The sequence below is a fragment of the Anas acuta genome, chromosome 8 (assembly GCF_963932015.1).
Source record: "Anas acuta chromosome 8, bAnaAcu1.1, whole genome shotgun sequence".
Classification (NCBI taxonomy): domain Eukaryota; kingdom Metazoa; phylum Chordata; class Aves; order Anseriformes; family Anatidae; genus Anas; species Anas acuta.
In genome coordinates this window covers 30,667,404-30,789,299 of record NC_088986.1, presented here as the reverse complement: position 1 = coordinate 30,789,299, position 121,896 = coordinate 30,667,404, and the positions used below count along the sequence as shown (strand labels likewise).

The 121,896-nt window shown below is 38.9% G+C and overlaps 2 protein-coding genes and 1 long non-coding RNA gene across 14 annotated transcripts; 1 reads left to right on the top strand and 2 right to left on the bottom strand.

Annotated features, from left to right (window-relative positions):
* Positions 1 to 6,189: 6,189 nt before the first annotated feature.
* Positions 6,190 to 12,803, bottom strand: F3 (coagulation factor III, tissue factor). The gene is made up of 6 exons (XM_068691284.1): positions 12,646 to 12,803; positions 11,836 to 11,950; positions 9,481 to 9,665; positions 8,790 to 8,971; positions 8,502 to 8,661; positions 6,190 to 7,337 (listed from the first exon to the last, which is right to left on the bottom strand). The coding sequence occupies exons 1-6, from the start codon at positions 12,713 to 12,715 to the stop codon at positions 7,198 to 7,200; spliced, it is 852 nt and encodes a 283-aa protein (XP_068547385.1). The 5' UTR covers positions 12,716 to 12,803; the 3' UTR covers positions 6,190 to 7,197.
* Positions 12,804 to 18,060: 5,257 nt separating this feature from the next.
* On the top strand, positions 18,061 to 118,392 carry SLC44A3 (solute carrier family 44 member 3). Of its 12 annotated transcripts, XM_068691273.1 has the most exons (16): positions 77,561 to 77,612; positions 77,740 to 77,847; positions 80,287 to 80,429; positions 81,029 to 81,165; positions 82,541 to 82,634; positions 84,541 to 84,710; positions 85,283 to 85,372; positions 86,009 to 86,133; positions 87,659 to 87,845; positions 96,133 to 96,298; positions 102,232 to 102,388; positions 104,937 to 105,020; positions 114,296 to 114,433; positions 114,925 to 115,161; positions 116,982 to 117,074; positions 118,136 to 118,392. In XM_068691273.1, the coding sequence occupies exons 1-16, from the start codon at positions 77,586 to 77,588 to the stop codon at positions 118,139 to 118,141; spliced, it is 1,962 nt and encodes a 653-aa protein (XP_068547374.1). In that variant the 5' UTR covers positions 77,561 to 77,585; the 3' UTR covers positions 118,142 to 118,392. The 12 variants fall into 12 exon arrangements, 11 of the variants coding, with proteins under 11 accessions (XP_068547381.1, XP_068547377.1, XP_068547375.1 ...); XM_068691276.1 differs by lacking the exon at positions 77,561 to 77,612 and adding an exon at positions 18,136 to 18,159 and having other exon boundaries at positions 116,982 to 118,392; XM_068691274.1 differs by lacking the exon at positions 77,561 to 77,612 and adding an exon at positions 28,918 to 28,942 and having other exon boundaries at positions 116,982 to 118,392.
* On the bottom strand, positions 79,641 to 85,995 carry LOC137860713 (uncharacterized). The gene is made up of 3 exons (XR_011099144.1): positions 85,387 to 85,995; positions 84,826 to 84,966; positions 79,641 to 79,773 (listed from the first exon to the last, which is right to left on the bottom strand). It is a non-coding gene; the product is annotated as an uncharacterized lncRNA (long non-coding RNA).
* Positions 118,393 to 121,896: the final 3,504 nt, after the last annotated feature.

Sequence of the window (121,896 nt, the reverse complement as noted above, 5' to 3'; positions counted from 1 at the left end):
TTCTGGGAAACACGGCATTCACTCATGATGCCACACCAAAATAGAACAGAACTGGAAAAATGAGGTCAGTGCTGTCTGGACAAAACTAAGGCTGCTGAGAATGGTTTACATGGGCAGAAATAAGGAACTCCACCTACATGACAGAGCAAATTTTCTGCATGAAAAAAACTTGGGTTTGGCACAATTTATTTATTTTTTTAACCTTGATTATAGAAAGTTTGAAGAACACTGCTCTGGAAGCCACACCACATATGTTCTTCCACATAACCAAAGAGGTGTTCTTCCATGTAACCAAATATGCCCTTTATTTTCTTAGATGGAGTGGTTTATTGCAATCAGCTGCTAAGAAACATTTGACTGTTTTCAAAGTTTGTGAATCATGACAATGTAAGTAGTATGAAGATGCTCCCCAAAATAAACCGGCCTTTTATTTATTTATTTTTTGATGGTGTGGCAGCTATAGGAATGCGTTGACACAAAAGCCACAGAGCTCAGGAGAGCTGTGTCAGAAGCTGCTAATATGCCATACTTAGTACAACGCTGAAAGATAACTGTCTATAGAAGGGCCAGTGAGCTGAAGTGCTTTGGAGAAACAATGGTTAAAGAAAGTGTGTGCTAGAGGCTTTTTAAAACCCCAGTGCAATCTTATACATTGCAACAGGACTTCTCTGGAAAGCCATGAGCTATTAGCAATTTTTTTCCATGCATAATAAGGAATTAAGGGCCAAGGTCACATCTGCACGCTGGTATTCTGTTCTTTTTTAACCCACAGGCGCTAGGTAGATAATAAAAAGTTAAAGCAGATTTTCTGTGACAGAATAGTTGTATTTATAGTTGTCCAAAGTAAAGAATTTTGGAAAGGCTGCTTGAAGTTAACGCTTTATTCTTCACAAAAATCTCTTAATGATTAAGATATATTCTGCAAACTTCCCTGCCCCTCCTTTGAGGTGCTGGGCTGTGCAGTGCCAGTGGGATGCTGCTGGTGAGGACCAACTTGCATTGGTGAGTCAGACGGACGGGGTATTTCCTGTGTACACCCTATAAGTTTTTCTCCCCAGCATTGTATATAAGGTAGAGATCTATTCAGAGATACAGCACTGATGAGCAGCCTGTTACCTGGGGCCTGTTCCTCTGGCAACTTTTGGTGCCTGTCTTGCCTCTAGGGTGGAAGGTCATTCCCTGAGAAGCTTTTTGGGGCTTGCTTTTTTTGAGACAAGCTCAGTAGAACTCAAAGCATGTGAAGCCCAAAATAGCCCCTGTTACAAATGCAGTTGCATTCCAGCTGGTCTCTTCCTATTTGTGCTTTTTTTTTTTTTTTTTTAAACTTGTCACTGGACAGAGAGCATATTATCATAGTTCCAAACATACTTGTACTTCAATTTATACAGCTTTTGCTGCACAATTTTTGTCATGTGCAGTATTCACGCATTTTCCAGTGCTCCTTGGAAAACCTTAGCTGCTTCTCAGAGGTTCTCAAGTCTATTCCTCCAAGACTTAAAAGGACAGCAAAGCATACTGCTTGAGGCGTACCGAGGAAACAAAGTCTGTTAAGTCTGACGTTCTCTGTGAAAATCTCTTGATACTGAGCTACTGCAGAGTTTTCTGAGACTAGAGGAGAAGGAAATACGGTTTTGTGCAGGTTTTAACACCATCAAGCACCGGGTAAATAAGTACTTGCTGCTACCTGAAGGCTACCTGAAGGATTGTTGACTATGGCTGTGTTTCTAATGGCACTTGAAAACTGGACAAGATAAGGTATGTTATAACCAAAAATCCTTGGAGAAGCTGTCAGAGTGAAATGCAGACTCAGTGGAAGATTCAGGAACCATTCAGGGAGAGAGCTGCTCCATTTCCCATTGGGTCTCTTCAAACTATTCTAATAACCTGTTGCTCTTCGTTACTAGGAAAAAGAAGATCTAACAAATTTCACGTGCCCTTTTCCTACAAATTCAGGTGAAATCTATTAAAATAGTGGTGGTAAGGGATGAAGTATATCAGCATACTAGCCATTTAGGAAAATTTGCACTGATAACATACTGATTATGCCCTTTTTGACCACTTGAGGTCATCTTTCCCAAGTCATCTCAAAGAGCAAACATTCTATTGCAGGATTAATGTAGAGATGTCTCATGGAGTATAAATTGCTTACACAGTGCTACTATTCTCATATAGCTGTACGAAGAGTAAAGGAGGAGTAGATGAGTTTGTGGTTCTACTCCTCTGGTGCCAGCTGAAGCTGACCTCTGATGGAATGGTTGCAACCTTGATGCTTAATGGAAGCCAGAGAACACATGAATAGAGTGGAAAGATGGAAAATAAGACCATCGGTTCTGTGGAGATATGTATTTGATGTGAATGGATAGTAAAGTAAGAAGGCAGCAGAGGGAAAACCTTTTATGTTAATCAAGAATGTACTCTTTTAATTAAACTAAAAAAAAACAAAACAAACTTTTTTTCCCTGAAATAAGAACTACTTATTGGAGTAGGTTTTAGTAGGTCATTTGTTAGACTAGATTTTTAACTGAGCTATATGATTACTGAAGAGCCAATTAAAAAAATAATGAATGAGATCTCATTGGGAGAACGTCTTTATTCAGAGGAAGGAGATTTTTAATTAAACCACTCCATTTGATGAAATAGTTTTGTGAATATACTACTACTTAGCTATTTAAATATGACCTGAAGTAATATGGTAAAAAATATGAAAATAAAAATAGAAGAAAAGGCATTGTAGAGGCTTACTGAGATCTCCAGCTGTGAATGTTCTTTGAGTTCAGATTAATAACTTCATTGCTAGTTAATAAGTCAATAAAAATGTGACTATGTAATGGCAACTAGATGCACTGAGACACTCAGAACAGTGCTAGCAAATGCTCTGGAAGTTAGTGATCTAATTATGGTGACCAAGGGAAGCTGTAGGGAGTAAAAAAATGCTGCCATGCTATCAGTATATTCCTAGTTGTTAATTAAGGGATATATGCTTATTCTGGTTCTTTTATTTTTGCTTAAATTGAATCCTAAGGAGTTGTTTGCGGAAATGGTAAGTGCATCTTTGGGGAAGAACAGGTCATGGAAATGAGCAGGAGATGGATGGGAGGAATTGATTTTCAGAAATGGAGCTGGGGTACAGAAAGGTTGTGAACATCTCATAGGAACAAATCACTGAAGTATGTCGCTAATAGGGCACACATTTTTACAAGAGAAACAGGCATAATCCCTGTAACTGGATTTGCAAATAGTACCTGGCTATTAAAGCCCTGGAGGCAGTCAGTACGGTTGTGTCTTTATTCCCAGGTAATGGCAGGTTTTACTGGAAGAAATCACCCCTGAAGCAAATCTTCTTGTAAAATTGCCTAATTCAGTTGCAGTTAGAGGCTGGGGAACTGCAGGAAAAGGCGTTCCTTCTGGGTCCTTGTGGAGATACTGATGGGCTGGATGGGCTGGGATAGAGCCCTTGCCAGAAGAAACAGAACAAGCTGGGTGGTGGGAACGTTTCCCACCACAGGGTGGAAGGAAGAGGAGATTTGCAGCACATCTTTCCTGTTTGTTATACCCTGAGCTTTATAAGTGTCCTGCTGTAAAGCACTGGAGGACACACAGCAACAAATAAGCAAAGGGCAGCTTTCTGTGACTCTGTTCAGAGTGTGGGTGAACAGCATGAGAGGGTGTATGGCACGGTGAGTAACACCGCACCAAATGGCTTTGGAAAGATTTTCAGTTGGCCAATTCCTGTTTCTGTCCTGTCTAGCAGATTGTCCTTTGTGTTTGAGAAGGGAGGAGGAAAACAGAAAAAATAAGATCAGTAACAAACCACCACAGCAGGACTTCTCTCTCAGTAATGAAGCCAGGTGATAGAAAGCACAGTTACAGGTATGTGGCTAAATACTGAGGAACTGCAGTTACTGAATTGACTCTGAAGTCCTCTCAAAAGCCCACGTGTTCCTGTGTATTATAAAGTTAGAATATTGTGTAGCAGTTACTACTAACCTGGAAAACAATTAGCATTGCAAACCTGAACCAAGAAGGACATATTTCATAGCGGTTCATTCTCACTACCTCTATGTAGAACGTTTGTCCTGAGTTGCCACATGGACAATGATCCAAGTTAAGCTTATAATCGCATTCTTATCATTACATGCCTCTCAGCAGCAGCCTTCTCACAATGAAAAGCTGAATCCGCTAGGAACAGATTAGTTAAGCTGTCTGCTGCTATTTGTCGTGTGTTTATGAAGTCTTGTAAAGTTCATTTTAAGCGATAGCAGTTATTTTATCATCTGTAATGTTAGGACTAGCAGAAAACTAGCATCACATCAGCCTTCATTCACTCCTGTGAAGAATTTGGTTTTAAAGCAATATGATGGTAGTGGCTTGTTACAGTATGCAGTGTCACACGTTCATTTGTACAGGAAGGGTACACAAGTATACACTGTGGATGCCTTTTTCTGTAATAGATGTCAAGGAGCAAATCAGAAGATGGGAATTAGGATTGTCAGTAGGAACACTGGCTTACAGAAACCTGCTTTTGGGATAAGTCAGGGAAGGTAGGTATGTAGGAAAACCTTCCCTTTCTCCCATTGATTCCCTGGATTGCTGGCTATCTTCAATTTGTACAGTGCTAAAGCTGGCCACGTGTGTGCTGTAGATGGGATCTAGTATTTCTCCCTAGTGACAATACCTATATTCAACAACTTCTTTTTTCACCCTGATACTGTGAGAAAGTTGAATCTCTGCATAAAGCAGTTCACCTGGGCTGTATACGCTGATCCGAGGAATAATACTTGCAGATTTTTTTGGGGGGGGAAAAAAATCACCAAAGCCCAATTCTTAACTGTCTCCACAAACAGGAATAAAACTTTTGAAATTGGATCTGTATGACCCATGACTCCGGTTACTTAGCATTGTTGAGGCAATAAAGTACTGTAGCTAGGGAGCAGAAGCACCACAGGTTTCCAAAACTTGTGTAGCAGGGGTCAGTCTTAATGCCGTTTAAGGCACTGTTTGCATATCTATGGGCATTCTTTCTTTCTCTCTTTCTTTCTTTCTTTCAATAAAAACAATCTGCATATTCAGAACAAAAGAAAAATCACCGAAGTAATGAAGCATGATCTGTAATTTTTCTATGTAGATGACAATAATCAAATGCATGATACAGCTTAGTGAATGCTATGCAGTATTCTACGGGCCTTAATTTTCTTATGAACTTCCCCTTTTCTGAGCTTTGCACTGAATGAAACCACTGAAATAGAGCAGCAGAAGCAAGGGGAGAAATGGTGACAACTTTGGAATGCTTTTAAATTTACTCCCACACACTCTTCATAATTTTCATTACTGGTACAAGATTCTTCCTCCTTACAAGGTTTGTGCATCAGCAGAAAATGCATCAAGCAGTTATTGCACAATGTTAAGTAAACAGTTTTTTCCCACCCTGTGAAAAACAGAAATCAAGGACAAAGAAAATGACCATAAATCACACTGGCATACTCACGGGACTCTTCATACAAAGAAGTATCTATCGTATAGTAAGGATGACAAATATCAAATACAATTCTGTAAAAATTGATAGGTTGGGATACTCATTGGTTATTATCATAAACGCAATGGATATTCTCTTTAAAGGCACATATGAAGTTTTGAGATACACAGCCAATTAATGTAAACTCTAAGATGCATTTTTTCCCATTCCTTTTTTTTTTTTTCCTGTTTATTTCCTGTTTTGGTGCCTATCCCCACCACTAGCAGCAGCAAGAGGAGCAGTATCAAATTGCAGCAGTTCTTATCTCCGGGCCATGCCCCATACTGCCTTGAATAAACACAAATACTGCAACTGCTATAGGCAACGGTGTGGGAATCCCTAAACAGACATCCAAACGGGTGTCCAATATACTTTCCATTTGAATGAGAAATTGATACTGAATAATCACTCAAAAGAAGCAACTTGGAAAAAAAGCAAGAACACAAGAGCAAACCAAGAACAACTTGGGACTCTTCAAAACCTTTTATCAGTTCATTAAGTATGTCTTCTATTTTTATGCTTACAGATATGCGCCCTCATGGTCTATTTCACCTAGTCCCATTTAGATTTCCAACAACTCTTCTAAACTGCTGTCACAAGCGTGTTTCCTAAATATATTTTTGACTTTAGTTCTTGAATGAATATTGTACTTCATTAAAAAAAAAGACAAAAGAAAATCCTGTTTTCCCAGTCACCTTTATTTCACTAGAAAAGTATAAATTAGTATCATAAATATATATATATCACCAGTACAAAAATTAGATTGACATTCATAAAATAAATATTAAAATAGTCATAGCAAAAGGTACCTCCGAAACCTATCACCAACATGATTTCAATGTATACTGTACCACAGAACCTACTGATTCACCATTTAATACAAAATAAAATTAAAACCGCAGTAAATACTGCTACCTACTCAGTGTTTGCCTGAGGTGAGTTGTTATTGCCTCAAACTGCAGAATGTTTATCCTAACGCTTGGAACTGTAAGACTACCCTGTATGTACAAGTATAGGTGTAGTGTAATCCAGGTATGCTTTCCATATTGTTAGCAGCTATTTACTTCAAGAGTGTTCATTAGAGTCACCAATAGTTTCAGTTTGTTTACCACTGATTGCATATATGCAAAGATAAATAGACTAAGCCAATTTTAACCAAGAAGTGCAGAAATAGCATCTTTGTCCCATCTGAACTAACAGACCATTTCACCAGTTAATAATGTTGTAAGAAAGTCAGATAAATACAGGTTTTTGTTTCACAGAAACAGAAAATTATTCCTTTTTGTTAGTAAAGGAAACATTTTCAAAAGTAGTGTTTTTTTCCCATCACAAGTACCATAAGTTGTCTGGCTCAGTAAGGCTTATACTTTAGAATACCTAGCCAAATCAAAGACTCATTAGATTCTAGCTGAGAATCCTGTTTCAAACAGGACAATACAAGGTGCTTGGGAAGAGTATACGTGCAGGGTAATCATATTGTAACAGATCAGAATACTCTTCCAGCCTCCAGCCACTAGGGCTTCTTGGTATCCGGGGATTTTTCATCTGTGACTGTCCAATGGATCTTCAAATCCACATAAGGTTTTGGCTTCAAAACTCCTGTACCAGAGAGGCAAAGGGATTCACACAATTCACTTTTCTTTTTTTGCATTGGAACTGCCATGAGTATCCACAGTAGTTTTTCCTTAGATACCATTAAGCGGTTCTTTTTCTCTTGCAGCTTTTGCTTTTTTGCGTTTACACAGGATCACTGATAGAACAATGGCAAGAGTGATGACTGCAATTGCTATCACTGCTATGATGATAAAGACTTCTGCTCCATACTCTGTAGGATAGGGAAAAAAATCCAAGGTTCAGTTATCAGAGACATCATGTCACAATACAAATTCTTAGAACCCACTCAACTGAACTCAAAAACTGCTTTCTGTATTTAACAGCATCACAGAATTAGAATGATCACCTCAGCGTGAACCAAATTAATTTTAAAATAGAATTGTTGAACTGATGTAAAACTTCATTTCACATGGTCCACAATAGGTTTTAAACTAGATAGTATACTAAAATACCATGTTACCACTTCAAGACTAGGCCAAGTACCCCCCCAAACCCCTGCATTAATTCTGTGAAACGAAGTCCAAGTGGATTTTTTTTTCTAGGCTAGAAGCTAGAAAACACCAATATAAGAGATTTCTATTCAAATTTACTAGAATTCAAAACTATTGTGATAAATGAAAGTATGTATCTAGGTAAGAAAGTTAATTAGAGAGACTGCCAGTTTTGGGAGAGGTTTCCTACTTTTTTTTCCCCTACAGATGAGATAGTCTCATCTGATATAGTAATGTGATACTATTTAATAAATAATCATGGCTTCATTCTGAATAAAGTTGTTTTCCAAATTGTTGTTCGGAATTAAACTGGCTAATTTACTGAACACTCTCTAACTTAATTACCAGCAAAGAAGTCAGTTAGTTGGCTGATATGGCAGTGTAACAGTGAAGAAAGTCTTAGTTTCGTCATCTGCTTTTGAGATAGTAACTAAAGTTTAGTTCAAACTGCAAGTCAACAGAAATGCCTGTTATGCAGGTTTCCAGCACTCCTATTCTGGATTGCTAATCAATCACTTATTATGGGACCCAGTACTGGAAGGATCTGAGGTAAACAGTGGAACAACGCCACAAAGATGAAGGCCAGTGATGAGATCTGAAATGTCAGTGGCCAGCTATCAACTCAAAAAATTTAAAAATAAATCGAAGCAGTTTAGCAAAACCCTGAAACCAACTCTATCCAGCTGAAGATGCCGGACTCTTTTTTCCTTAATGATGTTCTTCCCATGAGTTTCCACATATGTCTGTGTCCCCTTGCTTATAGAGCAAATAGTTTATTCTACAACTTAGGCATCACACTTTAAAAAAGTATGAAATATATTCAAAATCAAAGCACTTTTTTCTTGCAATGCTAAAGACAGCATGACAATTCACGAGATACATACCGTCTAAGATAGTTCTTCCTACACTGGTACAAAACACCATGCTTTCTTGACCAGTACGGTTTTCTCTGCGAGAGGGAATGGTTGCCTCTATGTAGAAGCAGTAGTTGTTTGTGTTGTCAACGCTTATTTCAAAAGTATTGCTTTTTGTTGTTGCCTCTTTCTGTAAAGCAAAAAAAAAAAAAAAATCAGGAAGATATTCTCTGCAAAAATGCTAGTTCTTAAGGTGGTACAGAAATTATGCAGCATTATATAGCTACAGAATATGTAAAAACTAGAGCAAGACCTTACCTTTCCAGAACTTTGATCTTTCCAGTAATAAAGTTTGTATTCCAGGTCATGTTTGAAAATATCTCGAATACTTTGAAAGCTTCCATTAGGAAACATATACGGTGTAAGTGGATCTTGGAACACAATATTCAGTTTGGAATCCTTCTGTGTGTAATTCTGGATTTCTGGTTTTCCAAGAATAGCTAAAAAAGCATTTTTAGAATTAAAACACTAGCATTATCTTCCCTTCCCCCTCCCCCCAACATCAGCTGTTCTATGGTTTTATTGTTTTCTATATAATATGCTCTCTTTCTTTTCCTCCCTCTAATTCCTTCCCTCCTCAAATGAATTACAACTTTACTGAGCTAAGGCAGTACAGGATTATTAACAAATATCTGTATCTAGTACACAATGGTAATAAAATGTTAAATTTACTGCAGTGAGAAACAAGTAGTAAATAAAATCTTAGATGCTGCCCTGCAACAGGGAAATCTTTACACCTGTATGTTTTCTTCTAAAATATCATAGAATATCCCGAGTTAGAAAGGACCCATAAGGATCATCAAGTCCGACTCCTGGCACCACACAGATATCAGTAGGGCTACTAAAAGAATCTATAGGAAAAATCTTCAGGCCAAATACAAACCTGAAGTCAGTGGAAATCATTTTGAAATAAAGTTTATGATAAGATTTAATTGGCAATCCTACTTACTCTGATTATAAGGTGTGAATTTTTCAGAGCTTGCAAAAGGTGGTTCTTCAAAGTTATCCATCCCTGCAGATTGTACAGACAATATATGTGCTGTGTAGGTCTCTTTCACATTCCTGAGTGCATCAGTAACATCACACTCTGTTTCCGTGGTCAGTATGCATTTTTTTTGTGTGTCAGATGTCTGTCTGAAAAGAGTAAGAAGTGTCAACTCTTCCCAAGCAGGCTTTTACAAGCTATTTTATATATATATATTTACAAGCATATTTATATGTTAAAAACATTTTTCCCCTCAGACTGTATAGTTTCCCTCAGTCAGTGGAACAACCTTTAAGATATAGGCTGAAAAATAGAAGAAAAAACAAACCGAACCGCTGTTCTGTACAGGTGTATTTCACAACTCAAAGTAGAATCAAGTAAGTAAAATACGAGCAATAGTAATTACAGTAAGATGTCATTGGATACACATATGAATTAACAATATGAACTTATATGAATTGAACTGAAACCATAAGCAGTTCTGATTTTGTTTTTTCTTCTTTTGACTTATGAAAAAAAAATAAAATACGTGTAAACCAGTTAGAAAGCATTCTCCCTGGTGACTGATGCATCTGAAAACTATTGCCTTAAGAAACATTAGTTGTACTAGGAAGTTGTCATGTAAATTAATTGTTTACAACGTCTGCTCATATGTCACTTGTGTTTGCATCTATGCAGGTAGAAATGTCACTGAGAACCTGACACTAGCAGCAATTTTAATTGCAGAATTGCATAATAGAAACAAAAAATATTGACAAAAAACATGACCTATTAATTCTCTTGTTTTTTAAAGGGCTGAGGTTAGGTCCATTTTCTTGAGAAATACTGAATAAACTGGTAAAATAAGTGTTAATGGCTCACTTTGCATCCTCACAAGAAGAAGAAAAACAGATTTGATATTACTGCTTCAATTCTTTTCCTTGTTTTTGTTGGTGAATTAAGGAAAAGAAAAATTGTGTAAACTTAACTGAAAGAGAAAGAATGATAACTGGAAATTAACAAATGAGTTTTCCTCCAAGTAGGTCAAACTTTATGTAAGAGTTGCCAGAAATCCCTTCCCACTTCACTAGATTTCTTATGCCACAGATCTGTTTGTTTTAGTATCCCTGCTTTGAAATAGGACAGGATAGATTTGATCTTGGTGATCAATCAAATGTACTTTCGTAGGAGTACATGGAAGAGAAAGAAAGCATTTAAGTGCACTTCATCCATGGGAACACCTTGTCTAAAGAAGTGCCTCTGTATCAGAACTACACTTGATTCTACACTGAATCTTGGGCAAACAGACTTCAGTATTTCACAAGCAAAAACGTTTGGAAATAAGCTCCAGATTCACAAAACATTTCAAAGTGCACAGTGCTAGGTAAGGCTCTGTGTCCTTTTGATGTCTTTCACGCTGCTAAGGTAGGTTGTGCCATTCTGCTAAGTATGTGCTTTAAAGTCTATTCCTTTTATCGCTCCCTTAGATTAAAGAATAAAAGAGCACATGAGACCACTGCACTGGTATTTCATCCATTAGTCATGAGAGCTCTCATTTCTAGGCAACTTTTATACACAGAAGAAACTACAGTATCATATTTTCATTAATATGTGGGAGAGTTGATGATGTGTTTTCCCTTCAGGGCATGTTTAATGCCCTATGAATTCTATGTCTATGAATTAATATGGGAGCTAAGAACCATAGAGATTTATTACTGAACTTCACAGAAGTTTTTGTGCGGTGTTAAAAGAGGTATTAGACACTTCACATAAGCTGATTGTTTTTTATGTCCACAGTATTTTATAGCTTCTATAAAACATGATGACAGAGGAAGTCTTCATAGAGCTAGACAAACAAAAGGGATTTTTAGTATTACCCAGCAAGATTAATTACACATTTATAGTGATTCACTGATTAGAATAAAATTCAGACTCATATTTATCAGACACCTCCCAAGACTGAAGAACAAAGACTTGGTCCAGACACCTTGAAAGCCATAAAAGGTGAAATTCTCTCTAATACATGGTATGTCACATTGAGTGTCAACTTCTGAGTATCCTGCCCTACATCTCCTGGGCAGCTGGCCCACATCAAACCTCAGAACTGAAATACTGATCTAAAGCTCAACTTATCATTTCCGAAGTGGGCAACACCAGAAACCTGAATCAGATATTGTTATAGTGGGATATAAAGGAGTATTAACAGCTGGGTTGGCGGTTTTCCTAGACCCCTTGCCTGAGCTCTTTTCCTGTTACATTCAGTCTCAGAAATAATCAAACGCTCTGTCTGCGTCTTCTCCAGTTGCCATTAAAGTACGTGCCATGGTGTTATTTACTTACCCATGTATTTCTACTGTATAGAAGTAGCCTGACGGTTTTGGTTGCCACTGTAGTATAGTTTTAAAGTTGATTGAAGACCAAGTTATATTAACTGCTGTTGGTAGTTCTGAGTTACCTTTAAAAACAGAAAAGAGCATCATCAGTTGCATTGTAGTTAATTCCTGTCTCCCTGCATTCACGGCCTTGTTAAATGAGGCAGTTGCTGTTAATTGCTAGTAAGAGAGGTTATTTTGGGCAAAAAGTCTCGGTCCTGCCCTTTGGGCTCGTGCTTGTCTCCGCGAAGGAATGTGTCCTGACAGAGGTGAGAAATATGAGAAGAAAATTATTTTCTTTCCTGTTTCCTCTAACACCCGGGTTGCTGAGGTAACTTATTCGGAGTCTTGTTTCAGGCTGCCTTTACTTTTTGATCCAAGACCCCTCAAGAACTTACAAAATTTCAGACGCTCGTGGCGGAGTCCAAGCACCAAGCAAATACAGTGTAGTTCAAAATCACCCCGGCTGTATCTTCTGCAGAAAGCACGAGCCCCGCTCCCCCTCTGCTTTACCTGGGGAAGCCAAATCCTTTCCTGACTCGGAGAAGCCCAGCCCTTATCCTCGGGGAAGGCGGACAAAGCCCTCCCGAGGTCAGCGGCCCGGAGGCCCCGAGCCGCGGGGAGCCCCCCGCCCCAGCGCCCCCCGGTCCCCAAAGGGCTCCCCTCAGCAGAAGCCGCCCCGAAGCCGCCCCAAGCTCCGCAGCCGGAGCCGCTCTCCCCTGGCCGCCCCGCCAGAGGCTCCGAGCCGCGCCGATGCCCCCCGCCCGCTGATACCCACCGGCGGCGGCCAGGCGCCACAGCAGGGCGCCGAGCAGCAGAGCTCGGGATCCGGCGTGGGCTCGCAGCATCTTCGTGGGGCGGATCGGCGGTGAGCCCAGCGCCGCCGGGCTCGGGCTTATAACTGCGGGAGGGAGGCGGGGACAGCGGGGCCGGGGGCAGGGGGACGGCAGCGGCGGGGCGCGGGGCAGCGGAGGCGGAGCGGGGAGCCCCTTGCTCCCCTTGCTCCCCGGCGCCCCCGCTGCCGGGCCGGGCGCTGCTGGGGCGGGGGGCACGTAGCGGAGGCCGGGGCCGGGGCCGGGGCCGGGGGCCAGCCCTCGCCTCGCCTCGCCGCACCGGAGGGTAGCGGAGGGCCGCGCTGTGGCACTGCCCCGCGGTTCGCTCTCCCTGTCCGCACGCCTGAGCGAAGCCTTTCGGGGCTCACCTGTCCGCACAGGCGCCAGGCGAAGTTTCGGGGTCTCTCCCTCCCTCCCTCACAAACCGGGGACCTGTTGACCCTTCCCCTACAGGCTCTGTTGGAAGGCCCTAGAGGGAGCTGCGGTTACGCTTGGAAAGCGTGGGTAGGGGAAGGCTGATGGGGAAGCTTCGCGTTTATTTGTCTTTCATGCTTGGTGCACACTTAGATACGAGCAAGTGGTTGCGTCCCATCACGTAAAACACGTATGGATCAAAATACATAAACTTCACAGCCTCCATCATATGGCGTGTCTCAAGGTGTGCCTAAAGCCAGGTTTTTTTTATTTATCAGCATACCTTCATGAAAATTCGGCTGTACACCTGACTCTCCCTTGGTTTCTGTTACCAAATTTCAGCACGGTCTCCGTGCGGCTGTATGCCAGCGTGACGCCAGCCCGCAGGCGTGCATGCCTTCAGCTCTGCAGCATCCTGATCTCGTGTGACTAGATTTTCAAGATCGTGATCTTACTAAATCATAGTTGATTTCCAAAGGTCTTCACAAAGAGAGATGACACTCATTTGCTTAAAGAAAAGAGATTTTATATAAAACCATAAATCACCTTTGAGCTCTAATTCCAGTTAAATTTCCTGGCAGTTTAGTCACAAAAGATGGAAAGCGGGTTAGCTGTGTTACAGAGACGGCCTCAATATCCTCTCCTCACTGCCATCTCCTCTGTTGTGACCTCCCATACGTGAGATAGGCAAAGAACCTTCCAGACTGTCCGGAATAACCACCTCGACCAGTGTTACCTTGTCCCATATTCCGGCAAGGTATCCATCCCCTGCTGAGTAGTGCGAGGCTTTTAGAGGCTATTGGGCGCTGCAGGACGAGGGGAGCAGGCTGCCAGTTCAGCAGGGCCCTGGGCAACGGGGCCTGAATGGGAGGGCCTGCATGGATCTGGCAGGGGAGGTTGCGTGTGAGGCTGGAGGAAGCAGTGAAGCTTTGCGTGGCAAGGGAAGGGAGTTGGAGGGAAAATTTGATAGCTGTGGAAGGCAGCTTGCTCCGGGGACAGTGGCTGTATGAAGTCAGCAGGGGAAGGGGATGACAGAGAAGGGAGAAGCACAGAGGCGAGGAAAGCCGCTGCTGCCACCTCTGCTTTCTTCCTCCTCTTCCATCAAGTCTCGGTGCAGATTTGACCCAAGGATAAGAGTCACTGTGCTGCCCAGCTCCAGGCACCGAGCCGTGGGAGGTGAGGGGAGCCCCGCGCTGCCTGACAAGGGGTGATGCCTCTGAGCTGGGAGCCTGCTCAGCAGCTGGTGACTTAGCGGTGACACCCTGGGTCACATTTCCTGTCCGCTTTAATGGTATTTCAACAGCCTGTTTAAGACAGAAAAATTCCCCTTATTTTAAAGATGTGCTGCTGCGTGCAGGCAAGCATTATGCTGACTTAGACATCCAGCAATTTCTCTAAAAATTTAGAATTTGGCTTCCATAGTGGAATGCCAAAACGTAGGCATCTAGTGTGTACATGTCTATAGCTGATTTAGTCATCTTCTGCTCATTTTAGAGTCAGCAGAGAAAAATTTCTCTCGTAAGGTGAAGTCCATATTTTCCTAGTACGGGCATATAAAGCAAATCAGATCAATCCACTTAAATATTGAAATAAACGGGAGATTTCTGTTGTTCGAGCCCACGATCTTGACTTTACTGAAAGTGTGGGAAACATGCAAGAGCACAAGCTTGGCTGCACGCCTTAGGCTAAGGAGATGACCTTAGCCTCTGTGCATCCCTCTGATGAGCTTAGTGGAATCAAGGTTATTTACCATTGGGAAAATTTGTTGGATTAGGAGCAGACTACAGATTTTCATTATTTGATATGTATACCATGGAAACAAACCACATATTGATTATGGGAAAGGTGAGGAGAAAAGGGGAAGTAAATTTGTGAAACTCCTGGTTTCTGGAGAGAGATGCATGTATTTATTTTTGTTGTATGATCTACTAGATCTTTAAACTGGTTAGCATAGAGATAGCTAAGAAATACTTTATTGCTTAGCAAAGCAATTTCAACATCATACATTTTGTGAGCTATCATATATAATTATTGACATTGAAGTAGAACGCCTCAGATAACATCAGTAAAAGATCAGTTTCACTATGCTGATAGTTTTGCAACATTTTAGGTAAGATTTTGTAATACTTAATAAAGTTTTGAAATTTTGTAATTCTATAGAACATTCATCATTCCATGCCAACATGAAACTCAGCAATCTTGTCATGCCCAGTAGTGAAAAATTTACTTATGTAAGATTTGAAATCCCTGGGAGCTTTTTCAAAAGTGAAATTTCTCATGATATTTGCTCCATTCAGTTGGCTTTTTAGATCTATTGTTAATTTGTCTCAGCAATGCATATTACTGGCTAATAAATTTACATAAATGATTAAATATATTTATTTAGATAAAACAGAAGTTCAGGAAGCGCTCACTGACTTTGGTACCTTCTTCTATAAATACCTGAACATTTATATTGCAGAGCTGCTCAATCAAGTACAGCACTGGAAAGGCATACACAGACTTACAAATACTGCTGCCTTTTAAACATTGTGATTTAGCAGTACTATAATTAATGTATTTGGTAAGTGGAAATACTTGCCAGTTACAATGTTTGCTTTTATGCTAGTAAATAGGCTGTGAAATTCAATAACATACACTGTATGTACCTGGTATAGTTCTGTGTTGTTCTTTCAAGTTTTTTCAGTGCCAACCAAGTTTCTAAAAGGAAAAGACCATTCAAAGATCTTGAAACGCGAACAAGTTTATATCAAAACTGCTTTTTCCTGTGCATGTAAATTCCTCAAAATGATCAATTAACTTAGCTTATTTACACGTTGTGAGTTGTATTCCAACCATTTTATACACTGGAAGGAACCTTTATTTACCCAGCTTTCCTGTGGACATGCTGAAAACCCGTGGTGAAGTCAGGAGTGTACAACGTCTTAGTTTTATACTGATTTCTGCCGTTTGTGCCACAGTCACAGGCTTGTGTTTCCTTTTTTGTTAGTTTGTTTTTATTAAGCAAAGAAAAAAATATATCTGTGGAATGTCTTTAGTGAAGATAAAGGAAAAATACAGAAATTTGATATCAGGATTCAGACACTTCATATATGTCTAAAGGCTGAGTAACTGATTTGTGTGAAGGACCTGCACCAGGGTGCCGCGGGTGGCCGTGAGCCCAGGCGTGGGAGCTGGTGGGGTCGAGCACTGGTCAGCAGTTGCTGGGGTCGCTGAGCTGCTCTGCAGCTCTCCGACTGCTGCTGGCCTGCTTACATAGCTGCTGAGCAGCTTGATGGATGAGGTGTGGGGAAGGAGCTAAGCTGGTAGCAACAATACAGGTATTTCGCAAGGTGGGATACCATGTACGATAGGAATTACTGGTCGATATTAGAATCCCTGAAGCAAATCTTTTAGGGGCTTCTCATGCTGTACTTTCAAATTTTGTTTCATTACCACGTTTATTGTACACACATTGTCTCACTTCCACTGATACATGAAAACCAGAAAACCAGCAGAAGAACAAAGCTTGTGGGAGCTTTTGGGTCTGTGCTGGCTCTGGGATCTGGTGGCATGGAACTGTGCCTGCCGGAGAGCCCTGCTGGGGGGAGGCTGTGAGCTGTGTGCATGCTGGAAAATCCTGTGGACATGTCTTTGGTGTTAACTCCAACAAACTGGCTGCTTTCCTGTTTCCTGCTCATGGAATGGTATCGGATGCACTTATCTTTTTCAGAAATTGTTTTGCAGCATTATTTCCTGAAGAGGAATCTGAGCTACAGACTTGTGTACATTTAATTTTTGTTGTCTTCGGGGATGCTTTGCAGTAAAAGAGATTGTGTAAATGAAAAATTAAACTACTACTTGCTGAGTTTGATGCATGGAAGTTTTCTCAGCATCTGTTCTTAGGTGCATCTGAGTGACTATGGCAATGCCACAGGTGTGTGGTCAGGAGCAGTAAGGTGCTGGTGTGATGCTGCACACAGCTGTGTTTATGGCACTCCTGCCAGAGGGCGAGCAATTCCAAGTACTATTTAATGTCACTGAAACACAACAGAAACTGTGGAGATAGAGAAAAGCACTGAATTGTATCAATTCCTTCTGTGCCTAGATGTTTTTGGTTAGCTTAACCGAACTGTTAGGGGGTTGCACTATTGTTCAGCGCTGCAGTGCTGTCTGTCTTCCCTTTGCCTCTGTGTTCCACCACAATCATGAAGAACTCTTAGAATAATTCCCTTACCCCAGAATATCTTAATTACGTTAATTATTCTTGCAGTTCTTTTGCATCTCTCTTGTAAGATTTTATTTTCCAAATGATGATGGATGTGACACAGATGCAACTCTCAGACCTTATTTACATATGTTTTCTTTTCATGCCTGAGCTCATGAGAAAGGGAGACTCATTGGCAAAGCCAGTACGCCTAATCCCACCTCGCTTGCTTTTGCAAATTTCCTCACCAGTTTCAACAACAGAGGTACCTCTACTGCATTTCAGTATATGCGAGGTCAGATTAAGGTTTGACATTCTTTCACCTAAGCTAGTATACATTCCTCATGCATGGGTCAAAAAAAAAATCATTTTTTTCTCCCTGCAATTTATTTTGGGTCTGGTTTTAAAACTAAGTGGCCAAACTGGGGAAAAAACAAAAAAAAAAAAAAAACAAAAAAAAAAAAAAGAGAGAGAAAAAAAAGGAGCAACTTCAGTATTAAGTGACAAGCTTCCTGTTTAACAGAAGACATGTCCGCTAATTGTAGCATCTATTTTCATGTTAAATCCAGTCTCAGCTCATGACTTTTTAATGAAGTAACTGGAATAAATTAATTTTACTAAGCAGTTATTTATAGCTGCTAGTGGAAATCATTTCCTTTCCCACCCAATCATTTAAAAAAAATCAGACTTTTTATATTAACTGTAGCACATGCAACTTCTCCATGAAGAAAATGGAAGTTCTGTGCTCTAAAAATATTGTTGTGAACACGCCTTCAAGGTCAGGCAAGCTTCAGTTTGAACAAGTGTTGTTCCTGGTCTGTCATTACATGCAGTCTTAAGAACTGTGGGAGATGAAAAGGTAAACTGAACCTTGTTTGATTTGGCTGTTATAATTTTTAATGCTATTGTATTGCTCTCTTTTCAAGATACTTGATAGGAACAAAACACATCTGTACAGAAAGTACCCTGCAAAATTAAAGTGATAGTTTCTTTAATATGTATCTCTGTTCTTTGACATTACAGTACTCTGATGCTTCCTTTATGGCTGATTTGGGGGTGAATAGATTACAGGTAATTAGAGAATGTATCAGCTTAGCTATTATAGGAGACTAATTCTGGATTTGATAATCTGACAGAATTAGCCTGCTGCATCAGTGTAACTCCCACTGGTAGCTTGTCCTTGCTACAGTTCAGGAGATTTCCTTCTGAAATGATTTCTCCACTTCCCAAGTCTGTTTTTTCTGTATCACACCCAAGGAGAGTCAATGAGATTATCAGACATAGATTTGACTTTTTAAAATGTATCCCAAGTTCCTGTTTAGCTCAGCAGTATATAGACAAGTTTTTCACTGTTATAGATTTGAATTACATTCTGTGCACTAATGATGACATTAGGTAGATATACTTTTCTTCCCCAGGTATCAGACTGTAGATTGCTGTGTCCTGTCAGTCATCTTTCGATATACTTTCACATATTTTCTATATACTTTCTATACTTTCAACAAAATACAGCGTTTGTCTCCTTCCTATAAAACATCAGGTAAGTTTGTGTGGTACTATAGGTTACTACCAGACCTAGCGCTAATTGCTTCCATGGTCGGAGGTAGTCCTTGAAGTTTTGAAAGCTTTCTGCACGATGGGAAATGTCTGTTTTGTAACGATTGTCACAGTACAATCTTTGTTTTGCACTTTCTAAGTTTGTATTGCAATTAGCTAATGTAGTATATTTTTGTTATCACTGGAATTTAATATCCTGATGTTTCTTGTTTCCTCAGAAAACAAATCATGCCAGTGGTAGTTAGAAATGTGCTTATAATATTAGTTACCCTATGTGATAAAAAAGGGTTTTGTTTAGAGATTTTGAAAATAAATAATGGCATTTTTTCAGAAAAATACAACTGAAGTATTCTTATTGTTATCTTCATATTTACCTTATCTTTTTCATCTTCTTATCTTTTTCCTTAATAAAATCCTAATGGAAAGAACAATACCCAAATACTAGGCATATATATTTAACGTGACATAATTGCTTACAATTTACTGAATAAATAATATTATTGTAAAGAAACATTACTCTAAAATGATATAAAACCAATGTAGATTAGGCATACTATTTAGTGAAAACAATGCATTTGGCCCTCAGAATCAGATTGGAAACCTTCTTAAAAAAAGGAACAACAAAAAAAAAAGTGTTTAAAAACTTACATGACTAATGGTGCACCATTGGTTTGAGCTCAGAAGTCTTCAAGAGTGAAGTCTACCTTCCAGATCTTCTGAAAAATATGGAAAGAAGTGAAAAAAAAAAAAAAAAAGAAGGAAAGAAAGAATGAAAGAAGGATTTGAGTTCTCTGGTGTCCATTAGTATTGACAGAATACTGGCAGAGACCATGTCACCTATTAGATGTTCTCTGCTCCTTTGGGCAATTTGTCAGCTCAAATCACAGAGTCAGTGTACGGATCTTAAAATTTAAGCTCTGCTAACAAGCTATGCCGAGCCGGGGGGGGACATCACCATTACTAACCAGTTTCTTAGCTGTTCAATACAAAGGGTAAGAACCATTATACACGTACATCTGATCTAGGGACAAAGTCTGAAGTGGTTTTCTTGAGTATCAATACACTGCACTGGTCTTTACAGACATACTCATTGTCTGTGTCTGAAAGTCATAACCAATTTTAACTCGGGCAGCTCTAGACAGGATGATTACAGCAAAAGCTGGTAAGAACTCAGGCAACACATTCCTCTGTGTGGAGCAATCCTCCTGCAGTGGCCAGCATCCAAATGCATTCTTTCACCATATCAGAGGGCTAATAAATAGTACACTTCACTGACCTGTGTGGGTTGATTCAGGAGTTAGTAAAGAAGGGGGTGAAGTGAAACTTCCAGTAACCCGTTTTTAGTTAGAAAATCTTTGCGGTTTTCAGCGAAGCGTTGAATGTTGAACCCCGAAAGTCTCAAGAAATTTTAAACAACTGTATCATTATATTATTTTAATGCAATAGGAGGCAAGTTATGATCTCTTGTAGAGCCTTAATTCTGGCATTCCAAAGTGTTACCTTCAAAACATAGCAATTTGATTAGCTGTATTTGGAGTTTTGTGAGTGTATCTGAATGGAATGTAAAGCACATTGTAAAGAAAATCCTTCTTAAACTGAATGTTTGCCTTGGAAAAAAAAGAAAAACAGAAAATGAATAGTATTAGTCTGAAAGTTCAAATGATTTTGGTCATAAAAGAAGTGTGATTTCAAATGATTCTCTGAACAGCTTGAGACAGCATACCTATTTTAAGATTAAAAACCTGATTTTATTTGGAGCCCAATTATAATTGTTCTTTCTCTGTGATATTTAACTTCTAAATAACATTAGATCAACTTTTATTTCCTGGTATCATTCTGCATCATCTAAACCCTGCTGGGCCATACTGACTCCTGCTGATACCAGCAGGAACATCTTGGACTATATTCCTCCCCTCCAGCTCCTAATTTGGTCTGTCTTGGTTGTAACTGATTGATAAACCAATTGTCAGTGTAGGAGGAAAAGTACCTTTCATATAAAGAGAAAATACTCCTTGGCTCTCTAAGACACCTGGACAGCCAAAAAATGAAAATAACCCTGTAAGCTTCCAGTTATGAGCTTAGGCTGTTCAGAGCTTTGGTGATGTAGTATTTCTGCTGGTAGCAAGTCCAAAGCTTAGTGCAAATTTTGAAGTGCAGTTGCCTGGGTCTTTTCATACATTGCCTACCCAAAGTGTTTTGTAAACTCAAAACAAACTTGCATTTAGACTCCTCCTTTCCTCCAAAGGACAGTCCTGTCCTCTAGGCTTGTGCTTTTCCCCAGTCCTTCATGGGCTGCAAGACACTTGATAGAGTCCTTCTAGGTCCCTAGAAAAATAACTTTTTTTTTTTTTTAATAAAAAATCACCTTTTGGAGAACTAGCTGTATGTTTTTCCCTGATCTCAGCAGTCTCCCAGACTCTGCTTGTATTGCAGGCTCCTGCTGTCTATGCCTCTCACTCATTCTTTTTCTCCCTTTCTTAATAGCAGAACACAACATACAGGACACAGTAGACTACAAATAAAACAGAGAGCATCTATCACACCATTATAACAGATAGCAATTCTGCAACAAAGATTCCTTCAGAAGAAAAATCCTTAACATATCTCAAATGCTACATGTCCTGAGTTTTGTGGTTAATCATTAGTTTACAGGCAATTTGAGACAAAAACTTGTCAGTTCATAAGTAGGTCAGTACCACAATCAAATGCTGTGAATCGTCACCTAAGAAGTCCCAAAGATTTGGCAAAATCCTTTTAGACTTTTCCAGGTTTACAAAGCAGGGTCTTAGGAATTTACTACCAGCACAAACATGTCTGAAACTCCCACTTAAGATGTTGGGGACAAAGTTTTGAAGAAAAACTATTTCTTATCTAAAGACTGTGATCAGTTGAGTGTTAGCTGTGGAATCCTTGTAAACTGCTGTCCCTCAGGGACACCTTGAGAAACATAATGCTCAAGAATTTGAGAAAAAGGTTGCTGAGTTCATGGGCCCATGAAACTAACATGGAATTTGATATTTATATAATCAAGTCTGATTCGTTAAAAATAGCAGCACTTCAACTGTTCAAACAGAGGGTTGAAAACAGGACATCTTATAAAAGTTTCCTCTTCCAACTTCTCAGTTTCTCAGAGTTAGAAGAACTTCTTTGAGACTAATGTTCAAATGATATGCAGAGCAAGTATATTTTTCCCCTGCAATTCAGCTCAATTATTTTTTTTTTCACCTTTGGCTTTTGGCGAGAGAGCCTAAGAAAGAAGTAAAGAGAACCAAGTTGTGTCTGATAATAGAGAAGCATACTTACAGTCCTGTAGGTACACAGATACCTGCTCCTGAATTCCATACGTGTACATCCAGCAGTTAATCTGCTTGGAGGTTGTTCCATTCTTTAGTGCAAGTCCTAATTTAGTGCAAAACCTGACTGTCCAACTTGCATAGTTTCCTTCGTGCTTATAAATCTTAAGGTGTACGCGATCAGCTTGATAACAACTCCATGCACTCTATGCAACTCCAGCACATTTGTTTTTGCTAGATATGATAAGATTTGGAAGGATATAGCTTTGCCTTTCCTGATGAATAGTCTGTAGCGTTTGTGCTGATAATTTCCTTGATCAAATACAGTATTGTAGTATTGTGCAGCATGTATAAGACATTGAAGGCAGATAATGGTGTGCTAATAATTAGCAGTCCAAATAAAATTTTGGGACTGTTGCTTTCCTTGATAGCATTTCCTTTTTATATATATATATATATATATATATATATATATATATATATATATATATATAAAATGATCAGCCCTGATAAATTTTCCTGAAATGCTTTAGTAAAAAGAGGCATAAAATTTTATAGCACCTAATTCTAATCTTACTTATGACTTTCCTTTGTTCTTAATCTGGTTGGAATTTTAAGAGTCTCCAGGTCTTACAATTAAAATGTAAAAACTGGCTAGGCAAAGAAAATCTTGGACTGCATTTTTTAAATACTTCACAGGATCCTTTCTCGCCTCTCTTCTCCTGTTCTGAGGCATGCTTGGCATAGGCATCCTTGATACACAACAGAGGCTTGAGCTGAGTTTCTATCACCTTGGAATTTTAAAATCTCAGGAAGAATTCTGCAGTCCTTTGAACTTGAGGTGTTACTTTTGCAAACACTTAGTACTGCCAGGCAGAGACAGGCATTAAATGGGAGGTGGAATTCCAGTAAGAGAGGCCGGAATTGGCTGCATTTCAGCTTCCAAACTCTTTTGACACAGCCTTAAACCCCCACTGCACAATTCTGCGTACATTCAGTCTTGATATCTTGTGTCCAATCCAAAACCGTGTCCTCAAAATCTAAGATTGTCTCCAGCCCCTCTGTTCTTCTGTCTTAAATGTTTCTGAATACTTTATAGGTTCTTGTCTGAAATCATTCAGTTCAGTGAATTCATTACTCTGCTTGAAAAGGCTTCCTGCATTAAAAGGGGAGTCGTGTAGTGGTGTGCAACTCACTAACAGTTTTAAATCTAAAACTTGAGGTTTTGATTAAGCATGCACCAAGGATTTCCTCTTTCATTGCTTGTTCTAATTCCTATGTATGATAAAGATATTGATACTTACATCTAGAAAAGAAAGGAGGTAGCCCGAAGAACTGGAGCACAGACACTTTCTGAATATAAATAGGGGCTGCTTTGCGTGTGAATCGGCTAAGGCTTTAATGATTCAATCTAACCAGGAATCCGACATACATAATACCAGACTCATGCAGCCTTTTATGAGCTACTTGAAAGAGAGGATAGAGACAGACTCTTTTTTGGTCTTAGCCTTGATGGCATAGAAGAAATTAGAAGTCTAAAGAAACTAACAGAGATACACGGAAACACATTTTCTTTCTGCCAAGGAAGAAACAGGCAAATATTGTTCCACCTCTCTGGTTATTTGCCAGTGATCAGTGGTGTAGACTCCCATTAGAGAGTGGCAGGTGGGAGAGCAGCTTTTGTTAGTCTCTTCTGCCATCGCTCTTTTCTGTCACTTGTAGCTGACATTCATATCTTGTCCTAATTTAACCCTGAAAGGAGCTTCAGTTATATAAAAAGGAATGTTGCAAATATAAATGCTGTTAAATTAAACTGACATGGTACTTAGCATCTATAAGAGCTTTACATTTTGTTTTGATCACTTGGCAAATACGGCCTGTGTTTGACACATTTCCATAGTTTTTGCTCAGTAACTAATTCCCCTTTTAGTTGTGTTTTTAATGGCCTCCTACTCAGCTGGGTTTTGTAATTCCATTCAGTACCATTTCTTCAGCTCTCACTGGCTCTCTCTCTCAGTATAGAAGTGGAAAGTAACTGACACTGTGAAGTACAATGAAGAAAATTTAGTTAATAAAAATTAAAAGATTTTGTTCATATAAAATAACTTTTAAAATGTTCCTGTAATGGGTAGAATTAATGGTAGATTATTTTTGTATCCTTAGGTTCATATATCCTTCAGAACAGTAGTTCCAGATGAAAATGTTAATGATAATTTCCTTTTAGATGCAAGGGGAATTAATATAAGAAAAAACATGCCTCATAACATTTCCCCCCCCCCCCCCATATAGAATACTTGAGTTAAATAAGTGAACTGTCCTACAAAAGCAAAGCTGGAACATCAGACAACCATACAGAAAGTTTTTGATCAGGAAAGTTTCACAAGTCTAACTATATTAGCAATAAATATATTAGCAATAAATAAATAAATAAAAATCCAATGTATATTTATCTTCACAGTAAAAATATTAATCTGTCTTGATACTTCATTTTCTCTTCATGACATTTCATGACATTTTTAAATTGCAAAACACACATTTGAGTTGAATAAATCCAGAGACTCAACTCCAGCTTTATAACTGGAGTTACTGTTCTTGGAAGTGTTACAAAAAGTATAATGTCTTTTTTGTCTTTTTCTTCCAAGTGTCTTAGATTTGAAGATGAGTGACCGGGTCTATGACTAAGTTGTCTTCAATACTACTTTCAGAAGAAAGACAGCAAATAATAGTAATCTCAATTACTTCTGTCCTAATTCAAATTCAGAGATTTTCCTTCTACACTGCTAGCTAAACTAACTTCGTTATCCCAGTTTCTGTTTTCAATTTTTAAGACAGATCTGATGTCTGGAAACCTTTTCTTTAGTGTTGGTATAATATCATGTAAGCAATACCTGATGTGCTACTTGAATGAACACCAGCATTCCTACACATCATTAACCTCTGGGTGCAAAAATCTGCACTACTGAAGCTGATCAGAAGTCACCTTTTGGTCCTAAAGGAGCATAATTTGTCTCCAGGTCTGAACGACTTTTTCAGAAGAGTTTTCAATTACAAGCCACATTTATAATTTGAAGGTATGTGGCTTATAACAAGTTTGAACCTGAGGAACTTGGAACTGAGTTTTAAATCACCTACTTAAATACCAACCTTAAATCACCTACCTTAAATACCAAATAATTTGCATTTATTTGTAAACTTTATATAGCTGTGCAAATCTATTAAAAGGACATATATACTAATTTTGTTTGCACTGCTTATATGAGAACTTAAGCTTTATGAAGTTAATTTGATAATGAAAAGCAAATCGGGTTCAAGGTATATGAGATTTGGATATGCATGCGAGACCTACATCTGTCAGCCGTAGTACGTTCTTCATCAGTGGGCTTAAAACTATGATTCATAGAGGAACTTTGTTTCTCCATAAGACCTGACTATCTCTGCAAAGGAAACAATCATCAGCTAATGGTATCTTCCTCCAACCAGCTCAGTGGATTGCACAGCAATTCTGGTTTTAAATTCCAAAGAAAACTTTTCTGCTGACATCCAGAGTTAGATTCTCACAGCATCATTATTTCTGGGTATGAAACAACTACACACCCAGCTGTTAACCTGTTAGCCACTGCAGTGACAGGGTAGAACCATACAGCACGGGCTGTGTGTTGCAGACTTGCTCATGTTCACTAACATGCCTCTGATGTGGCAGTAATACGGTATACACACTTAAAGGATACACTGGTGCCATTAAAGATAAAGGAATCTTTAGGCCTTATTAAATATGGGTTTAACTATGAGTCTGCATTTACTTTGTGGTAGAAACTGGTCCAAGGACTACTTCTTTCCCTTTTCTCAAAGGGGTGCTTAAATTAGCATAGAGAGCAATGAGATATCCCCAAATGCTATATCCAGCTTGACAGATGAGCTTTCTATAAAACATCAATTTCAAATATACTCTGAAATTATACAGCACATATTTTAATGTATACGAAGAACCAAATTATTTTGCTTTTTTGTTCTCAGACCCTCGCTTATGCTAGTCATCAGCATCATAACTGTGTGCTAGATTTTTGTTGCAAAACTCCCTTTTTTTTTTTTGTTTCCATTTAATCTCTTTATTTGAGATCAACTGAACTTTTCTTTTTTGTGCTTTTTTTTTCTGGATGGAAGTGTTGCTTATGTTTTTTCATCTGGAGCGGTGAGTGAATAGAGAGAGGCAGACATGGGATTTTTAAAGAAGCAGATGACACAACATCAGAAAGAGGGAAATTTAAGGTTGTGGCTTTCTAGCACATTTGGACACTATCTGTCATGTCCTAATGCTATGCTGGGTCATAATTTAAACTGCTATATGTTTAAAAATGCCTATTACCACTCGGTCTCATAATCTCCATGTTTTCAGAAACCATAGTGCTGCAACACTGAGACAAAACAAACAAGAAACACAAAGTTCGCAACATATGCAAACTGTTTATTAATATAAGTTTTAAATATGAAATGTACTAAGTTGATTCTGTAGTGTCATACACCCACTTGGTAATGCATAGATGGCTATACAGGATTTGTGGTTATGATTTTATTAGGGCTGCATGATTTTATTCCTTCCTTATTTTACTTCTCTTTACAACTACTAGTCACATCCTTGTTCTCTTTTCCCAAACAAGGCAATTTTTGAAAGATAAACAATGAAAAAACCCTGTGAATTGCATCATGATTTATATGGGTATTCCCAGACAGAAAAATATACTGATTTAATTTGATGGTATCCATTTACAGGAATATCTCCACCAGGGACATAATCCACATGTGAAATCAATGTTGTTTAGCTGAAAACTGTCAAGACTTGAATTTCACATTCTTCCTATTGCAGGATGGATAGAACTGTATGTTAAACTAAGAGACTCCTGCACAGACCTTTTCTGATTTAATTAATGCGAACTAAGAAAATACTGTTTGAGATATGGTTCATCTCTGGAGGTGTCGGAGTCATTGTCCCTGGGGGTGTTAAGGAAAGGCTGGACGTGGTGCTTAGGGGCACAGTTTAGCAGGTGATATTGCTGGTAGGGGGGTGGTTGGAATCTTGCTGGTCTTTTCCAATCGTAATGATTCTATGACTATAATCTCACTGTATGGATCTCACTGATTTTGGTCTTAAACTCTTCTCCAGATTTAATTTCTATGAGCAATGTCATTGGCACAGTGCCTTCAAAACCTGGCAGCTGAGGCCATGCCTGAATACTTCTGTATTTTCCATACAGGAAAAGCAGCTGTCCTTCTTCCAGAAGGTGTTTTTTTTCTCTTTTATTTTTATTTATTTATTTTTATTTTTTTCTAAAAGTCATTGGTATTGAGACAAATTTTGTTTTTAAATCACTGGGCCAAATTATTCATTTTTAAGGGTTTGAAAATATTTATGTGATACTGCTTCAAAAACCAGCCAGGTTATCCTGCTGTTATTAATGTATAGGTTTGAAGAAAATACTGTTAATATCAAGGAATACACAGCTAAAACCATCACTGGGAATTTCCACTAGGAAATTTGCCCCCTGTCTTTATAAAAATAAAAACTAAACTGAGACACATGCAACTAATTTAAGAGTATAATCAGCCCAAATGCTGAGTTTTTATACATTTCTCATTATTAACTCTTTTCAATAATGTGGTATGACTAGAGAAGGGCCTCATCTCCCCACTATAGCAGACTTGTAGGAAAGTAGACTACTGTTAAAATGAACATCACATTGTCCCTTGCTGTTGAGCATTTTGCTTCTTGGATTTTCTGGGGATCTTTTGAAGGAATGGCATTCAAACTGAATGAAGAGTTAAGGGGTTGGCACAGTTGCAGATGGACTTCTGAATTTGTTCATTCTCAGGAGTGTGATTTTCTGACTTCTCTGTCTACAGGCTTGCTTTTATTAAGAATGCAAGTGGAAGTGAGGATTGCCCGGACAGGCAAGACAGAGGCAAGTCAAAAAAGAGGTCAAGGCTGAGGTCACCAAAGGCAGGCAGCTGTCTTCCATCAACAGGGAGGCAAGCATCTGGGCTCCTCTAGCCCAAGATGAGGTCTGTTTTCTGCAGACTGGTGAGAAAGATTGTCTCAGCTGTAAATGCACAGATTCCTTATATTGACAGCCAGTTTACCTGAACTTTGGTCAGGGATTATACACTTTTCCTTTTCCTTTTCCTTTTCCTTTTCCTTTTCCTTTTCCTTTTCCTTTTCCTTTTCCTTTTCCTTTTCCTTTTCCTTTTCCTTTTCCTTTTTCTTTTTCTTTTTCTCCCACTGCATTACTTAAAAACACTCACATCCAAAGCATAATAATGCTTATACCATTCTCTTTCTCTGTCTGTATTTCCTACAACCTTTCAGTCAGCCTTTGTCTGAGATAGCTTTAATTTTCTTCCACATACAGTTCCTTAGTGCAAATCTTTTTTTAAAGAACCAATTCGAGTAAATCTTCAATATTTCTTCTAAATCTTTGTTTAAAAAAGCTTATGTAAGTCTACAGAACTCCATTAATGATTGTCAGTTAATGATGATAAAACACATGATAGGTATCACTCTGAAGCTCTAATTGTCAAACTAAATTTTACTTAACAGAAGTCATAACCACCTGGAAGAGTAGTAAGTCTCATTTACTTTGCCAATTAATAGCCTAAGAACCAGCATGCTTCTCTTCTGTAGTTTTGCAGTTGTTCATAAAGGGAGGAAAGGCCTTTCCAAGAAGTCCAAGTCTCTATCGGAAACTTATTCTCCTTTTCTCTCCAACATGTCTCCTTTGTCTTGAAGTAACAAGAATGAAGGTTAGTTGAAATTTCATTTGTATATGCTTAGATTTTGAGGGATCTTGCTAACTGGAATTTTGTAGCTGTTGGGACTTGTCTGTATGTGGTTCCTATTATATTTCTTGGCTGAATACTTATGTTCGGTATTTATGGTATGTTACTTTAAAATATATATATATATATTTTGAAGTTTCTAGTAGATGCAAGTATTCGGCCCTAGGGGAATTTTCTAAACTGAAGTCAGATGTTGAAAAAGTTTCATGTATAAAAAAGCTGTAGAGAAGACTTCATTACTTAGTTAAAAGCTGAAGCATAACTTCTATGTTCTTGTTTTCCAGAATAGCCTGAAAAGGACTATTTTTATCTTCTGTATTTACTAACTTCATGTATTAAAAGGCAGCATAATCTACCAATTAAATTTCTGGAGGAAGAATCTGGGATGACAACTTCTAGCTCTTCCAAGACTGCGTATTTATCTTTGGGGACATAATTTTTCTGAGATTCGTTTTTATTTTTCATAAGCTGTTGATACCTGTTATTTTCCTTATCTCACCCAGTTCTTGTGGAAGTTGATTAAAACTTGTGTAGTATTCTAGGCCCGGCTGATGGGAGGAGATGTTATTGGTGGTGCTATAGAATGGAGAGTGCTAATATGTAACCTGACTGTTGGTCTCTGCAATCCAACACAATGACTTTATGCAGAAAATTCATTCAGTATCTAGTGAATTCTTTAATGTTTTAGAGTCTTTAATCATTAAAGAAATATTGCTGAAGGGCTTCATAAAAATTTTCTGCTCTACTTCAGAGCCTGCCTTGAGTTCAGAAGGAGGAAACAGTGAAACTGGTGATAAAGAATCTCTCCCCTAATAAATAGATTTCTCTAATTCATGTTACAAAAGACGCATATTCCACTGTCACCCCAATATAACTGCCTGATACCATTTATCTGAAGACTGCAATGCAGAATGTATCTCGATCTGAGTACACACTGGCACCTCCATCAGGTTCCTACACCTTCTGGAATGAAACGAGCAGCTTGCACAGTAAGTGTAAGTGGATCTGGAGGCATCTGTAGCATTTTCAACTTTTTACCATCATCTACATAACAATATAAAACGTGCTGACCACTTCTAAACATTTTATAGCTGTCAAACAGAAAGAAGTGAAGCTTCTCTCTGTAAGAGAGCAGCTATTGGAAATTGTTACAATGGGGAAGGAAAGGAAGAGTACACAAGGTGTGCGAAACAGGGAGATGTTGAAATCAGTGGGATGTTACCTCATTAAAAACAGTGATGGCTCCCTAGAGTGCTTTTTATCTGGTGTGATGCTAGAATGTCTTGCAGGTGTCTTCATATCAGCAGAGTCCCCTGTATGGTTTAATCTGAAATCTGTAATAGTTGATAAAGCTTACAGGAAGCCTTTGTGATCTTGCAAGCATTTTCCACCTCTTTATTAGACAAAGGGGCGATAATGTCATTTTTTACAGTGCTTAAAAGGATAATGAATTCTTCCAATCCACAAATACTTTAAACAAACAACAAAAAAAGCTTAAATATGTTTCTATAAATATCCAGTCTTAGGAATATAGTCTTATGAAGATGTATACAACAAAAGGTGTCTTTCTGCTGTGAATATGGTACCTATAAAACGGTGGGAGTACCAGTCTCAGTACCCTTACTTACCTTTACAAGCAATGTATTATTTGTTGGCTTTTCGCTCACAGTAGTCAGGAGATGGCTTCTGCTGTGGGCAGGGGTGACTGAGCCAAACATGAGTACTTACAGGAGTGCTTCTTGAAATTCATGCTGAATTATGGAGCAAAACTCCAAATTATTTCCTCTTCGTAGGTCGGTAACTTTATACAGTGAGATAGACCTTATGATTCTTGGTATGCGATTATGATTCCTAAGCAGTGCTGCAAGCAGATTAAGACACTAAAAGCATACAGTAAGTTAAGAAAATGAAATAATAATAGTTGAAATTTCCTAGTAGCCTAGGAGATGTTTAACGGCACAAGTGGCTTTCTCCAGAAAAAATGTAGTGAAGTGCACTTCAGTATATGTATGAACAGCTGCATAAAGACACTAAAGGGCCTAGAATTATGCCTTAGGTTGGGGAGAAGGTGGCAAACAAGAAACTAAGGAAATGAGTGGAGTTTACACAGCAGCTACCTTAAATTTATAAATGGCTTTATATAATCTGTATGTAACTTAAAAGCTTGCCAAACAAGGATGTATGATCACATCAGTATTTAATATTCCTAACAGCCCACTATAAAAACAGAAGCAGAACAGTAGGCATGCAAAACACAAAAATATAAGCTCAAGATACACAACTATTTTTATTGATGTGATAAAGAAAGCAGATAAGGGCACTAATTAAAATTTAAATGCTGTGGGTTTAGTAGTGTTTTTTTTTTGGTTTTTTTTTTTTTTTGCTTTTTGTTTGTTTGTTTGTTTTTGGTCAGGGGAATTTCACTTCCTACTATTAACCATCAAGTAATTTTTAGTGTTGTCAACACTTGAAATTTGTTTCTTCTGTTTGTACAGAAATGTTTCCATTTTCACTTATGGTATTCCTCAGACTTCGTTTATCCAAACCATATAAAAAAAATTGGTATTGCCAAGATACCTGCCATGGGAGGATAAAGGATCCATAACTCCTATTTGGTTTCCTGTCTTAACAAGTTGCTGATAATGATTGTACCGCATTCTTGGCTGCTTCCTTAAAAAACCACCAGGATGTGGGGCAAAAGTTTACTGTTTTTGTCAACATGTTCAGATCAGCAGACTGTAGTCAGGCCAGGATTAATCCTTTGCCAAGAAATATAGTCAGAATAGGAAAGTATTCTGAGAAGTCTTAATCCATCTTTTTCTAAGAATATTCGAAGTCCACTAATGAGGCTTCCCAGGGAAGGGGAACAAGTGATGTTTACAGCCAGAGGCTGCTCTTCCCAGCAAAGCAGCAGCTGGGAACAATACCAGCTCTTGCACTAAAGTGAAGTTTTGTTGTTTTGAACAACAAACTTCTGTAAAGAAGTGGTGCTACTCTACTTCCCTCCCACTGGAAGGCAAAGTCTTTTATCTACCTGAAGCAGGAATTCTTGCCAGATGTGCAATGGGAACTTCAGAGTTTCTTTTTTAAATAACTTAGAAGTTAGGCATCAACATGTGCCAGACGTTTAAAGGCTACAGTCCTCCCCAGTATTTAAGTTATTATATAGTAGTATATTAGTTACAAACAGTACTACTTAAAGAAGCAATCTATCTTTATCTGGGATTGTAAATGCTACCAGATTGACAAGCGTCTGAAACAATATTTATATAACACTTTGTCTTTAATATACGAAGGGTATTCCTGGTAAAAGCTGGGCCTCTGAGGTACCCTGGAGACCAGGGTAGATCTTGCTGCTCTGACTTGCAAGGTTTTGAGCTATCAATCTACAGTCACTGGCATGGATTAACAAACCACACCTTGGCCAAACGAAGGAGGAAAAAAGTTCTTTCAAGTCTGATGAGAGATAATGGCATTGTGGGGAAAGGACCTCCGGTGCTAGCTCGTTAGGTCAGCGACTGTCTGAAGAGTTTGCAGGAGCTGCTGTTGCTAGTGCTTCACAGAAGAGAAACTTGATATAAATGTAGTTATTGCAAACGAAGATAAATAAGGGTGTGAGTACATTTCAACTAGAAACTATATTCTTGATGTTAGGATGTTATCCTAGCAGTTTGGATGAGAAAATGAGAGTCCCATGATAAAGCATGGTAATGGGTTAGTAAAAAAGTGTGTATGTGGGTGAGTGGACAGAAGCTGTTCTCCTTGCCTATCCCAAACAGGCTTCGAAAAGAAAAATTACTCAATCTTCTGTGAGGGCATGACTAAAAATACTCTGAAATCTCTGAAGGCAACATTGTTAAAAGGTACTGTAGCAGTTAAGACTTTATAATTCATGGCAAATGAGGTCAGTCAGTGAGACTCTATGGGAGCTGCAATTCACCTGCTCAGTCATTAGTAGAGCTTGGCACAGATCAGTTCTACTATTGCTCTGCTCTTATTTTGGAAAAGGGGAAGGAAGGATTCTGACCTTTGCAAAATCTGTTTTGCTTAAGAAATAACCAGAGTTTTATTTGATTGCTTATTTATAGGAGCACTGGACATGCTCAAGTATGACATACAGAGAAAATACTAGATGTCTAAATGGCAAGCTACGTTAACCTGTCCTAGAGGTGTAACATCGCAGAAAAATATTTGCTTTGACACAGGCTAAAATCGCTATGCTTGTAAAATAAATAAATAAATATATTTTTTTGCTTGTGCTTAACATTTTACTTCTGTAAAACACTGTTTTGTTTTTTTTTTTTTTTTCAAAATCCATTATTTCTCAGTACAGAACTGCTGCATTAGAGCAACAATAATATATACAATTTTCAGTCACACCTAATTTCTTTCCCTTTCTGTCAGAAAGTAAGAGAGGCATTTTTGAACATAATTGCTACTGGCTATAGCATTTCATTAGGTAGTGTTGCTGTTTGTTTTTTGTTTTTTAGGTGAAAAGATAGTATTTACCTAGATTATTTTTCTTTAGTTTATCTCATTTATTTATGCTAGTATTTCTTTAGACATTTCAAAATAATCCCACTACCATTTTAGGGATTCATTATTCTCACTGCCCTTATTACTTTGTTTTTCTTTAGTCATCGCATACACAGTCAGTGCTAAGTTTTGACCCTATGATGTCAGTCATGCTTCTCCTTGAAGTCTATCATTGTTTCTGAAAGCCCTTTATTTGTCAAATGCAGCGTAATGGGGGTGTTTGTGGTTGAGCTGTGGACCGAGGAACCTGAACTCCTTGTTCCTGGTAGGACATGCTGTCAGCTCACATGCTTCAAAGGCAGACTGCAGATCAGTGACAAATTTTTCTTAGCTCCCAATCTGTACTGCTTTTTCACTTTTTTCTTTGTACAGAAAACCTATCTTGTATTCTTCCTTTAAGGGTCCACTAGCACTGTCCCCACCTTTAATTTACGGTTAAGAGGTTAGGGCTCAGTCCTGTCAGTATGGCTTTTACTGCTTCACTGCATTAAAACTCACAAATTTAGATCTCCCAGTCAATACTACATTTACAGGTATTTTGCTGACTTCAGTTAAATCTAAATGTTATCTAAGCTAGCTAGCACCTCAGTGATATCTGAAGCTCTAAATGTTGCGTGTTAATAAGCCTAAAACCAAATGTTTTCATTTTAATACCACAAATATGTATTTGTAGTCCAAATATATGTATTGCAGCTAGTCATTCCAGGTGGGATTAAAATGAGATCAAGACATTGCTCTTCATCTGGAATGAAGTTTTAAAATACCAAAGCAGAATGGTAGCAGGGCTAGTACCTCACTGCTGTAACGCTGAGGCCAACAGACCGATAGGAAATGTTCCACCTTAGTGAGATAAGAGAAACTTGTATTTACATAAGGTAATGCTCGTTAGGATTCATAAGCTCAGTGAGACACATTTGGGTGTGTGCTGTGATGATAAACACACCTTCCACCCAAGAGACTAAAAGCTTTTGGCACTAATGAAGAAAACGATTGAGATAGTAATGTCTGTTTATTGCTTAATGACCTGGTTTGCGTGTGCTGCATCCGCTCATAGATATTACCTTGCGCTTCAGCAGAGATTACAACAGGCCCTTACAGAAATATATCCGGGTGGGTGCACATACAGAGTTTCTCTCCAGTCTTGTTTCATGACTCACATAAGGATGTATTGTAAAGCACAGCGTGAGGACTCAGGAGCACCTTTCCCCCCCAGTGCACTAGCAGTAACGCTACTAAGCAGACTAGACCTGATTAAAGTCCCTGTGCCCCTCATCTTGGGGGCTAGGTGAGAAATAAGGGCTGGTTTCATGGCAGCAAATAGTCTATAAAAATCTATTAGAGGGTGGTGTGGACAATTGTTTGATACTCCACAGCTGTTTCACACCCTCAACACAAGTCTCCATGTAAACTGTACTGTCTAGCCCAACATGTCTGGCTGCGGTTTGCTGACTTAGATTCACTGTTTATTTCCTGATGGCTGGTTTGTTATACAGTTCTCTCTCCATCCCTTTCCATATTTCTTCAGAATGGTGTGTTTTGTTGCTTGTTTTGGCAGCGATCTCCATAGTTAGTGGTTTGACTTATGCTGTGTTGCTATTTCTTATCTTAAGTATTGCAATTGATACAGCTGGTCGTGTGTGTGCCCTTCCTTGGAACAATTTTCCATAGAGGGAGGGGGGGGAAAAAAGATAAGGGCCTATTATGACTTCAAAAAACTTATCATCTGTTTTATTTTTTTTATGTATCTTCTACTGTATTAGTAATTCAAATTAACCACAATAGATACTATTTAGTTAGTTTCATAGAGGTATGCAAATATGACTGGGATTTCGTGGATCGCAGACTTTTACAACTGTGGGAGGTTAAATACTTGTGATAAGTTTTTTTTTATTATTATTATTAATTTATTTTTGGCTAATACAACTTTTAAATGAGTCATACAGCAAGGAAAAAATAGGTATCCATCTCACCTCTCTTTAAGGTACTTGAGAATGCCTGCCACTTGGTAGATACACATAACAACAATGAATCAGATGGTTGTTGAATCATTAGAATTAAACAAAAGATGGTTAAAAGTGGTAGTCAGAATTTGTCCTGAAATAGAGTCCTGCAGTACCAATCCAAAACTTCAACAGGCCAGTAGTAACAAAACAGGGCTTAATGTAATTCTGCTGTTTAATTCCTAATTTACACTGTCAGTATTGTCTGCAGTACCTAGTGAGTTACCTTTTGTGTTTGAAGATCTTCCTGTCAAAAGATTATTCAGTAAGACTGTTCTGAAGTGTGATTAATGTGAACTTGTCTTTGAGATTGAGCTTAAAAGTACTGCTACTAATCTTATACATGTATTAATGTATACTTCTGTTCTAACGCTCAGGTTAGTTTTTAACCTGAATAGTTCTTTTCCTCCTTTTGTTTTTCCTCTGTGCAGAGAACAGAACTTCAGAATCCTCATTTGTCACATTAAACAAACTAGGCTTTCTCCTCTTTTTCTGTCAGATAAGATCTCTAACTACTAGCCTCTTTTTGTGTGTGTAGAATCTTGAGCTTTCTTTTCATTAATGTGGGTGACCAGTATTTCTCCCATAATCCAGATGAAGACATCCACAAAGCCACTCATACTTCTCTGCTGGAAATAACTTTTTCCAATGCAACATAGTCACATATATCTTGTTCAGACTGGCAGCAGTCTGATGGTCATTCTGTGATTAGTTAATGTCCCAGGGCTTGTTCATCTTACAGCTTGTTTCCAATAGGGCTCTATTTTAGGACAGAAGTTCCTGGGGGTTTGGTGGTGTGGGGTTAATTGGATCTTTGTTTTCTCTTCCCTGCAGCCTGCTCTAAAACCTTACACAATATTGATGGCTAGTACTTGTCAGTTTACCATTTCATGTAGATTGACTCGGTAGATTCCTCCCCAAAAAAGTGAGAGATGTGAGATTTTTGTCTTGATGGTTTTTTTTAAGCTTGCTTATAATACATTACTTAAACTCAGATAATAGTTCAGTGAGTCAAAACCCAATGCTTCTGATCAGGTAACTAAGATAAAGAACATAAAAAAGTGATCACTTCCAATCTGATTTGCGTATCTTTAATACCTGTTGAAATATGGTAGCTACTTTGAATGAAGAAAGGATATGCGTAGAACATTAAACGGAACAGAGAATATAAATAGAAATAATGAATTCTTCTCAGTTATGAGGATAAGACAGCTTTCATGTGTCCTATCTTTCTACTTCTAACTTTAAATACTGAGATTAGGAGTTTCAGTTTCACCTCACCCCCTTTCCAGTCAGTGGAGATAGAATAGGTCTTGCTCTGAATGGCCCTCTGGAGTAGACTAATGTAAAATTGATGTTTACACAGGGAGATGACAAAGAGTAACCTTATAATTCAGGCTAAAGTTGAATGCTAATTAATCTAAATATACGCACATGTTTGTTCAATCCACTTGCTAGCACTGCAATGTTGACTTTATTTGTAATCTAAGGCAGGGCAGACAAGTGGGAATGAGGTGTGATTTCTTTCCTTTGTGTGCAGTTCCCTGTCACCAGCTAGGCTTGTGAGGCATGAGAAAAGAGCGTGATAGGAATTCAGAAATTTGGTCTTAAATTTTCAGTGTCAAAATTAAAATACATTTGTCCTGTATTAAATAGCTGACTCCTATCTGTACCCGAGAAAGAACTTATTCAGGTACGAAAGAAGGTGTTACCACTATGTCGCTAGGTCTTCATAAGTTCCTGGAACTTCCTCATAGATGCAGGTGTTTAGGAGGAGTTGCTATCCTTATCTTCTAGAGCTTCCATAGGCATTACCTGGAGAACAGACAATGTACACTGAAAAACATATGAAGCTAAAATAGGTTGGTTCTTCTGCAGTTTGCAATCTACCATCAATATGATGATTACATCATTGCTTCAGAATTGAGGGAGAGAACAACTGCAAGAGGTTTCAGGAAGCTTGCAGGATGCAGGGGAAACAGCTCTTGCTTTGTGATGATGTGACGTGGGCTTGATTCTCTTGCAAAGGAACTTGTCTAACTGTGGAGTCTGCGCAATTAGGGCTGTCAGGAATACATGCCAGATGATGGTTTATTTACTAACACTGCCAACTGTCTTTAGTTTATTGTTATGAAAAGTACTGTGGAAGGTTTTATTGAAATTCTTGTGCAAACAGTGTAGGCAGGTTATTGCTGCAAGATGCAATTTGCTATGATGGTACTTATTATGATAGAAAACTGCACTGTAAACTGGAATAGTCATTGCCTAATGAAGACAAGAGAATATGAAGAGAAGGGGTAGAACTTCACTGACTCAGTCTTGGAATACAGTAAGAAAGGAGGGATAGTGCTGAAAGTGAGTCAAGTAGAAATGGGGCTATGAAAGTGCATAGCGCATGGTGGTGCAAGTAGTGGAAGTGGTGTTTCTAATATTGCATGAAGTTAAGAAATGGCCACCATGGAAAGTCATGTGCAGCCACTGTCTAATGAGCACAGTGGGTGTCAGGTAGAGCAGACAAAAACAGAGGATTTAGCACAAAACTCAACTCAGTTACTGATTCTGTGATCCTACAGTTAGTACTATAAAATGCTATTTTAGTGAACAAATTTGGCAAATGAAAAGAGTTGTTTAAGTTTATTTACCAATTTCAATATTTTTTTCAAACTGCTCTACTGATAAGTGGGGGCTGGAGGACATGAAAGAGGTTAGTATGCCTGTAATGCCCAGAACATTTTCTTCTATTTAAGATGATCTAAAAATGTTAGTATTTCTTTTTTATAGTGTTTTAAGATATGTAAGTGCATTCATATAGCAAATTCATCTTGTTTCAAATGAAAATGTAAAGAACAGTATTGCTGAAGTGAATTTTTTTTTTTTGAAAACAGTAAATGAATTCTATACCTTGTGTAAATGGTGTAACTGGTGCAACTTCATACATTAAAAGCATGGCAATAATGACGTTGTCTCTGAGCATTGAAAACGCTTCCTCTGTGGGTAGCTTTCTAAGACCAAAATAAAAAGAATAATTTACTTTCCTGACCATTTCAGTAAATGATTTCACAGATTGCCGGGTCAGTGAAGTTACATCTCTGAATAGAACTGTCAAAGCCTGACATGTGGTTTTCTAAACAGGAAAATTTGTATAACTTCCTTAGAAATATGCAAAGATGTTTTCATTTAAATATCATTCTTCTACTATCAGTATTTTGTCATATAAAAGTAATACAAGCAAAAATATTTTGGAATTGGGAATGTGTCAGTTTCAAAACAGATTTCATGTTGATTTTTTGAATCCAATAATGAAGTTGTAGAAGTTTATTTTCCCATGTAATTATTGATCTTGATACTCAGATGAACTAAATGCATGTTAAAGCCATTATCTTCAGCAACTATACAACTTTACAGAAGCTGAAAATTTAATCAAACATATTAAGTTTAAAATGGCTCTAAAAATACAGAATTGCTCTGTAGTAATCCTTTGAAATTCTTGTTACTAAACCATTCACTTCTTGGCTATTTTTTCTTGTTGGCCCTTTCCAGACTCAACTGCTACTGTAATTAATGATTCTAATACACAAGGTAGGAATACAAGAAATGATACTACAAAATATTTGTCTGAAAGCACTAATTGTTTTATTTAAAGAAAAAATAAACCAAAAAAAAAAAACCAACAAACAATAATAAAAGGAGTCTACTTACCTGTGAACAAACAGGGGGATATTAATGGCAGCAGAAGGCCTTCCACTGTATGGGAGATAAATATTTCAGAGTAAGGCAAACATGATGCAAGATGCCGTGCAGTAAGTTTCCATAGTATTTTGTTTAGTGGATGGTTTGGATCCAAGCCCAGGCTGACATACAATACACAGATGCTGTGCAGAGTTTCTATGGTATTTTCTTTAGTGGGTAGTTTGGGTTTCTACCCATATTTTATGTCAGTAAAAAATAAATGCCAGACTGGCTTAGTTTTTTTGTTTTTTGTTTTTTCTTTGTCTACCTGTGATTTGTGATGAGGTTTTCATCTGTGTAAAGATTGGAAAGGCTCTCCTATGTACCCTGGTTCAGGCACTCACAGCTGTTAAATTACAAGAGGGTGGTGTAAACACAATGGCACCAAAAACAATTGACACTGTTAGGTTTTCTGTCCCTGTGTGTTTTGGGGGCTATGCAGCTGTTGGCATGTGGCATAGGCCTCTGAAAACATGCAGGAAAGCCATGTGAGGGTTTTCTTAGGAAGCATGCTCATGTGGGACCCTAGAGACGTGCGCTGTATCTCCTGTTCTCATAATAATGTAATGTGACCCTTCTGTGAATAGGTTGCTCTGTATGTTACATAGACTAGCTTTAAATAGTAATTCTAAATAAAATCACAATATTTAGTGTTATAACAGATCCATGCTTCCCCTCATGTCGTACTTATGTTGTTAGTGGTGGCAGGAGGCAGAGGAGCAAACAAGCAGCACAGATGCATCAACAAATAGGGTGCTGTAGCGGGGAGTTGGAATAGGAAAAGAGGAGGCAATCCTGGTAAGGGGCTGGGCTGGGAAGAGCCCTGTACTGTGGACTGGAGAGAAAAAGGCGAGGAAGGAAGGTGTTGGGAGGCAGTCACGCTGAGGTGGGAATCCTAGACCTGTATCAGTTCTCTGACAACTCCAAGCACACTCCAAAGACCACATTTACTTCAACGACATGGTTTAAGCTTAACTAATTCCTCACTGACTTGTTCTTGGTATCTTCATTGCATTCAGCACCAAGTTGACTGTTGCCTTTCATTCTTCAGGCCATAGAAGTCATTTTGGCCTAGGTTTCTTCTGAAGTTTTGAATGTTTCTGAGGTGCTAGGATTATCTTGTTTATGATGCCGATGTTGCTATCACATCATTGCTGTGAGTACATCAATAAGCTAAGTTAATCATTTGCCAGACCTCCATCTCTTCTGTTTGCTGTCTTTGTCTTGCTGGAAGGAACCTGGAAGACTGAGCATAAGTCATTGTCAGTTGCAAGGATGTTCTTGTTGCACTGAGTAAACAGAGCCCTAAGATGTTTTTAAATGGAGAAGTTGGCACCAGCAACTCAAATCCAGGACTATTGCAGCCAATGTAACGTCTGCTACGACCCGATTCCTTCACACGTTAAGGCACATACATTTGTACATTCTCCTTTAGGAGAACAGTGTTTACAGCAAAACTGCCAGAATATTGTTTGTATGGAAAAATAGTAATAGTATTCTACTAACCTAGCTCTCATATTTGAGTTACAGTATGTCAGACCATGTAGGACCAACATACGTTTAAAATGTTGTGGTACTGCGCTAGAGGCACAATTAAGGCTAGTGATTACAGGAGAAGTAATTGTAGTCTTTCCTTTCCAGGTGAAGAATAAAAGGAAAAAGAACACAGCAATATGTTTTGCAATACTTTCAGTCTCTTTCCTGGCTAGACACATTAACTGATTTGACTCACAGAATCGGAAAAATGATTGTCTTTTCCAATTGTTTCACTTCAATTCTTTTTCTAATTACTCAACAATCCCATTTATTTTTAGTCACTATCCAGTGTAGCTTTTCAAAATAATATAAAAAAAAAGTTGTTGTTGTAATAACAGAAAATATTAGTGTAATTACACTTATAATAATTTTAAAAGTCTTCCTTAGTTCAATAATAGGTTAATTCAACCTGTTTACTTGTGAAGATGAAGAAGCAACTCCTGCTAGCCTAGAAGAAACTGTCTGCAGAAGAGCTGTTTCTCCTGTCTAGGGAGGCACTCATATTGCCAGCTAATGCTTGGAAATTGAAGCGTGACAACCCTGAAGCTTGATCAGAAATAAGATGCAAATTTTGAACAGTCACTGTAAAATATAATATTATATGTAAATATTATGATAGCTTATATAACACAGGATTATTCACAAGACAAATTGTCTTTGAATGTCTTTGAGGCAGACACTAATCCTCAGATACTTCTTTAAACTGCAAGTTTAAATCCTCTTGGACTGGTCTGGGCTGTTTCTGCTGCAGAACAGTAATGGGTAAAATGGTTGGAGTTCTGCCCTACTCAGACTAGCTTTAGTGATACCTCCTAAATTAATCTCTGATTAAAGAAAAAATTTCTGGCCATGTATTCTTGCCTTTTGTCTATGCATCTAATGGAACCAGTGTTACTTGGGTAAAGGTACTATGCTCACATAACAAGGCTTCACAATTTATGGGCAAATCAGTCAAAATGTTGTAGAAAGTGTGGATCGTGCTGTTGAAAGTTTCATGATAAATACAGATATCCAAGAAACGTAATTTAGTAGTAGTAGTGTGTACTTTGCATGACTACGCAAAAAAGGCTTAGTCCTGAGCTAAAAAAAAATCAACAAATTAGTGAATTACAGAGTTATTGGAAATCTCAACTTATCTCTTTGGACAGGAAGAAGAAAAGACCTGGTTATGCTTTGCTGCCTTTCTTCCCTCTGTTCACTTTTGCTTGACACTTTAGAAAAAGTACCAGACACTCCGTGCTTCTGTGCCTACTCATCGGTGGGTACAATGGGTTCCTTTTGTGTAACTGTTCCTGTAGAACGCTCCTTGACCTCTAATGGATTTAGTTTATACATGCAGATGAGCTCATTCTGGTTTATTTTTCAAGCGATTATAGAGTTCAGTTGCATTTGAAATTGTTTGCTGTATCAGGTTCACGTACTGATGACTGATGTACATATTGACAGAAAGTGATATTTTCCCTTGTGATTTCATTTTTAACAAAGTCAAGTTTCATATCCTTGTTTAAATTAATTCTTCGTTTAACACCGCTGTTGAAAAACTTTACAGTGAATGTGTCATAACATACTGTTCACCACAAACCCTTTCAATGGATTAATTTCTGCTGAAGTAAATTATTCAGGCTTTAACTGTTATTCATGTCAGGATCTCTGCTAAGATGACGTGTACTTCATTAACTGTAATGAAGCAGAAACAGATCTAATTAATTTCTTCTTGTAGCCACAGTGCAATGAAGATGTGAAAACAAAACTGTCGTTATGTTATTAGCAAGCTTCTTCTGTACTTGCTGATATTATTAAACAGCGGCACAAAGAAAGACTTAAACACGTGAGTTTGAAAGGCTACAGAACTTTGTCTTCATGGTAATATTACGATAGAAAGATTCACTAGTCATACTCTTTATATTTTTAGAAATGTTTTAATATGATTTATTATGCAGTTATGAAGTCTATGTTACAAGAGCTTGTTAAAGAAAAATAAAGTTTTATTAATTTTATTAAAATTAATTCTTAAAATATTTTTATTTATAAAAGGCTGGTACCATGAAAAATATGTAATCATTTTTACTAAAGAGAAACTTAGTGCATTTCCTGACTCTTTCAAGCATGGCTCTGATTTTCTTCTTCTCTCTGAGAATCTTACTGCTTTTTCACAACCATCTAAAAGCAGAAGCCGGATACAGCTGTTTCGTGTTTTACCAGAAGCACTCTTCCCTAATTCTGGTCGCTTGCATCTGTGACAGCATAATGCCAGCAGTAGGATTACTAGAAGTGTCTGGCCTTCTAATTTGGTCTGTAGCACTCTTAATTATTGACACTAGTGTAAAGTGTAAAGCAAAGAATGTGGTACTTTGCTCAAGAACTAACAAATTAAGAAAGAATACTGTAGAAGCCACTGAGCAGTGGCTTAAAAATTATTTACAGGTCAAAGCCATATGTGGGTTTTGGAAAATCCTTATTCATTAACTTAAACTAAAATAGGCATTTGTATCCTTTGAGAAAATTTTGTGACGTTAGCTTATATATTTAGGTATCCTCTTAACACTTCTGTGTGTTGCTGAAAGTTGCATGGTATACCATGCTGTCTTTGAGATACTGTTCTGCTTCCATACATGTTAAATTCATGCCAAAATAAACAGTTTTTTGTTCTGTTGGTCCATATATACCACAAAGACTTGATATTTTGAAATTTTTCTGGCAGCTAGATATGCTTGCTTAACAAATGTAAGCCCAACCAATCAACACTGGTTTAGCCCAAAGGAAGTTGCAAAAGAGGGGGGAAAAAAAAGAAAAAATAAAACCCCAACTGCCTGTTATATCACCTAATTTTTAGTGCCTAGTTTTATCTAAAATGCCTTGCCATGTGCAAATATACTTGTTCTATCACATTCTTAAGAAGTGGTGGCAAGTGACATCTGGTAGCATTCAGGTAGGTACCAGGCAGAATTATACTTCTGTAGAGATGGAAGAATGATAAGATTTAAGCTCAGTTTACTCCTCTCGGTACATTCCTGGGTCACTTTGTCCCCTGTAATGACAATGTGCTGTTCATTGTCAGAGGCCTTTAGAAAGGTTTTAAGCTCTGCTTTGAATAGACCTACAGAAAGACTAAGTTGTCATGACTGTACACCCAGAAATATGCATATGAACTGCAGAAAACTGTGGAGTTAGGAGCTTGGGTTGCTCTTAAAATGTAGCAGAGCAGGAGGAGGAAGTTGCTACTGAATTGGGATTTCCAAGACAGATTTATATAAAGTGATCATGAAACTTGCTGCCTCAGAACCCACCTCCTGTATTCCTGTGACTGAACTGGTAGCGCAAAGGCACAAGACACAGAAGAGAAACCAAAATTTGTGTGTTAGCACTCAAATTCTAAGCTAATTAAAATTTTTGATACGGGGATATAGAGGACACTTGTTTTCAAACTGGAAAACAAACTAATCTCTCTATAGTCACAGGAAGAATTGGTTTTGGAGAACTGGAACACATTAGCACATCTCAGATCTTGAACAAAGTTAAAAATCATGGCGGTTTTAAAACGTATTGTGTTTACGTGTGGGTTTCTAGGTGTATCTACTACTAATAACAAACTCAACTTTTAAATTGCAATACAGTTTGTTTCTGTTCTCTTTTCTTCAAAAGTGATTAAGATCTAATAAAGCAGCCAGAGTTGTTTCACTGTAAAAATGGAATCAGGTAAACACATACTGATTTCAAAGCTTAGAAAATGCATTCTTCTAACTAAATAAATTACTTCTGGTCTTGTACAATTAAAAGCATCTCTCTTTACATCAGGTATGAATCCACAAAGATTTTAGATTCTGTTTTCCTGTAATGCACCTCTCAGATGATCAGAAATGAAGGGCACTTCCCTCTCATTCTTCTCTGAGCTTGTCTTTCATTACCAGGATTTCCATTTCTCATTTCTTCCTTGTATCATCGTATCACAGGGTGAATGGCAGGAGGTTAACTACACAATAAAGGTCAGGAATTTATTGCTAATACAGAAAACACTTTCTTCATTCTTCATGTTTCTGAATTTGGTAATGCAGTAGAATAGATCTTGAATGTAGTTACGTGTATAGCAGCTCAGAATGACTGGGGAACTGTTCCTATGTATTCTCCAGGTGACAAACAAATCTACTTTCACAGTTATAGATTGCAGTGTTATCTGTTCAGTTAACCATGCCACATCCTGATGGTTATGGAAAGATATTATCTAGCAATCTGAGTATGCAAACTGGCCACCTTTCAGATGAAACTAAAACATGAGATTTTCCCCTGAACATAGCATGTCTCCCAACTTCTTATGGGACTTTCCGGCTACCAGACCAGAGCTTTTCTGCGGTAAAATGACCTAATCACACTGCAGGTATTTGGCATGCAGTACCAGCCATGCAGTTCTGCTCCTACCTCCCTTGTTACAAGTCACAGCCTTCTATCCATCACTGTCACACTGCCACTAGATCTGCTCCCCACAGCAGGCAAATCCCCCTTCTCCTCGCAGCAATCCCCCAATGTGTAGTTTCCCACTTACTGTCTCCCTCCTGGCTGCCTGACCCTGTACCTTAGGAGCTTTTATAGTTAGTATGAGCATGTTCCGTTTCTCTCATGATGGGGTGCTCTTCTTTCCCAGTTAAACAGACAGCCTTTCTTTATCTCACCGCAGGACTTGTTTATCAGAATGTACGACATGCCTCTCAGAACACATGGTAACTTAGCGTACAGTGATGTTCTTGAGGGACACTGGGCTTTGCACTTGGCAACTAGACAAACTGGAGGAAAAAATAAATGTCTGTGGACCACGTAGTTTCTGAGAAACTTAGAGACAGTAAGTAGTTGTACTGCTAGTCACACACCTTCCCGTCAGGTGAGATGTGAGCTCACAGTGATCAGGTGTTCCTGCCCTGGAAGCACTGGTACCTTTTTTGGTGGTGGAAGCTCCTGAGTTGGGCAGAGAACCAAGTTCTGCATGTTCCTGTGTCTGGGATGGCTAGAATGGAAATAACAGAGCTTTCTTTGCAAAAAAAATGTGGGATGGAGAATGTTTTGGGCCTATACATTGCACTGTAGCTTCCTAAAATTGGCGTTACTTTAAACTAGCAATGCCGCACCCCTGAGCGGAATAGTGCAAAACAATGACTAACACCTCTCCCGATAAACAAAGGGGCAGTAAATCAGTCAGCCTGAAAGGTTAGAAGCCACTGGCTGTTCTTACACAAACTTCCATGAAATAACATTATATCAGAGTAACCTATTGAGCAACCTATTTGTTTCACTGCACCCAAGGAAATGAGAGAGCAGCTGGGAAAAAATCATGTCTGAGACAGCAGAAGAACATTGGATCCTCTAACACAGAGACAAATACTGCTCTTAAGTTATGTCTTTTTTGTAAACTACTGCTCCAATACTGGTGTGAGTTGGCTGAATAAGCTGAAAGTGGCACAGGGTCTTTTAGTAAACAAGTTTAGTTTAGATAAGATCCCTAGTAAGAAAATAAGCAAGTCATGGGGTGTGAAGACTGACCTACCGGGTCCTTTGTACTCATCTTCATTTTCATCTTAATCTCATCCGACCTTTTCTAATTTACTGCTTAAAATGTCAGGACTAAAACGCTTCACAGACATTTGTAGAGAGCAGGAAATAGCATAGCACTATAAAAAAACGTGCTGGCAATGACAGTGGCAAAGTGCTGAACTGTTGAAGCAATCGCAGTTTTCTATATATGTATGTTCTCACATTCAAATGAAATGCTGTCACAAGAGCACTTGCTTTCCAAATTCCCAGTCAGGAACCATCCCATTTACCTGCAGCTACTAGCATGTGGAAATTTAACAGCTTTTTCTCTGTAAATGATGAACACGTGCACCTATATTCAAAATTAATCCTGACAACCTGATAGGTCTATCCCTGATGGGCTACTGCCCTTTCATTTTTCACATTGACATTCTCCAGGGAAACTAGACAATGTGCTCCATAGGAACTGCAGCAACTTCTGCTGGCGGGGACTAGGGTAGAGAAGGTTATTGGGGTCTCTATTAAATGTGTTGTGTAAAATATGAGAGTTTCTTTCAATTGAATTTATACACAGCTAGGTACTTTCACATAAGTTGTGTATGCATGCTATTAACCAGTGGCTTTGTGAGTAATTAAAAAAAAATGTCACAAAGTATGTGGACCTCAGTAGGAAATTTTAAAGTACGTGGAAGTACCAGGTTTTCTAGCAGTTAGACTTACTATGATCAGTTGCCATAATGATGTCAGCCTAGAAGCTGCTTTGTGAACAAGGCATTCCTATTAAGAAAGAAATTGAGCAGGTTTTTTGTTTGTTTGCTTGTTTTTTAATGCAAGTTATAGGGCAAATCTCAAAGGCTGTGGCAGGTATGTACCCATGCAGCTCAGTAGTTGTTACCTTGAAGAGATGAAGGCAATGTTTAACATCTCTCGTGTTCTTTGTACCAGGTGTGTATATTAGTAGAATGGTTGATGTCGAGATGTTGTTCTACATGTGCTATATAAACAGGAAATAAAACAGTATTTGCTCTGAAGAACTTACTGTCTGAGCAGACAAGCTAGAGAGAGCTTCAGCAGAGGGGGAAGAACAAAGTATGTGGGAGAGGAAGCAGTAAGGCAGCTCATGAATGCTAAGAAGCAGGGATAAAATGCTACTCAGAAAAGAGACAAAAAGAGAAAGAATCAGGGAGAAGGAGAAATACTGAATGCTCCACTGAAACTATACTGAAGTCTAAAAACTGAAACCATCATCTTTCATCTCATTTTCCTATGTGTTGCAGTGGGAACAACATCTCCTTTCTGCAGAGTCTCATCTATTCAGCTTTTTGAAGCTCAGGCATCTTATTATGTGTATGAAGCCACCACACTGAAGTCTTAGTGTTAGCTGATATACTTAGGTATTATAGTAAAGCAAATAATGTAGAAATTATATAGACAGTCTAGGAAGAGATGAGCCTATGTATACAGATAATATAGAAAAACAAATTCAGCTATCCATCAGTTATTCCCAATGAAATGTTACCAGGATCTTTCAACCTATTTCATACTTTAGACCTGGACGAAGCAGCATTTCAGCAGAACTGAAAAATGTAACACATGGCAGCTTGTTGAAGCTAGAAATTCATGTTGTATTTTGGCTAAATGCTTATATGAGACTTAACGCTGATTCCACGCATAATTTAGATTGGATATTAGGAAGAACTTCTTTACCAAAAGGGTTGTTAGGCATTGGAATAGGCTGCCCAGGGAAGTGGTTGAGTCGAATCACCACCCCTGGAGGTCTTTAAAAGACATTTACATGTAGAGCTTAGTGATATGGTTCAGTGGAGGACTGGTTAGTGTTAGGTCAGAGGTTGGACTCGATGATCTTGGAGGTCTCTGTCAACCTAGATGATTCTCTGATTTCCTTGATTGCATGCAGTAATGTAAGCAAGCTAGAAGTAAGATATTGATTTTTACTTTCACTGTCAGGTAACCTTGGGGCTTGAAGCTCCAAGCAAGGAGTGTAACAAAAATATCTTACAGCAGTATGGTTGATGTAATATACCTTAGAAGTAAAAACTCTGTGAAAGTATTTTTTTTTATCCTCAATATTGTATCTGTACTTAGTAATACAGATAAGATCTACAGCCTGTGCATCTTTGTTTCTTCAAACAGGGATCATTTGCCTGGAGTTTAGATGTAGAGCTTAGGGATATGGTTTAGTGGGGACTGTTTGTGTTAGGTTAGAGGTTGGACTCGATGATCTTGAGGTCTCTTCCAACCTAGAAATTCTGTGATTCTGTGAGTTCAAAGGCCCTCTTTACTGACATCATATGGTTTCTTCTGACTAGAATATGAAGCAGGAAGCAGAATGTAGCTTTACCCTTAGGAACCTGTGACTCAGACGTCACTCTGTTTATTCTCTAAATCTTTATTACTTTAATTAAATGAAAAGGTAAAGATTTGAGAAGCTCTCACAAAGAAGCAGTCTAACCAATGTCACTGGTTGCTTATTGCGTAACATATCTGTTTAAAACCCCACATCACTTAATCTCCACCAGGCTTTTCTTCCTTGTACATCTGCAGGTTTTGGATTACTTAACTTTTTAGTTCATACAGTTCAGGCCAAAAAAATCTCAGAATAATTTGTGTGAGGTCAAAGCAGTGCAATACCTTATAAGGCATTTCATACCAGTTCCAACATGTCTCAGAAAGCATCTGTGCGTACAGAGAGTGCTTTCCACTACTCATCGTAGTACGTGAGTCAGGTCTGTGATGCCTAGGGAGAGGAGTTAAGAAATTGAAACGGATTTAAGGGGAATAAAAACTATCTTCTGAAAACTGAATTGTTTCTCTGTCACTCTGAAGATTGTTTAACCGGTATCTTGCATATTATTTCATTTGTAGCAAAAAATACCAAGCCCCATAAAATTCCAACTGGTTTAAACGTTAGCAAAACCTGCTCAGGAAAATATATTTGTTTATTTTTTATTAAAAAAAAAAAAAAAGAGTTTGCCTTAAACTGAGGTTTTTGTTTAAATAAACTGAAAACCATAAATGTTTAGATTTATAATGAAATTTGGTTTAGGCACCCAAAACTGCAATGTGACTGACCTTTAGATTTTCTGCTTTTAGCTTTCAGGAAAGCCATTGGTTAAATTTTATAGCTTATGGGTAGGTTAATTCTTCTTCCCCCTCACTTGTGCTGCTTGAGGGGGGCCTGGACAATTACATGCATGAGAATCAAATAGGTTAATTTAAAATAATAAAAAAATAAAATATAAACATCCTATGCCCTTCAGGTGGTTCTAACTCATCATTTCATTCAGCCTTTACTGTGGGGTCAGCTGCACAGTTCAGACCTTAATGAATACTTCCTCAAAATATGTGGAGAATTTGGGACTGGAATTTAGGTTTGGGCCCCTTTCAAGTTCCCAATTCTTCATAAAAGAGAGGAAGGAGTCATGCACCTCATGGTGAAAGGAAAATTTGGGGATTGAAATAAATCTCTGAAGTTGCTGTTAGTCTTTTCCCGGTGATTTCTTCAATGAGTTTTAGACCAGACCTCCTCTTTGAGTTTCCTTAAGGTTTTCTGGTAAAAGCCCAATATAACAGAAGTGTGATATCATCGATGGCACGCTGAGAATAATGAACAAAACATAGGGGTAGAAAAGACTCCTTCCTGCTGTTTTAAGAACTGTTCCCAGCAGAAACCTTGGGAAGCTGACATCACTCTCAGGCTGCTTTCTGAGGAGCTGAGTAACAATTACCAACAGATTTTTGCAATAAAGAATACATGTGGCAAGTCCAAGAAGGCGGACTACAACAAGGACCAAAACTTTGATTAGTAATTGTTACCAGCTCCTTTCTACCAGCTCCTCCTTCACCAACCCCTAGCAGCTAAAGTTTTTTGTGGAAGCTGAGGGCAGAAATTCCAAATATTCTTTTCTGAGGAAACTATTTCATGTACCTGATTTTGTTTTTGTAAATTTTAACAAATGCTGTTTCATCCATACATGCGTCCAAGCTCTTGTTTTCCCCTTAAGAGAAATCTTCCTGTGAAGGGAGCTGATGAATGCTTTTTTGGAAAAAAAAATAAAAAATAAAAACTAGTAGGAGTGGGACTATTTATAGCTTTAGTGACTAAGCATGTAGACTGCAGGAAGGAGAATGAAAGCAGTGCACATCTGCAGGCCATCAGATCACACAAATCCTTGCCACAAAAAAGAGCTGCTTTTACAATGATCACATGCTACTTCTTTTCAGAAAAGAACATTATGTTATTAGGATACTATTCTCATAGGAAGTTTTGTCTTTCTGGCAGCACAGAGTTTGGGACATAAGCTTGAAAGAAGTTTTAGAACTGAAATGATTTGTTTATATTCTTGAAGTAGGGCACAAACCAATGTCAGGTTTATACCTTGCATAATGGCTCTAAAATCAATAGATGTCACAGCTCTTAACGTATGTCTATTAAAGATGACCCGTTAAATATATGAATAGTCTAAATAATGGATGGTTTTAGTTTCATGGCATTGGAAGAGGACATGGAATGTGAGATTCCTGTTCCTTTCCATTCATCTATGGTTTTTGTTTTTTTTTTTTTTTTTTTTTTAGGTGTAGTTGGATCTTCCAGGTCTTATTTTGAGTAGTCCAATGGTACAGATTCTGTAAGATATAGATTTTTTCTTTCATTTGTGAATGGGGTCTCATAAAAAGGTGATAAGTAGGGCCGCTCACCAATTTTCTACTAAGCAGATTTTCACTAGAAAACTGTCATTTGTTTAAACAAATATTTGGCAAAGAATATCTCTGTATTGAGTGGTTCCTTATACCACGCAGTACCTTCTTACAAAGATCTGTCTGCTTCCTTTCCAATTCACTCGACTTACTGCTACAGAGCTCCAGTTTTCAGGGGTTCACATCTGGAGACCAGCTGCTACATAATTTGTTTCAGGGTTGGAGATCACTAGACTGCCAAGAAAGGTATTAATGGTCTGAAGTGCCAAGCAAGAACTTTCTCCTGAAGATGTGGTTCTAAGGGTGTCCATGTGACTAACAGGCAAAATTTCTGTTTGTCATGCTTTCATGTGAGGATGAAAGACTACAGCTAATCTTGCAGTCTAGTTTGCTCCATCTTAAAAGCAGCATACACTCCCCAGTATTTCTTTTGAGTATCGTGTTTTTCTTTGTTTCACTTAAGTGGCATCAATGTCCATAAAGTGGTGATGTTTAGCCCTCTCAAAATTTGGAGGGAAATACAGGTGTCTTTCCATTTAATTTCTTTTATTTATTTATTTATTTATTTATTGAAATATTAATAGAGTAGATGATGTTCAAATCCTATCTATAATCAGGAAAATGTACTAGGCAATTTATATTTGAGGGTAAAAGTTGTGCTTTTATTCTACTCCATACCCATAGTTCCATTTAAACAGTTGGAATAGTCTTGTGACCATACGTGGGTGGTTTTCCTGTGTCTCAACCTCAAATGAGTTGAGGATGAGAGTTCTGTTATTCTGAAAGATTAAGAGCTTTAGAGGATAAAATATAAAAGCTACTCCCTAAAGAAATGACATTCCACTTTCTTTTGACATGACAAAAATGCAAAAAAAAAAAAAAAAAAATCAAAATTTCACTATTATGTGAAAACTCACTGTTAAGCTCTTTTATGCTTTCATGAGTAAACATGTTGAATTCTTCAGGGTTATATCTGGTAGTTCAAAATGGATCAGTCAGTCTGAGAAGAAATTATGTTTTTCTAGATTAAAAAACCAAACACAACAGCAACAAAAAACTCCTTTTGCTCCATTCAGTTTACTGTAGTGTTGTCTTCTTTATAAAAATAAACAAACAGGGAAAATATATTTTTTCCACATTGGTTGTCTTAGTTGCTTGAAATTGCATTTATTTTTACCAGGACCGTGCTTCTCAGTTTTCAGTGTTTTTCTTTATTCACTCTAGTTAACATGTCATGTCAAATGTGACTGCTTTTCCAACAGTTACAAACGAATTAGGGGCTTGTCTTCTCTGTTCAGGTTTCTAAAACTACAGTGGGAGAAATTCAGACACCCCAGTGTCATCCTGAAAATGTACAAGGTATGTTTTCTCCAGATACCTGGATCAGACAATATTAGAAATACCCTAGATGGTAGACCCCAACAGCAGGATGATTACTGCACTAACCAAGCTGAATTATAAATAACTGCTGCTTAACGATATCACTTTCAGTCTTCTAATTATATTTTATTCTTGGACTTGCTTCACATTTTCTTTATATTTAGACAATACAAAATTTTTGTCTAAAACTGACAAAAGAGAACATTTCATTCAGATGTCGATTTTACTCAAGTTCAGTGAGCAGTGATGGGGGGTTATTTAATGTATTTCCAGGATTCATGTCACTAGATTTACCAGTATTTATACACTTAAACTTCTTCAAGATGACAGCATCTTCATCTGAAATAGAAAACTGATACTCAATGCCTGACTGCTGGCTGTATTTTGTGCTGTATCATGTATTCACTTCATAGAATTCAAGTTCATTTAGCAGATAGTATCAATCCAATTCTGTTTAAGTCTTTACTTGCTTTTTGGCTTGATCCTGTTTCTCTGTTAACTGTGTGATTCTTTTTCCCTGCATTTACGCAAGGCTATTACAAGTTACTATAACATAAAGAGAAAAGACTTGAATAGAGCAGGGAATGGATTTCACGGAACTGCACGGAACTACTGTAACAGATATAAGAAAGCACTGGGAAAATTGGTGTTTTTTTCCTGCAAGGTTTCTTTCTTATGTAAATTCAGTCTATTTCTAAAAACAAATAAATAAACAAACAAAAAAACAAACAACACCCTCTAAGAACAGTTGTACTTAGTATGATGTTGTGCTGGTAGAACTTTTTAACAGATGTTTGTGACATCCTTCTTTAGTCGAGTAGCTTAGTGACTGTTGGACTTGGGAGCTTTAGTAGTGAGATTCTGTTTCGACTTTTTAACTCTTCATTTAAAACATAATTATAAACAGGGAGACGAGCTAATGAGGGATTCTCGTGCCTCATGACAGAGCTGCTGTTGGTATGAACTCCATATCCACAATGACTACAGTTGATTTCAAAAGACTTTTTCCAAGCTCTGTTTTTTTCCCATATCATCATGCGTTACATGATGAGTGACTCTGAGCAGATATGGAAATTCCAGAAATTGCCCCACTTCCAACAGATGAGCCACACTTAGAGCACGTGCAAGTACAGGAGAGAAGCAAAAGATGCAAAAGAGCTTCAATTGTTTGGGAAGTAGTTGGGTAGTCTGGAACTATCCACAGACAGCAAGAATGTAGCTAATAATTTAATAACACGTAGAGTTTTTTTATCTGCAAAAGTAAATTTTCAGTTCAGGACTGAATTACAGTTTAAGCTATGCAGCTAGAAAAGTCCTTATTAAAAAGATAACATTTCATTCCCACACCCCTTCCTTTATCAACGTTCCTGTAATGCTCTCAAAAAAAAAAAAAAAAGTATTAATAATTAAAGTTGAGTCACATGGTATATTATTAAAAGAGCCACCAGTCAGGTGTTATACAGTGAGATGTAGGCATGTAATTATGTAATTGTAGTAAAATTCCTGCATTTTTTCACAGAGCAAAGCAACACAATGGAGTTTGAATTTTAGCATGGATATGAGCCAGCAATGTGCTCAGGTGGCCAAGAAGGCCAACAGCATCCTGGCTTGTATAAGAAACAATGTGGCCAGCAGGTCTAGGGAAGTGATTGTCCCCCTGTACTCGGCTCTGGTGAGGCCACACCTCGAGTACTGTGTTCAGTTTTGGGCCCCTCACTACAAGAAGGACATGGAGGTGCTTGAGCGGGTCCAGAGAAGGGCGACAAAGCTGGTGAGGGGCCTGGAGAACAAGTCCTACGAGGAGCGGCTGAGGGAGCTGGGCTTGTTCAGCCTGGAGAAGAGGAGGCTCAAGGGAGACCTTATTGCTCTCTACAGATACCTTAAAGGAGGCTGTAGCGAGATGGGGGTTGGTCTGTTCTCCCACGTGCCTGGTGACAGGATGAGGGGGAATGGGCTAAAGTTGCGCCAGGGGAGGTTTAGGTTGGATATTAGGAAGAATTTCTTTATTGAGAGGGTTGTGAGGCATTGGAACGGGCTGCCCAGGGAAGTGGTGGAGTCACCATCCCTGGAAGTCTTCAAAAGACGTTTAGATGTAGAGCTTAGGGATATGGTTTAGTGGGGACTGTTAGTGTTAGGTCAGAGGTTGGACTCAGTGATCTTGGAGGTCTCTTCCAACCTAGATGATTCTGTGCTAATTCTGTGTCTCAAATGGGATGGCAAAAAAGGGTAGAAGTGAGAGAGTTTCCTTGTGACTTCTTCCTTTGAGGGACTGAAAAGGGCCTCTACTTTATATAATCCATTTTGCAATGTGAGGGACACAATCTTTTGCCATAAGCCCTCCAGAATCTTTGAGCAGCTCTGCGAGATAGATAATCTTAAAACTAAGTTTAAATGATGTGAGCTTGGATATCTATAACACACATTATTTTTTTTTTTATACTAGACTGTATTAATTTCTTTCTCATTGCATGAAATGATGTAGAAGTTTTTATGATTCGTATCATTATTTAGCAGTATGCAAGACTGAACGAAAGTGTACAACCTTAAGCAAAGGCATGCAGAAGTTTCATGCAGATACTGTTTCTGGCATGTGTGCACCATTCCAAGCAAAATATAATCATAGAACCTAATTCTCATGTGTATCCTTTGGGATAAGGAATAAAAGTTCGCAGTGTAGCAGTGAACTCCACAGCCTGTTCAACAGAGCTGACTGATAAATTGAAAAGCAACAGAACACCAAGAAAAACACAAGAAATAAACTATCTTTTACCTGCAGCAAATAAATCACGTGTGTATCATTAAAGAAGTAAGTACAATTTCATTTTTATTTTTTGAATCAGTGAGTTTGTACTGACTCCGTTACAAAATATAGCAAAGCAGTGACTAATTATGTCAGCCACTGAGTAGCAACCTAAATCCCACAGGAGTAATAACACCGTTCAGAAGCACCCATTTACAGAGTACAGGCTTGGGTGCTATGCATTTGGCAGATATGCAGGCCTCCACTGTGCTACACTGCACTCTGCTTTTCTGCTCCTCGTAAACCAGCTAATGGGGTTGTTGAATGGATCACTAAAACTATCCCCCAAAACCCCCTCCATTGCTTAATAATAGGCAAAGGGGATTCCAGTGAAAAATTTACCACACCTAAACGAGAGTTTATCTTTTCTTAATTACTGATGACAAGCAGCTTAATTTTTCAGGCTTCACCTCACATGTTTTGTCTATTCATGCCTGCCTTGATGTTTAACCAAGTTGACAGGGAGACTCCTGGGCAGTTTGCATGTTCTGCAAGAGCTCTGCCAGGGAGGTGGTTGGCAGAGTTTACCACGGTGTATTACCTGCCTGGAAACCAGAGCAGCTGCTAGAATTGTATTGAAACTCTGTGTAAGTAGGAGACTGAACCTGTCAGTGCCCAGGACGTGCAGCAAGACTGAGTTCTGGGGCTCAGGCTGTTTGCCAGTGTTGTGCCAGGTGTGGTTCTGTAACACCATGTTTCCTTAAGCCTCCATGTTTTGTTAATCCAAGACATTAAATAAGCATTAGATTTGGTTGCTGCTTTTATTACCAGTGACAAAAGAGGAACAAATAGACTCTCTGATCATATTCTTGGAACAGGTCCAGTATTTTTCAGGGCCTTCTATCCATCCATTCAAATGGTGGAAAGCCCAAAGAAGTATTCTCTCTTTTCAGGTGCTTTCAATCCCGACCTGCCACTGTGTTGGGGATTATTATCCGCAGGAAATTTCAGTATAAGGAAGCTGGTCAAACATCTGCTGAACAGCACATACAAAACACAGGGCTCTCTGACCATGGACAAAATCTGTCTCGATACAGGAGATTGTCAGCCAGCTGCAGAGGGTTTGTGGGAGCAGCCCCCTTCCCAAGATATGTCACCAGAACTTCTGTACTACACTGTACTCCAAGGCTTTAAGTTCCTTTGGGCTACAGACATCTCCCTGCTGTCTCAGCATTGTTTTCAGCAGGATACTGGCTAATGATCAACAAGTGAGGGTCAGAAAAAGGACAGTATTTTTCCATTAAATGTTCCAAGACTGTTTTCAGGAGTGAGGCCCATGCATCCCAGTCGTAGGCTGATATTACTAGGTACCACAATTGCTGAGTAACTGTTAACACCATACATGTTTTCCTATGCACAGGCTAGAAATATACATCATCATAGGCAACTCACATACACACGCAGAAGTGACAAGCAGCATTATTTGGTGCATCTTACCTAGTCCCTGAAGTACACAATGAGACACCATACCAAGGGATAGCCTCTGCTCTTGTCACCTCCTGTTTACAGGATAAAAAATGAAAATACCTCATGTTTTCTTCAGTAGTGTGCATCATTCAAGTGCTAGCAAGTACTTATGTTGGTTGCCAACACAAAGGATAACCTCAGCCCAACTGCACCAACAAAGGCTGAACATTTGGGTTTGCCCTCTACAAGGTGCATCCTGCTCCCAGCTCTCAGCTGGTACTCAAGTTCTGCTTTCAAGTCATTTTTCTTCAGTTATGTTGCCTCTTGTGCCTGAAATACAAATAGCTGGTAGTACCAAGGTCTTTCTCGAGGATACAGCCAAGTTGGTTTAGTTCACCTTGCTTCACGTCAGTCTTCATATACATATAAATCTGTGAACTATTAAGGAACTGCTCAAGGTTGGATTTCTTAGTTTCAAGTTCACCACCAGTAATTGTTCTTACTTAGGCCAGCGTTATCTGAATTGACTGCGTAAAGAGATTTGCTCCACTGCCTTGCACCTCATGCTCACTGTGTGGCATGCCCCAGAGGGATGGGAATCTATGTGGGTGGCTTTCATCCCTTTCTCAGTTACTGGTCTTAAACATATTTGCAGTGGCTTCTGAGTTAACGGCACTCCATTCTTAGGAGGACTTCCCTATTTCCTGCAGTGTCTCCCAGCACCATGACTGGGACTTCGGCTCTCATGGGTTCACAGGCAGAACAGAAACTGCTGTCAGTTCTCTCCCTGGAATTGCTGTTTTGATAACTGCAGTGTTATGCAAGGCGTTGCTATCATTGCTAACAGGACTGGTTTTTCTGTAGTTTCTGTTGGACTTGTTGGTAGTTATTAGTGGGTTTTAATAATTATTCACATGCTTTGTTATTAATGGTTGCACTTTTTGCTTCACCAGAATCTGTCAGAGTTGTTTTTGCTGCTCCTTCCCCTTTACCACATCTTCTGGACCCATGTTTTCCCATGGCTGTATTGTTCATGTTTGCCATTGCACACAGGTAACCCAGCCCAAGTGATGTTTGTCACAGCTCCCACAGAACAGCTCTCTGACTTTATTGCTAGTCAAACTAAAAGGAACTAAAAGTGATTCTGCCCACTGCATGATTTTTTTTTTGATCTCTTTAGACATCTGCGCCCTTTAGCCAATCTGAGGTCTAATAAGAAGGGAACAATTCCTCTATATCCACCTCTTCTTCCACACCTCCTGGTACAACTGAAGGAGGCCCTCCCTGAGCACTGAGGCCTTAGCTGGCTCTTGGCAGTGCCTGTGCTGCTCCTGTCTCACCAGGCTTTGCTTTCCTGCACCCAAAGAGATCCCACATGAAACTGCAGCCCTTACAGTTTCAGTGCAATAGTTAACTTCTCAGGTGCAGGAGAAATGTTTTGAAACCTCAGTTCTTGACCTATGTAGGAGAGGACATCTCTGTATAAACCTCTGCTCATTAAAAACAGAGCTCCCATATATGCAATAAAGGCATATAAGCCATAAAGTCAGGTGACTAGTGCTAAGGAAAAGAAGATTGCTGTCCATATGAATCAATAACAGCAGTCTGATATAACAGTTCCAATGATCGAAAAAGGGATTATTCTGTTCTAAAATAGGGCTGGCTTTGTATACAAACTTTTAATTAGACAATGATCACTTGTGAGCAAAAAATAATAATAAATAAATAAAGGATTTTTATTCAGAATAAAAATTGGTTTATTTACATGATGATCAGTCTTGTATTAGTATTTGCAAATGTCCAAATAATTTTAATATAGAAATATCATAGAATCCATAGTTATCTCTCAAGAAAAGTAGAAAATGATAAGAAAAAGCTTGGTTTTGATCCTTAAATTACAACATACAATGACACCAGAGCTGCATACATATCCAAACTATCATCTGAAATATAAAGAGGCCCTAGTAAGTTTGCAGTTATTTTAATTGGTTTCATTAATTCACTTGTCACTTGTATCAGTTTCTGTCACATGACTTTTAAATGTGTGTAGCTGACTATATGTTCAGAGCAATACACCAATTATACAGGCTCACATAGACCTACTGAATGTAATTGGCATTTCTTGTTCTTAACAGCTAGTTTTCAGTTTTCCCAGGATATTACTACCTCCTCCTTGTGGAGTGGTTTGGCCATGATTTCTAATTGCATGAGTCAGATGTTCTTCCTTTTCCACAGCCTCCCACTTTTATACCAATCTTTTCCAGATTTATAAAGCAGAGAAGTATGAAACATTTGAGAACTGAGAGATGTGATGAAAAATGCTACATTTTAAAACTAATAATATTTTAATCACTGAAAATGAATTATATAGTCTGTGAATCAAAGTGTGCAATTACCAAAATAAAACAGATATTTTTTGGTACCAAGGGATTTTCTTTCAGTAGAATATGACTTTTAATTTAAGAAACTTTCCAGCCACTTTCTTGTCATATATTTTCATTCACAGATGTGACAATTTTTTTTTTCTGTTCCCTAGGACACAAAATTCGAGTTCATAAAAAAAATAAAAGCTAATGATTCCCCAGCATCAACTAGATACACTTGAGGATCCAGCAATGAAGCCAGCTGAACATAATTTTGTTTTCCCACACTGTCAAAAGGAAAAACTTGATGACATACAAATTATTATTGTAGAATGTATTTTCATGAATACAAGTACAAAGTGTCTGGTTAAAAGCTGAACAAAGCAATTTAATTTCTTCTTTGGATAGCTAAAGAGGCCAGCCCTTCAGCTTTTTATTTTTTTCTTCACTAAGTTGTCTTAACCATTGTTGGCTCAGCCATTCCAGGGTAGACCCTGGAATGTGCTGATGCCAGGTATATTGCAAACAGAAACCAGGTAAATAATGAGGAGTGCAGTAGTAGAAACTATTTTGAGAAATGAAGGTTTTGACATCCAATGATATTTTTTTCAACTTCTTAAAATGCTCTGTTCAAATACAGATTTGGGAGTAGGTAGATGGACCGTTAAACTCCACTGCTGAAAAAAACACGTTCTGGCTCCTCACTTCTTATACTTATGTCTGTTCTGATGAGCCTTCATTGACTTCTGCTAACATTTTCCCATCAATGTAGTGTACAACAGGATTTTTCTTAGACTGTGAGGTTTACTTTAACACAATTTCCTCCTTTTTCTTGTCCTCTCTACTTCTGACTCTACTATACTGGTTGCTTCTGAGAAAAAAAAAAAAAAAAATCTTCATTCAGAAAATAAAAAAGCTGTAGCTAGCACTGGAGAGAGTGATACTGACTCAGGAAGCCAAGCCCCACCAACAGGCTGCTGGTGTTTTTTTTTTTTCTCAAAATAAATAAATGTGCTGGAAATGAACAAAGACAGATGTTTTGTTAAAGTCAGATGTATGTCTGAAATCTTTCCAACTGCAAAAGAACTTTGCTCTTAATGTCTGATTCTCATGAAAATAGATCTCTGTTGGAGACCACCTACTCCAGCAGTCTGTTCCAAGACCCTGCAAGGAGACATTAGATAATGAATTTCTGGTTCTGCCAGAGTATTTGGAAATGATCAACACAAACAAAAAACAAAATCTATTGAAAATATTACAAAATACAGAAAGATCTCTCTTTCTATTTCTTTATTTGGAAACATGTAGGAAGCAGCCTGCTAGCACTCTCTTTGTATGTAGTCTGTCCTTATGATGGTAGGTGCAATACAAGTCCAAGCCAAAGGACTTCTTCCAATTGAAGTCCAAGCCCAGGCAAGCTAAGAGCCTGATCTGTCCTAGATCTTGTAGTCCAGATATCCACATGGCTTAAGATAGTCTTGCTATGCATGTTTCTGATAAGGCACTTCATGTGAAAACAAGTCACGGAGAGGACCACAGAACAGTACAGCAACCTGTGTCATCTGCTGCTGCTGCAAGGTGCTGCGGGATGAATAGTGGCAGATGAGCTGAGTAGGATTAGCTGTGTCCATCCATGCTGCTAATAAGATTGTGCTTAGGTAGAAGGCACTTGAGTAGTCCCTTTCTAATGCTATCAAATTCACCCAGACTCATGTTCAGAGAGACCGGATACACCTTTTAGTCCAAATATAAACTCACACTTAAGTTTAAAATACTGTATAAGCAGAGTTATCAAACAGTAGTCTGAACTCGTGGATAAATGTTTATGTCTAATAGATGCCACACTCTAGGAGAAGTCAGTGTAATTCCCATCAACAAATTGAATGTGCAAAATGTCTGCCTGTAATGTTGGCCAAACTGAACATGTCATAGTTGCTCTCTAATTTAGTGTTCAGTGTCTTATTCTTTGCATATTGTGAGCACTGAAAGCACTATATTATTTCATAATCATGAATTTTCTTCCTGTGTTAAACTTAAAACTGCCTGCATGTTTGATCCAAGCCGGATTTTAATCAAGTTTCCAAAGGTGAAAATCTTGTTCATCACAATTTTGTTTTAGTTGCACCAACTCAGACCAAATTTTCACATGCTACAAAGGGGAATTAAAGAGTCTTCTAAACAAGAGGCTTAAGACTTATGATCAGCATCAAAACCAAAAGCACTGGCATTCCCTGAGAAATATTGTGCTTCGGTTGTTTCCACCACAGGTATAAGCAATCAGAAACGCTTTGGGGAAGATAATCACTTCTCATGAAGTCACCATCATAATTTTCAAATCTTGGTAGGTTCAAAGACTTCAAAGATATGGTTAAATGCCTTTAAAACTAATGAAAGTACTCTTTCATTATAATAGTGTGCAGTATGAGACAGAAGACAATTCTGTATGAGACAGACAATTCTTTTTCTACTACCAGACTCACTAACAAGGAGTGCATTGTACTTACATTTCAAGGTGTTTTGGATAAAGCAAACCATCTGAGGAATGCTATAAAAGGAAGCTGGAGGTCTTGGTGATACCATCTTTCCTTCTCAGATGGGAAAACTGGGTCACACAGAGGTAACTGTCTTGGCCAAAGCCACCTGCTCTTAGCTCTCAGGTGTTAAATCTTCAGTTCTGCTGAGAGCTATGGTACGTCTGTTTATACTGATGAATGTATGTATCTTTGCATGTTAGCTTTGCTGAAATGTAGTTGTGAGAACCACGATCTTTTCTTACGGTGGTTAAATGACTGACTGTAAAAACGCATCAAAGACAGTGGCATAATGTGATGTGCACAATCAGCAAAACATTTGGGTCAGTGGAGAAAAGTCTATGGCAAATGGATTGAAATCAACAAGTATAGGTTGATGTTGAGATTAGATGAAGTTTCTCTCAAAACAAATATATTCCATCCATTTAAGAGACAGTGGCTAAAGGCTATATAACTATAAAAGGTGATCTATTAAAGTAGAAAAGGGTATTCTCTTATTGTCACAGCTGAACATACCCCAACTCCTTGTTGTGGTTTAATATTCCAGCAGGGCATTGTAGCTTCATTGTAGCTTCTGATAAACTTTAGAGAATTAACTTCATATTTTTATATACCTACCTGCCATTTCTAGGGTGTTTAGAGGTTATGTACTCAATAACATACTACCATGGCTTCCACATTTCACTGTGTGTTTCTGGACACCTTTGGAAATCATGGAAATGTTTAACTAGCAAAACAAGTAAGATCTGGAAGATCACCTCAGTGTGCAGGTTCTTATTGTTACAATAAGATCCATTTCTGAGGTCAACAAACTATAAACCCTCCTTTTTAATGTCCCAAAGACAACAGTCTTAGTCATGTCAATATTTATTCACAAACCTGTGTGAATAGATTTTAAGATCCAAATTTTCAGCTTACTGTGCTTTATCAACTTTAATGGGAATTTTGGTCCCACAAGGAACGCAGAACTAACACATGGTAAGCTTTCAGCGAAGTCTTGTTACCAGTAGGCCTTAAACTCTAAAACTTGTCTGTAATGCAGGTTGGTTATACTGTTTTTTCTGTTTAAGAAGCTATATTTAGGTGATAGAACGTTTGAACAGCAACGTTCAGAAATACAACACTTTGTCATATATGTGGCAGTATTTCTATATGCATACATAAACATGTATGTCACATATATACTTATATATAAATATACATGTACATAGGTGGCACCACACAGGGGGGAAAAAAAAAAGAAAAAAAAAAAGTTGGTTTATGTTATACTTCTGCTTTCTAAAGTCAGAGTAGTGCTCAATGCTAAGGAATGTTGCAGTTCTATTCATAGCAATTTCTGACACAGCATTTAGCATGACCATACAGAGACATAGAGACACAACAAGCAAAATTACTGGAAAAGAGTTGTATTCTTATTAAGCACCAATAAAGCTAATAGAAAGCACAACTGCCACAGACATTATGCAACATGAAGTAGTAAGACCTTCTGTTTCTAGAGGATGTGGTCTGAAAGAATAGCAAATAGTCTGCAACAGTCAGAGCAGGTTTTTTTTTAAGGGTTAGTATTACTCAGCAAGTTTCTTATACATGAGTCAACCCTTTTCAGTTCTCTGGAGATTCAGATGTTCAGTTTTAACTGGCTGCAGGGTGTATATCATTCATATTTCTTTTTTAAACCGAATAAAGTTTTCAGAAAAAAAAAAAAAAAAAAGGAAAACAATGATAACAACAAGACAATAATGTGAACTATTTCACTTCTGAAGTTTATAATAATTTAGAAACCAGAAATGTGATTTCTCCCATGGTGGAGCTGGCAGTAAAGATTCTTTCCTGCCAAGTATCTGGAGAAGGAGAGAATGGTAAATTGTTCATTAGCTTTGCCGCAAAGAAAAACGTAGTGTCAGGCTATGGTCCATTGCCTTGGACAATGACACACCAATGACAGTTCTTGACTCCTCAGAAATGTTGTTGTGTCTTGACACAGATGACTTACGAGAGCAACCCATTTTTTTGCCAAGTTTTTCCAGCAAGGATTTGGGGACAGAGCACGTTGCCACTTGCTCCATGTGATTTCTTTCCTTCTCCTTCCTTTTTATTATTTTACCAGGGCACGCAGCCAAGGTCTGGGCATTTTGTCATTTCATAACCGCTCAGCTGTGCTGCTGCTATTTTCTCACCACACCCAGGTCCCCATCTGTGCCTGTCCCAGCCCAGCTCATTAGCATCCGCTGGGCCCGGCCTGGCAGCACTCCCCCAAGACCTGAGCCTCTGCAGATGCCCGTACATCAGACGCGCTGCCGGGGGCTGTCTTCTCTGAAGCTGTGCCAGGGACTCGCTGTTTTCCTGGCCCATCCTGGTGGCCCTCCTCAGCCCCAAGCCCATACTGTGTGCCTGTCCCACATCTGAAGTGGTGCCATGAGCTGCACCTCCTCATTATGCTCTAGGTTCATTCTCATGGTCCTCCCTTGCCCCGGGTGTCCCTCCTTCATGCCTGCCTTGCCCCTGGAACCCTGCCCTGATAGCTGCCTTCTCACCACACCTGCTTCCCACCTTCCTCCCAGCCCCAAAGCCTTATTCCTCCATGTCTTCTCAGCCTCCAGAGCAGCGCTGGGTCCGCAGCTCCTCATTGCTGCCCTGCCTGTCCTGCCACTTCTCTCAGCCCAGGCCCCAAACCTCCGTGCCGGCGCCACGCCTCACCCCAGCACTCCAGACCCTGTGTCTCCTGTCAGTTTGGCCCTTGCTGGATAAATACAACTTCTCAGAAGCTAACATTGCTTTCACCCAGTTCCTCAATCCTCACTTCCCGTAATGTGTTCAGAGAACAACGTTCTGCTAATGGCAAAGCAGATAATGACTGTGATCATTACTGTGTTTGACTGAAAGGGGCTCCATCTGATGGTTGTTATTCCATCTTTTCCATCACACCACCTCCTCCCTCTGAGACATCTTCTCTGTCAGATTAAGCTAGCTAAGGCAATCAATCAATTTTAAGACATCGAAGGCTCTATGCATATCACAATAATATAAATATTTTGTATTTACTGCTCATCATCGTTCATTACGTTGTTACTTCTGACAGCATGATTTTTCCCAAGGAGTAAACACTTGTGTTAAATTGAACAAGGCTGGACTTAGTATGTGTAAATGAAGGAGAGTTAATGACATCTCATGTTTTCAGTTTTCTGGCTTTACTTTGTTTTGTTTTAGTTTCAAGCCACAAACACTGAAGATTGTTGGGGAAAGCTATTTCCTAAAGAATATAGATTGGGGATGGTTGTTAAGTAAATATTTTTATTGTGCTTAAAAACCTAGAAGACACTGCATAGCTTCTTACTGCATTATTTACAGTCTTACAGCTCAATTCACTTAAGACATTCTTACACTATTTCCTAAATCACTCAACAAATAACTAGCAGAGGGAGATAGATGATTACTGACAATTTTGGGAATGAAACAGTATCATAACAGTAAATAGAAAAACAGGAAAAAAATACATGTTACTAGGGTAATTCTAGGGACCATGAGTAATCTGCAGGGGAATGACAGAACAGTATTTTTGCTATAAAAGAGATACCCTGGGAAAGTGCTGAAAGCCTGATCCCCCTTGCCTCAGTCAAAAGTGGTCCTGGCTAAACTTTAGAGAAAAGTGCGGGGTTTCTGGTGAAGAAGTAAGGGACCATTTCACCAGTTAATTTTTTTGCTTCTGAGATTCCCATGACATAATTGATACCAGACATGGACCATATTACATGTGTTTCTTTGAGACAGCAGGGTTTCCTCCCACCTACTCATGTAGGCATCCTCTTAAAGCCTCAGAGCAGATCAAGTAACAGGGCAAATTCATTTTATGCAGTTTGTGAAGCATACATTCAGTTAGAGTCCAAGGTTACCAGACTTTGGACCAGACCCTACATTTTAAAAGCACTGTGGCCTGGGGCAGATGGAGCATAAGTAATCTGCTTCAGACAAGAGAGGCAAAATGAAGTTCTGGAACATATTCTGGAGTCCCTTCTCTGTCTCTGAAGGTCTCCTGCAGCAGGGAATACAACCATCTGTGTATTGTGCTCCATCATCACATGGATGAGCAGAGAATTGAGCCTAGAATGGTATTTGCAGCCTTTTCTAATAGGGTCTAATCAGGTTGCATAGAGGAAATGCCATTATGGATTCCACAATTATTTGGTATTTCCACGGGGAGATAAATCAGTAACATTCTTATTGTCTAGGTAAGCACAATGTTATTGCTTTACAGCACTACATTAGCTGTTCTAAGCACATTAATGAAACATACAAAGGATATAAATGTATTGGGATTTGGGGGCTAGTGGCGGCTGTGAACAGCCTATGTTTGCCAGGAAGCACTCACGCAACTGCCAGCCAGATGGTGCATGTGTGAGGGGGACAGGGGAACAGTCCTTTTGCAGTCATTTTGCAGATGACCTCCTGATGGCTTGCAGACCTGCGTCCCTGAATCACAGGCTGGTTCCTGCCAGCCCAGATTTCAACCTGAAGTACAGGCATACACACAAAGTTTATTTTTACTAGACTTTACTGAGGATATTTTTCCACTTCACATTTTATTAAAGCCATTTTCAGTCAATTGTAACTCTTCTAAAGATTCCAGCCTGGCAGTTCCAGAACCATTTTATGTCTACACAACAGGCTGTAACAAAAGGGCTAGCACACATTAGCCCACCTGATGAGCATAGCCTCATCTGACAGGGCTCTGAATAGGGGTGAGTCAGCCTCTATTACCAATTATTCTGTTATCCACATCTCATGTTTTCTCTTTCCCAAACTTGGTGTAATTGGATAAAAACATTAACACAAAATACAAAAGGATTTTATTAGAAACAAAGAAAGCCATTGAAGAATGGATGGCATTGGTAAATAACAGCATACCTAAATCAAAGTTCCTGAATCAATATACACAAACCCCAGAGTATTTGTGACATTCTGACAAAGGTGTTTCCATCCCTGTAGAAGTTTGGGCATGAGATGTGACAGCTACAGAATCAATGTTTTGAAACATCAGGAAGGACAGCAAATATTATCAGTGTATCCTCCTCCACATCAGTTGTTTTGTTTTCTATATTCCACCAAATTTGCTTTATCAGTCAGTATTAAAATGCTCCTTCACTGATCCCTAGAAGGAAGGAAGTAAGATTTACACATGAGGATTTCCAAATGATGAAAATTTGCAAAAAACGTGTATGAGCAATAATAGAATTTCCTATTCAGTTACCTGGAAGTATTACGGATACTTCCAGAAATCTGAAGTGTTCTAGAGTGCCAAAGTGCTTTGTGTGTCATGGAAAAGCCTAAAGAGCAAGCTGCAACAGGAAAGGTATGACTAGTAGTTTGATTTACAAACATATTAACAGGAGAGCTGTAAACATATGGTACAAGGGAATGAAGATTCCTGGTCCACACAGGTAGCTTATGATGTTTGGAAAATAAGTATCTTCATGCTTTTAATTTTAAACAAAAGCTTCAGGGCACTCCGCAGTAATAAGACACGAACCATAGAGTACAGCTCGCTAATATGCATTAAAAACTTCCAGCTCACAGATCTGACTAGATGCCATTTAACAGGCTACATCCACGACACACATTGTTTTCAATGGCTAAAGCACTGTTTATCTTGGACTCCATCTCTTGGTTTATAACCCTCTTTAACAAGTCTGATAAATAGTACAGACCACACATGCTATAATTCTTTGGGTTAGAGCTGTTGTCCTTTCAGATCATCACATACACATACAATATATACTTCTCTGGGACTATGTAGTAGTGAGAATGGAAGTTGCACTGTTCTGTGGAAAGCTGTCACATGAAACTATCTTTCTTTTTTTTTTTTTTTGAGTGATTTTCAAAAAAAATAAATTCAAGGAAATCAGGCTCTCACTATGACTCCCACAGATGTGAATGTTGAAACCTCTTTGCAGATAGCTGATTCCTCTGGGGAATATATCACAGTTGAATGTTTTTATTCAGATTACATTATCTCGAATAAATATATTTGGTTTTGATGCCTCTTTTCCTGGTACAAAATCAAATATTTTGTTGTTGGTGCTGATGGTAGTTTTTGTTTGTTTGTTTGTTTGTTTTTGTTGTTTTTGTTTTGTTTTTAATATATCATCTGGGAGTAAGAAAACTGAGGTACACTGGCCACTATTTTTAGAATTTCAACAGTCTTGTTACATGAATAATACCAATGTTATAACTTAGTTGTGATATGCATATTTTTCTCCTTTTACTGTTTGTTGTATTTACATTCATCCATAACAGACCATACTCAGGTTAATAGAATGAACAAAATCATTTGTGGCAAAGATTGCTTACTTCTTGCACGTAGATAGATATCAGGGTTCTTTACAAGAGCAGGGAAACACCACAGCTCACAGTTTACCAAGGAGCAGGGCTGAGGCAAGCAGAGGTAGATACTTGTTCAACAGCAGTTAGTGAGGAGAGGGAGAACTGAGGAACCCACTAAAGGTCAGATCTCTGCATATAACCCCAAGCCTATGCATTTTTTTTGCTGCAAGAATGAGCAAGCAAGTGACTACAAACAAATAATCATATGGGAGCATACTGTGAGTTCAGCTTGGTGCTATGTCCTGGTGTGCTTCAAATACTCTGCTTCCAGCAGTAGTACCAAGACCGCTACCTGGCCTACAGACTTGAATGGTTTCAGAGGAAAGCCACAAACAGCAGGATTGCCTCTAACTCTCTTACCATAGTTACATGCACAGAATAAAATCATATTTTTAAATCCCTGTTTGGGCATGTTACTGTTTAAATCCCTGTGGCATGTTACTTTCTGAGCCAAGTGTTGATGGACAATGGGATTACTTTTAGCTGCATAACTGACTATGTAAATACAGAAATTTGAAACAAAGTTCATAGGTCAGCAGGGTGAAGAGTGGCAACTCATATGAATAAGCCTTCGCATGATTAGCCCATAGATGTTAGTTTTGTCTGATCCCCCTTACTGGTAGACAGGAAGGATCATGGGAATTCCCAGACACATGCACATCCTTTGTGTTTTATAAGCTTTACTAAACAGTTAGCATTATCAGTAACATTATGTTGTGCAAACATGTTACGTGAACAGGAAACTGTATTATACTGTCATTGCTCAGACCATTTCAAATTTTAGTCACTAGAAAGATGGTCAACATCCTCTTTTCAAAAAATATTGTTCCATTATTAAACATGCAGTGATTGCTGCAAAATGTTGTTTCCTCAAATAGCTGACCAAAGAAGATATTTTTACCTCCCATCAAGTATGTTTGTATCACACATTACCTAATAGTTTACTCCACTGTAATGATACACAGTTACTAAAAATAACATAAAATAAAATAAAAGCTCTTGTAGGAACAGCTCTTAAAATGATAACTGCTTTACTGCATGAAAATGAAAAAAGTACAGTAGCTATCCCATAACTTTCCTGATGATGAAATAGATTAGGGATACTGTTATTCTGTTGTTGAATCACAACAGCTTGGAACACTCCTAGGTTTAACTGTACATGATGAAAATAAATCAATATTGCAACAATATCTAAACATTTATGTACATTTTTCTTCATATAGGTCTCCAAGTCTACTACAAAAATAATACTGTATCTCATTTTAGCTAACACTACAGAAGCACTTTACAAAATAATACTGCTGATAAGCTTCATCAGGATTCTGTAATAAGCATTATGACCATGGCAAATTAGTTGTTATTACAGAAACAGTTTTATTACTTGAAAGTAAGTCTCACAAGTCTCTCTTATGTATTTCTTAAACCTAATCTGAGATATGGAACATAATGAACTTCAGAAGCGATACTACAAAATAAGTAAGTATTGGTTTTACTGCTATCATAGAAAAATGGTGTCTTCTTTCACTTTAAACAATCAATGGAAACATTTCCGCAAAGTGCTTAAAAGTTAAATGAAACTATATATTGATACCTTAAGCAGCAAGAGGCAAATGGATGGAGCCCTGAAGAATATAGCTGACCGATGACATGGAGCTGCCGAGCTCCTGTTTTTTAGCATCCAGCTGCTCTAACTAGCTGAACTTCATGAATATATGCCAGATAGGATGTTAAAAGACAAGAGTCTGACATACACCATATAATGATATATTGTAGATATTTTTGATAACAGGGAAAATTAAAATGTCATGAAGAAGACTAGGTTTCAGGGTTCTTTTCTCTGAAACAGTAGCATATAATCACTCATTAATAGAGTTGGAATTATTTCTCTAGCTATACAACATTTAATTGGGATTTGCAGAACTGGGCCATAGTTCGCAGCAAATATTTCAGCTATTGGACTCATCCTGAAAGCAGCTGCGCCTATAAGGATGACTACATAACTTTTGTGAGTTAGAGCCTGTCATCTGAGAGAGTTTCTCATCAGTGGCCCTGGTGCTGATTCAGTACAACTTTAGTGAAGATGAATAAACTGTATACGTAATTCATGCCATCAACATTCTGTAGAACTATTGCTGACTGCTAGTCATGGCTGCCTTCTGCTCACTGTTGATTTTCTTTTCATGAGTAATTAAGGTGAAACTTTAATTGAGCAGGTAATTTATGAGAAGTCCTGACTATTAAAATGTGTCTCTATAAAACCATGAAGATAAAATAGAGGTAGCATAAGGAGTAAGTCAGATAAAAAACAGACATCTTATTGGCCATTATCTGACTTCCTATGACTACTTGCATATATATTTTTTAAATTTGATGTTCAATCATCCATGTCTATAAAGTAGATTGTCAGTTCTTTGAAAGGCGAATATATCGCCAGTGAGCAAATAGTTACCTTTCCTCCTGCCGTTCACATGCTGAGCAAAGCAGGATGTTTAGCATTCTCTTTTCAAGTAAGGAAGATGCCATGTCTTTGAGTGCATTGTGGTGGAATTTTGATTCTTGTTCATTTTTATAAAAGTATACAGAAGCGTGTCATTACACATGAAGAGCTTTATGCTGGAATTCCTCACTACCGTAACGATTATTCCTATGTATAGTAATGGCAGTAAGAGACTAGACATATGTGGAGAATACAATGAAGTTTACAATGAAGTGGCCCAGTAACTGGAGTAGATTTTCTGCTGGCTGCCTGTGTTGTGGTTGGGAGCATTAGGCCGGGTAAGATTGAAAGGACTGGATGATCTAATGTCTTCTCAGTATAAAAGCTGTTATTTGTAAGAATAAAAAAACAGAAACTATATTCTGCTGTCTAAGCCTCTCTATACTGTGAAAAGTTTAGTTTTAAAAAGACAACTGTAAAAGTACAGATAGAATTGTACATGCTTTTAAAACTATACAACAAATGTCTAGACACAATAAAGCCATGGCATTACTCTTAATTAGTCACTAAAGGAACCAGTGGGAAGCAGTTCCAGAAAGTCCAAAATTAAAATCAACAACAAAATTGCACTTAGGCTACTTAGATGATACTGTAAACAAAGTGATGTGTTGTGTATGCGTTTGCCATCTGGAATTCGTAATCCTTCCTCTGCTGAAAGCAAAGACCAGGGCTGGCAAAGCTGCCCGAGAGTGACATCCTGTGGGGAAATCTGCCACAGCAGCAGCTCCTTACCTTGTGCAGAAGCAGCACTTCTGAAAGGGTCTAACGTAAAGCCTACAGACCAAGTTGTCTGTCGGGATTCAGTAGGATTACTTTTCACTGGCAAACGTTCAATAGCTGAATCCACCTCATTAAAATAAATTGAGCTTACAAGAACTGAACTATCACTGAAGGATCTTGGGCTGGCACAAAAGACTTCCCTCTAGTCCTCATAATGAATATGTTACTTGATAAAAACCACGCTGCCCTGGACTCCACCCAATTAATGAAAAGCTCTCATTCTTTTTACTCAGAGCTAGACCTGACTGTATTGGTCACAGAAAGCTCTACAGGCTCCACATGGGCTGACTGATGCCTTTTTCTAGCTAACTGCCTGTTTGGCTTGGGTTTATCCCAGATATTCGCTGTTTCCCTTGCTGCTCTCTAGTGTGCCTTCGGTCCTTCCTTCCATTTACAGAATTTACAGAACAAACCAGTCTTCTCCAGCCTTACAAAAACAGATCTTTACTGCTCTTTCAAGATTTTAATTTCTCTGAAACTCAGCCAATTCTGTTTCCTGTCTTTTGCTGTGTGTTGCGAAGAGCAATACATGTACTTCTTTGTTCTCTGTATTGATGCATGCGGATGTACTGGCATGTCTACTCTTTGGGTGGAGAGGGACAACAACAGTCCCAAATAGCAGATATGCTTCCAAATCAAGCTCATTCCTTTTATGGCACCCATGCTATTTACCACTCAGCCCATTTAGTAAGTACATTGTAATTGTGACATTCCACAAAGGCACAACTCTAGTGCCGTTTCTTGTCTGGGCTTGTGTATAAAGACCATGCAATCCTGAAGCACTGATCCTCTTGCTCTGTTCTAAGACCTTGAAATGACTCAGCTCTGAAGTTTAATCAGCTTCAGCTCAGCAACCACACTCAAAACTTCGCTAGGGTCAGATTGTACTCTAGCTTGTGTATTGACAAGGCTGAAAAGGCTCTTTGTGGAGATCTCTGCTTGCTCATGTGGAAACTGGAACAAACTAACTTTGTGGTGTTATTCTCCTTTCTTGAATGATTCATACAACTGATAAATCACAGGAGGGGTCGTCTTTAGTGGTAGCAAGCTGAAGCTAATATAGCTGGGCTATAGGAGATGTACACTCTGTTCTTCTAAATCCCTGTGTAATTGACACAATATTTGATAGTCTGAAGTAGAAATAGAGCCACTTGATGCCCTGGAAACACCCATGAGAAGATGGGATTGATATTAATTGCAAGCTGGGAATAAAAGAGGACTTGGCTTATTGACTGACTATTCGTGTGTTATATTTGAATGACTTTTAAGGCTGAGATGTGAAACATCTCAAAAAAACACATCAAATGACTAGAAAAAATAGTATTCTATCTTTTGTGCATTTTCATTCATGATGATCTGGATAATGTAGAATAGTTTGTTTCCCAGCCATAAGCATATTCTTTTATAGCTTTATCAGGTGGGACTTTGCAGCTGAGCAAACAGAAAAGCTAACACGGAGAATCATAAAGACACTACTTCAAATCATCAAAAGGATTGCATACCCTAGATACATAGGACAGATCTCTGCCAGCTGATCCAGTGGAGAAACTGACAGCAGTAGCAGGCTGATCAGAGCCTCGGGAGGGCAATCTGACTTGTTAGGCAGGCCAGAGTGCAACAGGACACTTCCAAGGAAGCTTTGCGGATGTTTGCTGAGAGCAGAGGAAAGGTGATACTCTGGCTGTGAAAGGGAGTGGTGTTAGCAGACCCAGATTCTTTTACTCATTCCCCACAGTCTTAATCTTTTACGCACTTTCAGGATTTGTGCTATTGCTTGCTTAATCCCCACATTGTTTTCATGCTTCTCAGACCTACCCTGTTCTTCCCTGGCCAGTTGTACTCTTCCCTAAAACAGTGCTGACCTGTCTTTGCTCTCTGTGTCTTTCTTTGTCCCATCTTCACCTCACTTTTCCATCTGTCTCCCTCCTGGCTTTCAGACTCATTCACATCCATTCCTACCCCTTTCTCCAATCCTGCGTGATGTCCCTCTGATGGCCCTCTGTCGGCCTCCTCTTTCTGGCTGTCATTCCCCTGCTATCACTGTCTCCCATTTTGCTCTAAGACTTATTTCTGGTGTCTTTGCTGAGCCACTTCTGGCTGTCAGTCAGTCACAGCTACTGTGCCTCAACAGAGGCATAATGACCCATTGTGTAGGGCTATATGTTAGGTGCTTTAATGAGCCCTTCTGACACTGACCTTTTGAATCCTCTGATCCCTTGCAGAGAGCTCCTAGGCCCTGCTTTCCTTATTCACCAAGGTATTCCTTATCATCTGCAAGAAGCTGTTTGCCAAAAACAATCACTGCGTTTGTTTTTCTTTACGTTCATCTCAGCATTTTTCTTTGACTACTGTACCTGGACAACATCAAGACAGTCACTGAGACACGAAAAAAAGTGTTTGTATGTGGCAGGTTAGAAGCACATTTTGGGGTAGTCTAAACAGTGTCAAGCAGACTCAGGAATATACCATGCAGACACAGTCTTCAGACTCCTTAGCTTCTTTGTGAAACTTAGCAAGTTGACTGAGCCTACAGTGTGATTTTTCAAAGTAATTTGGGCAAACGCGTATGATGTTTCTCAGACATGAGAAGAAACAGAAAGAACTTCTTGTTCAGCAAATCTCTGATCCAAAACATGGGTAAGAATTTCTTTACTAATACCAAAAAAAGGTGTCGCATTTATTTACTACAGATATCATAATGTCTGCTTTTCTACTTTCATTCTTAAAAATGACTGAATAGTTTGGGTTGAAATTGTCCAAAAATCTCTAGCACCTGCCATGAGAAATTTCAGGCTGAATGGTTCGAGTAAGGCAAGGTCGTAAACAAGAGGTTTTAGAGTAGAAATTGTCAAAAAACCTAACAGCCTCAACATAATAGGTGGCATTGTGTTTCTGGGTGTTTCAGTTCAGGATATTCCAAGTAACATAGCTACACCTGGAGAATAGTGCCTACTTGCAAAAGTACTGTACATAAGCAAGATTATTTGAGAGTAATGGAAATTGTGCCCAGCTGCATCTTCTCTAATTAGGCAGAAAATATTTGCTTTTAGATTGACTTTCTCAGTTGCTGTGTCCTGCTATTAAAGTAATTGGTCTCTGTTTCTTTTCTGACCCAGAAGGGGATACAGATAGGGATAGTCATCTCACTTAACCAGTCTAGCAAGGAACTGCCATGCTCTCATTCAAACCCTTCTCCCAACCCACATTCCTGCCCCAGTTTTAACCAGGTAAGTTTCCTGGTAAGAAAGAGGAGCTGTGAATGCTGTCCTGGCAGCACCAGGACTCATTCTCTGTGAATAACCACCATGCTCATAAGTAATAACAAGAACCTTGTGATTAAAGCAGAGGCTTGGAGTCAGGAAGCTTGAGTTTTTCTTCTATATGTATTCTGAGTGACTTTGTGAATCGAAAACAGAGGACAGGGTCCATGAGTGCCTGGTTACAGCAGAATGTATGAAGCATTAGGATTTTAAGTAGCTTTTATCTTTGCAGGGAGCAGTGCATCCTCCAGAGAGCAGTGAAGACTCCTAGAAGAATGCAGACACATATCATACCAATCTCCCAGGAAAGTGGCTGTAGTTGGATAAAAGACTTAAACGTAGCATATTATAAAAGTCAGTGTCTTGTGCATGTGGCCCAGGGGATGGAAACCAAAGGCTCCAAGTTACGCTTCTCATCAGAGGGCACAAGTCAGTGTACACCTCTGTAGCCAAGTCATTAGTGCTCTCAGAAAAGGAACAGTACTGGAATCCAGTACTCTTTTTTTTTTTTTTTTTTTTTTTTTTTTTTTTTTCCAAAGCTTTATTTTATCTTGTTTCTACTTAGGTTAAAGTGGATCAGTGCCATAAATTATCAATTCTAAAATTCCCCATTCCCCATTAAGTGCTGAAACTACCGAGCTGCAGAACCAGGCTCTTTCCAGTCCTCTAAAACTCAACTTTTCTCTGTCGATAGAAACGTTCACACTAAAGAGATACAGGGAATTCTTTGCCTCAGGTAACGTACAGACCAAAAAAAGACCCAGAACAGAGCCCAGTCCCCTACTGCTCCAGTGCCAGCCATTCAGCTGTTACAAAAGCAAGAAACCTTTGCAGCTGCCAGTACAAATTCTGCAGGCTTCACCCCATCTGGTGTTCAGGGCAGGCAGGTAGCAGTGAGAACATGCTCTGAAGCGAGCTCCTGTGCTGAGGGGTGCTGAGGGGTGCCAGCCCTCGAGTTCTGGCTGCGTTCAGCTGTGAGGCACCTCAGGGCCTGTGCAAGGTGAGGCGCTGGCAGCCACCACCCCAAAGCTCATTATGGGTACCTGAAAACAGTAGGGCAGAAACTTCAAAGTCATTAGTGGACCCAGTCCATTTGGGCACTGGCAGGATTGGACAAATAACAAGAAAAATATTTCATTATTACACTTTGGATGTGGATTTTTAAACCCTTATAAAATCTGAGCCTTGATTAGGGGTATCCTCTTCAATTGTAACATGAAAATCCTCATTTGTTATTATTTACTGTAGTCTGCATAAAGCCCTTCGCACAAGTCCGGAATGCTGTCCTGTAACTCTAAGCAAGGAGCAGAGCACCACCTGGTGACATGCCACAGAATTACCCACCTGCTACTACTAAATGCAATAAGGGTTTGATTCGGGCATGTTTAAAATTCAGGAAAAACAAAACAGAACAACAACAGAAACACTATTAAATTAATATATATATATATATCCCGTTATAATCCTGAAGTATTTGCTATCGAATATAAGATAACTTTCACATACTGATTGAAAGAATACACTATTTCTGATGCTGTTTGGTAAAAGCAGACCTTACTCTTGATTCTGGTGGTTTTCCATGAACTTCATCTGCCTGGAATCTGAATTTGTTAAAAACATTTGCTTTTCAGAAAGGGGCAAATCAACAATGAAATCTAGTATTAGCAAGCCAGCAGTTCTAGTATTAGACTTCATCCTTGGCATTGTTTTTTCAGAATGATTTTTCTCAATCAGACAAGGAGGTTACTCCTTCTGTCCAAGTTACAAGTTATTAATAATTTTGGTTATTTTTCTTGATATAATCAAAACACTAAATTTCTCTTACAGAAAAAAAAAAAAAAAGAGCATCACCTGAAATGTCACATTGGTATTTTGATGGAAGATGACTTCTTTTTTCATGTATTTTTAGAGTGCAGTACAGCAAAGTGAAGGAAAAGTTATATGTCTATTTAGGTTCTACAGACACAAAATAACTTGTGCAAGATGTATTAAATCTTAAAACTTCAATCTAAGTTTCCTACATTACGAAGACTCTACAAACTGATGAATCATGAACATTAAAAGGTACAATGCTGATAAAGACAGCTGTGAGTTGCCTGGAAATTAAAAGGTTTATAAAACCCTTTTTAAAACAGTTTTTAGCAACCCTATCTGTCATGTTTGGTCTGAACCACTTGTGCAGGGGGTTAAATATAAGGCAGAATTGTGCTGAGCCCTATTAAATCAGTGGAAAAAGTTAATTTAAGAAACTGCACAGGTTAACTTTTTTATTATTATTAATTTATTTATACTTATTTTCTTCTCTTTGAAAAATGTATTTATTTTCAGTTAGCATAGCAAAAGCCTGAAATGCTCTGGGACAGAGATTCATATTCTCTCTCTCTCCTTTCTCTCTCTCTCCCTCTCTCTTGTTAAATCTGAGTTTCTGGTATTGTCAATTTACCTGTATCTGTGCTAGTTTGTCACCAGTATTTCATTCTGCATGTGAATTTGAACACTGAGGTAAATTCTTTCTTCTAAGCAAAGCCAGTCTTGTGCTCTCCATCCTGTGCAAGACAGACCAACTCTTCAATGGCTTTTCACAACAGCTTCAATATAATTGTTTTATTGCAGTTGCTGATTTTGTATTGCTGAAAAAGCACATTATTCCATTGACTGTCAAGGTAGAGAACAATAATGCACTTTATCTTTTTGATTTGTAATATTAGCTTTCTCTACGTTATTGATTTGAACATCTATCTAAAAAGACGGGAAAGGGCTGGCTGCAGCCGGGTGGTGCTTTCTGCATTCACTGGCCCTTCCACTCACAGCTGCTGATCTAACTCGGGGTGGTTATTTCTGTGCATGCTAAATTCACGTGCACATCCCTCAGAGGCGTGTGCGATCTACAGTGCCAGTGTAACGTAACTGTACAAACAAACAGAAAGAGACAACACAAAGCCCCAGCGCAAGCCGGCCGGGCCGCATGGCGGTCTGCATTTCGGCAAGGCCGCCGGGACGGCGGCTGCCCCGGCGAGGGGAGGGAAAATGCCCTTTCCCCGGCGGCAGGAGGAGCCACCGCGGTGCCGCTGCCCGGCCCGGGCGCTCCTCCCGGCAGGGCCCGGCCCTCGGCCCCGGTGGTGCCCCCGAGCGGCCCGGCCCGGCCCGAGGGAGGGAGGGAGGCAGGGAGGGAGCATGGCGCGGCCTGGGGGCCGGCGGCAGGTGAGCCGGGGGCCGGCACCGTGGGGCGGGCGAGCTGCCAGGTGTCGGGCATTTGAGGTGCTTTCAGAGGATCTCAGGCGTTGGGAGCTTGTTTCCTGATTTCGCAGTCGGCTTTCTTTCATTTTAGGATTCTGGAGAATGCGTTGCTGAACTGAGGGAATGGAGACCGGTCGTTTACAGAAAGTGCACGGACCCTCTGTGGCTGCTCCTCTTCTTCCTTTTCTGGGCCGGTTCGGTAAGCGTGCCCTGCCCGGGGGCAGCCCAGCCCCGCAGCACGGGGCCGGGGCCGGGGCCGGGGCACTGCTGCCCCGGGGGGCTCCTGCACCGCGCCGCCTGCCCGCACCTTCGGGTCCTGCCCCTGCGCTCCGTGTCCCGGGACTGTGCAGGGCTGGGATACTCGGAGTCTGCTTTCTGTAAGCTAATCAGGCTCCCGCCGGACTCTCGTTTCTACTTATTTCACTCTCTGCACCTTTTTGTCCTGCAACATGTCTCTCTAGGTCTGTCAGCTGGGTTTCTGCCCTGCGCCTGGAACAGCACGCAAGCTCTGGGGAGCACGCTTTGTCTTTCTTAAGCATGAGTGTTTTTTCACGACGTTTCTGAGGCTACTGAGGAATGAATACACTATTAAATCAGTTTTAGATTCAATTCCTAATAACTGCTTTAATGGAAGCTCATGCAGAAGAGCATATACACATCTTGAGCGCTGCATAAGCTGAAGCAGAACTTTGTGGTCAGGGTGGTTGGTGGGTTTGTTTGTTTAGATGTGCTGTCCTATGCTTGGCGCTTCGATCAGTGTAAGGCATGCCAAATATTAAACCTGTCAAACGGTGAGGATTTAGGATTTTTGTTTGTTTTCTCTGCTACTATTCTTAGTGTTCAATTTCTGTAAAATACTTTTGTTTAATCTTATTTTTAAAAGACTTGAGAAAAAAAAAGGTAATACTGATTTATTCACATAGTGGGGAAAAAAAATCACGCTATTGGCTCTGTGGAAACGCGTATCATTGACATGTAGAGAATGACACACCCCTCCAGCAGTCATACATCTGTCTATTGCTTAACAATATTTATGGCTTGTATGCAGCATTCTATACCTTAAAAAAATTCATGTGCACACAGTGCTTGCTGCACTGATGGCAACGGTCCTGTAACTTCTATCTTTAGAAGGTTTTCCACATTTTTTTTTTTTAAAAGCATATTTCAGTGTCAGCTCCTTTTTTTCTTTTTTCTCCTGAAAAACAAAACAAACAAACAAACAAAAAACAAACAAGTATTTGCTTTGTAAAGAAACTGGATCTGAAAATAACTTGAAAATAACAAGCATCACACACACAAGTAGTATGCCAACTTTAATTATGGAGTCTCTACAAAGTTCTCCATGTTAAGACAACAGTAACATGTGAGCATAATTTGAATAGTGTTATTTAAATAGTTACAGTGCAAACACATAAGCACAAATGAGACTACACTGAGAACTAAGGAGGCACATTTACTTGTTTGTGTATGAGACTCAGTTTCTGCCCAGATACCATCTTTAGTCATGAGTGTTAAAAGTAGAATAACAAAGGCACTAAACCTTAACTAATAAAGCAGTTGTGCTGGGTCTGATATGTGTGTGCCATCTCTCCCCAGCGCAGCTGATACTCAGCTACTCTATGCAAAGAAGCAGTGGTTAATGAGGGACAGAGAAGACTTGCTGCTGCCAACAATTTGCATGCAGCCATAGAGCCAACTGTTTTGTCCTTTATATATGCGAAATGTATTTTACGCCCCATGGGACCGAGTAGATGATTAAATCACCAAGTTGCTCAGCTGGAAAGCTGTAAATAAGCTGTTGGGTAAAATGCCCAAGACTTCAGCTTCACAGAATTACTGCTTCTTGGTACTTGGAAAGGTTCTCTTCAAAGGGCATTTTGGCCCTCATGGGGTACACGAGCAGGGTATATGCTGCATTCCTAGGCAGAGCATCTTATGTTGATGAAGTGTTGCTGCTACTCAGGTAGCAGAGGTGCTTAGCTGCCCCTGAGGTATACTGGGAGCTGACCTGCAGCGCTGGGGCTGTGGTGAAGCACCAGAGCATCCAAAAGCTCGGCGCAGTGACTCCTGAGTTCACTATGTAGTTCTCTTGAGGTTTTTCACATGTGGTAAAGAATGCACCTTCCTGAAATTTAAGATAACCTGAATTTTAATTATTCTTTGTTTTTAAAATACACTTCAATAGCAGCTGCAATGTCTCAACATTTCAGCAGATGTAGTGCCCAGGTGTGTCTTGAAGGGCACTCTGAAATATGTAGCAGTGGCTACATATGGAAAATTACCACCTGAGTGACCTTGCCCAGGGACACACAGGAACTTTGGCAGAGGCAGGATTTAGCACCTTACTACTTCTTTCCAATCATTTTAATCTGAAGTCCTATCTTTCTTTGCTTGTGATGTTCTGCTAAATAAATTCGCATACTGTCCGCTTTCTGCAAGATAAAGGAAGGGTCTAAGGAGACAACAGGGCTTAACTTGTCCATATGACTTGGTCTGGCCTTGTTCAAAGGGCTGAATTTTAGATTTAACTGTTTGCCTTCACAAGACAATAATGCATGTGTTAAAAGAAATACTTATTGAATGGGAGGGAAAGGCTATCATAGCATGATTTCACATGGAAAAAAAAATGTTTTAATAGATGTTTATAACTGGCTATGCTGTGATGGCTGGTGCGGCAGAAAGACTTGTGCTTGGATATGACAGCTTTGGGAACATATGTGGTAGGAAGAACACTCCTGTAAAAGGGGCACCCCTTTCTGGACAGGACATGACTAATAAAAAGTAAGTACGTCAGATACTGTTTAAATAAATCTAATGTTTAAGAAGGGAGCATAACTTCATACGATATATATAATCTAGTTGTCAATCATTTTCATACATATATAAATACATGCTTAACTTTAAAAGCAAATAAGAATTGTGCAAAATGGTAATGGAAGCTAAAAATTTAAGATGGAATTTGAAAAGGTACTACATCATTATGCTTTATGCTGATTTTTTCTTAGATAGGGTCTTAAATAGGACTTCAGACAGACCAGCAGTCATTCTACACAGACAAGTGTTTGAATTTATGGAAGTTTAAAAAAAGCTGAAGTTGCCAGTCGTTCTGTTGACTGCTGTGTAAGAGAACGCTTGTAGAGCGACACCCACCTTGGAAGTTCCTGATTCCATTTAAGAACCTAAAATGAAATGTAAAAATATAGCATATTCACAAGTTGCTTGCTAACTTTAGCCTTCAAACTCCATTTTTTTTCATTGTATGTGGAAAAAGTTTCATCTGCTTTGTAGCACTTTAAAAAGATGGAAAGAAGACTCAGAATTTAAACCTATGAAAACCAGAAAGCTTGTTTTTTGAAATGAGGATCTTTTTGTCTTTCTAGGTATGTGTTCTTTCTGAATTCATGCAGCCTGGAAATGCAAAGCCTCAAAATCAGTTCAGTTTCCTTGTGCGTGTCTAGTTGTCCACAAGAGCAGCTCAACTCTTTGGAAGACCTCCAGAGTTTTGCAAGGAACAATGGTGTGCAACAGGGAACATGAGTATCTAATGTATCTGTAGAACAGTTGAGAAGATTTCACTTTATTATTCTTCTGTTTGCTACCCTAGGGAGTCATTTCTTACCATTAATTTCCTGAGCAGTCCATGGCAACAGAAAATAAAACCTCGTCTCTGCTTTATTTCAGAGCCATAGTTTCTAGGATTGTTACAGGTCACTTTTGCAAATTTAAAAGCTGTTGATTCATTCCTGCACGATGCTGAGATTATCCAGCAGAAAACTGGCTGCTGAGAATGAACTAAATTGGTTTGTTGGGGATGCCTGTATGTGAACAGAGCTTACGTGCTATTTGAGAAACTTGCCTAAGTGGTTCTTTTAAATTTGGTTAAAACCATGGTGGAGTTATTAATTCTAGATATACATAGGCAGTGTTGCCTTTTTTGACATCAGAGCCCCAAATTTGCTATTTTACCTAGACTTTTTTTTTTTTTTAATTTTCTACTGTTCAAGATGAATATGATGTGAGAAGTAGCTATTGTGCAAAAGAGGCAGCTCCAGTTTATTCATTTCCAACATGTAAGTAAAGTAACCTGTGGCCCGTCCCTTATGCCACAGTGTATGCATGAACTGCAGATCATACGGATACTAGTGGCTATTTTTATTGGAGGTCAGAATTCCATTCTTTTTAGTTTTGTTGTTTTTTTGGCAAGGGTTTCTGTTTAAATTGACAACATTTGTTTTAATTTCATTTTGGGATATTTTGTCATCATTTGGTTATGTACAGAAAGCTGTGAACACCTGTGATACTGTGTAAGTAATTTCAATGTAACTGAATAAAATGGCATGAAATTCCATCCACATGCTAAAACTGCTTGCATATTCATCTCAAGGGAGAGGGCAGTGTTGCATTTTGAATGGCTTGAGTACAACCAGCATTTCTATCCTAGAAGCATTATATAATGGAGCAGAGTACCTGGCACTATTTAGGCAGAGTCCAGAAAATATTTAGCTTCTGGATAGATGTATATTCTGTTCTAAATTATGAGGGACCTGGTTCTATTGTAGCTTGTGTCAATTTAGGCTTTTCTGTTGTCTAAAGGAGCAAGAGTTTAAAGCTGAAGTACTGTACTATGGAACAAACAGTGTGCCTGCCCTCAAGGAAGATCTGTAAACGGTAATTGAAGTTAAGTGTAGAAGAAGACAAAAGATCCTGTAGAGGTTGCTGTAGATTTACCCATTAATTCTAATGGGTAACTAATTCTAATCTACATTCCTACAAGAATATCAGTGATGAATATGACCTGCTAAGGGATTAAAGCAAAAGTGCGAACAAAACTTAATGTATTTTTTTTCCAAAATTATAACTAATACTAAGCTACCATTTCTCTTATTTCTTAGGTTCTTGTCTTTGTGTTTACAACCTGAACGTTTCCAGCTACACACTAAATCCAAAGGCAGCTGAGTTGTGTCCCACACTGCCAGTTCCACCAAGGTAAGAATTAATGGGTACTTTACAACTCACTTGAGTCCAAGCAGCTTCTTAAGGGTTCTTAGTTCCTCACATTTTGTAGCTGACATGATGCTTTACAATCAGAATTTTGTTGCTGTGTGTGCCTGTGAACTCGCCATGTCCCACAGAATGAACAAGGACTGCATTCTCATCATCCCTCCACCCTTTAGAGATGCTTCCTCTCCAGCTCAGGGTCAGAACACTCCTCATGAGGAGCAGCTTATCTCCTTCACAGACTCCCTCAATGCCAAGGAAGAGGAGCTGTGCTCTCAGACCTGGCTTGTTACCCTGAACCCAGAAATATTCTGTCAGAATCATTTCATAGACAACTGGTTTGAACCGCAGGTCTGTGGATGTCAGCATCTAACATTCTGCAGCATGTAAAAAGTACAGATGTCAGTTTAGTTGTATTGTTTAATTTGTTACAAATTAGTGAGTCAAAATCCTTAAACCCATGATTTTCAATTTCGCTGTCGTGAAGATACAGCAAAGAATTGGAATCTCCATGTCTGCGGAGCGAAGTCCTCTACTGCTCTGAACAAGAGAAAATAGAGGGGGGAAAAAAACACAGAAGAGAGCAGGAGGAGACATATAAAAGCATTATACAGCGGATCAAAGAAAGGCATGTAAACTGATGAAAAATATGGCGTATTTTACTTATTTCTTTGACATTTTAAGCCTTTTTTTATTTGGCAAGGAACTTACCATATACATCTCACACAGTAACATTTCACAGTAGCAGCAAAGCTAGTCAGAGAGACCTCTCCTTTTTAGGTAGGGATGTCTCTTTGTTGTAGTGTGGCCTTGCCAAAATAGGATGATAAATTCAATAAGCTGGCTCTGAGAGCCAGATAATTTCATATGTAAATATTAGGTGGTGGTAATTGTACATTACAAACATTGTTTTGGAGCAGCTTTGAGAATACTTAAATATCCTCAAAATGATGCAAAATGTTCATGGTCTAGAATTATCTACAACAACATAGTTTACAGCCACGCTAGCAGGAGTTTAGGTTTCCCATAAACACATGGGAGCAAAGCAGACAAAGCCAGATTAGAAACAGGATAGGAGCTACGTGCTGATGGTGATTGAGATAGTAATTCTCCAGGTTGGTCCTGAATGGATGTTCTAGCACAGCAACACAGGCATGGTGCTGCCAAGAGTTTATCACAGAATCACAGAATTTTCTAGGTTGGAAGAGACCTCAAGATCATCGAGTCCAACCTCTGACCTAAAACTAACAGTCCCCACTAAACCATATCCCTAAGCTCTACATCTAAACGTCTTTTGAAGACTTCCAGGGATGGTGACTCCACCACCTCCCTGGGCAGCCCGTTCCAATGCCTCACAACCCTTTCAGTAAAGAAGCTCTTCCTAACATCTAACCTAAAACTCCCCTGGCGTAACTTTAGCCCATTCCCCCTCGTCCTGTCACCAGACACATGGGAGAACAGACCAACCCCCACCTCACTACAGCCTCCTTTAATGTACTTATACAGAGCAATAAGGTCACCCCTGAGCCTCCTCTTCTCTAGGCTGAACAAGCCCAGCTCCTTCAGCCGCTCCTCGTAGGACTTGCTCTCCAGGCCCCTCACCAGCTTTATTTTGCAGATGGAGCATAAAAGTACTGTCTGGCTGCTTGTAACAGACAACTGCCATGCCCATTGTCCTGTTGTGTCAGACTCAGTGTGTAGGGTTTTGTCCCAAGCAGGGAGGATAACTGGTAGGTTGCAGATTGTCTGGATGCTGCTGCAAAAGTGTATTGAGGCTGCTGGAAGGGCACTGCAGAGGGCTTGAAAGGGAGCCGTGGAATAGATTGCTGTGAGTTTGAAACTGTTTGTCCAGTAATGAAAACATTTTTCATCATCTTTTTTTTTAACCTTCCAGTAAATCTTTTCCATTATTTAATCGGTGTGTTCCACAACATCCTGAATGCTATTCCAAATATGCATCTGTCTTAATAAGTATGGTTAATGAAATGGATGTTTTTCACCGAATTCTGAGTGGAATATTGGCAGGAAGAGATACTGTGATAGGACTGAGTGTCCTTGCACTAGGTAAGGTTACAAATAAAAAATGAGGTTATAAATAAAAAGTGAATAATATTCAATTAGAATGTGAGGTTTAAAATGTTTCTATGACCTTTATAGTTTTTTATTTAAAAGTACTGACCTTTTTTACATTTTCTGGGCAGAGATGTTTTCAAGGAAGAGTTCTTGTTTCTTATCAGGAGGCATAGACTGGTGAAATTCAGTGCTAGCAAATACCAGATTCTGTGTTCCTAGATATGATCATATACCTTTTTTCACGGGACTAAGAAATTGTTGATAAAAAGAACAATAACATTAGATTTAACATTTTGATTTTAACTTTAGTCTTTATATATAATATTATTGAATAGCCAGTTATTCCCAAGGTGAAATATTTGAGTTACAAACTCTTTACTAGAAAGTTATAGATAACTGTTTTAAATGTTAAAAAGGTCACCAACTTCAGTACATGCTGTTGCTTTTGAGACCACCCTTTAAAAGTAAAAGCCCAAATTCTACAAGAACCTTAAACTTAACTATAACATAAATAAGAGTTAAATAGTTGGTAACACTAATAACAAACTTTGTGTATTTTTCAGCTTTCTGTTTTATAGTGGTTTTAACCTTCAGATTCATTCGGACACTTCTGGTCCATACTTTGATTGCGCTGGTCGTATTTGGGTTGTTATGTAAGTATATTTACCTTTTAGTGTATGCGTAGTTAAAGCACTCATCTCACTGAACTGAAGGAGAGACAGCTGAACAAACAGCTGTCCCTTTTCTCCATGGCCCTCCTCCGTAACCTTAAGCTTACCCCAGCCATTTCCAAACTGAGTCCTGCTTGCCTTGGGATGCCAACATCTGGCTGTGTTGTTCCAGCTGCTAAGTGTCGGGGTGATGATAAGATTTAGTTATTTATAGATGCCTGGAAATGACATTTCTTTTGGCAGATGAGTGCAGTTGCGAAAATGCTGCTGTTTCACAGAAAGTTTAGTGAAATTTTATATTGCCTGCTTTGGAAAGGGAGAACTGTAGGAATGTGTCCAGCTAATGCTTGTCATTCCATAACAGTTAGCTTCTTATTTCCTCAACAAAATTATATGGCTGAGTTTTAGCCTAGCTCCTTCTTCTGGGTTTGTACCTCAGACTAACAGACCATGATGTGAATTTTCTTTGTGATCACGGATACTGTACCTCTCGTACATGACAGCTCCTGAGCGGAGCTGGGTATAGGCAGAAGGGTGAGAAGTTCAGGAGGGAGGTGGGATGCTGCATGCTGCAGCCTGGGGAGCACTGCCCACCTTCACACTGCTTGTTTGCTGCAGTTGTCTCAGGTGTCCTCTGGTGGCTCTACTATGACTACAGAAATGATCCCAGCACTGAACTGGAAACACAAAAGGAGAATGTAAAATTTCTACTTGGATATGCTATCTTCTCTACAATAATTACAGTAAGTAGTAGTTTACAGTAAGCAGGTATGGAGGCTGTAACTAAAAAAATTGAACTACAGGGGTTCTGCAGCAATAAGAACAATTCCTCATCCATTTCAAATTTGAAAAGGAGAATCAATGATGAGATCTGCTTACGCTTGTTTAAACAGTTTTATATCTTCACTGTGAATTTCATTTTTCATCACAGGGCTGTGTCACACTTGTATAAGCAGCATTAGCACCAGTTTTGTAGAAATGCAGGCGTTACGTTCCATCCCCATTTTTCTGTGCATCAGCTAGTTGGAGAACCATGGCAAATGAACAGAGTGGCTCTGGCTCTTCATCAACGAGATCTGTGCATTCAGCCCACCGTGGCAGAAGTAGAGGGGGGTGGCTCTTTCAGGCAATGAAAGGGGTAGGTGAAGCACAGGCAGCAGTGTGTAGGCCTCAAGTTACAGTGGTAAGTTCTGCTTTTCTCTCACTGACCTTGTTTTCCAACAGAAAACCTGACTTTGCCTTCAACTTTTAAAGACTTTTTTTTTCACTCTGATGTTGCAGTGTTAGTCATTGTTCAATACAAGTGTACCATTTGTACTTGATGAGACATTTGTCAAAATGTTTGTATTTTTGTTTTCTTAAAGCAGATCCATAGACTAGAATTCACTGGTTATGAACAGTCTAAGAGTTTATAGCGAAAATATAAATGTTATAGATCAGATTTTTTTCATATCCTCTGTAAGTTACGAACTTACCTATTAAGTTCTGTTGATAATAAAAGGGTAAGAAAAGGTCTATTTGTATGCAACTGACTTTCATTCATAGGACAGTGGGAGCGTCTGCTGCAGATTGCTCTTCTCTCATGGCTGGTGGCATCTTTGTAGAACAGGCAAGAAAACTGGTGAAGCAATTGCCTCTGGTTGCATTAATTATTTTATGAATTCCAGCCTGTCTTTTAAATGTTGTTCATAGTTCCTTGTCAAATACAAAAAACTTGTGAAGTGTGGTGTTTACACCTTGTTGTTTTTTGAATTTGTTTTTGTACTTTGGGAAAACTGAATTATTTAAGTGGAGGTTTCATCTTCTGTCTGCTTTGCTTCAGTGTATACAGAGCTCTTACATCAATTTAGTTTCGCTACTGTTACTTTCTGCAGAAAAGGACTGGACCTCCTACCATTGTGAATGGTGGCAAGCTGACTTGAGTAGGAAGGAGATTTACATGTTCATTACATACAGAGTATCTGAAAGTGTAGCATGAAACATACGTTTATGTTTGTTGCTGTAAAGCAAAACAGACTGTTTCCATTGGGTAAACTGCAGTTTTTTGAGTCTTATTTTGTTTTAAAGCAGCAATAGTAATATTTTATAGATTTAATTTCATGAAACTAATGATTTTAATTCACAGACTCCTTGATAATATAGGCAGCATCTTAGAAAGCATTTCCAGTGCAGTGTTTATGGAATATAAATTTCACATGTGACAACTTCTCCTACTTTTCTTAAGGAAAGAAAAAAAAGTACTATTTTTTGTTTTATTTTTTGTAACAGATTGTTCTGCTTTCCCTTATACTTGTGCTAAGAAAGAAGCTTCAGTTCACTGTACAACTCTTCCAGATTGTTGGTAAAATGATAAGCAGAATCCCTTTCCTCCTTTTCCAACCACTTTGGACCTTTCTGATTCTGATTGTCTATTGGATATTCTGGGTTGCTGTGCTACTAAGCTTAGGAACTGCAGGTAAGTATATGCTTTCCATGTTTTTGATGAATGTTATCTGCTTCCTAAGTTCAGTTCTTAAATATGTGACCTTCTGGTGTTAGTATGCAAAATATGGGCTAGCAATGTTATTTAGCCGTTTTACTCTTTTTTTTTTTTAAACTCTTGCTGCAGTCTTTGACATTGCTATATTTCTGTGGGTCAGCACTACAGGAGAAATATTTTTTGCTCCTAGATGTGGGATTTAGGTTTGTTCTTTCTCAGTTACTTAATTTATGAATAGATGGTGGTAGATATGTATATGCTTTATGTATTTAAATGAGGGAAGTAACATTCTCATTTCGTAACTGCATTAAAAGTTGTCTTCTCTCTCCTGTTAATCTCCTCTGACTATAAAAAATGTCCAGATATCGTGGAGGCAGCACATTGTTTTAGGGCAGTACTTTATCGACAACTGCTGTAATTATTTAGATTGGTACAATCTTGGATCGATTCAGAGGCTCTTGCAATTGTAGAGGAGGTGCTCTGTAGAGAAAGTCAATCATACTGTGAAAGATCTGTAAGAAGAACGGATTATGATTATGGAAATGGTATTACTGAGGGACATCCTGCTATAAGATTTGTCACTGATTGAACCATAGCTAACTTGGATGCTGTCCCTTGGCACAGCATCACTGTCTGAGGGAGGGGAAGGTTATCCTTTTGTGAAACCACCTGAAGGAAGGATGCTGGTCATGTGTAGCTCTGGGAATAACTCTTCATGCAGATATCAGCTTTTGTCCACGGGAAGCATGATGATTTGAGTGTTGAATTTTTTTGTTTTTTATTTTGAATTTCTATAGTGACTGCTAGGAGTCAGATGTTGTCCTGTGGGTTGGAGTTTGTACAGAATTGATGCAGGCAGACAGCTGTTTGTCATGGAAGCTTTAGTTATTCTTGTGTGTTTTGTTGTTGTTTGTTTGTGTCTTTGTTTTCCTGAATCTTTGTGGTCCTTTGTGTGTGGAGAAGCAAATGCAGCCAAGCTCTTTTAACGCTCATGTTTTATTTTGTTATGTGCTTCCACCACTTTTTGAGCCTGTGGCTGTAGTAACTCCTCTGCACAGGCTTGCAGATCCCTCCAAGGCCAGAATAGCCTCCAACTTTTCTGTAGCTGAGCCCATTTGCCAAAACTGGCAGTATTCCACACCTCTGTGGGTCAGGCACCTCACTCGTCTCCCATGACAACTGCTTCCATCTCAGTCTCACCCTCTTAAATCTGGCAATGGACAAAACCCACTTCACCTGCAACATGAGACACCCTCTGTCTGAGTCTATACTGGTATCGTGCATCAGCCAGCCACTGCTTAGGCTAGACCGGGATCTATTTCCCTCCATTTTTCCTTGGAGAGTTATGCAGGTTTGCAAGGATCTCTCTGTTTCAGCTACCATTTTCCCACTAGCTCATGTCCATCAGAAATTGCTGCTTGAAGCACTGTCTGCCTGATGACGGTCTGACCTAGCAAGGCCAGATGTCCAGCCTGCAGTCTCTTTGTGAGTGGTTCCTGCCTGACTAAATAGACAGATTCACTTTGCTTTAATGGTCATGGGTGTTTCTTTTCCACGCTCCTCTGATTTGGGTTTTCCCATTACAGAGGCAGTATTGTGTGCTAGACATACCTTTGAGTGTTAGCTTTTCTGTAGTATTCATCCCATTTTTGCACATATCAGCTAGGTGGCAGTAATTTTCAAACTGTCCTTGTTGGGGTACCTTTTCACTGGTTCAGACCAGTCCTTTGAGCATCTCCTGGGCTATCAACCAACTGCTCATTTCATGCACCTGCTTGGATCAGAAGCAATTTAAGATAAACATTAACTATAGTAAAAATAGCAGCAGGTAAATAAAAGGAATGATAACACACAGATTTGCTAAATATATAATTAACAAGAACTATTATAAAAAATGCTACATTTTTGATTTTTATCTGAGCTGACACATTACTCACAAGAATATTCATTGGTACTCTTAATAAGCACACGTAGGGATGTGAAGCTCGCCCTTGTTAAATCTAAATTTAGAAAATGCCAGCCGAGTCTGTCATATTGAAAAGCTTTTGGAAATGCAGAAATCATTAAAAGAGTAGAAATATTTTAGCTTATATGACAGAAACAGCTTGATGATAAGTGCTGGGTGGGGAATTAGTCAGATACTTCCTGGAGGCTTTTACAGATTTGCAGGAAAATAGCGAGTTGCACGTTACATCTGAGAGCAAATTCCACATGTATTCACAGGGAAATAAAAAACAGTGAAAACTGACTTTGAGAGACTTTTTATGATTTTTCCATGTTGTGCCATTTTCCCATATTGGTTACGTTCTTTGTTTTCTGCTAGACATTTCCATTCAGCTTTTTTTTTCCTGCCATAGTGGAGAGCAGAATTCAAATGGCTTGTGACCTGCTCTAACATTCATAGTGCAGCAGACATCTCTTGGCTCAGAGGTATTTTACTTTTTTTTTTTTTTTCCCTAGCATAATAGGAATGCTAGTGCTCCAAGATACAAATGGCAGTATGGAAGGCAGCATAATCTTGCTGCATAGTAGAGCAATGTTGAAATTTCTAGCATGCTCTCAGTTTTGAAAGAACTGATTTCTTGCAGATATTCTTGCATAAGAAAGAGAGGTCATTTCCAGGCACTTAACTATCAATATATTGCTCACGTAGGGAGTCTAGTAAAACATACGTTATAACTGAGATCTTCTGCCAGGATATTTGTAGTGTAGGTGGCAATCCTTGTATGAGTTTTCTACTAATAGATAGTATGTTAATACTTAGAAGGGAATGTGTATCTGATAAAGGATCTGTACCAATTCTAAGTTACAGCCTAAGCATGAATGCAGGTAGCAAAATGCACTCTATGAGTTTCATTCATTTACCTGATTAAAACTTGAATCCATTGGTTTTATCATTTGTTTGCAAGTATGCTTTTTATTACGACGTCTGTGTTAAATGGTGGCTGTTGTTACCCAACAGATGTAAACTGAGTTTTTGGCAAAGTCCAGGGGCTGAGGTGTTTATATGTAACTAACATGTAAATGACCTGCAGCAGCCTCAGTGCCCACTAGGTGCCGATAAAGTGATGTAGGAAAGGTTTATTTCTGGATCTACTCAGTTGTTTACAGCTGCTCTGATTACAGAATAACTCCTCCTGAGAGGAGCTCGAAGACAACAAAGGCAGTTTTAGCCTTTTAATGATCTGGAGAGGTAATAAAGGATTGTTTTTATCTGGCTCACAGATCAAGGGGTTTTGATGAGGTGACACAGAAGGTCGGTGTCAGCAAGAAGTATGATAGTTGTTCCAGTCCCGTACTCAACCCAGTAAACCACATCTTAGATTTCTTTTGTAGCTCAAAACGAGAATAATAATCTCTAGGCTAGATTTGATATTGAGAAAATTCCTTCAAACTTTATTTAAAATTTTCAACCCAAGTATGAGTCCTCAAAATGCTGACTGTTAAAGCAGATCACAGTAAGGTAGCTGGTTGCGTTGGTGCTTTAGAATGGTAAAAATTAAGCATCCCATAAATATATATATACATATATATATATATACTGTACTGTTTGGCTAATAATACATTGGCAAACCAGCTTTGTATTTTGTACTTGTTTTCTTTAATCACCCTGTAGGTGGAAGACATTTCTTTTGTGTTTTTTTTTTTTTTTTGAATTCTGGGGACTTTTTGCAACAGCTCACAGATCTTTTCGGAAGATCTCCCAGGATCTGCTCTCTTTGAACAATTTGTTTTCTCTGTTGACAAATAGCTGCCTAGCCAGACTACATAAAATATAGGTGGTTCTGTCTTGTTTATGACATTTTGACTTTTTTTCTCATGCGTGTATTTTCTGGATCTATATCTTAGACAGAAATACATTAAGAAAGCTGAGAAACTGAAATGTTTATAAAGACATGAGTCTTTTGTATAATACAAAGAGATGGGCAAATGAAATTGACTTGCTACTGTGCTGCACCTGTTCTTAACATTTTTCTTGGATCTCCACTAGTTATATAATATTTATAGTGTCTCTGCATCTTACAGCTCTGGAGCACTGGATTCTCGCTTGAGCTGTGATGCACCTGATCTTTATGTGACCACACAGGCACCTTATTTACGTCCTCTCCAAAAGTTAGCGTTACTCTGAGAAGAGACTAACTTCTTGGGAGCTATAGAAACCTATAGATGCCCTTGGAAAGGTACTTATGCACATGACTGGCTTGAAAAACGTTGATAATCCTATTAAAATCAGTGGGACTACTTATGCATTTTAAGGTAGGCACCTGCTTAAGTACCTCAGTAATTCAGAGTCCGTAAGAGCAGCAGAGAGCGAGTGAATTCCAGACCTAGAGATCTAGGAGAAATGCCAGGCTCCACGAGACTTGAGACAGTGCAAACAGTGGCACCAGTTAGAACCATTAGCCGGGTAGGAATGGAATTCAGCTGTGCTTTGGAAAAGCTGATATGTCTTAGGGTTATTGAGTCTTACTGTTTGTGAATTTGTGTGGTGTTTCATTGCAGAACTTAAGTGGCTGTCTGGCACAGCAAAACATGTCTTTCAGCTTTCTAGCGTGCGGGAGCTGTGAAGTCCAGGTAGCATTAATACTATGTACGTAATGCAGGATGAGAAGGCAGCGTGAGATTTTCCTGTAGTGGAGGTGCATCCTACAAGCAAGAGCAATATAAAAAAGCTATATAGCAAAAGCTATATAAAGTTGTTCAGTAGCTAAACCAACAATAAAAACCTATTGCTTGCAGGGTCCTTGACATTCCAATTACCGCTGTCTAGCTTTGCTGTAAATACCACTACATGGAAAAAATACATAAATAAAATTACACAATAAATTCTGTTGGAGGATGCATGAAGATTCAGTGCCTGCTGCCAGAACCTTTCCTCACTTAGCAGTGGGAAGTGCACATTGTATTTTCATGTTAACAGGAACTGATAAACAGGCTCTCGGTATTTTCTGGGCAGTGGTTCTTTGTTCTGATAATGCAGTTACTAAACTAGACTACCCAGGAATTTTCATCCCTTTAAAACAGCCTGCTGCTTCAGGCATCAGCAAAAACTTGCAGCAGCTGCTGCTGAACAAGTCTTAGAGTACCAGAGTGTAGCTGGTGATGCTGCCTGTGCACGCTGCCTTCCCTGTCATTGCACTGCTGTGCTGGCTGGTACAACAGCACGGCACGGCATCACACTGCAGTCAGTGCACAGCCAGGTGGAGGAACTGTTCCGAATCCTGCTGCAAACACTTGTGATTGTTTGCATTGTTAACAGCACTGCTTTGAAGTATTTGCAGCAGATAAACATTTGTACTGATCAGAGGTTTTCAGATTTGGTGATTCAGCTGGAGGACTCAAGTTCCGTAAGCTCTTTACTATTGACTTATTAGCCTTACCACTAGGAGTGTATATATAGTACACCAGAAGGATTCATTTTCAGCAGACTCTGCTGTGAGAATGTAGTTGGAGGAAAAATGCTCTGCTGACAAATTAAAACTGTATTTCAAGGCTTTGTTGAGAAAGTTTAGCTTACGTGAACAGTAAGAAGAAAGTGGAGTGCTGAGGAAAAAGGCATATACTTTTCTCATAAGCGTATCTAGGGTAGCATTACAGTTTATATGTGCTGCTAGGACTGACACGAGAAACAGCATTGTATGGAATTCTGTTGACAACGTTGTATATGCACAGTAGGCTCAGCAGTCAGGCACAGATATTTACATTGGTAAACAGATTTTTGTGAGGTAACAAAACCTGTGCAGCAGGGTACAGTGCTGTACATGCAGCCGTGTGTGAGGTTGGCCAGGAAACAAAACCATTGCTGTTGTTACTGCAGGTGGTTATTTTAGTAGGCTGGAAAAAAGCAAAAGGAATTAGTTTACAATGCAGATATTTGCCAATCCTCATGACAAAGCTAGAGAAGCAAAACCAGAAATGTGCCTTTTTTTTGAAAAAGAAATGTTCAGGTAGATTGTATGCTGGAAAACATGGTTAATTCTGCTACCAAACGGCATTATGTCTTTGCATAGAAATGGGGAGGTGGTAGACCTTGTATTTTATTGACCTTTCATTTGCACAAATTCCTCAGAAAAAGCTATAGGCTATGGTTAACAAGCATATCTGGGGGGAATTAGTTGGGTGTGCTGCAGGAAACTGGCATTCTAGAGCCCCTGGAAGAAGCAAGGGTGATGAACCCCGCCTTGGATTCAGAACAAGGAGGAAAGATATAGCACATAGCTTGTTCTAATGTGCCAAAGTAGATGAATCTATTCTCAAAAAAGCTAAAAAGGACAAATAACTTTTGTATCCAAACTTAAAAACAAGGAGTCAGGGAATGGGGAAGAATGGCTGAGAGTTTGTGATAAGGGATCTGAGGTAAGAGTAATATCTTTTTTACAACAGCAAGCATCTTGCATTTCACAGACTTAAAATGCATTTGAATATAATGGAAGCAGCGGTATTTCTGGGAATGATCAGCCTTACAGCATTGCAAAGAGTTTAACTGTTTAGTTAAAATTGATAACCTTTCAGAAAACAAAATATTTAAAAAAAAGTAAATGTCTGTGTTTGCACTTCAGCAAAGGTTGCCTTGCTGAACAAGCCTGATACCTACAGTACCTACAAACACCTCCTTGAGGCCAGCTGTGTTGCGTTGATGCATGCGAGTCTTGATTACAAGAGTGCTGAGAACAAGATTGGCTCAACTGTGGGAAGAATGCTTAGTTTGTAGGCTATAAATCTATTCATAGACTTGTTCTTTTTTCCATGCCTTTCAATAGCAAATAGTTCTTCTCTGAGCATCTAAGAGGGATGAGTTTCTTATAGTGCTAATCTTGTAGGAGTAAAATAATTCAATTTTTTAAATACAGACACATATTTAAGCTAACCACATAGTAACGATTATGCACCTGTGTAGTGATTTTTGGTCCTTTCAAAGCACTTCAAAATAATTTTGCAGTGCTGCTATGGGGTGGATTAATATTTTTCATAATTTACAGGCAAATGGACTTGGGTTGTGAAGGCTTGTAAAGCTTGTCCAAACCTGATGGCTGAAAACAAATCTTTATTGTTTCTACTCCTTGCTATTCTTAAGTATGAACTCTGTTGTTGTAGAAAATAGGACAGAATTAAGTGAACCACTTCATAGCTTACTATCTGTGGTATTTTTGAACTTGCAGATGGTGCACATTAGTGCTGGCATTAGAATGCTGTGCCAGCAGTAAAAGACAATTCTCTCTCTTCTTTCAAGCAGCTGGAGTAAGAAACCACTCACCTTCAGAGATCATTTTATTCTGCGATCATGTATATCTTGAAGGTTAATGGAGTAAAGGCTTGGTAAAATAAAAAGAAAAAAGCAAAATCAAAACATTAAAAAAAACAACCATGGGTTATGGACCTAGAGACCTTTCACTAGGAATGAATGTTCTGATACAGTTATTCTGTGACTTGACTTCAAAGTGAAGTGTCATAAATCAGATTGTATAGGGAAAGGTCTGATTGCTAAGTTGCCTGAGTTATTCCCACCTTCTGTGAAAAGCTATCTTTTGAGTATGGAATGAATTCTTTGTTATTAATGGAAGTGGAGAGAATTTTATTTAGCTTGCATAAGTGCATTTTTCAATGTTCCTCAATGTAGTAGTCACTCTGGAGCGCTTACTACGATACAGATGTCTGCATTATTATTGGCACTGGGTTTGGAGAGGCTTTCCTTATATGCCTGTATTTTGCACAAAGATTGCAGAGTATAGAGAATGCAAACTGAGTTGCTGTTCTAATTAGTAGTAGTCATTAAAATAGTAATTTTGTTTTGTTGCAATGTTATACATCCTTAATATTTCTATGCACTTTTTCTCTTTTGCTCCTTATAGAGAAAATCTAAAACATTTCATAACTATGAGTTAATTTCAAATTTGATTGAAGAAAACAAAGATATTTTTAGGATGCTTCTGAAGCGTTTCATTACTAAAATATTGAGTAATGTTTTCTTAGAAATCTTTACTGATTTACATTTCTCCTCTTGACTTTATTGGCAGCTCTACTTTAGACCAAATTTAAACCCAAGCTTTTACTTTTTGCAAGACTGTACTTTTCAAAATTCTATTTCAATTACAAAATTTTGGCTCTTTGGTTTTGTTGGAGTGGGTAGAAATAAATATTACTTGAACTTATTTTTTTATGTTTTTTATTTCATTGAACAAGTGTTAAGAAAAAGGTTACATACATACTTGCTTGTTCTTCTCTAATGAATTGTATTAATACAGTGATACAATCCCAATCCCAGGTACCGCACAAAGCACTTCAGAAGGACAAGTAGAATACAGAGCTCTGTCTGGAATTTGCTACATGGCATGGTACCATTTCATTGGCCTTATCTGGACTAGTGAATTCATTCTTGCCTGTCAGCAAATGACAATTGCTGGGGCAGTGGTTACTTGCTACTTCAACAGGTAAGTGCTGAATTGCCTCCTTATAGTTCTGGGGATTTGCTAGCATTTACTTTCAGTCTCTTTCTAGGTAAAGTAGTCTCAAATGAACTGCAGTTTATGCCAGTATTTTGGAATCCAGTTTAATATAAAATAGTGTTACTTGTTGCAAGATCTTGATTTTACAGTGTGAGTGATCTTAATATGACTCACCCCATACCACTTGAGTTATTGGGCCAAATTAAGCCATGATACAAGCCAAGAGAACATTGTTGACTCTGATGAAATTGCCATTCATAGGGCACAAGGCTGCATTTGACCCTTTTCCAGGAGACTGGAAGCTCCAAATAGGGATGTAATATATAGCTCTGCCGTAATTTTATGTATTCATTGGCCATTTGACCTCTTCCTAAGTGTTCATCCCCGCTCTGGGTTTCCAGTTCCGACTGTGTAAGTGCCTAGTCTGCTCCACTTTTTTTTGTTCTGTGCAGATATTTTCAGTTAACTGTGAATGCTTTAACAGCCCTGTTAAGAACTTCGAGATGTAAAGAAAATTCCTTGAATTTTATACTATATTGAAAGGTAAAGGTGGAGGAAAAATCCCCACTTATGATTTGTACTGCTTTTTTTTTTTTTAAATATTTAAAATATTATAAGATGAAATTAAACTGGTTTCATGCACCTGTGCGGTGCTACCCTGTCACTGTGAGGGAGATTTAAATCCCACAATTGCTGGGCTTTTTTTTTTTTTTTTTGACAATGGGAAGAGTAGTATCTGGAAAGCATTTTTCTTCATAAATATTTCATGAACTTTCTTCCCTTCGTTGCTCTGTTCCTCCACTCCCAGCAATGAGGGTTTCCGTCTGTGAAAAACTCAAGTGTGGCAGGAGAGGGCCCAGAGCGCTTCAGCCAAAGCAGCTTGGGACAACTGGGACTGGGGACCGGGGAAGGGAGACTTTGGGCTTCACCAACACCTAGATAGCAGGTTTCTGTTGATGCTCTTTAGAACATATCCCTGGATGTTTCAGTTCCAGAGAAAAGCCTCTTTCCAAAAGGTTTCCAAATGGTTTCTACTGTGCCCAGCAGAGACACCAGCACAGGGCCTGCATGCAGGAGTGCTCCAGCTGTAGCAGCAAAGCTGGAAGGTGTAACAGTCAGTGGCCATTCTTGTTTTAAGCAATGTTTAGTCATCCCATTCAGAAGGCCAGGGCAGGGCACTGTTTAACATGTACATTACGAATTCTGTGCTAGGATCCTCTACACAGCTGACAGCCATTCCACAGAACGGGTGCTAGTAAGGGTGCTGACAAAACCTACAATGCTGGTTTTCAAAAGGTTAAGACCTGCTGAGTGACACTGCTACTTTACATCCTGTGAAAGGACCTGATAAGGGAGGAGCTCATAGTTCAAGTCATCTCCTTTTTCCCTATTGAGGCTCTGAGCGCAAGTAACTAGCGTGTCTGTGGTTCCCTGGGTAGCTGGCTGCTCTTTTCTCCTAAGCAAATTTTATGTTCTTCAAGCTTTAGCAGTTGAATTAGCTTTGGCAGCTGACTGCTGAGGCACTAAATGTTCATTTAGGTTGTTTGCTTGGGAAAGCACAGGAAAGAAAATAAGTTTTGCTGCCTTTTACTGTTTCGCATGCTGCAGTGCATATTTGAACAATACACCATCTAAATCCCCAAGGTAAAGACACTGTCCATATCTTCATGCAGAGCAGGGAAGCAGCTGTAAAAGCTGTTGTGTGGTGACTTCTGCTGCTCTGTCAGGGTCTTCCGCTTTCCAGCTATTTTCTACTGCTGCAGGAACTGGCTGTGGAGGACAGAAGGTTCCTGCACCCACTTGTATTGAAATCATTTTTGTACTGCTACTTTCAAGCCCTCCTTTTGCTTGCCAGGTTAAACATACTGTTTTTGAGTGACTTGTGCTTGGAAAAGGAAATGCAGGTTTGGTGTGGTGGTGACCCCTCTTCCTGGTCTTTAGGCTGTCAGCACAGACCTGCAGAGAGCAGGGAAGGGACAGGGAGAGGATGGTGAGCTACAAGAGCAGTCGCACTGCCGAGGGCAGGGGTTATCTCAAGCTGTTCCAGAAATTCAGGGCTTGCCTGCTATGTGTTTTTAATGTATTCCCTGGGGCAGCATCACAAAGGCATGTCACAAGAGTTTGTTTATGATACCTCACAGAGATGCTTTCTTCTTGGCTTCTGAGTGCTCCGAGGAAATGGCATGGCCTTTCCGTGCGGAAATATCCTTCCACAGCACATGCAGCCATGTGCTGTGCGACCGGCAGCCGTGCCAGGTTTCTGAGCAGGGAGGGCAGGGTGGCTCTTTTAGCTGGGTCAGCGTTACAGGTAGTGTACGTTTGACGTGCAGTACCACCGCCACAAATTAATTTTGCCTTCTTTGGTTTTAGATGAAAAATGAATTTGTGAAATAATGTATTAATTCAATAAAATAGATTGAATGGTTACTTTTTATGACTTGTGAAGAAGGCTCAGTCTAAATATATATATATATATATATATTCTGTGTTATTATTGCTGTCCTACATGAGGGTTTATTTTCACTTTGGTGTGCTTAGGGGTTATTCATGTATTTGCCTTTTTGATTAGATGAGCTTTTTCCTTTCCCTGCAGTTAAAGGAGGGTGGTATGCTAACTCGACCTATGTCACAGGGATCACAGTCCTGTCCATGTTTGAGCTTATCCAATAACTAAATCTTGTATGTATGTCACTGCACAGTGTTGATGATCAGGAAGTATTTGCAGGACTGGAGTTTTCCACCTGACTCTAAGATGCTCAGCACCACGAACTTCCAGTACGAGACTCAGTAAGAGGTGAAATACATCTCCCAGTAAACAAAGCTTTATGGATTTACAATCAAGATTTGCACCAAAGTCATTGAGACATAAGCTAGGACTAAATTTGTAAAGGACTCCTCTTCCCTTTTCCAAGACATCTGTAGCATTTATGAGCATCCTTTACCCTACTGACCTACCCCATGAAAAGGGTTATCAGCATGCATGTAGTCAAACCTGTCCCTGTGATGCTGAGAGCAGCTAAAAGGGCAATTTGAAGTACACTCTGAGAGCTTTCTGTTAGCCTGTTAATGTCTCTTCTGTTACAAATCTTGAAATTCTTAGTACTTCTTTAAAAGCTGGAATTCATATTTACTTGGAGAATACATGATTCGTTCGTTAATACTTCTGAAGTATTTTACAGTAAATCTCTATTTAGGCAATCTTTGAAAAGGGTGAGGCAGGATTAAGAAAACTATAAGCACAGTTCTGAAAAGGAGAAGTGTTTTTGTTTGTTTGTTTTTTTCTTTTAAATACGTAAGACTTCTGGGTGAGTCTAGGTGGCATTTTTTCATCACACAAAAAAAGTGGTTTTAAAATTAAAGATGAGATGCTTGTGTGATCATTCAGTCCAAGGAACTTAGTGTTAAGAAAGGTATCAAATATCACAGAGCTCATAAGAAAATAGACAGCTGACAGCACTTGAAAAAATAAAGTTTAAAGATTAAAAGATGATGTAGTATTGAGGACGATTCACAGGATTTTGGAATGATAGTGTTCTGTATGAATCAAGCAATCCCTTGGTGACATAATATAGGAATACTGAAGAGGAAAATCAAGCTGTGGCCCTAATCAGTCCTGTAACCAGTCCTATCAGGAATCTTCCTGTTTTCCCCTGATACCTTGCATATGTTGGGGCACTGCATCCATGCCATGAGTCTGCATGCACAGATTCACTGAACAATACAAACTTTCCACAAAACCTTATGCATGTGGCTGACTGCATGCTTGTACTAAAGTTGTTTCAGGATTGCAGGCGTAATGTAAAAAGTGGGATGAAACTTCATCCTTGAGGGTACTTGGGTGTAGATGGATAATTGAGCCAGTCTTGAACTTGATTAGTCAGAAGTATAACCTGTTGTTGTATTTGGCTAGCTATTGCCCTATGTTTCCTTCCCTGAGCCAGAATTATAAGGAAAAAGTTTGTTCTTTTTCCAATCTGTTTGGAAGCAAAGCAAGAAACTTTGTCAGACTCTGTTCTTGTGAGAATTCCAATGCTAGGAAAAGAAGACGTGGAAGAGCTTCCAAATGTGTAGGAATTTATCTAAACTTCAAATTCTGAGATTTTTGCTCATTAATCAGACCTGTTAAAAGTATGAAAACTGTTCTTTATTCTTCTCCGTGGTAGCAAGTAAATTATCAAGTAAACTTTGTCCTTTTTTATTTCTCAGCCTTGGTTACCTTTTAACTTGCAGAAACTTAATTTTTATATTCTGAGATTTGACTGAGGCTGTTATGTGTAGGACAGTGTAAAAGGGAAAAGGAAAAACTAGTGCTATCTGAATAGAGTAACTTCTCTATATTGAGATGTATGTGTTTCCAACATGGAAACCTGATAACTTGGAAAAAAAAAAAAAAAAGACTTATTATAAAATTTCAGTATCCCCAAGCAGTTCCTCTAGTTGTGAGACCAAAAATAATAAATGCAGCAATTGCATTGCTGGAATTTCCTATTTAAAATAATGTGGTATATTCACATACTTAAATATAACTGCAGTTAGTGTTTTGAATGAACTGCAGTGATACCTTCAGGATTATTGCAGAACTGTGATACCCATCGTAAAGCAGTGTATATGAAGACTTAATTAAAAAATATTTATAAAACAAAAATATATTTGTAGATATTTAGCCCCAACCAGTCACTCTCTCTTATCACTTCCTTTTTATTTTTTACCTTCTTCTGCAAACTATTAATTTTTCAAGGTAACAGATGTTTTGAAGGAATCACTTATGAAAATAGGACATCGTATTTATGATGGCTTTTGTATTTATGATGTCTGATCTTTACTTACCCACTGTTTCTGTTGCTTGAGTAACTTTTTCAGGGTTGGGCCTATTGCATACAGTTGCATTATAGATGGATAGTTTGTGACTCTTAATCATTGCTGTTTGGTTTTTTTTGTTGTTGTTGTTTCTTTTTGAACCCTCCAAAATATTTTTTTAGGTATTTATAGTGTTAATCTGATTTTTTTTTTTTTTCTTACAGTGTTTGAAGAGGGGTTGGGGAATGGCTTTAAGTTCATTTCCTGGATTTCATATAAATTCTTGAGAGCTGTGTCATACTATTCTCTGTAAATGATTGACATTAAACTGAACTCTATAAAGGAAGCAAGGAAATAAAACCTGTATTTGGGATTCTTAGGCCAGTCATATGAGGTTAACTTTTTGTCTTTCCATTTGAAATTTGGGAAATACATTATTTCCCCAGAACGACACAGATTACAGAGGAATTACAAGATTTTTAGGCCAAATTATAATGTTAAACATACAATTTGAAATTTCTTTCTTGTGTGTTCTTGTGTGTTCCATTTTAAAACAAAACCTGTTCAGTGAGAAATAAAAAGCATTAATTATCTGAACAAAATTTAAAACAAAATTCAGTCAAGTTGCAACAGTAACTAAATCTCAGTTTTACACAAGAGATCTTGTCATATTTGTTCTGTTGTTAGCTTTATCACTAAAGCAGAAATAGTGAATTCATTCCTTCAGACTAAAATCTTGCAGAAAAGACAGTCAAATAAAAGACTGAGAGGATAAAAGCGACAGAAACGGGAGGGAGATGTTTGAGGAAGTATTCTCAGATGTTGTTCACTTCTGTTCTTTTCCATAGAATTTTTTTCTAGATATTTTTTCCATTACTGAATATATCAAAATAGTCATTGCTTAAGAATTAAACAAATCTAATAAAAGTTATAAACTTGGCTACTTTGCTTTGGACTAAGGTGAACATTCAGATGAAGTCAGAAGGAAAATTGGAGTAGTTTTAAGTGTGAAAGGGTATACCAGCTTAAATGCTTAAATCTCCAAATACTAAATTGATACTATGCATATCTCCTTAAATAACAGTTTCCAAAACATTTTAAAATGTTATTTTTCTTTCTAGAAACAAAAATAGCCCACCACGTCACCCAGTCCTGTCTTCCATTTCAATTATTTTCTGCTATCATCTAGGAACTGTTGTAAAAGGCTCATTTTTAATTGCTATACTGAGAATACCAAGGATTGTTCTCTTGCACCTTTTTAATATCCTAAAACAAAAGGTAAGTATATAATTCTGTAACACATAAAAGTAGTAGTTAAATGGTGAGGTTCGAGAAAAATATTGTGAAGAATATACTTCATTTAAAATGGATGACATAATGTGAATTTTTATTTTATCCCATTTTCCTTCATGAAGAAGGCCTTTTTCAAGTGCTTCCATTTTTTTCTCTCAACTCAGATATTTATATGAGGAGAAAATGCTAACATAAAAACCACCTTTATTTAGTTTTTGTTTGTAAATGGCAGATAAAGGAAAAATACAGATTTGGCAGAAGGCTTTATTTAGAATTTTCACATCATAGATTAAAAAAAGTAAAGTAAGAATTATATTGTTTAGTATAAAATACCTTTTATACTAACATGTGAAAAGATTTCACATGTTTTATGATATGTGTTTATGGAAAGAATATGTGAAATAAGAACTATTCCAGAGATTTATACAGGAGCCAAACCACATCTATTAAGGTATATAAAAATACGGCAAGGCTGTTGTGGTTGTTGCTTGCATTCTTTCTGTCTTTCATGCATCTCTGCATCTCTTACCTTCTGCTGACAACATACCAGTGTGGTTAGCTCTGGCACTTCGGCAAGGAGAGAGCGAGCTCTCGTGACTGTACAGCTCTGACTTCAGAGGTAGATTTAGACAAAGTTTTTAAACGTAGGTCTTAGAATTCATCTCTTTTACTCCAGAACAAATGCCTCGACTGTGAAGTGTGTTATATCTATTTTTGACGGTATAGTTTTGAGCATCCCTAGTACCTCCGAGATGTATGTGGGTATACTTTGAGAATGCTCCGATAAAAAAGCCCTTCATAATACAATGCTCAAGAGATGTAGAAGTGACTGGGTTACCATCACTTTCATATGAAAGCATATGATGGTTATAAAATGTGGTGATTTGGGTCAATTAAGAATTTTGTTTAAAGACGGTAGGTGGGTTGAGTTGTGCTAGAAAGAAGACAGAGTATTGCCTGAATCTAGAGGAAGCAGGATCAGTGAACTTTCTGGGCATGCTTGTTTGTAATCTGAATACTTGTAGAAATACCTTGGAAAGAAAGATTACTTTTTTTTTTTTTCAATAGTAGCGTGCTTTAAACTCCTTTTGGTCCAGCTGCCAAGCATCTAGCTAGGATGTGACATGTCCCATTGCCATAATTGCTCCTAAAGAGGCTATGAAGTGCTCAGTCCACAAAAGGATGCCCCACAAAGTAACTTTGCTCCTTCCCATGGCAGGAGGGAGGGGCTGTGGCCCCTTTCCATCAAAGCTCTCTCAGTAGAGGGCAGGAGAAGTACTAAAGAGGGAGAAGAGGTGCTGCATTCTTGTAGAGCTCACCCAGATTTGTCACCTTTGCAAAATAAGCTCCTGTTTTCTGAGAAGAGGAGAAGTCAGGGGTTTGCAAGCTTTGCAGGTAAATTCACTGGTGTTTCCTACACAGCGGTCTTCAACTGCAATCTCCCTTCTGCTATTCTGCTTGAAGTCCCTTACTCTGTTTTGAATAAACAGTGCTTAATGGAATTAACACAGTTGTAGTAAAATCATCTCTCCAGCAAAGCATGGTGGGATTAAAGCATTTCTCTGCTATCAGGAGTTTGTATGTACACTCACCATTGTAAAGGAATTATTCATGGAATATTTTCAAGAACTTGGGGGAAAAAAGTTGGGAGGCCCATGGTTTTAACATAACTCCATGGTAGCTGTGGGACCCGAGTATTTCATACGGTAACTGGAAGATCTCTGCTTTCCAAAACAAAAGAAAAGCATTTTAGCCTCTGGAAAAATAAGGTTAAAAAGACTCAAATATCACTGAACTGAAATTCCTTTTGCTGAGAAAAACAGGCATTTAAAATTGGAAGGCTACCAGGGTTACCAAGATATCTTTTTCTTGTCTTGTTTGATAAAATCTTTGGTGATGAAGAGTTCTGAGCTCTTGGTGGGGCTGTGGGGGGTAGAACAAACACTGAATTTCCTTCTCTGTTTTTAGTATGAAATTAATAGAGATCAGTGGTCTGCGGTCTGTTCTAGAAAAAAGTATTTTCCTCATGTCTTGGAAAGTGATTGTATGCTCTGGATCAACACAAACACATAAATCCTGCCCATTTTTTAATTTTTGACCATTAGGATACTGCTCATTTCAGAACCATGAAATTTTTTTGATAAATGACAAAAGAAGTTTAAAACAAAAAGTAAAAAACAAACAAACAACAAACTCTACTCTCTAAACACTGCATAGTACTGTAAGGGTTACTGACTTGCCTGCCTGTTTTGTTCTCCGTGCAGCTGTTAGCTCACAAAGCTGCTTACAGCATTTATTTTTTTTCCTGAAGAAGTATCTTCCATCTACAGGAAGAAAAAAAATATGCTCAGCTCATCAGTCATTAATACTGTAGGGTCTGAATTAAAAACAAGTCCTATAATCCAAAAGGAAGCATGTGCTGCCTAAGTGAATACTGTTAGAAGAGTCGGTCACCTGTAAAGCATGCTTTTCTAAAATGGCAGTTTTGAGTCTAATTCTGTGTCCAATAACCAAACATTTCATTTTATTGCAGGAGAGTGCATGTGCAAAGTGCCTGTTGAAATGCTGTTCCTGCTGGCTGTGGTGCCAGGAAGGTTGCTTAAGTTACTTTAACCAGGTACGCTCTGTCATCTCCGCCACTCAACCATCTGCACACCTAGTTTAGAAACCATGTGTGTATGCTAGCTCCATTTAGCATGACTAAAGCAATATCCAGTGCATACAAGTCAAAGCTACCTGCTGGCTAGCTAAACAAAAAATTCTTCAAGTGTAGGTAGAGATTGTTGCAAAGAAACAGGGAGCTGACAAACATGCAAGGTAACCGAGTGTAAATTTTAGACAATTTATTAATACAGCTTGAGATGACCCTTTCAGAGGGCCACTTGCTATTTCTGAAGGTAAGAGGACAACATCTTGTTAAGTTGTGCCAGAGAGACAACTGAAATGTCCAGGTAGAAGGAAGAAATTAAGTGAGAAACAGACCTGGAGATGCGTCATTAAACTAGATACAGTGTTTTCCAAAAGTCCCTATTAAAGAAAACTGAAGTCTTGGCTGATTTCCATTATCAAAATATCTGGGAATATAATCCATGATCAAAAAGCCAGATGATATAATGCTCTGTATTTGAAGGACTTCTTTGTTTTGTTAGCAGTTTTGTTTCAAAAGTGCTTTTATTGGAAATGAATGACTTATGACATGCAGCAGGTTTTCTGATACTCTTTCCTTTCTGATCCTTTTCTCCAGATTTATGAATATTTCTCCAAGTTCTATGCACATCATTGTAAATAGTTAATTCTTCTCTTTGTCAGTCCCCTTTTGTTATCTCTGGTGGCTGTGATATTATTAATGTGACAAGGAATCAGATGTTCTTGCTGATTCATATCTCTGTTGCTTTCTTTGTTCTCATTGCTAAGAGCAGCAGTGAAGTAAACAAGACAATGCTGATAAAGAGTCAGATTTCTCATTCTAAAGTAGTTGCATAAATAAAGCTTAATCCTGGACAACTATGAAAAGAACATTTTTCACTTAGTTCACCTTAGATTAAATACTTGTGCGGTAAAATCTCTGGTTCTAGCCGATGAATTTTCCAGACTTACATTTTTTAGGTAGATCTTATGGTCACTGACTCGGCGAGGAATCTTAGAGTTCGTTTTAACTCCAGGCTTCCCGTTTGTAGTCACCCTTTCCCTTTGGCTTCCTGCCTTTCAAAGAGATAGCCAGCATCACAGTGTTTACTTTCTCCAGCTGTTGTATGGTATGTGTTTGTTAAAAGGAGAATTAATTACAGTAATGTACTTTCTTTTGTTTCAGAAGGCTGTATTGTATCTCTTGTTCCCTTAAAAGATTTCCTGTTTCCTAATCTATTGTAGGCAAATTTATTTCTATACAAGTTGTGGTTTTTAGCCTAGTGATCTTAGTATTGTGTTTGCTGCTAGATAATTGTTTGTTTGAACGTCAGTTTAGCAAAGATGATGGTGCTATACGAGCTTCAAATCTGGGGCAGTTTGGGAGACAGAGAACAAAAGCAAGAACATTCTGTAAGATTTTGATAGAAATTTTATCTGTATGAAAGGGTAATGTTCTCAGATTATGGCATTTCATAGGGCAATTAATGTTTTTTTTTTTTTCTATAAAGAATATATTCAAGGCTATTAAAAATAAAAGTGTTGACTAAGATTGAAAGTCTTTGTGGAAAAAAATAACTAGTTTTAAGAAGCTTAACATACAGTTTGATTAACACAAGTGTTGAATTTAAGAGTGCTCACTGAGATCAGTGAATGTTGGGTACAGCCTTGAAATTTCACATTGCTGTTAAACATGGACTCAAGGGTTGGACTTTAGGGACTTTTAAAAAGTTGCTTTTACATATGCGTATGTATCTAACATTTTGAATGTATTTTTAAGTTTAGATTTTGATTTTTCTATGAGTTGAAATTATAGGAATGCGGAACAGCTGTTACAAAAGTCGGTCCAAAGCTCATTAACATTCCTTACTGTGCTTTTGCCTTTTATCCCACTATTATGTTCACCATTGTAATAAGCATAGAATTACCTGGAAACTTAAAAAGCCTTCCCCATCACTTCTGCATTATTTTCTTCAACCTGTTGTTGTATTGCTTAGATATTTAAAATCCTTTCTTCCTCTTTCATTCACTAGTATAATCAGATTAAGCAGAGCACCTTGTTTTCTCTCTGGGAAACTTGCAGATGATAAATAGGTGTTGGAGGAAGTAACATTGGTGATAGTGTGTGAGCTTCTTTCTTCCCATGCAGTGTGAACCAAGTGCCCTGTTACGTTGTCAATGGGCTGATGTGCTGTCTTTCAGGAGGGGTATAACACTAACTTTGATTGTTGTGTGTATTCCTGAAGAGATTCCTTCTCTCCTTGGTCAGCTAAATTGTGTTCAGCTCTCTTGCAATTTAAGTTGAACAGGGCCAAAAAGGTACCCTGTCATCTTCCTGTGATGACAGATGCTGCACTTGATGCTGACAGTTGCTGTATTTCCAGTGGCGGTCGTTGCAGGAGGAATAATGTAAACCAGTATCCTGTTCAGATTGCAATGTGGATAATTACATTCTGCCTTCCTAAATTTCTTTTGGATATGCAACTGGATCCTGTGCTAAACTGTGGTGTAGTGTTGCTATGTGCTGTTAAACAGTTCACTCCTTAAGCTGTTCCATTTCAGTCATGGGCAAAGTGATTCATGTGTGTGTATAATCCATTAGTAACAATTGTAAAGCACTCTGGGTTCTATCTGGATGAAAAGTGCTTTGTGAATATAAAGTCATTATCCTTACTTGACAGTTCTGTTTGCCAACACTTGTCAGAATTACCACAGATTTTTCATCTTCTGGCTCTGATAGTTTCAGTATGTTCCAGATAAACATATCCAATCATCTCAAGTAAAATCTGGGAGATTGAAATTTCTCTTCCGTAAAAAGAGTATACTGTTTTCTTTATGTGGTCTGGGAGCTACAAGGTCTGTCTGTCTCCTGCTCTCTTAAATTGTTATGGCAAAGTCTTAACTTTTGATACATCAAAGCAGTCACTTTTTTTCTTTACAGCCTTGTTGCAATGACATTTTTAACAATATATCTATTTCAGGATAATTCTGCTTTTCTGTGTCTGCGCTGCGTTCATCTGCAGCCAGTTGGCAGGCAACCGCTCCACAGTGCAGCACATGGATTTCTGGAGCTGCTGAGTGTATGTGGTTTCTCTGTTTTCCTCAGCACAGCTTCGTGCTGCGTAGCCTTCCGGGCCCTGTGGTAGCCATTCCTGGTGAATGACACGGTGTGATCGCCTGCGTTTGCTCCCACTGAGACCCTTCAGTGACACTGAAAGCCAGCAACTGTCTAGTGTGAAAAAACAGAAGCAAGTCTGTCTGGTGGTCATATATCCATGGTAGTTAGTTGTCTCTTAAACTTTGGATGGAAGCCTATCAGGAGGCTGTGCTTAAATGCCTTCTGGAGAAATGACCTAGATAAAACCAAAATTCAGGCATGCTAATGTAAGTACAGTTCTCCTGTGCGCTGCCAAAGATATTGTGCCTCACACCATCAAATACTTCTTTTTTCTTCCCAAAACCAATACTGCCCTTTAATGTTACTGGCAAAGTTTCTTCTAGATGTGAAGCTAAACTTTCAATCATCTTGAAAATACTGGCTAAAACATCAGTCTTTGGTGAAATGTTGTTTTAAATATGTTTGTTTTCCCTCTAAAGACTTCTTAAATATGCAGTAATGGGAGATAAATATTGCAGGTCTTTCCTTGCTTCATAGGGTGAACCATGTGGGGCATAGAGATGAATGAGAATGACCTGTTCTTGGCTTTGATGCTTTTCTTCTCTCCCTTCTCCCACTTTAAAAAAAAAATAAATAAAAATTGAGGGGGATGGGATGCAGTGAAACAACTGAACACTAATTTAGTGCTCCTAAGCAGGGCAATTCTGAACAACTCCCAGACCACGTTCAGTTTGTTTTTATTTCAGAACTCCCTAATGGAAACACTGTCACGCTACTATTGCAGAAGCTACAGTTAAGTGACTCCAGTAAAAATGTAATCATGATGCAATGGGCACTTAGAGCAGGTTCTCTGCAGTAAGAGTGCCAGCAGTGAGGTGCTGCAGGAGAGAACACCCAACTACAAACCCAGGAGAAAGCTGTGTTGAATGTACCCGCTGGATGACACCTGTGGAGGGAGTACGTGACAGAGTAGAAAACAAGGCAAGTTGAAAGACAAGATATTTTCCAGCAAGTCCAGGTTGCAAATGTAAGGTGGAGTACAAAGCTGGGCTTTTTGGACTGCTTGGAAAAAAATCAGGAGGCTTTTGTCGAGTTTCTTATAATTAGTGATTAGCCTAAGAATCAGAAATAACAGTTTCTGTATTAGCTGTGTGCTCACTGGGGAAGTGATGGACAAGAGTGTTCTCTGTGCGTTTGTCTTTTGCAGGACAATGGCTATTAGTTGGTTATTGAGATGGCTGCAGAAGTGGCAGATTCAGTCCTGGAGAAGGTATGGGATGAATGCCTTTGTTCAGGTTGCTGGTTTTAGGTAGTAAACCTCACAACCTTACCTCACAAGATGGGACTGGGATATCCTGGTGTGTCTACCCTTACAAATAAAGGGTCAGAGCAGGCACATTTACCATCTCTGAGTGCATCAGGAAGAGAAACGGCAGGGAACAGTAAGATCCAACACAAGATAAGCAGAAGAATGAGTAGTTGTAGGCTGTTCATGAGTTCCTGAGTTGTCTGGAAATTGGAAGAAGGATCCTAAGGACCAGAGGGACAATGGTCTGGAATAGATCCAAATGCAAGGGCTGGGAGAGGGAAAAGCCCTAAGTAGTTTAAAGAGGGAGCTTTCCACTTAATAGAAGAAATTGAGTAGCATGATAGCTTGAAATAGCCAGGGACTGGAGTGCCTGAATGTCTGTTCCAGTTTTACATGTCTTCATCTCCTCAGCAGGGCCTCACAGGCCCGCATTGCTCCAATTTCCCCCCACCACCTGAGAGTCATGATACAGCTGTCCCACTGGGTCACTAAAGGCCTGTACAGCAGCCACAGAAACGTCACTTCCACTTGCTACCACTAGATTTTGTTTTCTGAGGAAAATCCTATGGCAGCTGTAGCACTTGCAAGCTAGGAAGTTTAAAAGCCCTGGCTGAGCTGCATGGCACTGTAGTGGGTGTAGATAGCCAGGACAGCCCCCAAGGGAGTTGGCAGCAACAAGCAGGTTGGATCAGGCTGAAAATATCAGTAGAGCAGAAAAAGCTGAAATGGGATGTGAGACCAGCATGTCTCCTGCTTCTTTTTTAAAAGGATTCTGTTGCTATGGCAATTCCGTCTTTCCCCAAGCTCATTTTATTAAAGCAAGTCCTAGAATGGAAGACTGAATTCAGCTGTTATACAAAGTAGCAACTATTCTCAACAGTTGGGGAACTTATGGGCTGGATCTGAGCCACAGTGCCTTTCTCATGAAACTGGCAGGTCAGTTTTTCCAAGACCCTTGACATTCTGTGTTGTGAAGCACAGAAGGATGTATTCTTTTAAATTCTTTTTTGCATAGTGTGGTATTTGGAAATATGTAAACATTCACATTCCTTATTTATTCCTCCTGACACTGAGAAACCAGTGTCTAGTTCCCAGGCTCCAAGCCAGAAGAGGCTTGTGTTCTTCACAAAATTGGTGACACAGTACCGACTCGATGGTGCAAGGATAAAGACACTTCCTCACGCTCTGTCTCCCATGCTTGCTGATCCGTGGTACACTATCAATGCTATTAGTACTTGCTTGTCACTGCAGCAGAGACTACCACTGTAAAACATCGATGCATTAAGCAAAGTTTAAGTATATAACAGCTTTATTGGGCCAGGCAGAACCTCTGCCTAGGCTGGTGACTCATCTCCAACAGTGGCTGTGAGTGGCTGCAAAGCCATAAAGAGTGTGTGTTTCCCTGTATCCAGTGCTGTTTCCGAATCTGTTTTAGGCCTAGGAACATCCTGAGCTGAGTGTGGTTTCTGTGTGGTTAGTATCTCTCAGTGGATCCCTTTTCCCTGAACTTCTCCTGTCTCCCTTGAGCTCACAGGAACTTTTAGCGGCCAGAGAGCATCCTTTGGCCAGGAGCTCACAACTTACAGGATACAGTGAGAAGAGCAGTCATCTGTTTTCAAATTTGGTTCCTGCTGCTTCATATGGTTACCCACTCTGCCTAGTCCTTGCGTTAGAAAAAACAGTAAGCATCGAATCCTACCTACTCTCCATATTTCTCATGCTTTTGTAGCCCTCTTACCGCATCCTACTTCAGTCATCTCTTTTCCAGACAGTGGAGTCTGGTGCACTCAGTAGTTCCCCAGACAGAAGACATTCCATACCTTTTGGATCATTCCTGCTGCCCTTCTCTCACACATTTCCAATTCCACTAAAGCTTTTGTGCATGAGGAAAGAGAATACAACTGGTAGGAAAAAAAAAACACATTTGAATAGTCTGTTTCTAAATGATAGCAGGCTCGTATGTGACTGCAGTCTGCCATCTTATCCTTCACAACTATCTTTTCTTTGAAAATGAATGGGTTGCAATCCCTGCAACTAGAAAATAAAGGGGAGAGCTAAGCTTCTTAGTCCAAAGTCCAAAATCATTTGCAAATATTGGGAGTAGCTTAAGTGTTAGTTATTCTTTGGTGGGTAAGGATGAGAAATCATTTGAACTAGTTTCTGTGCAACTCTGAGTTTGAAAATGTATTTTTTCCCCAAAGATCGCTTGACTCAGTCTTCAGCTTTTACTAGTAACATTCATACTTCACCCATGCCAATGTCTACTTTTGTAGCCTTCTAGTTCATTCATTTCTGTGCCTCTTCTGTAATGTTGGGTTACCACCTGCCTGTGTCTCTTGCTTATGTGTTATGATTAGTTGATGGTTGTATTTGTTGAAGTTGTAATTGTTATAAGTTCCACTTCTTATTAGCTGGTTTGTAGCAACACAAATGCCTATGCAGGTAGTATTCAGTCTCTAGCATTGTTCTCCAGTTCTTCCAAGAAAACTGTTCTAGTTAATAAATATCAGAAATTCTTTTCATGGCACATTCCTCAGATACCGAAGTGGCTAATTCCAGAATGTGAACAAGTGGTTGTTTATTTTAAGGTTTGGTACAGTGTTTGTACAAATGCACATGCATTTTCAGCATTCTTTTTTCATTTTTAAAACAGAACTTTTTTTTCTTTCAGTTTATAATGAATACAGAATCTGTATTTAATTTATTGGCAAAATGTATACTGACCTCACCAGATCAGGATCTGCTCTGTGAATTTAGTTCTTAAGGGACAGCAACAAACTTACAAAACCAATTTTTCCACTTTGTGTCTCAGTTTCCTGTCTGTTAAGGGGAACAACGAAGCAGCCTTAATTCACAGCATGTTATAAAGATAGGTGTATTATCCGTGTTTGAAAAATGCAGTGACAGCCAGAGACAGAAGGCAGAGAGGGAGCCTGATTTGAGGCTGCCCTCCCTGAACCTGGTGGCAGTGCCCTGGGCAGGAGGAGGCCCAGCAGGGCTGCCCTGGGCCTGCTGATCTGATCGCCTTCCACCCTAGGGAGGGCGAGTTGGCAGGCTGCCTGCTTTCCTTGCCAAGCAGCCAGGCTGCATGAGGCAGGTGGGATGAGGCTGCCTCTCTTTCAGGGGTGTGGGCGACCGGGAAGCCCAAGGGATGGATGCGCCAAGGGGCAGGCTGCCTGCAGGCCCTGGGGCAGCACTGCACAGGATGGTGTAAATGAAAGCTGTACTGAAGGCGTTTTTTCTTATTTCGGGATGGAGAGAACTTGCTTGTTTAAACAGATTTTTATGCAAATAGTCTACATGTTTCTGTAAAGTTCAGGGGAATCTTTATTTTTATGTATTTTTTCCTCATAGTGGGCAATAAATCCATGGTTTCTAGTTGTATTTTTTCCATCTACAGATGCATTAGGTATGATATAAGTACAGTGCTTACAGGATGTCACTGCTTATACTCTTTGTTTTGCTTACTAATCAGAGGAAATAAGTCGTTTGCTATATATAAAATAAATAATATTAAAAATGAAGATACAAAGGATCTTTGTGTTTAATTTCTTTCTGTGCAATAGTTTAAGATACAGTAATGTCAATATAGCTTTGCTACACTACGGTTTATTGCAGAAGTTGGGATAAAACGGGACTCTGCAGAAATAATTTTCTGTGCCTTGAGATATCTGAAGCTGTTTTATATTTTGATTTGTAAGAAAAAACAGATTTTTGAACAGGAACTGTTTTGTAGTAGGCCAATATAATTCACTTTTAGCAAATCATTTTTTTCTACTTCTGCGTGTAGCAGAAAGTAATCTAAGCACTTCAGTACATGTTCGGGTATATAAATTCCTTCAAAACAGTAATCCCTTGCACACTGCGGTTCTTCTGAATGTACCAGATGTAACTAATATCTTGCGACATAATCCACCTTCTAATATTTTGAGAAAAGGGAAACTATTCATAAGACTTGCTGGCAAAGTTCAGCAAATATTTCAGGTATCCTGAGTGCTGTTATTCCTAGCTGATACTTTGGATGCTGTTTCAAAGCCTTATTGAGGAGTTCCATAAATGGGACAGGTGTGTCAACTTATCCAGAACAGGTGCTAAAATAATCCAGTCCAAGAAGGCCATCCCACATGTATTGGCCAATTTCCACAAAGGGAAATCTTATAATATTCCTGATACCTTTGATTGCCCCTACCGTCTGTTAAAATTATTATTATTATTATTATTTTTAGTGACAAGATTCTTCACTGGTCTAGTCCTTTAACTGTTTTTTTACAATCATTGTCATAATTGTTTTCATTTTTCATGAGATGGTTTTATTTTATGGCTGTAGCCATAAGCTTGAATTTCAGTAGCATATGAATAGTCTAAAAGGGCAGTGCATAAAACCTTTTTAATAATCAACTTTTAAATTACTTGATCACTACATAGCTCGATTGTTCTGCATGTATAGGTTTCCAGCAGTTGTGGAAGGGAGATACATGGAAAATAAGTAAGTTTGAATAGCACAATTCAGATAAGTGTTTTGTGGTAACTATGTTAAATTAATTAACAGAAAATTAGGGTGTTTTAAAATAAATTGGATAAAGATCAGTTTAGAAACTTACTTCATCCCTGTTACAGCATTTACTAATGGTGGAAATGATGTTAAAAAAAAACTATTTGACACTAGAAGCATACTCTAGTCACTTGAAATAAAATTGTCATTTTATGCAAAATAACTTTTTTTTATTCACAAAGTCAGCATTTCCAAATCATGTTTAAAGCTTTTCATTTTTGTAGAAGTAAAATCTAGATTAAAAGGGTCTGTCATCTCACATTGCATTGTTGTCTTCTCTCATTTCAGCATGTATACACAACTACTGCCATAAATGGAACAAGTTTTTGTACATCAGCAAAGGATGCTGTCCATATTTTGGCGAAGAGTTCTGCTGAATTTGCATCCATTAGTTGTTGTGGAGATTTTATCATATTTCTAGGAAAGGTAAGAATAGGAAAAGGCTGAGGTGAATAATCAGGGTATGATTCTGTTTCTTGTACCAAAAGTAAATAAGGCTTTAAGCTCAAATAAGGTAATATTCTTGTTAAACTCGGTGTTGTTAATGCTGTAAAATGAGTTTGGTAGAGAGGATAATTTTAAGGAACTTAATCCTTTTCATAGCTTTTACTGAGTTACTTATTTGTGTTAAAGTAGTGTCCTTGGTGCCACTCGTGCGGTTTCTGTTGCACTGAGTCTTTGGTAAATATATAGTAGATTGCCACTTCCCTACAAAATTTGCACACTGAATTGAATACAGAATGTGGCAACTATTTTCCAAAAACTGCATAGCCATCTCTCAGATGAGATGTTCTTTTAAAATACTGGCTGTAATTTGCCTGAGGATTTTTTTTTTTTTTAATGTTTCTCAGGAAAACAAAGAAACAAATCATGTGATTATTAATAAGGCTGCATTTGTCTCTTGGTGCCCTTTACAGGTGTTTGTTGTATGTTTTACTGTTTTTGGAGGATTGATGGCATTTAACTACCATCGGGAGCTGCAAGCTTGGGTAGTTCCTCTGTTGCTGGTTGGATTTTTTGCCTACCTGATGTCCCACAGCTTCCTGTCTGTGTTTGAAGTGACGCTGGATGCCATGTTCCTTTGCTTTGCTATTGATATGGAAACAAATGATGGATCTGCAGAGAAGCCGTACTTTGTAGATCAGGAACTGTTGGTAAGCCCCACTGATAACAGCAAAGTTGTTTGAGCCAATCTAAGCTTTTGGGGATTCTCTCTTTCCCCATGACCTATTAATCTGAACTCTTAATCCATCTGATTTCTTTTCCAAGCCCTTAGAACAGAATGGGCTCAGGGATGCAAATTAAAAAGGTGAGTTTAAAAATTGAAATAAATGAACTCCTCCCTCTGGCCCCTGTGTGCTAGCTGTGATCTGCTACCTATAGGCAATGGCTGATTTTTTAAGGTTTAGTAAATATATAAATAAATAGCTGAGCTCGCTGCAGTACGATCCACAGTGTGCCCTAAGATTAGATGTTTATGTCCATTTTGACTTTCTGTACAGCAAGGAACAAAAATAAAGAACAAGGAGCTTGTAGCAGGTCAGGTATTCGTATACATCTTATGGATGCTGTAGTTTTGAACAAACTCGATTCAAACTTGAGTTGCTTTCCTTCATACATATATAGATTCTTTTGCCAAAATACTGTCCTATGTTTCTTGATTAAACCCTTCTGTCTCTGGACTGACTGTTCTGTCTCTACCCTGATAATTACTGTATTGAACTGCAAGCTTCCCATGGAGAATCATTGCATAGCTAATAATGATGGAGAGCTTTAGTTAACAGCTGCATCTGCAGCATTTGAATGTATACATGCCATCCCTTTCATATGAATATTGGAAATGTGGAAGCTTTTTTTCCTTTCATAGTATTTTTGCCTGTCCTGTCCATTTTTTCATAAACCATGCAACAAAGAAAGTCTTAGCAGCCGGACAGACTAGCTCAGATGATGTGAATCTTCTGGAAGGATTTCTTCAGGGCAGTGTCAGAAAAACTGTTTTTTGTTTGGTTGGTTTGGTTTGGTTTTGTTTGCTTTGGTTTGGTTGGTTGGTTTTGGTTTTGTTTGTTTGTTTGTTTTTATGCTGCTATTAGATTTCCTGTAATGTTCTTAGAATTTTGTTGAAAACAAACAAAAACAATAAAAAGGCAGCCTAAAAATAGGCTTAACCCTTTTTACAGAAGAAAGCAGATGGTTATTCTTTGGCCTTGATTCAGAACAGTACTTAAGCACATGTCCTGAATAGGAATATGTTACTTAATGGAAAACTCTGAAGCCTTGACCTCTGTTCTTCTTCCTCTGTTTTGCCAAATGCTAGAATACTTCTTAAGCCAATTCTCCTTAATGAAACAAATAGAGGCTTTCCTTTTTCCACTTCCGAACTTTGCGGTAGTTTTTCTTTAACTCTGGTTTAACTCTTAATTCTTTGTAGTTAGCCATTCCCTGGGGTCTGGGGTGAAGAGGACTTCCCGCAGGGGCGAGTCTTGCAAGCAGGGCAGGCAGTATAACCTTGTATGGAAAAACTGGGGGCAGCACATCCAGACTCCTCCTCATTGCACGACCAAGAGTATGTTTCATCACATAGAGAAGGGCTTGGAGTTTCCCAACACATGAAGGCATTTATGTGTGGCATCTGTGTTACAGTTGGGTGATAAACATCTGGGGGTGGAAGGGAGGCTCTGTGGCCCTCAGGATGATATGTGGCAATAGATGGAGATCTGGGTGAGTGATTTCAGACAGCCAGAGCTCTCATTGCTGCAGTAGAGAAAGTACGAGGGATTCTTGTTTCATCCTATTCAGCTTCTTTCATCACCCTGCAGAGTGCCTCCCAGTATCACTCAGTGTCATCCAGCTAGGGACCAGCTAGTTTCATAGCCCCAGGTTAACTGTCTTCCTTTACAAGGCTGTTATTTTATTTTATTTTGTTTACATAATGGTTCGCATTCCCAAATGATTTCACCCTGCTTTTTGTTTGTAGATGTTTGTGAATCGGAGTAACAACTTAACAGAAGGGCATAAACACAGAACCATGAGAAGTGACAACGAAGATGGGACAGAGCTCCAACCTATGGTGAGGAGGGAATATGGGCTGTGAACTTGTCTGCCAGCTGCTGTTTGCCTTTATGTCCTGAGAAGAAAAGATGTAGACTGTTGTGTCTTCTGATGTTTCACAGCGACAAACATTTCCCTTCATTGCTTTCAGTCCTCAGGAACCCCTCTGCTGGTACAAAATGGAAGGATGAAATACTTACACTCATCCTTCTTCCCGTTCCCCAGTGTGCCCAGCAGAGGATGAGAAAAATCAGACAATTGCAAGGTGATGGGAGAGCAATCCTCTTTGGATAGTCCTTCACATGCCTGCTGTAGGAAAGTCAGAACAGCAGCAGGCTGCTTGATTTTGTGAACTCTTTCCAGAACTGTAAAGTTAGAGCTTAGATGCCTACCCTTTCTTCTCCCCCCACCCCCACCCTGGCATGTCCTCTACAGTAATTAAGTATTTATTGCCTCTGTTTTATGCTGGGGTAAAAAAGCTGAGATGCTAGAAGGGAGTGTTCTCCCACACCCGAGCACAGGAATGTCCCAGGAGTGAAAGCTCACCAGCTGCCATCTGAGGTCTGCACATTGCCCGAGCTGAGGAACTGCCCCACCAGCTGAGAATCTGGGGCGATTTTACCCCAGCGCCAGGGGGCTAAGCCAGGGCTGCTGGAGAAAGATGCAGCAGCTACTCTGGCACCAGCTCCTGCTCCACATTACTACTAGCATCTTGCATCCTAGCTACTTGTTACAGGGGTACAGAGACTGTGGTGATTTTTCTTGTCTACTTTGAAGAGGTCCCAGGCTCTAGGGTACTCTCCACTGTCTTGTGGGCATTCTGCTGTAGGCAGGTGGGCTAGAGGGCACTGCTTCAGTTTATAATACTTGTTCTTTTCACTGTGTGTGTCTGTCACTGTATTCTTCAGTAATATTTTGGCAAGCACAGTAACTGGAGGGTTTCTGGTCCCTAAGAGATAACTGCAGATATAAAACACAAAAGAACCGTAATTATTTTCCCAGTTTACTTTTTCAGGCATATAAATGCAATAACAGGAGCAGTGCTACACATTGCTTGATTCCTTTTTTCTCTGTTTGTAGACTTGAATGTGAAGTACACCAGGAAGTATGAAGGCAAACCAGCAATAGCAAAAACAGTTGCAGAAAAAAAGTAAAGGTTACCAATAACCCAGGACAAAGTAACTATTAGGTCTGTAAATCTCTGTTAAATCTGTTGCACTGGTAAAATGACCATCTATTTGTATGAATAATGTGTTTCATGTCAGCATATCTTATTTTTATTAATAGACTTGTTATGATAGTCTATGAAAGTTGTTAATAAACAAATTTCTCATAAATTTCTATGTCCTTTAGCTAAAAATACTGAGTTTACAAGGTCATAGAGCTGTCCTTTTTACCTTTGTAGCATGTCATTCAACATGTGTTTGTTCGTTTTTTTTCTTATCATGCTTCTTTGGGCTGGTTGTGCCTGGATCAGAAAATGTAGAAACATTTGCAGAGGAGCACTCCAGTTGTTTCCTGATTTATTCAGTAGATCTGAACAGACAGTGCATCCAATTAAGGAATGGCACTGAGCTCATTGATGGAAACTCTCTGTAGTCAAGGTAATTAATAGTTATGAGGTACCTGTCATTGTTGTAATTAGACTCTATTGGGAATGGTCTTCACAAGTCAGTGTCATAAACCATCCATTGGCTCCTTCAAAGGGCAGATGAGGAATGGCTTTTTTGTGTGTGTAAATAAACAACTACCTTTTCTTTGCAATTGAAAAGACAAAGCAAATACAAATTGTAGCTGGATTTAAAGCTTGACAAAGAAGTGGTGGCTGAACAGAAATGAGATAAAAGGATAACATAAATAATAATTTATGAATAAGTGTTAGTTGAAACATGGATATGAAATACACAGTATCATGGAGGAATGTAGAGGTGACTGACAGGGCTTTAAATCACAAGAGGGAAAGAAGGTAAGTTAAGATGCAGTTTAAGAAGAAAAACTGTTTTCTTGTGAGCAGATTTGAGGTCTGTTTAAACTTCATACTTGGACTGTTTATAAAACACTTTCACGGTCCACCTTGTTCTGGGTATGGGGTTAGTTTTAGATTTTATTTAGTGCAAGGTGATTTTATTCTTTCTCTCTTTGAAGAGAGGTTTGAGGTGGGAAGATGACTCCAACTAGGTAGGGATTTCAGTATGCTACACCTCAAGCACATCAGGAAGCAAGACATTACTGCAAGTTAAGTGACTGAAACTGCTGTAACGAATAAGACCCGTAGAATATATTGCTAAACCTCTGATTAGTCACAGCTTGGAAGTGACATACATGTACAGAATAGTAAAGCTCATTGATGGTCAGAATGCCAAATCTATTTTCATCTGAATACTGTTATCTGATCTGCTGCTGAAAGGAGACTAGTTATTTGCCCGGGGATGCTCAGAAATAGTGGCTGCTTATTCCTCGTTTAAATAACCTGTCTACTTTAATATGAGCCACTTCAAGAAGTGGAAGGATAAGGGATGGATGATGGGAAAGAAAAAGAAAGATTAATTGCTTTCTGGCTGGCAGGTGAGGTTGCTGATCTGCTTGGCTGTGACTCACTACCTCATCATTATTTTAAACTATACACTTGGGTACTTCTGGTGCTTGTGTTTGTGGATGCTGTGGCAACTGAAAATTACACTGAATAAGCAATAGCACTTTAATATTGAGAAAGTGTGCAGATATAGTACTTACAGAGGGAAAAATTCTATCTTCTTCCACAGGTCTCAGTAAGATTGTTTGCAAATTATAGCGTCTGCACAATGTAAAAATGATGTTTCGCAATTTACAAAGCATAGTAGATTGCCTTGGAAGTTAGAAAAATCAGTTACTGTGCATTATTTTTCCCCAGTTTGTATTTGATACTCACACTGCATGTTTTGGCCCTTGACTCGGAACTCAAATGAGTGGTGGAAGAAAGGAGGGGACATTTCAAGAAATATATCTCCATTTTCAGACAGTCCTTACGCTGGACACTCTCTAGATAACTTCCAGGGGTACCTTTCAGTCTCAATAATTCTGTGGTTATGTTCATTGCAATTATGATTCAGTATCATTGCCTTCAGTGCAGTTACTGCATGGAGAAGGGACTTTTAGATGCTTACTAAGAAGTTCGGTGTGTATTTCAAAGAAGGAAATTATTGAAAATGACAGTTAAACTGTACTTGAGTGTGTTTCGTTTAAGCAGTGCTGTACTGCCTGTAGTCCAGAAGTTACAACTGTGACAACAGAATGTTTTCAGTCAGGTATAATTTTACAGAACAGTTCAGAATGTTTACCTTTTAACTATATTTTGTACAGAAAGCATAGCTTTATAGCTTTCAGGTGCAACACAAGACTTCCTAATCATATACATTCTTCTAGTAATAATGTCAACAGCCTCCAAATGTTGCAAGAATCTTCACCTGAGTAAAAAGCATAAAGCACCCGCAGGGAAGCTGATGCTATTTAGCGCTTGTTACTGCTGTCCTCCCCTGCAGGATACCTAGTCAGGCAACTGTAAAGCAGGCTGGAGTAGGTGCAGGGGTGGGTGTAGGAAGGCAGGCAGAGGTCGTGAGAGTGTAGTTAGTACTACTGCATGTACTGGTACTTGTCCAAGTCAATTCTGGTGTTTGCAATGTCTGCCCCACAAGGCAGCCCAACAGCACATGGACCCTTCTAGACTGACTGATGCTATTTCCTGCACCTACAGAAGACTGGATTCCAAGGAATGGAAGGTACTTTTGAAATTACTTCCCTTAAAAAAAAAAAAAAAGAGAGAGAGAGATGGGGACTATTAGATGGTGTTTCTGCATACTGGAAAATAGCTACGTATTACAGTTTTTTGTTTTAAGCAAGGAAGTTTTGTATCTAGTCTTGCTTGGTGTCTTCTTCAAACTCAATTTAGTTATGATTCCATTGTGTACCTCTGTGCATGAAAGGAACAGGTGTGCTGAGAACAATTTGCATATTGTTTTGGGCCTCCTTTCAAGTACATACATAATAAATATGTGCAAGCGGTTTAACACATCATTTTGGGCATCAGAAATAGCAGGAAGGCATGGGTCAGGCTTTCAAAAGAGATCCTAACTTCACCCAAACTATGAAAATAGCAAAGCTTTTGTTGTCAATCATAGCACTGCTTTTCAGCATTTAATAACCTAGTTCTAAATTGTTAAATGCTATTATCTTGAAGGGGGGAAGTGCAGTATAGGTAGGAAAAGCAGGTCTGAACAGACATCTTGGTAATTCTCTTGCCCTACATGCAGGGCTTGGACCAATGACCTCCAGAGGTCCTTCCTAATTTAAATTATATGAAATAAATAAGCTTAACACTTACTCATCAAATAAGTCAGTTGAAAGTAAAGTCACCACACCTGAAAATAAACTTAATGGAGCAAAGCACAAAATTTTGTCTTGAGGGAAGAATCTCTTACAAGTCCCAAACTTACATGTTAAAATACCTTCTATTATTCACAGAATTTATGACTAGTGAAATTCCCCCTGCCCTTGATAGAAGCCTCTTTTTTCTCCTGTTGCAAGGAGCCCAGGTAAATTAGTACAGCCTATCTGTATTTTATGGCAAGGACAAAAATGTTTTCAATTTAGTTACTATTATCAGAGCTTTATTTCTAAAGAATTCAGACTGCAGATCAGCGGAAATGAAGATCTGGATATCTCATTTCACATTTTAAAGCAAGTGTCTTTTAATTTCTCAAAATGATGGTATGAAGGAAGGTTATAGGCTGAAGTAGAGTTAGTGTTAAGTATCTGCAGTTCTTCATTTGCCTTGAAAGAAGAGCAGGGATTTAGCGAACATCTAA

What these genes read in the sequence shown, in the direction of transcription:
- F3 (XM_068691284.1), bottom strand. Translation starts at nt 12,715, where the DNA reads ATGCTGCGAGCCCACGCCGGATCCCGAGCTCTGCTGCTCGGCGCCCTG. An exon ending in GTGGCGCCTGGCCGCCGCCG is followed by an intron (nt 11,951 to 12,645) that starts GTGGGTATCAGC and finishes CTGTTTTTAAAG; the next exon opens with GTAACTCAGAACTACCAACA. An exon ending in AAGATCAAAGTTCTGGAAAG is followed by an intron (nt 8,662 to 8,789) that starts GTAAGGTCTTGC and finishes TTTGCTTTACAG; the next exon opens with AAAGAGGCAACAACAAAAAG.
- SLC44A3 (XM_068691272.1), top strand. Translation starts at nt 77,586, where the DNA reads ATGGCGCGGCCTGGGGGCCGGCGGCAG. An exon ending in TCTTCTCTACAATAATTACA is followed by an intron (nt 86,134 to 87,658) that starts GTAAGTAGTAGT and finishes TTTTTGTAACAG; the next exon opens with ATTGTTCTGCTTTCCCTTAT. An exon ending in TTAATATCCTAAAACAAAAG is followed by an intron (nt 102,389 to 104,936) that starts GTAAGTATATAA and finishes ATTTTATTGCAG; the next exon opens with GAGAGTGCATGTGCAAAGTG.